This window comes from Zosterops lateralis (assembly GCF_965231275.1).
Source record: "Zosterops lateralis genome assembly, chromosome: W".
Classification (NCBI taxonomy): domain Eukaryota; kingdom Metazoa; phylum Chordata; class Aves; order Passeriformes; family Zosteropidae; genus Zosterops; species Zosterops lateralis.
In genome coordinates, this window is record NC_139801.1 from 30,332 (window position 1) to 143,374 (window position 113,043).

At 44.7% G+C, this 113,043-nt stretch overlaps 3 protein-coding genes and 4 long non-coding RNA genes across 11 annotated transcripts in view; 2 read left to right on the plus strand and 5 right to left on the minus strand.

Annotated features, from left to right (window-relative positions):
- LOC310922251 (uncharacterized protein) overlaps positions 1-1,573 on the minus strand; it is a 6,761-nt gene extending 5,188 nt beyond the window's left edge. Inside the window, exons 1-3 of the mRNA XM_083882704.1 lie at positions 1,547-1,573; positions 1,261-1,383; positions 999-1,061 (exon numbers count right to left, since the gene is read on the minus strand). Coding sequence (XP_083738830.1) covers positions 999-1,061; positions 1,261-1,349 — 152 coding nt within the window. The 5' untranslated portion in view covers positions 1,350-1,383; positions 1,547-1,573. The remainder of the gene's footprint in view (positions 1-998; positions 1,062-1,260; positions 1,384-1,546) is intronic.
- A 16,845-nt stretch (positions 1,574-18,418) lies between these two features.
- On the minus strand, positions 18,419-20,439 carry LOC310922186. The gene is made up of 3 exons (XR_014592336.1): positions 20,340-20,439; positions 19,217-19,316; positions 18,419-18,690 (listed from the first exon to the last, which is right to left on the minus strand). It is a non-coding gene; the product is annotated as an uncharacterized lncRNA (long non-coding RNA).
- Positions 20,440-28,406: 7,967 nt separating this feature from the next.
- LOC310922291 lies at positions 28,407-29,267 on the minus strand. Its single transcript, XR_014592385.1, has 3 exons — positions 29,128-29,267; positions 29,008-29,048; positions 28,407-28,922 (listed from the first exon to the last, which is right to left on the minus strand). It is a non-coding gene; the product is annotated as an uncharacterized lncRNA (long non-coding RNA).
- Positions 29,268-39,011: 9,744 nt separating this feature from the next.
- Positions 39,012-51,928, minus strand: LOC310922283. The gene is made up of 3 exons (XR_014592379.1): positions 50,239-51,928; positions 40,062-40,268; positions 39,012-39,094 (listed from the first exon to the last, which is right to left on the minus strand). It is a non-coding gene; the product is annotated as an uncharacterized lncRNA (long non-coding RNA).
- On the plus strand, positions 49,008-58,883 carry LOC310922282. The gene is made up of 4 exons (XR_014592378.1): positions 49,008-49,246; positions 52,316-52,447; positions 55,296-55,489; positions 58,395-58,883. It is a non-coding gene; the product is annotated as an uncharacterized lncRNA (long non-coding RNA).
- Positions 58,884-59,013: 130 nt separating this feature from the next.
- On the minus strand, positions 59,014-84,190 carry LOC310922281 (alpha-protein kinase 2-like). Of its 2 annotated transcripts, XM_083882725.1 has the most exons (11): positions 84,041-84,190; positions 75,964-77,648; positions 69,340-72,181; positions 67,248-67,395; positions 66,452-66,579; positions 66,320-66,355; positions 65,084-65,358; positions 64,875-64,963; positions 64,410-64,627; positions 63,526-63,574; positions 59,014-59,958 (listed from the first exon to the last, which is right to left on the minus strand). In XM_083882725.1, the coding sequence occupies exons 2-11, from the start codon at positions 77,332-77,334 to the stop codon at positions 59,724-59,726; spliced, it is 5,391 nt and encodes a 1,796-aa protein (XP_083738851.1). In that variant the 5' UTR covers positions 77,335-77,648; positions 84,041-84,190; the 3' UTR covers positions 59,014-59,723. The 2 variants fall into 2 exon arrangements, with proteins under 2 accessions (XP_083738851.1, XP_083738852.1); XM_083882726.1 differs by lacking the exon at positions 66,320-66,355.
- A 1,516-nt stretch (positions 84,191-85,706) lies between these two features.
- Positions 85,707-105,021, plus strand: LOC310922012 (mucosa-associated lymphoid tissue lymphoma translocation protein 1-like). Of its 4 annotated transcripts, none has more exons than XM_083882280.1 (17): positions 85,707-86,014; positions 86,766-86,932; positions 89,358-89,479; positions 89,870-90,020; positions 90,143-90,321; positions 90,568-90,664; positions 91,338-91,370; positions 92,449-92,475; positions 93,579-93,614; positions 94,486-94,689; positions 97,822-97,999; positions 98,273-98,347; positions 98,732-98,859; positions 100,397-100,546; positions 101,255-101,412; positions 101,606-101,731; positions 102,476-105,021. In XM_083882280.1, the coding sequence occupies exons 1-17, from the start codon at positions 85,863-85,865 to the stop codon at positions 102,938-102,940; spliced, it is 2,448 nt and encodes an 815-aa protein (XP_083738406.1). In that variant the 5' UTR covers positions 85,707-85,862; the 3' UTR covers positions 102,941-105,021. The 4 variants fall into 4 exon arrangements, with proteins under 4 accessions (XP_083738406.1, XP_083738408.1, XP_083738409.1 ...); XM_083882281.1 differs by having other exon boundaries at positions 85,708-86,014; positions 93,582-93,614; positions 102,476-105,020; XM_083882282.1 differs by lacking the exon at positions 91,338-91,370.
- Positions 105,022-113,043: the final 8,022 nt, after the last annotated feature.

The following is a 113,043-nucleotide window of genomic DNA, read 5'->3' on the forward strand; positions in this document are numbered from 1 at the left end:
CTGGCTGAGGAATGCAGAGATCAGAAATGCTAAGATTGATGCCAGGGGTTTTAAAAGGCCCCTTGAAGGGCAAAGAGAAAAGACATGAAAGAGACGAGTTGCCAAAAGACACAGAGTGCACAACAGACAAGGGACACGACGTGCCCTGGGACTGCTCTGCCCTGCACACCTCAGCACTGGGATCAAAAATGAGACTTTTCCCTTTACACAGCCCAAGGGGTCACAGCTTGGACATCCCCATCTCCAAACCTGATTTAAAAACCCCTCCTGGTGACCCCTGACCCCACACCCCACTTTCATCCCCTCTGTGGCTCCCAGCCCTCCACTTATCTCTGGGACATCTGGAGATGCAAATCCATGTCAGGTACAAAAAAAGGCCGCCTCTGCTTCGAGGAAATTCCTGCTGTCACTGGGCTGGTGTCTCGCACTCAGCTACAATAAAGAAAAGCAAATGTGACCGTGTGATCTCAGCAGCACATTGGCCAAAAACCAGCAATTCTGCTACTCACCACCTCCTAAGCACACCCAGGTCCTCGGGCCCTGTGCTCCAGCTCTGCTCAGACACCAACACTGCGGGGTGTGCCTGGGTTAAGAGCAGACAAGGTGATGTGGCATTGCTGAAACTTGAGCAGAGCCTCGCTCCTCCTCCCTGACACACCTCAACTCCTCGGCTGTTACCAAAGCCCACCTGGATGGCCCCTTCAAATGGAGAAGGTCAAGGCTTCACCACAGAGTCCTGTAATGCTCCCACTGTCTGGCTGGTGAGGGGAGCTCGGCATCATGTGAGTGGAACACCTAAAACACACAGCACTGGATGCTCAGAGTTCCACCAGCAAGTGAGGCTGGAGCAATAGTAACTGCCTCTGTCCACCCATCACTGCTCACCTCGTCCACTTCACCTTGACTGCAGAGACCCAGCTTTGCCTCCTAAAAAAAAAGAGCAGTGCTGTAACATGGCCACCATTTACACTCCCCTGCAAACACAAACAGTGACTGACCTTCTCAGGGGAGCCCCCTCACCCGGGATGGGGCACTCTGCCATGGATTTAATCCATCTGCACCTGAAACAAAGTCAGGACAAGAGTCAAAGTGCTGCAGGAGAACTCGACAGCTCCAGACACTTCGTGTCACCCTCACTCTTTTTACTCCTGAGGGGTCCATCCCACAAGGGCCCTCTCCTCTCTAAGGTAACTTTAAATTGCCTCCTGGGACTGAAAAGGTTTCTCCCCTTCTCCCAACCACCAACCCCAACAACTTAACTTTTGGAATACAAGCAGACAAAATCCATCCTGGACAGAAATGAACGTGTTGGCTCCGTGGATTTGGAGATGTTCTCTCAGTGCTGCCATATCCAAACTCCAGCTGTGCACCTCCTCACACGACCTGGGACCACAGAACAGAAAATGTGACTATTCCCCTCCAAAAGAGTCACCCCGGGCTCCTCTGCACTGCTGTCCTGGCTCCCCCTCAGATCTTCCCCCACTCCAGAGGCTGCCCAGAGTGAACCCAGCAAAAGGAAAAGGGACACACTGAGCACGGCACTCACCTGTGGGCCACCTGCACAAGTGCCAACTCACCCCCTCCCTCTATTCATTGGCACACCTGGGGCAGCAGCAGCACCTGCAAAGAAACAAAAAAGGAAAAATCATGCTGAGTTACTGTGAAACAGCAACCTCCCTGCTCTGACTGAAGCACAGCACAAGTGAACCTTAATGTTGCACCCATCCGCCCTCCTCTGGCATCCTGGGCCAGCTCATCTGCCAAGGGGACCACCTAAAATAAATTTAAAAAAAAATAACAGTGAATGCTCAGAATTCCACCAGCAAGTGAGGCTGGAGCAATAGTAACTGCTTCTGTCCACCCATCACTGCTCACCTCGTCCACTTCACCTTGACTGCAGAGATCCAGCTTTGTCTCCTAAAAATAAAGACAAAGAGCAGTGCTGTAACATGGCCACCATTTACACTCCCCTGCAAACACAAACAGTGACTGACCTTCTCAGGGGAGCCCCCTCACACAGGATGGGACACTCTGCCAGGGATTTAATCCATCTGCATCTGAAACAAAGTCAGGACAAAAGTCAAAGTGCTGCAGGAGAACTCGACAGCTCCAGACACTTTGTGTCAACCCGGGAATACCCTCTACAGCCCAACTACACCCCACATGACAAATTTCCAGCCCCCAGGACTTGTCCCATTCCCCCCACACCCAGACTGAGCAACAAGGCAGAGCAGCTCCAGGCCAAACACACCAACACCCGTGACACAGGACAGGACAAAAGGGGGGACACAACAGGGACAGAAATATCTCGGCAAGAAGAATGACCCTGAGGACCGAGAGAACTCGCAATGAGATGACCGAGGTCAGACCGATGGGGAGCTGACCAGGCTCAGAGAACCCTGCAGGAAGAAGATGCCAACGGGATCACTGACCCCAAGAAACGCAGGGATGGATTCCTGAGAATCCTATGGGCAGAATCCTCCACTCGGCTGTGCACTTCTAGAAGACCTAATCTGCCAGAATGGATCACAGCAGGGCACAGCTGTGGATACAGCTCAGAACAAGACCTGGAAAGGCACCAGCCTGGATGGTTGTGAAGAGAGATGGATTCTGATGTGTGTCTGAGCACCTGAGTCAAAGTTCAATGATATCAGTGCCTGTCCAAGGAACAGGGAGATGTTCAGAACGATGCCCGGGGTCTCCAAAAGACCCCTTGAAGGGTTAACGCAAAAGACACACAAAACAAAACACACAACAGACACAGAGGGCACAACAGACAAGGGACACGACGTGCCCTGGGACTGCTCTGCCCTGCACACCTCAGCACTGTGAGACCTTCCCTTCACGTGCCCTAAAGGGGTCACATCTTTGACATCCCCATCTCCAAACCTGACCCAAAAATCCCTCCCGGTGACTCCCAACCCACACCCCACTTTCACCTCCTCTGTGGCTTTGAGCCCTTCACTTATCTCTGGGATGTCCAGGGATGAGAATCCACATCAGGGGCCAAGGAAGGCTGTCTCTGCCTCAGGGAAATTCCTGCTGTCTCAGTCAGGTGCCATAAAGAAAACCAAACATCCACGGATGATCTCAGCAGGGCTGTTGGGTGAGAGGATCTCAGTGTGAGACAAGTGACCACCTGAAACACACAAACAATAAGGGATGCTCAGAGCTGCACCAGAAACACCACTGCCCTGACCACACAACTATATCAATTGTAGAAAACACAAATAGAAGTCCAGCAAAAAAAGCCAACTCTTATTACTGATATTCAAACTGCCTAATACAATATAATACAATATAATACAATATAATGACGTATACTATAATATAATATATATAATATATTATATAATACAATATATATAATATTATATAACATATAATATAATAATGTATAGTATAATATAAAATATAATAAAAATAACCCCATCTCCATTATCCTCAAAAGAACTCCAAAATACACATCCAGAACTCCCGACTTAAAGACCTGCCTCTTACTAAATAAGCATAAAACCTACGCCTTTTAAACTATATAAATTCATTAATCTAATGCATCAAAACCACAGAATTTTTAATCCTTAGTCAACACCATATACACCAATCCCATCACTATATACAAAAACAAATCCTATTTTCCATTAAGAACATAACAAAAAAGCCACAATCTTTATCTACAATAAAAACTAAAAACACCTAATTAAAAATACAATAATCTCATTATAACTAAGCAAAAACTTCAAACAAACTTCCTCCAAAACAAATATTTTAAGTGCCAAAAAACCTCAAAGATTTAAAATAACTACTTCAAAAATGCCTTCTGTACCTTCCAGACTGATTTTGAGAGCAAAGCAAGGAAAGAAAAAGCATGCAGCCTGTTTTAAGAAAACAGTGTTCACTCCTGTGCATTCCCTGTCCAGTGTGTTCAGCCCAAGCACAGACAGACTGCAGCACACAGATCTCCTTTGCTCTTTGTTAGTTTTAGCCAGCCAAAGCAAAGAATTTTTTTTCCTTTTTCTTCAGACTGCTTAAACCTGCTGCAGACTAAAAAACCCAGAGAAGCACAACAATAAACAAATCAATGCAAAAAAATAAAAAATAGCACAAATATACTCAAATTAACAGCACCAAAAACAATTACTCCTAACTCAATAAACCCATAATTCCTCAAAACCATCAAAACAAACAGACCACCTATAAATACACACAAAACCAAAAGATCCATTTGGCTACAAACAATAACTCCTAAATTATCCAAAACTATAAAATGTATACTGTAGTTAAGCATGCTATATAAAAACCCCTATAATATAATAAACAAATATCTAATTATAAATATTAAGAAACCTTAAAAATTACCTAACTCACACTGTCTCAAACCTACTAAAACAAACACAACACACTCATTATGATAAAAGCCACCACTAAATAAATAAAATCCTCCCCTACACCTCACACCACAGCCTATTACACCACTGTAAACCTTAGAAAACAAACCCTGGAAAAACACAATATCCCCAAAAAACGATTCAACAACAAAACTCAGTTCAAAAATACTCTGACCAATGTGAACTATGAATTCTAACATGAAATAAATACACCACATATCCCTCATCACACCACCTATAAACAGAATAAAGCCACACAATAAATCATTAAAAACCACCAAAAAGAAAAAACCAGCTCTACCCAACCTGAATCCCTCCACACAACACACAAAACCCCAATAACACATTTCAGAAGTCCCTCAAAAAGAGCTACTTAAATTAATTCTACCTCAAATACAAACAAACCTACCCATAAAGTTACCTTCACTCAAAAACCCAATTATATATAACAAATAATACCAAAAAAATCACACAAAGCACCACACACAACCTAAGAACATATAATTGAATAAAAACCACACAGAACTACAACTATTCCTTAAAATTCCACCTGAAGAGAAGTTCCCTCCAGTTCAAACACAGAAAACAACAGAAAAAGGAGTTTCTTCAATCAACTTGAACTCCTTTTGTCTCCATAACTCCTTTTTCTTCTGGGAGCACCGGGGAGGGATTGGTGAGACGAAGCTGAAAAAGAAAAAAAAATTCCCCCTATAAACCCACACTGGTTTACCTTCTGCTGCTGCTGGGTATAAAGGTTTGTCCCTCGTGGCCTCCAGAAGTGACGCTCCAAACCCACGTGCTCCTGCCTTCACTCCAAGAACCACAGCCAGGACCTGAGCACTCACTGCTCTCAGCTGGATACCGAACTGAGCTGAGGCTCCCCCTCTTAAACCGCCCCCTCGTTATCCATTACCGCTCCCACCTGTGCCTGGCCTGTCCCCTCATTATCCATTACACCTCCACAGTGCCGGGGGATCGGGGCCGGGGGGGGGATCGGGGTCGATGCTGAGCGTGGGGCGGAGCCGGGGGCGGTTCCCGGGGCCCGCTGTCCAATCAGCGCCGATGCCTCAACGAGCCCGCCAATTGGGAGCCGGGCGGGGATTCAAATCGGTGCCGGAAAAAGCCGATGCTCTATGAGCTCGGTGTGGAACTCTCCGGTGGGGTCCGGGGTCCTGGCACCTGGGACCCACCCCGCGCCCGTGGAGCCCCGCCCCCGGCACTGCCCGACCCCGCCCCCAGCCGCCTCTGGGCCCCGCCCCCGTCACTGCCCGGCCCCGCCCCCAGCCGCCTCTGGGCCCCGCCCCCGGCACTGCCCGCCCCCGCCCCTGGCCGCCTCTGGGCCCCGCCCCCAGCACTGCCCGGCCCCGCCCCTGGCCGCCTCTGGGCACCGCCCGGCCCCGCCCCCGGCCGCCTCTGGGCCCCGCCCCACAGCGCCCCGGCTCCGCCCCGAGTCCGCCCAGCGCCCCGCCTTCTTCAAGTCCCATTTAACCAGAATGAATTTTTGGGGATAGGAGCACCCAAAGCCAGCAGAACTGACCTTAATCACTTTTGGGGATCTCTCTTTTCTTCCTCACCAAACTCTCACTGTCAGAACCCACCCTGAGGCTCAGCTCCCCATCCTTTCAATCTCTCCAAGGACCTCGGCTTGGATTTCCCAATCCAACAAGGCAGAAATTCTGCTGTCCTCATTGTATATCCTAATTGCAGTAATTGCTTAAGAAGTAATTGAAAGAGATTAAAGGAATGAAGAGAAATTAAACAAGAGCTGCCAGCTCCAGGGGCCATCCCAACGGTTGCTCCAAACCCTCAAACCAATAATTTTAATTAACCAACTCAGAGCAACTAACACCACACTGACAGAATATGATTCTTTTCAATTGAGTTACAGGTAAATATTGCAGAATGTAAAAACCTTTCTAAACCCAGAAACTCTTTTAAGAGACACACAGGGCACAGCTGCAGACAGAGTCTGGTGATTCAGGGGAAAAACCCCAAAGTTTTCAGTCTTTAGCATCTTCCACAATGTCACCGTTGACAGCAAACGTGGCTTCAGCCTCAGCAAGACAGACTCAGAGATTTTGCAGATCCTGGTCTCGCCTCAGGCTTTCGCAGGTCCAGTCTGCAAGGAGAGAGAAGAAAATGGGTCAGAATGGACAGCCTACCTCCAGAAAATCAGCATCATCCACAAAGCATTAAATAGAGCTGTAAGAACTTCCCCAAAGGTCCATTTCCCTGTGGACTGAGGGCTCCAGGTTGAAGCACAGGCTGCACCTGCCAAGGGCAGACTTTGGGAACCCCAGAAGTAAAAGCTGCTCGATATTTCAATACAAAGTGACAGCAACAACATTAAGTCCATTTGCACAAAAGGCAGAAGAGACGTGACTCAAAGTTAAGTCAAGATCTGGAGAAGTGAATCAGAACTAGAAACAACCCATCAAATTATTGAGACACAAATAGGAACCTGATGCTGTGCTGGATAAACACAAAATGCTGATCACCATGAAAATTGAAGGAAAAGTTGCTGAAGATCTTCCATGACACAAGATAGCAATTACATGAAGCAGTGCAGTACGTTTACAATGCACTGAAATGCTCTGGGTGAAACCATCTGTTCTGCAGAAACTGCTGAAGCTTATTAAGGTTTCACAGAAATGATTAAACAAAGAATGATATCAGGTTAAATCTCACCCTTTGCAGCACCTCTTGCAAGACAGCTCGACTTTCAAGAGTTAACGGTTCCTCATGAATAAGAACTTGCTTTTCCAGGGTTCCTAGAATAGAGCCCAGATGCCACAGTTTAGATCCTGAAGCCAAAAATCCAAATACAGCACTCCTTCAGAACCGTGAGGGACAGCCACGGATTCTGGGGCTACAGGAAACAGTGAAAAATGGCACCAAGAACAGTGAAGTGCTGGCTGGGAGAAGCAGCATTACTCCCTGAGAAAATGCCATTCTGCAGCCGGTTTAGTGCTCCAGAGAATTTTACTGCCATGGGAAAAAAAAAAAAAAAAAAAAAAAAAAAGGAAAAAAAAATGTATTATAGCTGGGGAATGAAGGAAAAAATCCCCAAACTGCTGTCCAGAGTACGAGGGTGAACATCCACAACAACACAGCAAAATAAATGAGAAGTTCAGAAAATAACAGAGACATTAAATCCAGTTCAGAGGAACAACCACCCTCCATTAGAACAATGCTTGCACCAAAGAACTCTGGCATGGAGCCTTAATTCAGGATACAGTTACTGAGGAATATCTGAAGACCACTTTTAAGTGCTGAACACCAAACTAAACCCAAGCCTGCTTCCATTTGCTAGACAGATTCTCCGACAGCTGAGTGAGAGGCTCAAGCACACACTCAGTTGTCAGATTTGCCTTTGCCCACCTGAGCAAGGACAGAGCAGACGTGGCCAGTGCAGGTCAGACCCACCCCAAGCCCTGCCTGAGCCCCTCTGGCCACCCTTCCCGCTGCTAAGGCTGACCCCAACAGGCTCCAGCCAGGCCCTTTATAAGTTTGCTTTGTGCACCCTCCTGATCAGATGGGAATGAACCCTCCTGTGCCCGGGGCCTGGTGAGATTTTCCTGGACAAAATGCAATTTCTCATACAAAAGGCAGTTTTGTTTGTTTGAGTTTTTTTTCTAGTATTTGCCTTACACAGGTGATGTTCCTCACAACTCAGCACTACGATGCCAACAGCAGCAATACAGAAAACCCCTCTGGGACAGAGCAGCAGAAAAACCCACCTCCAGACTCACCAGAGAGATGACAGGAGCGCCCTCCCTGCGATGCCTGCTGAGCCAAGTGGAGCTGGCAGGGTGACCCATGGACATTCTGCGTTCACCTTTCAACAGAGTCAATGTGGAAACAGAACAAATCTCTCTCGGTGTGGAGATGCCTTCAGGTGCACCTGGAGATGATCTGGGGTGTCCTTCAGCAGCCAGAGCAGAACAGGGTTTCTACAGGGCTGTAAGTGAGAAATACAATTTAATCAGAAGAAAATAAAAGGAAGCACCTCTCCTTGTATTTTTATATTTAAAAAAATCATGCATTAGAATTTTTTTAAGTGTTCATTCTTGCTTTTATGCAAGTGTAAGTTATGAGCACTCACCTTCCAGCCTGAAATTGAAACAGCTCCTCAGGCTGACTGACCTCAGCCAGACCACCAGAATCACTGAATTGTGGAAGGGAAAGCTCATCCCATTCCAGCCCCACCCAGGGCACGGACACCTTCCACCAGATCCAGGGGCAGCCACAGCTTCTCTGGGGAACCTGTGCCAGGGCCCTGCCGCCCTCACAGGGAACAATTCCTTCCTGATATTTAATCTAAACCGGCCTCTGAGGCATAAACTGAAAAATCACAACTAATCCTTTATAGTAAATTAAAGACCGTATACATTATGTATATTAGTATAGTATATAGTATATTATATAGTATATTATATAGTATATAATATAGTATATTAGAATACATTCCAAGTAGTATTTTAAAATATATAAGATATAATCATTATTATATATTACATATATATATTATATATATATTATTATATATATTAATATACTAATATATTTAGTAACACTGTGCTTACTACTTTTTTGCACATATTTCAACATTACAAATAAGAAACCTTCAAATAACCAGACAATGAACTAGAAGAACTAACCTAAACAACAGAATAACAGCATTAAGAGCACAAATAAAAAAAAGAACACAGACTCTAAAATAATATGTTCTCTTAAAATTGCCCCAAAAAAAGCCAAAGCACACATGAGAAAGATAAAGGTGAAAAAAGGAATAAAACAAGACACCCCCCCCCACGGCCTGGAGACCACCACCACTAAAAACTGAGCTTGCCCAGAAAAACATAAAGTAATTGCTATTCCAAACGAAAATAACCAAGATCAAAAAATAAATATGTACGAAGAAAGTCTGTAAGACATTATGCATATGTAAAACCTCAGAAAATAAGAAAAGGTACAAATCCGGCCCGGAACTGCCCTGGGCTCGTTCGGTTCGGCTGAGGGGGCGACGTTCAGGGAAACTCGGCTGGGTTCGGCTATTCGGCGATTTCCGTCAGCCGTCGGCTCTTCTCGGCTGTTCGGGGAAACTCAGCGATTTCCGTCAGCCGTCGGCTATTCTCGGCTGTTCGTCAACATTCGGTCATTTTAGTCACACCTCGCCTTTTTTGGTGGCAGAGAGCATTACGTCACTTTCGCCCCTCCACGCTGCCATCTTTAGAAGGTCAACCGCAGCGACCCGAGCCGCCATCTTGGTTGTGGCACACTTAAGGCCCCTATCGGTGACTACAACAGACGCCTGACTAAAACGTCTACCCTGAACCTGCCCACGGCGCGGCTGAACCCACAGCGCGTGTCCCTACACCTGGAAACGCCACAGAAAATTGTCCCCGAGCGGCGCCGTGGTCGGGATTTTTATGCAGGCAGTCAGATAGACACACGAGGTCCTCTCAGTTTCCCGCCCTTTTGGCCGCCATCTTTAGAAGGTCAAGCGCCCCGAGCCGTGCCGCCATCTTGGTTGTGGCATCCCCCCAAATGTCCCCCTCGGCTGCTCGCACAGGCGCCTGACCACATCGCCTGCCCGAACACTGCCGTGGCGCCGCTCAGCCCCCATCTCGTGTCCACACACCGGCGTACGCCGCAGAAAAATCGCTCCCGGGCGGCTCCGTGGTCCAGGTTGCGCGCAGGGAGCCGGCTGCCACGTGTCCGGGGTCTTTGCACTTTTTTCTCGCCTTTTTGGCCGTGATCTTTCGGTCCTCGGGCAGCAAAACTGCCCGTGAGCTCAGCTCGGGGCTGATACGGCGGAGAGCTGCAGTACCGCTTTTTATCCACGAGATGGCAGCATTGCCTTACAGTTCACAGCCCGGGGCTGCTACGGGCACGGGGGAGAACTGCAGTACCGCTCTATATCCACAGGATGGCAGCATTGCCTTACAGATCACAGCCTGGGGGAGAGCTGCAGTACCGAAATTTATCCACAGGATGGCAACATTGCCTTACAGATCACAGCCCAGTGCCAGGCAGGGGGAGCTGCAGTACCGCTCTGTGTCCACACGGTGGCAGCGCTGCCGCAGGGAGCGGAGGCAGAAAAGAACGTGGCCAAAATTCCCCTTCCAAACATCCCTGAAAATAAAGGCCCCAAAAGACCCCCACCCACAACAACTACGAAAATCCCACCATACACCAAGCCAAAGCCAAAAAAGCCTGCATTTTAGGCTATATTTAAATATTTCTTCTATTTCTTATTATGATATTTCCATTATATCATGTATAGATCTACTATAATTTATCTATTTATATTACCTATTTCTATTATTATAATTTACCTATCATATCATGCACATTATATTAGGTATACATTGCATATTATAATATATGGAACATATAATAAGAATATAGTGTATCTATTGATATTATTTTTCATATTTTCTAGTATTATTTTTGTTACTTATATTTTTCTTATTTTTTTGTACTTGTATTTTTTCTATTTACTTCTTGGTATTTTAAACAATATTCTAAATTATGTGAATTCATTAACGTAAGACACCAGAACCACACTTAATTAAAATTGAATGACCTTGGTTTTCTAAGGGGTAAATATTTAATCTTTATTAAAATTATAATTAATAAAAATAACTTTAAAATAATTGATAATAATAAAATAATTTTCTTGTGCTGCGTCCTTTTGGGGAGGGGGTTGTTTGTTGAGGGTTTGTTTTGGGGTTTCTTTTTTTTGCTTAATTTCGGATTTCTTGGCTAATAAACAAGGAGGTTTGGAGAGTTACAAAATAAAATGTCTGCATTGTTTTATTGCTGCCACTGAAATACACCTCGACATCAAGTTCCTGCTGGCAATACTGTGCATGGGGAGAATGAGACCTGAAAGGGAAAAAAGGCACCACGGTGTTCACAGCTTTCTCCATTCAGGTTTTTTAATTCAGCAGAAAATACAGAGGTTTTTCCCTAACTGCCCTCTCAATTACATCCAGACACCCAATGGACAGGGAGGTCATTTTTCAACTTCTTTCTTGCCAACAGCCAAACTTCCACCTACTCTGGGTAAGAAACAGAATGGAGAAAAAAAAAAGAACAAAGAAAACATAAAAAATATGTGGAGGGAAAAATAGGATAAACAAGTTAATGGTTTCTGTGTAGAAGTCCACCAGAAGGGTGGTCAGTGTGCAGAGAATGGGAGTCTCCTAAAAAACAGAGAATGGTTGGTCTTTTTTCATGTTATGCTTTATTTTTTTTATATTAAAGTGCGGCACTAATGAATTTAGTGTTCTTGGATGTCAGTCTTTTCCTGGTTTTTCTCTCCTTTAGGGCCAAACTTCCACGTACTCTGGGTAAGAAATAGTATTTAAAAAAGGAACAAAGAAAACATGAAAAAATAAATAAAACTGAATAAAAATTAAGAAAAAGTTTTTAAAAATTAAAAAAATAAAAGAATGAAAATAAATAGAAAAATTTAAAAAAATCTAAAAATAATATAAAATAAAGTAAAAAAAATAAAAACAGAAGAAATATAAAAACTTTTAGAGAACACAAAACAACAGCTGGACTGGGATGAGGCCTTCCAGGGGCTCTGCTTCCTACTGGCTCCATCCTTTTTTGCCAACTACCTGCAAGAGGAAAAACAACAGGGATAAAGTTTCAAACAGGATCTCCTTGGATGAGGCACTTCAAAATAAGATTTTGAACAAAAACGCTGGCCAAAAAAGAGAGTCTCAAAATCAAGATATAAGTCTCACAGCTATTAAAAAAAAAAAAAAAAGAAAAACATGTCTCTGGTGTGCATAACCTGCCAGCCCCTCATGTTTTTAGTCCTTACCATTGATTTTTAGCAAGGAGAACTTGACAATTCCAAACACTTTGTGTCAATCCAGGAATACCCTCTACAGCCCAACTACACCCCACATGACAAATTTCAACTCCCCAGGACTTGTCCCATTCCCCCCACACCCAGACTGAGCAACAAGGCAGAGCAGCTCCAGGCCAAAAACACCAACACCCGTGACACAGGACAGGACAAAAGGGGGGCCACAACAGGGACAGAAATATCTCAGCAAGAAGAATGACCCTGAGGACCGAGAGAACTCGCAATGAGATGACCGAGGTCAGACCCATGGGGAGCTGACCAGGCTCAGAGAACCCTGCAGGAAGAAGATGCCAACGGGATCACTGATCCCAAGAAACGCAGGGATGGATGCCTGAGAATCCTACGGTCAGAATCCTCCACTCAGCTGTGCACTTTTAGAAGACCTAATCTGCCAGAATGGATCACAGCAGTGCACAGCTGTGGATACAGCTCAGAACAAGACCTGGAAAGGAATCAGCCTGGATGGTTGTGGAGAGAGATGGATTCTGATGTGTGTCTGAGCACCTGAGTCAAAGGCACCTGGCTGAGGAACACAGAGATCAGAAATACTGAGATTGATGCCAGGGGATTTCAAAGGCCCCTTGAAGGGCAAAGAGAAAAGACATGAAAGAGACAAAATGTCCAAAACACACAGAGTGCACAACAGACAAGTGACATGACGTGCCCTGGGACTGCTCTGCCCTGCACACCTCAGCACTGGGATCAAAAATGAGACTTTTCCCTTTACACAGCCCAAGGGGTCACAGCTTGGACATCCCCATCTCCAAACCTGATTTAAAAACCTCTCCTGGTGACCCCTGACCCCACATCCCACTTTCATCCCCTCTGTGGCTCCCAGCCCTCCACTTATCTCTTGAACATCGTGAGATGCAAATCCATGTCAGGTACAAAAAAAGGCCGCCTCTCCCTCGGGGAAATTCCTGCTGTCACTGGGCTGGTGTCTCGCACTCAGCTACAATAAAGAAAAGCAAACGTGACCGTGTGATCTCAGCAGCACATTGGCCAAAAACCAGCAATTCTGCTACTCACCACTTCCTGAGCACACCCAGGTCCTCGGCCCCTGTGCTCCAGCTGTGCTCAGACACCAACATTGCGGGGTGTGCCTGGGTTAAGAGCAGACAAGGTGATGTGGCACTGCTGAAACTTGAGCAGAGCCTCGCTCCTCCTCCCTGACACACCTCAACTCCTCGGCTGTTACCAAAGCCCACCTGGATGGCCCCTTCAAATGGAGAAGGTCAAGGCTTCCCCACAGAGTCCTGTAATGCTCCCACTGTCTGGCTGGTGAGGGGAGCTTGGCATCGTGTGAGTGGAACACCTAAAACACGCAGCACTGGATGCTCAGAGTTCCACCAGCAAGTGAGGCTTGAGCAAGAGCAACTGCTTCTGTCCACCCATCACTGCTCACCTCGTCCACTTCACCTTGACTGCAGAGACCCAGCTTTGCCTCCTAAAAATAAAGACAAAGAGCAGTGCTGTAACATGGCCACCATTTACACTCCCCTGCAAACACAAACAGTGACTAACCTTCCCTGGGGAGCCCCCTCACCCGGGATGGGGCACTCTGCCATGGATTTAATCCATCTGCACCTGAAACAAAGTCAGGACAAAAGTCAAAGTGCTGCAGGATCACTTTACAGCTGCAGACATTTCATGGCAATCTAGGAACACCCTCTACAGGCCTATAAAGCCCTACATTAAAAATTTCAACTCCCCAGGACTTGTCCCATTCCCCCCACACCCAGACTGAGCAACAAGGCAGAGCAGCTCCAGGCCAAAAACACCAACACCCGTGACACAGGACAGGACAAAAGGGGGGCCACAACAGGGACAGAAATATCTCAGCAAGAAGAATGACCCTGAGGACCGAGAGAACTCGCAATGAGATGACCGAGGTCAGACCCATGGGGAGCTGACCAGGCTCAGAGAACCCTGCAGGAAGAAGATGCCAACGGGATCACTGACCCCAAGAAACACAGGGATGGATGCCCGAGAATCCTACGGTCAGAATCCTCCACTCAGCTGTGCACTTCTAGAAGACCTAATCTGCCAGAATGGATCACAGCAGTGCACAGCTGTGGATACAGCTCAGAACAAGACCTGGAAAGGCACCAGCCTGGATGGTTGTGGAGAGAGATGGATTCTGATGTGTGTCTGAGCACCTGAATCAAAGTTCAATGATATCAGTGCCTGTCCAAGGAACAGGGAGATGTTAAGAACGATGCCTGGGGTCTCCAAAAGGCCCCTTGAAGGGTTAACGCAAAAGACACACAAAACAAAACACACAACAGACACAGAGGGCACAACAGACAAGGGACACGACGTGCCCTGGGACTGCTCTGCCCTGCACACCTCAGCACTGTGAGACCTTCCCTTCACGTGCCCTAAAGGGGTCACAGCTTGGACATCCCCATCTCCAAACCTGACCCAAAAATCCCTCCCGGTGACTCCCAACCCACACCCCACTTTCACCCCCTCTGTGGCTTTGAGCCCTTCACTTATCTCTGGGATGTCCAGGGATGAGAATCCACATCAGGGGCCAAGGAAGGCTGTCTCTGCCTCAGGGAAATTCCTGCTGTCTCAGTCAGGTGCCATAAAGAAAACCAAACATCCACGGATGATCTCAGCAGGGCTGTTGGGTGAGAGGATCTCAGTGTGAGACAAGTGACCACCTGAAACACACAAACAATAAGGGATGCTCAGAGCTGCACCAGAAACACCACTGCCCTGACCACACAAATATATCAATAATAGGAAACACAAACAAAAGTCCAGCAAAAAAAAGCCAACTGTTATTACTCCTAGTCCATCTTCAAATATAATAAAAATATAATAAAAATATAATAAAAATAACCCCATCTCCATTATCCACAAAAAAATTCCAAAATATATACCCAGGACCGCCCAATTTAAAGACCTGCCTCTAACCAAATAAGCATAAACCCCACATCTTTCAAACTATATAAATTCATTAAACTAATGCATCAAAACCACAGAATTTTTAATCCTTAGTCTACACCATATACACCGATCCCATCACTATATACAAAAACAAGTCCTATTTTCTATTAATAAAATAACAAAAAAGTCTCAACTTTTAACGACAAAAAAACCATAAAAACACCTAATTAAAAATAAAATAATCTCATTATAACTAAGCAAAAACTTCAAACAAACTTCCTCCAAAATAAATATTTTAAATGCCAAAACCCCTCAAACATTTCAAATAACTCCTTCAAAAATGCCTACTGTACCTTTCAGACTGATTTTGGGAGCAAAGCAAGGAAAGAAAAAGCACACAGCCTGTTTTAAGAAAACAGTGTTCACTCCTGTGCATTCCCTGTCCAGTGTATTCGGCCCAAGCACAGACAGACTGCAGCACACAGATCTCCTTCGCTCTTAGTTAGTTTTAGCCAGCTAAAGCAAACACTTTTTTTCTTTTTCTTCTGACTGTTTAAATCTGCTGCAGACTGAAAAACCCAGAGAAGCACAACAATAAACAAATCAATCCACAAAAATAAAAATAGCACAAATACACTCAAATTAACCGCACCAAAAACAATTATTCCTGACTCAATAAACCCATAATTCCTCAAAACCATCCAAACAAACAGACACCTATAAATACACACAAAACCAAAAGATCCATTTGGCTACAAACAATAACTCTTAAATTATCCAAAACTATAAAACATATACTGTAATCAAGCAGGCTAAATAAACAAACCCCTATAACACAATAAGGAATAATTAATTATAAATATTAAGAAACCCTAAAAAATGAACTACCTCACACTGTCTCAAACCCACTAAAACAAACACTAGATGCTCACCATGATAAAAGCCACCACTAAATAAATAAAAACCTCCCCTATACCTCACACCACAGCCTATTACACCACTGTAAACCTTAGAAAACAAACCCTGGAAAAACACAATATCCCCCCAAAAACAATTCAAAACCAAACTCAGTTCAGAAATACTCTGACCATGTGAACTATTAATTCTAACATGAAATAAATACATCATGTGGCATCTACAAATTAAATAAAGCTACACAATAAAACCTTAAGAACCACCTTAAAACCACTAAAAAAAAACCCAAAATACCCCATCCAACCTGAATCCCTACATATAACACACAAAACCCCAATAACACATTTCAGAAGTCCCTCAAAAAGAGCTACTTAAATTAATTCTACCTCAGATACAAACAATCCCACCCATAAAGTTACCTTATCTCAAAAACCAAATTATATATTACAAATAATACCAAAAAAGGCACACAAAACACTACACACCACCTAAGAACACAATATTGAATAAAAATTACATAAAAGTACCATAATTCATTAAAATTCCATGTGAAAAGAAAACCCATCCAATTTAAACACAGATAACAACAGAAAAGGAGTTTCTCCAATCAATTTGAATTCCTTTTTTCTCCATAACTCCTTTTTCTTCTGGGAGCACCGGGGAGGGATTGGTGAGACGAAGCTGAAAAGGAAAAAAAACCTCCCCCATTAACCCAAAGTGGCTTATCTGTTTAGTATAGAAGTTTGTTCCTTATCATCCCCTGAGGAAATGCTCCAAACCCAAATGCTCCTGCAGTCTCTTCATGAACCACAACCTCAGGATAAATTCCTCACTCCTCACAGTTCGATACCGAATTGAGCTGAGGCTCCCCTTTTAAACCGCCCTCTCGTTATCCATCACAGCTGCACCTGTGCCTGCTCTGTCCCCCCTCACTGTTCCCAGCTCACACCCGGGGCTGCTCTCTCCCCTCACCATCCTGTGGCATCTCTCACCTGCAGCTGCTGCCCGTCCCAGGGTGAGGGCAGAGGGGACTTGCTGTTCAATCCCGGGACGGTTCATTGTCTGCACCTGACACGATGGGGCACCGGGCTTCCCTTGCTGTGGATAAGGACCCCTCTTCTCCTGCAGGTGCCCGAGGCTGAAACGGGGATTCCACCTCCGAAAGGCCGTATGCATGAGGTTTATAATTCCTAAGGAAATTCCCCAGAAATCGTTACCCTTCATTTGAAATATTTCCTTTGGAATCACTCCTGACTTGTCCTTCTGTGGAAGCATTTCAAACATTCACTGGAGAGTTGAGGAGCCGAGTTGGCTTGTTTGTAACTTGGCTGACAAGCCCAGACAAAACCCAAACACCGAGAACTCCAGCACTGCTGGCCCCGCCCCCTGGAACGCCCGGCCCCGCCCCCGGCCCCGCCCCCACCCGCCTCTGGGCCCCGCCCCCGGCACATCCCCCTGCTTCTCCAAGTCCCATTTAACCAGAATGATTTTCTGGGGGCAGGAGCACCCAAAGCCAGCAGAACTGACCTTAATCACTTTTGGGGGATCTCTCTTTTCTTCCTCACCAAACTTCCACTGTCAAAACCCAGCCTGAGGCTCAGCTCCCCATCCCCTCAGTCTCTCCAAGGACCTCGGCTTGGATTTCCCAATCCAACGAGGCAGAAATCCTGCTGTCCTTATTGTATATCCTAATTGCAGTAATTGCTTAAGAAATAATTGAAAGATATTAAAAGAATGAAGAGAAATTAAACAAGAGCTGCCTGCACCAAGGGCCATCCAAGGGTTGCTAAAATCCCTTACCAATCCCTTGGCCCTTGGGGAGGGGGAGCGGATTCCTCACCAAAGCTGGTGGGAAGGAAAGGGGAGTTGCCAGGCCCACCCCCAGGTGTTTAGAGCAGAGTTGAGGCTCCCCAGCCATGTCCTAGCTTGGGACTAGGCGGAACAGCTTGTCCCTTCCTCCCCGGGAGCCCCATCCCCAGAATGAGGTAAGTGATGCAGGGGCAGCCTGAGCTGGAGATGACAGGAGTAGGAGGGGGGTGACCCAAAGTATCCTTTCCCCCTGTGTAGGGGTTGAGAGGACAGAAACCATCCTTCCTGGTCAGGTCTGAAATCCAAAAGCCGTTACCTGCATTAGTGCTGATGCATCTGACAGGAACAGGGATAGGACAGCATAGTATTAGTGTGGAGGGGGCGTCAGGAAAACCCAGCTTGAATATCTTTTTTCCTAGAGCTGCTTCCTGGAATTTTTTTCCCCTGTCTTCGCCTTCTGACTGGGCTTTTCCCAGCTGCAGCCTGTCACCATACTTCATGCTCAAGACCTTATTTCAGCTTTTGTCCCTCCCACACATCTCCAGCCTTCAGCTTTTGGACCTATGGGCCCCTCCCTGACACACTGATTGGCCTCTGCCATTAACAATCTCTATCCCACCTCTCTGCTGATTTCATGTGTTCAGAGTTCAGGTGTTCAGCAGTTCTAGAAAGCCCTTCCCAGCCCCAGAGTTTTCAGCTCTTGACCCACAAGCTTTATTTCACGGCCAGCCCGGTTCTTCCACCTCCACATTCATTTTTTCTGCCTGTCTTCGCCAGGTGTAGCTGCTCCAGGTTGAGACAACAGGGTCCTTTTTTTGTCTCTAGTTGTGCGGTTTCAGCTTCAGCTCTAGAAATGCTATTCCACCTCCATCCCATTAATCTTTATTCCATTACCAACCCCTGGGCACGTGTCCCATTTCACAGTCGCTTCCCAGGTCTACACTCATTATCCCCTTTGAACTGTGATTGCAATTGCAGCACTGCAGTCCCCAGTGATCTCAGCTTCAGGCCCACAAGCTTTATTTCACTGCCAGCTCTTCTGTTTCAGTTCTGTCTCCACATCTTCCCAGCAGTGGCACAAAATGCTGCTGCTGGTTCTCAGAGTACGATTTTTGCTTTTGCTCTAGCTTTGTGTTGTTTCAGCTCAGCTCCTGTTCCCATAGTCCAGCCCCAACCTGCCAATCCTTACTGCAGCAACGGCCCTCCAGTCCCTACCCCAGCCCTTACAGCGATTTCAGCTCCAGCCCGCAGTTCCCGTCCCGGCTCCATATTCCCTAGAGCAGCCCCCCAGGGGTTTCACCCCAAAGCCTACCATCTTTGTGTCTCCTCCAGCTCTGCTGTCTCAGCTCCAGCTCCTCAGCTTCCCACTGCCTGCAGCTAAAACTGCTACTGCTTCTCACTGCAGCCCGGGGCTGTTGAGAAGGCCACAAGTCAGTCATTGTCATCACTTCAATGTCTTTAGGAGTTGTATCACCCACCCTCCTGGGTTCTCAACCTTGGGGACACTTGAAGCCCGAAGGCCAACATGTATCTGCCCCCTTCCCCTGGGTCTCAGCCCAGCACTTGTCCAAAAGCCCCCTCAGCTCCCCCAGGCAGCACCAGGGGCTGGAAAGAGCCACTGGGCCCCTGCTCCCTCATCCCAAAAGGTGTCCACAGGTTGGTTCTCGGGGCCTGGAGCCCTCCGAGCCCCCACAGCCTCAGCCTCTGCTGGGTACCACGGGGCAAGGGCTGGTAACCCCCCAGGCATCTCCTGCAGGCCCTGAGCTGCAGCTCCATCCCCTTCTCCCGTGGGGAGAACCCTCCAGCCCCAGCATTTCCACTGTTCCACACTGTTTTGGGCCTGCCTCTAGTGCCAAGGGCTTTATTCCACATCCTGGGGCTTTATGTCTCTACTGGGCTCACAACTGCTGTTTCAGCCCTAGCCCTACAACCTTTACTGAATTAACATCAGATATTTAGGAAAAAAAAAAAAAAAACCAAAAAAAACCAAAACCAAACAAAGAAACAAAAAAAAAAAAAAAAAAAAAAAAAAAAAAAAAAAAAAAAAACCAAAGAAACAAAAAAAACCCCCAAAACAAAACAAACAAACAAACAAAAAAAACCCACGAGCCAAAAATAGTGCATTGAAACAAGCAAAATAATGAAAAGATGCAATAAATATGAAAAACATAGTTACTTCTAATAAAAGCAAAATAAAATAACAAAAAATGCAAAAAACGCTGCTTTATTTCTGATCCTGTAAATGCTGCTTTAAATCCAGAAGCTACAGAAGCGCTTCTCGCCGGCCCCTGGTAGCCACAGCCGGTCCTCCTGCGCCGCACCAGGCCCCGCACCGGCCTCCGGCTGCCCTGGGTACGGCTGGCGCCACTGCCCCAGGACACCGCCGGCCCCCAGACACTGGCGCAGGCGGACGCGGGAGTCGCGTCCGTGCTCACCCTCGCTCCCCGGGCCGGCAGCTGCGGACATCCCGTCCCGGCGCAGCGGCGCTCCTCCCGACCGACCGACCGCGCAGCTCCAAACGCCGCTCCGCGTCCCGCCGCCGGACTGACACCCCCCGGCCCCTCAGGGCGCTATTTATGCCCCAGGGCCGGCCAGCTCAGCCAATCACAAGCGGAGGCAGCGCCGGCCCCGCCAATCCCTGTTGAGGAAGCGCCGGCCAGCTGAGCCCAACGAATCACAAGCGGAGGCAGCGCCGGCCCCGCCAATCCCAGCTCGGCTCCGCGAGCCCGCCCCCCGCTGTCCCCTCACGGCCCCGTTCCCGCCAGGGCCGGCGGATCGGGGCCGGGGGGTTCGGGGCCCGGGCTGAGGGCGGGGCGGCGTTGCGGTCGCGATCGGGACCGGGAGCGCTGCGGGCGGCAGGAACCGCTCCTGCTCCGCCGGCAGCCGGCGCTGCGCCGGCGTCCTGCCGGGGCTCCGGGCACGAGAGGACGGCGGCGGCGATTTCCTGGTGCCGGCAGGGCTGTTGGGTGAGAGGATCTCAGTGTGCGACAAGTGACCACCTGAAACACACAAACAATAAGGGATGCTCAGAGTTGCACCAGAAACACCACTGCCCTGACCACACAAATATATCAATTGTAGAAAACACAAACAAAAGCGCAGCAAAAAAGCGCCAACTCTTATTACTCCTAGTCCATCTTCCAAATATAATAAGAATAACCCCATCTCCATTCCCCTCAAAAAACTTCCAAAATATACACCCAAACCCCCCCCAACTTAAAGACCTGCCTCTAACTAAATAAGCATAAAACCCACATCTTTCAAACTATATAAATTCATTAACCTAATGCATCAAAACCACAGAATTTTTAATCCTTAGTCAACACCATATACACCGATCCCATCACTATATACAAAAACAAGTCCTGTTGTCTATTAATAAAATAACAAAAAAGTCTCAACTTTTAACGACAAAAAAACCATAAAAACACCTAATTAAAAATAAAATAATCTCATTATAACTAAGCAAAAACTTCAAACAAACTTCCTCCAAAATAAGTATTTTAAATGCCAAAACCCCTCAAATATTTAAAATAACTACTTCAGGAATGCCTTCTGTACCTTTCAGACTGATTTTGAGAGCAAAGCAAGGAAAGAAAAAGCACGCAGCCTGTTTTAAGAAAACAGTGGTCACTCCTGTGCATTCCCTGTCCAGTGTGTTCAGCTCAGACAGACTGCAGCACACAGATCTCCTTCGCTCTTAGTTAGTTTTAGCCAGCTAAAGCAAACACTTTTTTTCTTTTTCTTCTGACTGTTTAAACCTGCTGCAGACTGGAAAACCCAGAGAAGCACAACAATAAACAAATCCATCTACAAAAATAAAAACAGCACAAATGTAAATTAACAGCACCAAAACCAATTATTCCTGACTCAATAAACCCATAATTCCTCAAAACCATCCAAACAAACAGACCACCTATAAATACACACAAAACCAAAATATCCATTTGACTACAAACAATATCCCCTAAATTATCCAAAACTATAAAACATATACTGTAATCAAGCAGGCTAAATAAACAAACCCCTACAACACCACAAACAATAATGTCATTATTAATATTAAGAAACCCTAAAAAATGAACTACCTCACACTGTCTCAAACCCACTAAAACAAACACTAGATGCTCACCATGATAAAAGCCACCACTAAATAAATAAAAACCTCCCCTACACCTCACACCACAGCCAATTACACCATTGTAAACCTTAGAAAACAAACCCTTGAAAAACACAATATCCCCCAAAAACAATTCAACAACAAAACTCAGTTCAAAAATACTCTGACCATGTGAACTATGAAACCAAACACGAAATAAATACACCACATGTCTCATCACACCATCTACAAACAGAATAAAGCTACACAATATATCATTAAAAACCACCAAACAGAAAAAACCAGCTCTACCCAACCTGAATTCCTCCACACAACACACAAAACCCCAATAACACATTTCAGAAGTCTCTCAAGAAGAGCTACTTAAATTAATTCTACCTCAAATACAAACAAACCCACCCATAAAGTTATCCTCACTCAAAAACCTGATTATGTATAATAAATAATACTCCAAGAAGTCACACAAAATACTACACACAACCTAAGTACATAATATTGAATAAAAGCCACATAGAAACATCATTATTTATTAAAATTCCAGCTGAAAAGAAAATTCCTCCACTTCAGACACTGACAACAACAGAAGAGGAGTTTCTTCAATCAATTTGAACTCCTTTTGTCTCCATAACTCCTTTTTCTTCTGGGAGCACCGGGGAGGGATTGGTGAGATGAAGCTGAAAAGAAAAAAAACATTCCCCCAATAAACCCAAAGTGGCTTATCTGTTTAGTATAGAAGTTTGTCCCTTGTTGTCCCCCAAGGAAATGCTCCAAATCCAAATGCTCCTGCAGTCTCTTCATGAACCACGGCCAGAACTCAGGATAAATTCCTCATTCTTCACAGCTCGATATCGAATTGAGCTGATGCTCCCCTTTTAAACCGCCCCCGGCTGGAACCAGCCCCTCGTTATCCATCACAGCTGCACCTGTGCCTGCTCTGTCCCCTCTACATTAATTCTAATTTACCAGTTTCTCCTCGCTGCCTTCCCCGGGAGGCCCCGGCGCGGCTCCAGCGGCAACAGCAAGTGCTCCAGCTCCGGGCACAGCGCCAGCGTGTCCCGCCCGCCCGCCCGCCGGGGGATTGGCAGCGGCCCCGACACCGCCTTGAATGGCCCGCTGAGGAAGCGGCAGTGAGGGCGGACACCGGCCCGGAACTGCCCCGGAACTGCCCCCGGCTCGTTCGGTTCGGCTGAGGGGGGCGATGTTCGGGGAAACCCGGCTGGGTTCGGCTGTTCGGGGAAACTCGGCTGGGTTCGGCTATTCGGCGATTTCCATCAGCCGTCGGCTATTCTCGGCTGTTCGGCAACACTCGGTCATTTTTGTCACTCCCCGACTCTGTTCGGTGACGCCGCGACTTATGTCACTTTCACCCCTCCCCGCCGCCATCTTTAGAAGGTCAGCCGCAGCGAACCGGGCCGCCATCTTGGTTGTGGCACACGTAAGGACCCCATCAGTGTCTACAACAGGCGCCTGACTAAAACGTCTACCCTGAACCCGCCCGCGGCGCAGCTGAACCCACAGTGCGTGTCCCTACACCTGGAAACACCGCAGAAAATTGTCCCCGAGCGGCGCCGTGGTCGGGATTTTTAAGCAGGCACTATGATAGACACACCAGAGGTCCTCTATTTTTCCCGCCCTTTTGGCCGCCCTCTTTAGAAGGTCAAGCGCCACGAGTCGTGCCGCCATCTTGGTTGTGGCATCCCCCCCCAAATGTCCCCCTTGGCTGCTCGCACAGGCCCCTGACCACATCGCCTGCCCAAACACTGCCGCTGCGCCGCTCAGCCCTCATCCCGTGCCCGCGCACCTGCGTACGCCACGGAAAAATCGCTCCCGGGCGGCTCCGTGGTCCAGGTCGCGCGCAGGGAGCCGGCTGCCACGTGTCCGGGGGTCCTCGCATTTTTTCTCGCCTTTTTGGCCGTGATCTTTCGGTCCTCGGGTGGCAAAACTGCCCGTGAGCTCACAGCCCAGGGCTGCTACGGCGGAGAACTGCAGTACTGCTTTTTATCCACGGGATGGCAGCATTGCCGCACAGTTCACAGCCCGGGGCTGCTACGGGCACGGGGGAGAACTGTAGTACCGCTCTATATCCACACGATGGCAACATTGCATCACAGTTCAGAGCCCGGTGCCAGGCAGAGGGAGCTGCAGTACCGCTCTCTGTCCACACGGTGGCAGCGCCGCCGCACGGAGCGGACGCAAAAAAGAACGTGGCCAAAATTCCCCTTCCAAACATCCCCGAAAATAAAGGCCTCAAAAGACCCCCAACCACAACAACTATGAGAACCCTGCCATCAACCAAGCCAAAACAAAAATAGCCTTAATTTTATGCTATATTTCCATATTTCTTCTATTTCTTATTATGATATTTCTATTATCTCATGTATTTATCTAGTATAATTTATCTATTTATATAATCTACCTATTTATATTATTAAAATTTATTTATTATATCATGTTCATTTTATTAGGTATATTTTACATACTATAATATATGGAACATGTAATAATAGTGTAACTAAAGATATTATTCTTAGATGCTATAGTTGTCTTTTTGTTATGTATATATTTATTTTTTTGTATTTTTATTTTTTTTGGTAGCATTTATTTCTTGATATTTTAAACTATATGACTTCATTAACCTAACAGATCAAAACAAGAGTTAATTCGAATTGAAAGACTGGTTTTCTAAGGGGTAAACACTTAATCTTTATTAAAATAAAAATAAATTCTAATAAATAATATAAAAATAATTTAAAAATAATATTATAAAATGAAATAATTTTCTCTTTCTGCGTGCTTTTGGGGGGATTGTTTGTGGGGCCTTTGTTTTGGTTTTTTTTTTGTTTGCTTAGTTTTAGATTTCTTGGGTAATAAACAAGGAGGTTCAGAGAGTTATAAAATAAAATGTCTACTTAGTTTTATTGCTATCCCCTAACCCCTAACCTTAAGACCTAACCCGCTACCCTGACCCTTGACCCCCTGACTCCTGACCCCTGGCCCCTGACCTTTGACCCCCGGACCTATGACCTTTGACCTATGACCCCCTGACCTTTGACCTATGACCCCCTGACCTTTGACCTATGACCCCCTGACCTCTGGCCTTTGACCTATGACCCCTGACCTTCGACCCCTGACCTTTGACCTATGACCCCTGACCTTCGACCCCTGACCTTTGACCCCTGACCTATGACCTTTGACCTATGACCCCTGACCTTTGACCCCCTGACCTATGACCTTTGACCCTTGACCTCCTGACCTTTGACCTATGACCTTTGACCCCCTGACCTTTGACCCTTGACCTATGACCTTTGACCCTTGACCTATGACCTTTGACCCCCTGACCTTTGACCCTTGACCTATGACCTTTGACCTTTGACCCCTGACCTACGACCTTTGACCCTTGACCTATGACCTTTGACCCCTGACCTTTGACCCTTGACCTATGACCTTTGACCCCCTGACCTTTGACCCTTGACCTATGACCTTTGACCTTTGACCCTTGACCTACGACCTTTGACCCTTGACCTATGACCTTTGACCCCCTGACCTTTGACCTTTGACCCCTGACCTTTGACCCTTGACCTCCTGACCTTTGACCCTTGACCCCTGACCTTTGACCCTTGACCCCTGACCTTTGACCCTTGACCTTTAACTTTTCACCTACGACCCTTGACCTTTGACCCCTGACATATGACCTTTGAACTATAACCCCTGACTTACAACCTTTAACCTATTACCCCCTGACCCCCGGCCTTTGACCCTGACCCCCTGACCTTTGACCGTAATGCATTCTGAACCCTAAAATCAACCCCACATGTAACCTTATATGTAAATGTAACCCTGCATAATTAATTGGGTGGTTTGAATATTTAATTAGATCACCTGCATAATTAATTGAGTGATTTGCATATGTGTAGGTAATTAATTAGGTTATTTGCATAGGGTGATTAATTATTCAATTGGGTCATTAGTGGTCCAGGTGGGAGTGGGGGGTGTGGTGATTAAGCAATCATCTATAATCAGCTGCTCCTACCTGGAGGACTAATTAGGGGGGCATACAGTATGTATACCCTGTGTATAGGGGGGCTATAGGGTGTATATATAAATAAAAAAGAATAAAAATAATAAGTCTGGTGCAGTGGTAGGAATTTTCATGCGGCCAGGGACCAAATATTTTTATTTATTTAAAGTTTTTTTTATTATTTGTTCCCTGGCCGCATGGAAATTCCTACCACTACACCAGAGTTAGAAATAAAGTTAAACTTTATTTCTAACTTTAAATTACAAATAAAGAGAAAGAGAGAAACAGAGAAAAACAGAGCGAGAGAGCGAAACAGACAGAGAAACAAAGCAAAAAAGAGTCAGAGCAACAGAGAAACACAGTGAGTTAGAGTTGAAAGAGAGACTTGGAGAGAAACAGAGTTGTTAGAGTGGAAGTAAAAGAGAAACAGCATTAGAGTGAAACTCAGACAGAGTGAGCGTGTGAGAGAAACAGAGAAACAGACTGAGAGACTGAGAAAGAAAGAGAAACAGAGTTACACTGAAATAGAGTTACAGCGAAACACAGGGAAAGAGAAACAGAGCTAGAGAGAAACACAGAATGAAAGCAAAAGACAAACAGCTAGAAATAGAACAACAGAGGAAAATAAAGAGTTTAGAGAGAAAGAAGCAGAGTGAGAGAGAAAAGGAAATAGCATGAAGATATAGAGAGGAAAATAAATAGACTTACCTGGAAGTAGGGAAATAGAGTGAAGGAAAGCAAGAAATAGAGTGAGAGAAAATGACTCAATGACACCAAATAAAGACAGGAGCCAAAGGGGGGCAGAGGGGGCGGGAGGGAATCTTAATTAAGGTGGATTCAACTTTTATTGAATGAACATTTTTATTTACACTTCAGCAAAACACATGGAAACAACATATACAAATGCAAGTACAGATACAACCCATAGACACGCTGATAAAAGTACAGCTTCGTACAGAGCGATACATGGAAACGCGGCAGCAAATGCAAATACGGAACAATACAGGGAACCGCAAGCCAAATACATATTGAGACAATAGAACAGTTTTTCTGCTTCTGAAACATCCATTATATCTCATTTTATTGGTACAGGAAATGCAAAACAAAAGCAGCACATGTAAAATAGAACAGTCTCAACACAAACCGGCCTGCCTGACGAAAACCCTGGTCCACAGGCCGTCGGCACCCAACTTTGGCGATGAACATCGCCTCGCAGACCGGCCAGGACCGAGGAAAAAAAAATAAACCCAGCCGGGGGGGAAAATTAAAAAAAAAAAAAACCCAAGCTGGGGATTTTTTATTCTAAATTTAAAGTGTGTTGAAAAACCTGAAAGGCAAAAGTCACACACACAAGGTTAGAACCAGTCAAACCAGTCAGCACACACACAGAGGCAAACACAAGCAAACACAGACAACTCTCATACACACACAGTCACTCTTCAGCGTACGTGGTAGATTCCAGGAAACTTGTAGCATCAGCAACCGCAGAGATGCTAATCCTCCTCAGGGACCTGGAAGACAACAAGAGGTGGTCAACAAGCACTTATCTGACAGCAAGTTATCCCCACTCCAAGCCCGTATCTCCTATGCCCAAAACTCCACAGAAAAGAGGTGAACTGTGAAGTTTTACAACTGTTCTACCTCACTAACACTATGTGCCAGGGCAGGGCAGCTCACACATAAGCGGCATAAGATAGCCTGATACAACATAGTCACATACAATAGGATACAGCATAAGCCAGCATAGTGTGATACAGCATAGTCACATACAGTACAATACAACATAAGCCAGCATAGTCACATACAACATATTCAGATACAATGTAGGCACATACAATATAAACCAACATAGTGAGATGCAATAGACTCAGATACAATATAGGCACACACAATATAAGCTAACACTGAGAGACGCAATATTGGCGCATTCAACATTGGCACATACAACATGAGCAGAGACAGGTAGAATACAAGTGCTGACTTCAGATGACTCTGAAAGATACTGCAGGCACGTGAGGGGAATCTAATACCCTCCCTATAAAAGTCCAAGAGAATGGCATCTGAAAAGGCGGCGCTACCGAAGCTGAGAATGAAAACGGATGAGAATGCTCGAGTGTCCGTGTGCTGGCCTCAAAAAGTCAAAATGTAACGAGGCCGGAATAAGGATGATCCGGGAAAGTACGCGAGGAGAGTACGGCCAAAGGGGGCCGGAATGGTGCGGATAAAGCGCCTGGATGTAACAAAGGCCTATCACACAGAAGACAAGGGACACAAACTACATAATGCAGACGCAGACAAAACTTGAAACTGCCAGGCAGTTTCACCTTATGGACCCAAGACTCCTAGCACAAGATGAGCCACAGGCTGATGACGCCAAAGGAAAGAAAGCTTTAAGGCAATAGCACGTGATGACGAAACAGAACTCCTCACAAGAACTAGTGCCTAAGTTGTTAATAGGATGCTCGAGAAGCTGGGTAGGCCGAGAGAAGGAAGCGATGACTGCCGGGTGACCGTGGCGATAGCTCTGGACCTGAAGGCGACCTCCTCGGGTGACAACGTCCACGAGGATGTTGAGACTCGAAGACGGACGACGGCGCAAAACACGCGAGGACGCGGAACTGCCCTGTCCGGCAAAGCCTCCGGTGAGGCCGAGGTGAAACCCTCTCCCGTTAGTTGCGAGGGGCCCGTCCCACTAGGGCTCTCTCCTCTAAGCTGACTTTGAATTGCCTCCTTTTGCAAAGCTTTTTCCCCTTCACCCAAACACCAGCCCAAACACTTATCTTTCACAAGATGAGCGGACAAAAATCCATCTTCAATGGAAAAGAACACATCCGCTTCAGTGCTCCCATATCCAGTCTTGGGCTCCGCACCTCACGGTACCTAGGACAACAAAACAGAAAATGTGACAATTGCCTGACAGAAAAAGTAATCCCCAGGCCTCCCCTGCACCGCTACCCCGGCTCACCTCAGATCGCCATTTGACTCCTGAGGCTGCCCGGAGGATACCTGCAAAAGGAAAAGGTACACATTTAGCGTGCTGTTAGACACCGCTCACCTGAGTCATCCTGCCAAAATGTCAACTCACCTGCTTGCCTCTCTTCCCTGGTATGTGTAGGGCCACAGCAGCTCCCACAAAGAAACAAGGCAAAAAGCAGGCTGAGTTACTGTGAAAACACAATTGCTCCAGTCTGACAGAACTCTGAAACATGTATATCTTAAACTTGTACCCACCAAGCTGCCGGGATCCAGGACTGGAATGCCTTGCAAGTGGACCACCTAGAAAAAAAAACCCCAAAAAAACTCAACAGTGTATGCTTAGAGTTGCACCAGAAATTGAGGCCTGAGCAACAACTGCTTCCATCCACCAGTCAACACTCACCTTGTCTGCTTCACCTGGAGTGCCAATATCCCATGTTACCTCCTAAAAATAAAGACAAAGAACAATGAAATACACCTCAACATCAAGTTACTGCTGGTAATACTGTGCATGGGGAGAATGAGACCTGTTAAGGGGTTGAAAGGAAAAAAAAAAAGGCACCACAGTGTTCACAGCTTTCTCCATTCAGGTTTTTTAATGTTGCAGAAAATACAGAGGTTTTTCACTAACTGCACTCTCAATTATATCCAGACATCCAATGGACATGGAGGTAATTTTTCAACTTCTTTCTTGCCAACAGCCAAACTTCCACCTACTCAGGGTAAGAAACAGAATGGAGAAAAAAAAAAAAAAAAACACAAAAACAAACAAACAAACAAACAAAAAAAACCCCAAAGAAAACATAAGTTAATGGTTTCTGTGTAGAAGTCCACCGGAAGGGTGGTCAGTGCTCAGAGAATGGGAGTCTCCTGGAAAACAGAGAATGCTTGGTCTTTTTTCATGCTATCCTTTATCTTTTTCATATTAAAGCATGGCACAAATGAATTTAGTGTTCTTTGATGTCAGTCTTTTCCTGGTTTTTCTCTCCTTTAGGGTCAAACTTCCACATACTCTGGGTAAGAAATAGTATTTAAAAAAGGAACAAAGAAAACATGAAAAAATAAAAATTAAAAAAAAAAATTGAATAAAGTTAATAAAAAGTTTTTTAAAAATTAAAAATACAAAAAATAAAAACATGGAAATAAAATAAAAATCTAAAAAAAAATCTAAAAGTAATATTAAAAAAAGTTAAAAATTAAAAATAAATATAAAAATTTTTAAAGAACACAAAACAACAGCTGGACTGGGATGAGGCCTTCCAGGGGCTCTGCTTCCTACTGGCTCCATCCTTTTTTGCCAACTACCTGCAAGAGGAAAAACAACAGGGATAAAGTTTCAAACAGGATCTCCTTGGTTGAGGCACTTCAAAATAAGATTTTGAACAAAAAGGTGGGCAAAAAAGAGAGTCTCAAAATCAAGATGTAAGTCTCACAGCTATTAAAAAAAAAAAATAAAAGAAAAAAAAGAAAAACATGTCTTTGGTGCGTATAACTTGCCAGCCCCTCATGTTTTCAGCCCTTACATTGATTTTTACCAAGGAGAACTCGACAGCTCCAGACACTTTGTGTCAATCCAGGAATACCCTCTACAGCCCAACTACACCCCACATGACAAATTTCAACTCCCCAGGGACTTGTCCCATTCCCCCCACACCCAGACTGAGCAACAAGGCAGAGCAGCTCCAGGCCAAACACACCAACACCCGTGACACAGGACAGGACAAAAGGGGGGACACAACAGGGACAGAAATATCTCAGCAAGAAGAATGACCCTGAGGACCGAGAGAACTCGCAATGAGATGACTGAGGTCAGACCCATAGGGAGCTGACCAGGCTCAGAGAACCCTGCAGTAAGAAGATGCCAACAGGATCACTGATCCCCAGAAACGCAGGGATGCATGCCCGAGAATCCTACGGTCAGAATCCTCCACTCAGCTGTGCACTTTTAGAAGACCTAATCTGCCAGAATGGATCACAGCAATGCACAGCTGTGGATACAGCTCAGAACAAGACCTGGAAAGGCACCAGCCTGGATGGTTGTGAAGAGAGATGGATTCTGATGTGTGTCTGAGCACCTGAGTCAAGAATTTGATGCCTGGCCTGGTATCAGCACCAGGAACAGGGAGACGTTAAGAACGATGCCTGGGGTTTCCAACAGACCCCCTCAAAGGGATAACACAAAAGACACAGAGTGCACAACAGACAAGTGACACGACGTGCCCTGGGACTGCTCTGCCCTGCACACCTCAGCACTGATCAAAAATGAGACTTTTCCCTTTACACGGCCTAAGGGGTCACATCTTGGACATCCCCATCTCCAAACCTGATTTAAAAACCCCTCCTGGTGATCCCTGACCCCACATCCCACTTTCATCCCCTCTGTGGCTCCCAGCCCTCCACTTATCTCTCAGACATCTGGGGATGGGAATTCACATTGGGTGCCAAAGAAGGTCGCCTCTCCCTCTGGGAGACTCCTGCTGTCACTGTGCTGTTGTCTCTCAGTCAGCTACAATAAAGAAAACCAAATATCAAAGCATAATCTCACCAGCACATCCCCCAAAACCAGCAATTCTGCTACTCCCCCTCTCCTAAGCATGCCTGGGTCCTTGGGCAGCACACTTCACTTCAGCTGTGCTCAGAGGCTGACTCTTGCAGTGCCAAGGTCTTAGAGACATTATTGGTACTGAGCCCACCCACCACAGCCTCCATTAGGGGTGTGAGCAACCCCAGTTAGAGCAGGAAGGGAATGCAGGCTGGACATCCCCAGTGAACCCAAACCCTGTGGACTCTGCCCCCCCACTATCACTTCCTGCCTGGCCCTTGCCTTGGGCTTACTGCCTGCACCTCTCAGGGCTTCTGGCATTGTCCCGCATTAGGATTGCTGCCTGCACCTGCTCTCAGGGAAACACAGTGTTGGTAGCAGTGCTGTGAGGGCTGGTACACCTGTACTCTGACTTGTATCCCAGCCTGGGCCCCTGATTTTCACTGTGTGCTCTCTAGCCTGTGAGTCCTTTGCCTCTCAAGTCCTCCCACAGCCTCTGTGTGTGTCACTGTAAACTCCCCCTGCTGAACTCTACTACCCCACACCTCACAGCCTGCATTACTCCTGATCAGGAGTAACCTGGGACAGGGATCTCAGGGTATGCTGGGCCAGGAATCCCCCAGTGCACCCCAACCCGCTGGAACCCCAAAGGCGGCCAACAATGTGAAGCTCGCCAGAACACAGAGACAGGTCAGAACTGCCCTGCCCAGCAAAGGCTCTGGTGATGCTGAAGAGAAACTCTCTCTCTTTTTTGCACCTGAGGGCTCCATCCCACAAGGGCCCTCTCCTCTAAGGTAACTTTAAATTGCCTCCTGGGACTGAAAAGGATTTTTCCCCTTCACCCGACCACCAACCCCAACAACTCAACTTCTGAATATGAGCGGACAAAATCCATCCTGGACAGAAATGAACGTGTTGGCTCCGGGGATTTGGAGACGTTCTCTCAGTGCTGCCGTATCCAAACTCCAGCTGTGCACCTCCTCACACTACCTGGGACCACAGAACAGAAAATGTGACTATTCCCCTCCAAAAGAGTCACCCCCAGGGCTCCTCTGCACCCCTGTCCCAGCTCCCCCTCAGATCTTCACCCCACTCCAGAGGCTGCCCAGAGTGAACCCAGCAAAAGGAAAAGGGACACACTGAGCACAGCACTCACCTGTGGGCCACCTGCACAAGTGCCAACTCACCCCCTCCCTCTATTCCCTGGCACACCTGGGGCAGCAGCAGCACCTGCAAAGAAACGAAAAAAGAAAAATCATGTTGAGTTACTGTGAAACAGCAACCTCCCTGCTCTGACTGAAGCACAGCACAAGTGAACCTTCATGTTGCACCCATCTGCCCTCCTCTGGCATCCTGGGCCAGCTCATCTGCCAAGGGGACCACCTAAAATAAAACAAAACACACCAGTGAATGCTTAGAGTAGAACCAGAAAGAAGACTACAGCAATAATAACTGCTTCTGTCCACCCATCACTGCTCACCTCGTCCACTTCACCTTGACTGCAGAGATCCAGCTTTGCCTCCTAAAAATAAAGACAAAGAGCAGTGCTGTGACATGGCCACCATTTACACTCCCCTGCAAACACAAACAGTGACTGACCTTCTCAGGGGAACCCCCTCACACAGGATGGGCCACTCTGCCATGGATTTAATCCATCTGCATCTGAAACAAAGTCAGGACAAGAGTCAAAGTGCTGCAGGAGAACTTGACAGCTCCAGACACTTTGTGTCAATCCAGGAATACCCTCTACAGCCCAACTACACCCCACATGACAAATTTCAACTCCCCAGGACTTGTCCCATTCCCCCCACACCCAGACTGAGCAACAAGGCAGAGCAGCTCCAGGCCAAAAACACCAACACCCGTGACACAGGACAGGACAAAAGGGGGGACACAACAGGGACAGAAATATCTCAGCAAGAAGAATGACCCTGAGGACCGACAGAACTCGCAATGAGATGACCGAGGTCAGACCCATGGGGAGCTGACCAGGCTCAGAGAACCCTGCAGGAAGAAGATGCCAACGGGATCACTGATCCCAAGAAACGCAGGGATGGATGCCCGAGAATCCTACGGTCAGAATCCTCCACTCAGCTGTGCACTTTTAGAAGACCTAATCTGCCAGAATGGATCACAGCAGTGCACAGCTGTGGATACAGCTCAGAACAAGACCTGGAAAGGCACCAGCCTGGATGGTTGTGGAGAGAGATGGATTCTGATGTGTGTCTGAGCACCTGAGTCAACGTTCAATGATATCAGTGCCTGTCCAAGGAACAGGGAGATGTTAAGAACGATGCCTGGGGTCTCCAAAAGACCCCTTGAAGGGTTAACGCAAAAGACACACAAAACAAAACACACAACAGACACAGAGTGCACAACAAACAAGTGACACGACGTGCCCTGGGACTGCTCTGCCCTGCACACCTCAGCACTGTGAGACCTTCCCTTCACGTGCCCTAAAGGGGTCACATCTTTGACATCCCCATCTCCAAACCTGACCCAAAAATCCCTCCCAGTGACTCCCAACCCACACCCCACTTTCACCCCCTCTGTGGCTTTGAGCCCTTCACTTATCTCTGGGATGTCCAGGGATGAGAATCCACATCAGGGGCCAAGGAAGGCTGTCTCTGCCTCTGGGAAATTCCTGCTGTCTCAGTCAGGTGCCATAAAGAAAACCAAACATCCACGGATGATCTCAGCAGGGCTGTTGGGTGAGAGGATCTCAGTGTGAGACAAGTGACCACCTGAAACACACAAACAATAAAGGATGGTCCGAGCTGCACCAGAAACACCACTGCCCTGACCACGCAAATATATCAATTGTAGAAAACACAAACAAAAGTGCAGCAAAAAAAAAGCCAACTCTTATTACTGATAGTCAAACTACCTAATACAATATAATACAATAATACAATATAATACAATAATGCAATATAACGATGTATACTATAATATATATAACAATATATAATATATATAATATTATATATATTATAATATAATAATGTATAGTATAATATAATAAATAATAAAAATAACCCCATGTCCATTCCCCTCAAAAAACCTCCAAGATGCATATCTTATATATCTGGGTATACCCCCAATTTAAAGACCTGCCTCTAACTAAATAAGCATAAAACCCACATCTTTTAAACTATATAAATTCATTAACCTAACACATCAAAACCACAGAATTTTAAATCCTTAGTCAACACTCGTACACCATATACACCAATCCCATCTCTACATACAAAATCAAAACCCATTTTCTATTACTAACATAACAAAAAAGCCACAACCTTTATCCGCAATACAAACTAAAAACACCTAATTAAAAATAAAATAATTTCATTATAACTAAGCAAAAACTTCAAACAAACTTCCTCCAAAACAAATACTTTAAATGCCAAAAACCTCAAATATTTAAAATAACTCCTTCAGAAATACCTTCAGTACCTTTCACTCTGATTTTGGGAGCAAAGCAAGGAAAGAAAAAGCACGCAGCCTGTTTTAAGAAAACAGTGTTCACTCCTGTGCATTCCCTGTCCAGTGTATTCAGCCCAAGCACAGACAGACTGCAGCACACAGATCTCCTTTGCTCTTGGTCAGTTTTAGGGCAGAGAAGTTCCTGCACTGATTTTTTTTTCCCTTTTTCTCCAGGCTCATTAAACCTGCTGCAGACTGAAAATCCCAGAGAAGCACCGAGAGCTGCACCTGCAGCCACGGGGCCTGGACCTCAGCATTTTATCAACACAGAACAGCTGATAAGAGACCAAAGGAGCTGAGCTACAGCCACAGCATGGGCTTCCTGAATTCACCATCTCCCTTCAGAAAACCAAAGTGTTTTATTATTTTATGTTATTTATTCTTTATGCTTGTGAGCACTTTGTTTGTTAAAAAGTTTTTTCCTTTTTTTCTCTAAAGAAATTCTTTCCCAAACCAATTTAGAACAGAGACTATTTTAGTTTACTCTCTAAAAAAACCCTATTCAAGAGTTTCCGCCTATGTTTACCCTAAACTAAAACAAGTAAATCAATCCACAAAAATAACAATAGCACAAATATACTCAAATTAACAGCACCAAAACCAATTATTCCTGACTCAATAAACCCATAATTCCTCGAAACCATCCAAAGAAACAGACCACCTATAAATACACACAAAACCAAAATATCCATTTGGCTACAAACAATAACCCCTAAATTATCCAAAACTATAAAACATACACTCTAATCAAGCAGGCTCAATAAACAAACCCCTATAACACAACAAATAATAATTTAATTAAAAATATTAAGAAACCTTAAAAAATTAACTACCTCACACTGTCTCAAACCCACTAAAACAAACACTAGATGCTCACCGTGATAAAAGCCACTACTAAATAAATAAAAACCTCCCCTATACTTCACACCACAGCCTATTACACCACTGTAAACCTTAGAAAACAAACCCTGGAAAAACATAATATCCCCCAAAAATAATTCAACAATGAAACTCAGTTCAAAAATACTCTGACCATGTGAACTGTGAAACCAAACATGAAATAAATACACCACATATCCCTCGTCATACACCACCTACAAACAGAATAAAGCTACACAATAAATCACTAAAAACCACCAAACAGAAAAAACCAGCTCTACCCAACCTGAATCCCTGCACACAACACACAAAACCCCAATAACACATTTCAGAACTCTCTCAAAAAGAGCTACTTAAATTAATTCTACCTCAAATACAAACAAACCCACCCATAAAGTTACCTTCACTCAAAAACCAAATTATATATAACAAATAACACCAAAAAAGTCACACAAAACACTACGCACCACCTAAGAACATCATATTGAATAAAAGCCACATAGAAGTGCCACTATTCATTAAAACTCCAGGTGAAAAGAAATTCCTCCAGTTTAAACATAGACAACAACAGAAAAAAGGAGTTTCTTCAATCAATTTGAACTCCTTTTGTCTCCATAACCCCTTTTTCTTCTGGGAGCACCAGGGAGGGTTTATTAAGATGAAGCTGAAAAGGAAAAAAAAGTCCCCTCTATAAACCCACACTGGTTTACCTTGTGCTGTTGCTCAGTATAAAGGTTTGATCCCCATCGCCTCCCAAGTAACGCTCCAAATCCACGTGCTCCCCATGACCCACAGCCAGGAACTCAGCGTGAGCTCCTCACTCCTCAATACCAAAATGAGCTCAGGCTTCCCTCTTAACCTGGAACCGCCCCCGGCTGGAACCGCCCCATCATTATCCATCACAGCTCCACCTGTGCTTGCTCTGTCCCCTCGTTATCCATCACAGCTCCACCTGGGGCTGCTCTGTCCCCCCTCACTGTTCCCAGCTCACACCTGGGGCTGCTCTCTCCCCTCCCCATCCTGTGGCATCTCTCACCTGCAGCTGCTGCCACTCCGAGGGTGAGGGCAGAGGGGACTTGCTGTTCATTCCCGGGACGGTTCATTGTCTGCACCTGACACGATGGGGCACCGGGCTTCCCTTGCTGTGGATAAGGACCCCTCTTCTCCTGCAGGTGCCCGAGGCTGAAATGGGGATTCCTCCTCCTAAATTCTGTACGTGTGAAGTGCATAATTCCCAAGGAAATTCCCCAGCAATCGTTACCCTTCATTTACAAATATTCCTTTGGAATCACCCCTGACTTGTCCTTCTGTGGAAGCGTTTTAAACATTCATTGGAGAGTTCAGGAGCCGAGTTGGCTTGTTTATGACTTGGCTGACATGCCCAGACAAAACCCAACACCGAGAACCCCGGCCCTGCCCCGGCCCCGCTCCCTGGACCGCCCCGAGCCCGCCCAGCGCCCCGCCCTGCCCGGGATGGGGGCGGGACCATCACCCGCGGCCCCCGCCCCTCTCCCTGGGCCGGCCCCGCCCCTCACAGCTCAGCCGAGCCGGGTCCGAGGGGAGAGAAGAGATTCTGGTATAATTTCAAAATGCATTGGGGAAAAATAAATCTATGGAACAGCTCATTTCCTCTCCCAGATTGGCTTCTGTGTGATCGTCTGTGACTCCAACTGCTCCGATGGGATTTTCAGCCTGTGGGGCTGCAATGATCTGCCAGAGTCTGAGCACCACAGAAAATAACAGGAGAACTCCCTGGATCAGGCAGCGGAGCCCCTCAGTCGTGTCCCCAAGGCCCAGCAGTGCCCAGCACCTCTGGCTGGAATTTGAGGGGTCCCAGCACAGCCCCCCTGCACATCCCCCTGCTTCTTCACGTCCCATTTAACCAGAATGATTTTTTGGAGGTAGAAGCACCCAAAGCCACCAGAACTGACCTTAATCACTTTTGGAGGATCGCTCTTTTCTTCCTCACCAAACTCTCACTGTCAAAACCCAGCCTGAGGCTCAGCTCCCCATCCCCTCAGTCTCTCCAAGGACCTTGGCTTGGATTTCCCAATCCAACAAGGCAGAAATTCTGCTGTCCTTATTGTATATCCTAATTGCAGCAATTGCTTAAGAAGTAATTGAAAGAGATTAAAGGAATGAAGAGAAATTGAACAAGAGCTGCCAGCTCCAGGGGCCATCCCAACGGTTGCTCCAAACCCTCAAACCAATAATTTTAATTAACCAACTCAGAGCAACTAACACCACACTGACAGAATATGATTCTTTTCAATTGAGTTACAGGTAAATATTGCAGAATGTAAAAACCTTTCTAAACCCAGAAACTCTTTTAAGAGATAGACAGGGCACAGCTGCAGACAGAGTCTGGTGACTCAGGGGAAAAACCCCAAAGTTTTCAGTCTTTAGCATCTTCCACAATGTCACCGTTGACACCAAACATGGCTTCAGCCTCAGCAAGACAGACTCAGAGATTTTGCAGATCCTGGTCTCGCCTCAGCCTTTCAGCAGATCCAGTCTGCAAGGAGAGAGAAGAAAATGGGTCAGAATGGACAGCCTACCTCCAGAAAATCAGCATCATCCATAAAGCATTAAATAGAGCTGTAAGAACTTCCCAAAGGTCCATTTCCCTGCGGACTGAGGGCTCCAGGTTGAAGCACAGGCTGCACCTGCCAAGGGCACACTATGGAAACCCCAGAAGTAAAAGCTGCTCGATATTTCAATACAAAGTGACAGCAAAAACATTAAGTCCATTTGCACAAAAGGCAGAAGAGACGTGACTCAAAGTTAAGTCAAGATCTGGAGAAGTGAATCACAACTAACTAGAAAGAACCTGTCAAATTATTGAGACACAAATAGGAACCTAATGCTGTGCTGGATAAACACAAAATGCTAATCACCATGAAAACTGAAGGAAAAGTTGCTGAAGATCTTCCATGACACAAGATAGCAATGACATGAAGCAGTGCAGTACGTGTTACAATGCACTGAAATGCTCTAGGTGAAACCATCTGTTCTGCAGAAACTGCTGAAGCTTATTAAGGTTTCACAGAGATGATTTAAAAATACGATATAAGGTTAAATCTCACCCTTTGCAGCACCTCTTGCAAGACAGCTTGACTTTCAAGAGTTAATGGTTCCTCACAAATAAGAGCTTGCTTTTCCAGGGTTCCTAGAATAGAGCCCAGATGCCACAGTTTAGATCCTGAAGCCAAAAATCCAAATACAGCACTCCTTCAGAACCATGAGGGACAGCCACGGATTCTGGGGCTACAGGAAACAGTGAAAAATGGCACCAAGAACAGTGCAGGGCTGGCTGGGAGAAGCAGCATTACTCTGTCCAAGAAAATGCCATTCTGCAGCCGGTTTAGTGCATTAGAGAATTTTACTGCCATGGGGGGGGGGATGACAAAAAACCAGTATTATAGCTGGGGAATGAAGGAAAAAATCCCCAAACCGCTGTCCAGAGTATGAGGGTGAACATCCACAATAACACAGCAAAATAAATGGAGACTTCAGAAAAAAAACAGAGACATTAAAACCAGTCCAGATGAAAAGCCACCATATATTAGAACAATGCTTGCACAAAAGAACTCTGGCCTGGAGCCTTAATTCAGGATACAGTTACTGAGGAATATCTGAAGACCACTTTTAGGTGCTGTACACCAAACTAAACCCAAGCCCGTTTCCATTCTCTAGACGGATTCTCAGACAGCTGAGTGAGAGTCTCAAGCACACACTCAGTTGTCAGATTTGCCTTTGCCCTCCTCAGCAAGGACAGAGCAGACGTGGCCAGTGCAGGTCAGACCCACCCCAAGCCCTGCCTGAGCCCCTCTGGCCACCCTTCCCGCTGCTAAGGCTGACCCCAACAGGCTCCAGACAGGCCCTTTATGAGTTTGCTTTGTGCACTCTCCTGATCAGATGGGAATGAACCCTCCTTTGCCCTGGGGCCCGGTGAGATTTTCCTGGACAAAATGCAATTTCTCATACAAAAGGCAGTTTTGTTTGTTTGGGGTTTTTTTCTAGTATTTGCCTTACACAGGTGATGTTCCTCACAACTCAGCACTACGATGCCAACAGCAGCAATATAGAAAACCACTCTGGGACAGAGCAGCAGAAAAACCCACCTCCAGACTTACCAGAGAGATGACAGGAGCGCCCTCCCTGCGATGCCTGCTGAGCCAAGTGGAGCTGGCAGGGTGACCCATGGACATTCTGTGTTCACCTTTCAACAGAGTCAATACGGAAACAGAACAAATCTCTCTCGGTGTCGAGATGCCTTCAGGTGCACCTGGAGATGCTGCAGTGTCCTTCAGCAGCCAGAGCAGAACAGGGTTTCTACAGGGCTGTAACTGAGAAATACAATCGAATCAGAAGAAAATAAAAGGAAGCACCTCTCCTTGTATTTTTATATTTTAAAAAATCATGCATTAGAATTTTTTTAAGCATTCATTCTTGCTTTTATGCAAGTGTAAGTTATGAGGACTCAACTTCCAGCCTGAAATTGCAACAGCCCCACAGGCTGACTGACCTCAGCCAGACCTCCAGAATCACTGAATTGTGGAAGGGAAAGCTCATCCCATTCCAGCCCCACCCAGGGCACGGACACCTTCCACCAGATCCAGGGGCAGCCACAGCTTCTCTGGGGAACCTGTGCCAGGGCCCCGCCGCCCTCACAGGGAACAATTCCTTCCTGATATTTAATCTAAACCGGCCTCTGAGGCATAAACTGAAAAATCACAACTAACCCTTTATAGTAAATTAAAGAGCATATACAGTATATTAGAATATATACCAAGTACTATTTTAAAATATATAATATATATAATATATACATATATATAAAATATATAATATATAAGACAGCATTTAGTAACACTGTGCTTATTACTTTTTGTGCATATATTTAAACATTACAAATATGAAACCTTCAGCATAATCAGAAAATGAGCTAGAAGAACTAACCTAAACAATAGAATAACAGCATTAAGAGCACAAATAAAGAAAAGAACACAGACTCTAAAATAAATATGTTCTCTTAAAACTGTCCCAAAAAAAGCCAAAGCACACATAAGAAAGATAAAGGTGAAAAAAATGAATAAAAAAAGACCCCCCCACGGCCTGGAGACCACCACCACTAAAAACTGAGCATGCCCAGAAAAGCGTAAAGTAATTACCATACCAAAGGAAAATAAGCAAGATCAAAAAATAAATATGTACGAAGAAAGTCTGTAAGACATCATGCATATGTAAAACCTTAGAAAATAAGAAAGGGGGCAAATCCACCCCGGAACTGCCCTCAGCTCGTTCGGTTCGGCTGAGGGGGGCGACGTTCGGGGACACTCGGCGATTTCCGTCAGCCGTCGGCTATTCTCAGCTGTTCGGGGAATCTCGGCGATTTCCGTCAGCCGTCGGCTATTCTCAGCTGTTCGGGGAATCTCGGTCATTTCCGTCACTCTCCCTCTATTTTCGGATGCAGCGAGCATTACGTCACTTTCGCCCCGCCTCGCCGCCATCTTAGTTGTGGCTGAGGCCAATTCCGGACGAGCCGCCATCTTTTTTGTGGCACACTTAAGGCCCCCGTCGGTGTCTAACACAGGCGCCTGACTAAAACGACTAAACTGAACCCGGATGCGGCGCGGTCGAACCGACAGCCGGTGTCCGTACATCTGGAAACGTCACAGAAAATTGTCCCCGAGCGCCGCCGTGGTCGGGGTTTTGTGAGGGCAGTTATTTAGACACACCCAGGGTCCTCTCTTTTTCCCGCCCTTTTCGCCGCCATCTTGAAAAGGTCAAGCGCCGCGAGCCGTGCCGCCATCTTGGTTGTCCCACCTCCCCCAAATGTCCCCCTCGGCTGCTCGCACAGGCGTCTGACTACATCGACTGCCCAAACACTGTCGTGGCGCCGCTCAGCCCCCATCCCGTGTCCGCGTACCTGCGTACGCCGCGCAAAAATCGCTCCCGGGCGGCTCCGTGGTGCAGGTCGCGCGCAGGGAGCCGGCTGCCACGTGTCCGAGGTCCTTGCACTTTTTTCTCGCCTTTTTGGCCGTGATCTTTCGGCGCTCGGGCGGCAACACTGCCCGTGAGCTCACAGCCCGGGGCTGCTACACGCCTCGGAGACGGGCACGGGGGAGAGCTGCAGTACCGATCTAAATCCACACGGTGGCAGCATTGCCGCACAGTTCACAGCCCAGTGCTGTTACACACCTCGGGGGGAGAGTTGCAGTACCGCTTTTTATCCACAGGATGGCAGCATTGCCGCACAGTTCCCATCCCGGCTCCATATTTCCTATACCAGCCCCACAGGGTTTTCACCCCATACCCTACCATCTTTGTGTCTCCTCCAGCTCTGCTGTCTCAGCTCCAGCTCCTCAGCTCCCCACTGCCTGCAGCTAAAAGCTGCTGCTGCTTCTCACTGCGGCCCGGGGCTGTTGATAAGGCCACAAGTCAGTCATTGTCAGCACTTCAATGTCTTTAGGAGCTGTATCACCCACCCTCCTGGGTTCCCAACTTTGGGGACACTTGAAGCCTGAAGCCCAACATGTATCTTCCCCCTCCCTCTGAGTCTCAGCCCAGCACTTGCCCAAAGGCCCCCTCAGCTCCCCGAGGCAGCACCAGGGGCTGGAAAGAGCTACTGGGCCCCTGCTCCACCGTCCCAAAAGATACCAGTAACAGTGCACCATCAGCAACTCTTCATCATAATATGAATTTGCTGTGGAACATCTCAACAAGAGCAAAGTACTAATTTTTTTTCCCCCTGAATTAAAACAAAATGGAAACCTAAATAAGATTTATCTCAACTTGTCTCTGGATTCCCAGCCAGGAGATGATTTGGGAACTGGCGAGCCAAGGGGTGGTCAGCAAGGTTCTTTCACCCTTTAACAGCCCCATAGGGCCGGTGCCTAAGTCCAGTGGAGAACGGAGCCTGACCATGGACTGCTGTGGCCTGAATGTGGCCAGGCCATCACTGAGGTCCAGACATTAGGGAGTATTTTCAAACTAGTACAGGTTATTAAGGTCATTTGAGACCCTGACCAGGGTTACTTGAGGTCAGGATCATGGTCATTTGAGGTCAGATTAAGGTCATTCAATGTCATAAGGGTCATTCAAGGTCACAGAGATTACTTGAGGTCATTTGAGAATTTTTCGATTTTCCAGCAACTTTACCCAGTCTCAAAAAGGAAAGATTATTTGTACACAGAATTTATGCACAGCTTTGTTAAACTCCCATTAAATCAGAAAAATCTGGAAATCCTGGAGGAAGAAAAGGCAAGTGAATCAGTTCATCTGTTATACAATTTCTGGCACATAGTGGGGGGTCAAAGAGGGTCAGTTGTAAACATGGGCAGAAATGGTGAAATGTAGTTAAGAAGTGCATTTAAGTATGCAGCTGCATTCCAATAGATGGCATCATCCAGGCAGTGATAGAGGCCCAGACTGGAAATGTAATGTAAGCAATTAGTTTTGGCAGCTACAAAGGAACTGGTGAAGTAGAAAAATCAGTCTCAAGAACTAATCTGTATCTGCCCACTAGCAATGTCTTGATAACACAGCTGAAACATGGCAGTTTAAACAGGCAGGGCAGAGGAGCTCTATGGATGCCTCAGAGAGCTGTCATCCACTAATGACTCCTAGAGCCAGGTGGAAGCAGGGAATTATCAACTGGAAAAGCTGGGAGGGAATACAGGCAAACCACCTACCACTAAAAAAAAAAAAAAAAAAAAAAAAAAAAAAAAGCTTGAGTGAAAAAAAAAAAACCTCATCATTTACATTTCAATTTTACAGAGCAATTTTCCCAAAGAACACTGTTTGCTACTCATCAGTAAATTCAAAGCACTGTGTGCAATCACAGTACACACTGGCTCTAAGCCCACAAATCACTTATATTTAAATTAGTGCAGACGCACCTTTCCAACATAATTGCAATTTGTCTAAATGATTATGTTTTTCTGTGTTTTTACAGTACCTACAGTTTGCACTGTGAACTCCTTTATGGACTTTGTAAAGGTTGAGCTCATGCTGCTTCCTGGGACCTCCCAGGATCTCCCTCTTTGTTCAGCTATTTCTCCCAGAAATAAACAGAACATCCTGGACACACACCTCTTGTAATATCAGACCAAAAACTGGTCAGCGGTGTTGTAGATTTTAGGTAAAGGAGGGTAGAAAGAAGAAGAGGATTACAAATTAAATGCAGATAAATCTTGCTGCTTTAACAAAGCAGTCTCAAAAAGGGCAGGTACTTTTACAAGTCTTCAGCAGGGGAGGATTGTACAGGTGCTGATTTACACACAGTGAAAGCTATTTTTAAAAATCACACATGTAAGTATCCCAATATAACTTGCACAGAATTTTTCCAATACAGGAATTTTTAAAGGCCTACTGGTTTGAAATTGCAACAGAATTTGTAATTGCACAAAGTAAAAAGTATGCCTGGTGATAGCAAAAGACTTTAGAAACCTATTTGAAATTTATCTTTCATTTACTATAGTTAACTGGAAAGACAGAAAAAGGAAACTTCAGATTATTTGATCCAGTGGATCATCCTTGTTTCGATTCAGCCAGCTCAGGCTATGGATCTCCGAGTGGCATTTACGTAAAAGCTAAAAAGCTTTCTTCTCTCTTCCCTCTGCTACCAGCCAGAAAGAGAATGCCTTGCATAAGATGTCAGATCAATTTCAGATTTATTTTGAGAATTATCACAGCTTCTCTTCATTTACTTCCTACCTTTTTTGGTTTGAATATCTTAGCAAAGTACACAATAAACAACTACAGAGGCTGGAATAATTTATAAATTCAGCTATGGTAGGACATCACAGCATCATTTCCCACAGGAACTTTGCTGAGGGAAGAAAAATGTTGGTTCCCTGTGACAATGACATCCCACAGCATGTGGCAGAATACCTCAGTCACCCCGTGCCATTGCCCATACAAAGCAATGTGTCCATTTGTCCCAAAGGGGAGGTCACGAGCTTGACCATGCACCCACCGTGGGTTGTCTGCTCTGCCTCTCCCCTGTGCCTTCCAGATCTTCCTCCTTTGACACATACAAATTTCCTGCAGAACAGCAGGAATGACCTTAAATTCTGGATGCTGTCTTTCCTCACCTAGATTAGTAGCCTTCTTGCAAAAAATGCTTCTGCAAATGTCATGATGCCCTGGAATCATTTCTAGTACATACCCTTTAAATAAAACAACAAAGTAATTCCTGAGAATTTGAATCTCCACCAATGTGGATTCCTAGAAGCAAGTTTTTACTTCATCTCTCACTTAGATTAAAAAAAAAAAAAAAAAAAAAAACCAAAACAAACCACACAACAACAAAACTGTCCCTGTTTCCCTAGGAGACCAAATTTCCTAAGGAATTTGTGCTTTTCTGTGTAGTGTCTCTCAGGGCTTAAACACAGGCGCCAGGAAACTCAGTTCAGAGCCAGTTCCTCAATCTCTGGCCTCCGGTGTGTTCACCTCAAGCATGGTTTGGTAACACATACCCACTATATAGTATATTTACAATACATTTATTGTAAACAAACGTAGGTGTGTGGAGTACACAAATCATCTCAATTCCCCTTATTCTTGCTACCGAGTCATCATTTGTCATGTGGCAAACACAGTCTTCTATCAGCATCAGCACAAGTACCCAGTCTGAGATTTTTCTTTCTGGTGATAAACCCCTATTTTCTCCCCAGGCAGCCACTTGGAGCAGTGCACAGCTGGGCCTGGTTCTGACAACACTGATGGAACATAGTTTCCAAGTTTGCTTAACATGACCTTTCAGAGTTTTCACCTGGTACCACGCCAGAAGAAAGTGCCACATCCACTCCTAAACTCCTTTCAGCTCAGCAGGAAGGAGTCTGCTCATATCAGCAGGGAAAGGGGCTGCTGGGGAAACAGCCTGGGAGAGGCACAAGGTAACGCAAGGCCTTGCAACACCTTCTGTGCACACAGAAGCCAGAGCATGTTCTCAGTTTACGAGCATAGCTGTGGAAACTTTTCTGTCAGTAAAGTATAGTTTCAGACATGTAGCAGAGCACCAAAATCACAATTAATCTGGTACTGAAAATAACAGGATGCCTTTAGAAAGTGCTCGGGGGGGGGGGGGGCGGGGGGGCAGGGGGAAAGACTAAATCCAGCACCCATTACTTCACTAGGTGCTGGATCAGCAAACACACATAAGCTGCACACAGTAGCCCTCACTCCCTCACTCAGCTTCCTCCTTCTCTTGTCCTCAAACCATACTATCTAGAGATGATTTTTTAAAAACGACCAACCACAAACAGCCGAAGACTTCATGTAAATAAAAGCATAACTTTAAATGACACTTAAAAAGCGACGTTAATTCAAGTGCCGTACTCATGCCGGCTTTCAGGAGTTAAATAAAAATGCGATTACAAATTAAATAGAAGCTTTTTTAAGTTTGACATTTTCAGCCAAGTGGAAATACTTTGTGAAATGATGCATTTCAGGAAAACTTCATTTGATGAAAAATTCCCAGTTTGGGTAAAGGTGAGCCAGCCAGTTCTCACAAACCTGTGGCTGCCACTGCCTGACTTTGAGAGAACTCTCAGCAGGTACGGTCATTAATCTTTATGCTTTTCAGCAAAATCCTTTACTTCACACAATAAGTGCTGCACTAGTACATACTGGGTGAAATCCAGGCCCTGTGGAAACCACCAGGAATTCTCCTGCCATCAGTGCTGCTGTTTGTTAGATTTCCTGCCACTGATGATTGCCCAACATTCCACCTATCTAGCTCCCTCTGCAAGGCCTCCCGTCCCCCAAACCCACAGCACCTCCCACTTCAGCATCCTCAGCAAACTCACTCCTGGCGCATTCCACTTCTGTACCCAGATCCTGGGCAACAGCATTGAACTGTACGAGCCCGTGGATTGAGACCCAAGCACTCCACTGGCAAACCACAGCTCTCCTCTTGCTGTGACACCCGGCCTGGCTTCCAGAGAGCCAGGAGCAGTGTGCCACATTCAGCCATGCTGGCAATCTACCCCACCTGCATGGCTTCTGCCTTAATGGCATTGCCTCTCCTGCACACCTTTTATTTAAATCTGACTGGCACTCGGGGCTCCCTGGCGGCTTAAACTTTGTTCTCTTGAAATCCAGGGTGACAACTCTGCTTTTTGTAACTACACCAAGAAATCTAAATCAAACCATTTCATGGTCACTGTGACCAGGACCATCACTCCTGCCCTGAGTCCTCTATTCACAAAGCCCCATGGCAGAGCACCTTTCCTAGCTGGCTCACTGAGCCCTTGGGATGAGAAATTATCCTCAACAAACTTCAGAAATTTCCCAGACTACTTGTCACAGCAGCATGGTACTCATGCCTAGTTAAGTTACTCACTGATCCTAAATTAAAACTGGACTTTACATTCCACTAGCACTCAGGAATGTTCTACTAGCATTTAATAATTGTGAAACATATGGCATCTTGCCACACGACCACTTAGCTTCAAACATGGCCCCAGAGCATTGTCCATTGACCTGGGCAAAACAGAGCCCTGGCCCACACCCACCAGAGGCTTGAGAGGAATGATTAATGTTTAACGTGCTCCTGCTCACGTACGTGAAACAGCTTCAACACGCCAGCCATAGGCAGATGGTACCTTCATTCACCAGGCACACTGGGAACACACAAGTTGTGTCACCAGCAGACATGTGTCACCACACCCACACACCCGTGTCCCTGCCACCCTGGAGTCACCACAGCCCAGCCTGGCCCGTGGTCAGACCCCACAGTCCCAGCCCTTCTCAGCCAGGCCCCAAAGATCTCCGTCCACGTGTCCCCAGCAGCTGTGGACCCTCCTGTGCCAGGCCCTGCAGCCGCCATGGGCGGTCCATCCCAGGGCACAGAGCAGCCCAGGTGCCAGCCCTGGGAACACTACCCACAGTGCTGAAGAGCTGGGATCTCCCGGGATCATTGGCAGAGCCCAGCTCCAGGCACGGCCCATCCAGCTCCACAGCCACACCTGCAGCTGGAGCTCTGGCAGGCACCAGGGCCATCCCATCCCATGACAAAGACAGCTCCACAGCCTGGGCAGTGGGAGAAATCACTCATCTAAGTTGGAAAAGCATCAGCTGATATCTGGGGGAAATGACTCGCTTTCCACCGGAGATAAAGATTCAGATTTGTATATGTGGTGTTTTGTTTTTTCCATAATAAACTTCTGAGGAAGAAAACCGAGTTTTCAGGAGTATTCTAGGAACAGCAGGTGAGTTCTAAACTTCAGTTCATACAGAATTAATCCTGCAAGCATTAATTAAAAGTTGTGTTTTTTCTTGGTAAGAGGAGAGAATAATCTCTGAATCCCTGAATAAGCTTTGGAAGCAAATAATGTTGAAATGACTGCAAACCGCATAGTTAAGAGTCTTCACTTGGACATGAAATTACGTAATTGTTTCTTGATCTCTAAATGGGCACATTCTATCTCCTTTTTAATAAAAATAAAAGTTAATTCACCAAGATCATTAAAACAAGAATTGCACGTATTGAATTGTTCTCCAATACAACAGAAAAATTCCAAGAGGCTGGAAAGTGTTTTGTTTTAGAGCTAGTAGAAAATTTTAGCTTTTAAAATAAAAACACTCCCAAACACAGCAAGCTGATATCAATATCAGCAAAAGGGGGGCCCTATACAGCATTAAAGGGCTCTGCAGTGGCTGTGACATATAACCTCTGGTGAGACTGATACAGATTGATAGAGCACGTACTTTTGGTCCAAAAAAAAAAAAAAAAAAAACCTGAAATGCCTTAGCAGTATCTCCAAATAAGAATATCAACACATAGATATTTAAAGTGGGCATTTGCTGGAAATCAAACAGAATTTCCCTCCCTTCTCCCCTAGTTTGTGTTTCTTTAAAAAAAGGTTACTTTTCACTGTTGGATCTCATTTCTTCATTCAAAATTTTTTAAAAAAATCATTTAACCAGCAAATAAGTTCTTCTCTCAAACACCAATACTACTAGCACTGTGAAACAGTAAGAAATTAAACACAAAAAAGGAATTATCAAAATAATTTTTCTTTATCTGTGTTCTGAGGACAACATTGTGTAACCGGGAAACCTTGAGAGGTTATGGCAATAGATTTCAAGCTCTGGTGAGCTGAACTGGTATGTGATTACACGGGCAGGTCGTGCATGCAGTTCCTAGTGGTTAAAGACAGCCAGATGTTTCCTTACAGTGCTGGGCACTCCTCCCCTCCCCACCCAACAAGAACCTGTGTCCTTTTAAGCCCAGCTCAGCCCTGGCCAGCCCCGTTTGCCCAGTGACAACTCCACGGTGTGCGGGACAAAGGCGGACACGGAACAGCAGGTTAGTGACTGTGTCTGTTTTCACAGCGAGGGAGAGGAGAGAGGCTGTTCTTTGTTCTCGAATGCCAGCGAACGCATGCCCCGAAGCCTTGTGGACACCCCTTTCCCCGCGGGAGCATTCACTGCCCAGGGGACAGAGCCAGCAGCCTGCCCTGGCTACCATTAACCAGGCAAGTGCCTCAGTCCCCGGAGCAGCACAAGGCTCCTCGCGGGCCCTACTCTGCCTCAGCCCCCTGAGCCTGCCTGGAAACACAGCATGGCCTGCAAGGGCTCCCAGCCCTCCCTCAGCTTCACAGCACACCCTGAGTGGGCGCCGGTGGCAGCTGGCACTCTGCAGCCACCCTTCGACCACGCAGTGACAGAGCTCCAGCCAAGGACTCCCAAAACAGAGAGAAGGTAACCTCTTGTCCCAGTTACTGGGACTCCAGTGCTCACACTGGTCTTGTTTCTCATACACTAAAGCTGCAGATGCTGGTACAAACATCACGTGGGGGCTCTAAAGTGCAGGCACGTGAATACCTTAACCTAGTCCATTACACAGCATTTGGGATTACACTTTAGCTAAGGACATTTCGGAACTCTGTGCCACGGTGCTCAGTGAGGACAGTACAAACCCACTGATTTCCAAGAGCTGATCTTGAAAATGCCCTGGAACACAAAACAGGCACAAGTGTCCAGGATCCAGAGACCGTCACCCTTGATCATCCAAAGGCTGAAACACGAGGCCACCTCTGATTCACTAACCACGCCCTTTTTTTTTTTTTTTTTCTATTTTCTATTTCTAAGCTATCCTCAGAGAGCATAAAGATGCTGGCAGGCAGGCAAAAAATTTTCTAGTGAATTCTTTCTGATCCATCACTTTCCCAGAAATAATCATTCTATAAAGCTCACCAAATCTAATCCATGCCAAGGTACAGCACCACCTATTTTAATTGCTGAGTACAGGAACCTCAGAGTCATCCCATTCCAACCACGGACTAGAAGTCCACTTACTTGTCAGTTTTAAGTTTCTCCGGGTAAGTCAGTCTAGAAGAGCAGTCTTAGGATCTCCAGAGCTGTAAATTTAACACCCAATGCAATGGGTGAACTTCTCTAACTTGGCAGAACCCACTCTGAAGCCCTCACCACACTGAGAATCACTTTACACTGAAAAACCGTTACAACATTCCTGAGCCACCCTCACACCTGATCTCAATCAGGACTAATTAACTCCCAGCGTGCCTGCACACAGCGTGCAATCCCCACGCCTGTTTCTACAGCCTGTACAGTAGATTAAGGAGCCTTCTTTCCATTCTTTTGATACATAATGTTGCAGTTCCCAGTGCTAGGTCAGGAATTGCCAATGCTCGCTTTATTTTGAGCTCAAGATCCATATTTTGCCCCCCTGCTGTTTCTGTGTGCAGGTTCCCTGCAACACAGCAGCCTTGCAGCACCTAAGGGGCTCACAGGAGGGATGGGGAGGGACTTGGGACAAGGGCCTGGGCTCACAAGACACAGGGAATGGCTTCCCACTTCTGGAAGGCAGGATTAGATGGGATATTGGGAAGAAATTCTCAGCTGTGAGGGTGGTGAGGCCCTGACACAGGGTGCCTAGAGAAGCTGTGGCTGCCCCATCCCTGGCAGTGTCCCAGGCCAGGCTGGACAGAGCTTGGAGTAACCTGGGAGAGTGGAAGGCATCCCTGCCCATGAGGGTGGAATGAGATTATACTTAAGGTCCCTTTCCACTCAAGCCATTCTGGGACTCCCTAGTTTTGACACAGAAAGTTCCCACTTGTCCCTGGCCAGTTAACATGTGCTCAGGTTGCCACCAACAACCAACCTCTGCCCACTGGAAGCAAATCTATTCTGCAGGATTCTCCAGTTACCAATGCTACAAATGCTTTCCTTGTGGAAAGAGAGTACTTCAACGCTCACAAAAGCTGCTGCCTCACTTTCCTCCCCACTTTAGTCCTTCTTTTCAGTCAAACTATCTTTGAACACCTAACGATGCCTAATGCTCAGCACCTGCACCAACCCAATTACAGACCAGCTGCACCTAAGCAGCCACAGCCTGCCCCTCAAACCTGTTCGTTTGGATTACCCACAGGGACAGACTGACAAAAAGTAACACTTTTTTTTCTCTGAGGTCTTGAAATCGGGCTTCTGTGAAAAATGCTTCAGTTCAGCAGAGCCATAGCAGACAGGACTGGAATAGCCATGGGAAATGCAATTTCATACTATGTAGGTTGGTAAATGAGTTGGTAAAACAGGTTAGACTAAATATGGAATCCGTGTGAAGTTTCCATTTAGCAAGGAAAGTGCCTGCAATGTCACACAAAACACTCAATGGCTCATTCTTTATTGCTTTCTCACCACTGTCTCCAAAACATTGTCATCACAGCTGCATTGTTTTTCTGTGTAACTGGGAGATTAGAAGCAGATGAATATAGAAGAGGAAAGCCAAGTCCAGCCCATGCCAAGCTGGGTTTAACTGGCCTTATCTTGGCTACTTCTAGGCCCTGACTTTAAGCCCTAGTGGTGGCCAGGCTAGCTGTTGGGAGCTCCTCCAGTTGCCACTAGGCCAGGGGAGGGTAGAACATCAGTATGGAGCTATAAAACCACTATAAAAACTTTGTCTTTGCAATTTTTCAAGGGACCAAACTGATTTTTTGCTTTTCTCGAAAGAGCAAAACTAGCACCTGTGTGAGATGTTGACAGGGCTCTCCTGAGAGATGGGCAGCCACGCTGGGACCGCTCCTGGCTGTATGGCAGCGCTGCAATTAAAACAACTAACAGTTCATTACACCTAGCTGCAGCATGCCAGGGGCACCAAGTGCCCTGTCCACCCTGCCCTAAACTCTGCCTCAGACCTGCCCCAGGCCTTGTTACTGGGGCTGGGCTCATGGAGGGACAGGGGCAGGGCACAGGGCCCCTCAACAGAGCCACCCTCAGCCCCCGGCACAGGGACTAGGGACTGACAGAGTTCAGGTCACCAAAGTCTCTTCAAGTTCTGAGAGGTGGATTTAAACGGGAGTTTCACTTGCAGAAACAAAAAAATTAATGAAGTTGCTTATCCTCCTGTGCGGCCCAGGTGACACTAACAGAGCTGGAAGCGCTCCTTCACACTCACCCTATGGCATCCCTCGCACCCTCGTGTGCCTGGCACACCTGTCTGCAGAGCCAGCATGTCTCCTGGGGGAAGGGGAGTCGGCCTGAGGGACTGGTAAATACAAGTTTTTTGTGTTAACCTTCTGATTACAGGAAAATTGCTTAAATTCTGCCCACAACTTTTTTTGCTATGGAAACAGCAATGTTATGGATGGGTACATTGTCAGCCAAACCTTACTCTCCTGAAGAAAATTCCCAACCTGGATTCTCTCTGTCAGAGGGTGAATGGTTACAGGAAACGCCAGGACGATCCAGAACTGACGCAATGAGTTTGATGATTGGGAAACTCAAATCAATTTAGTTTACTGATCCGCAGCAGAAATCAGAAGAGATCATGGCTTCCAGGTTAAAGACCTTTGCTCAACTGTCTGCTCCTCTGAGTTAATCTTTCTCTACCCAGCCATCAGAGTGACCAGCACAGGTAATATTTAACCAGTAGCCATTGACTGACAAGGATCACAGCATTTCTCCTCTGGGATCTGAGCTGTCCCAGCACTCATAGCCCTTACCTCTGTCCATGAGATTGTCGTAAATGTGCCCCTTGAATGCTGCAGTACTCTGGAATAAGCTGATAAACACCACCTTTGTCTACTCTGACCCCAAGAATTCTTGTAGCAATGTCCTCTCAAAAATTATATGGCCATATCCAAAAGTGATGAGAATCAGCACAGTCACTGACATTACAAAAGCAAAGGGATAAATTCAGTTCCACTGTTGGATATGTGTAATTTTTCTCCATAAAAGATTCTGGCCAAAATCTTTGACCCAGATTTGTCTGGAAGTTTAAGCCAAGGGAGCCATGCCCACGGCTGGTGGGACCGTGACAGGATTTTTCCGTGGATGAAGTTGCCAGTCCCAAATCAGTTGAAGAGTATTGATTATGTGCTGGAGTAAAGCCACAAAGATACAGCTCAGGGTTTTGCCCCTGCAGTTATTCCTTCAGTTTTGAAGCTGTTCTTCCTCTGTTTCCGCACAGAAAAGACACCATCCCTGTGATTTCCATTTCCCTCAACATATCCTCTCCATTGTATATAAGAAAAATGAGAGGAAAGAACTTTTGTAGGGACCAAATCGTGTCCTTTGTCTAGTGACACCAGGAGCTCTGCATACAAAATGGAAGCAACAGAATAATTTAGGCTGGAAGGGACTTTAGGGTCTCAGTCCTCTGCTCCGGCAGTGCCAGCCTCACAGTTAGACTGCACTTCAAAGTTAGATGATTTTGCTTGGGGTCACAGCTGCATATTTCCAAGGGAAGAATCTGGCCCTCAGGTGTATGTGCAACATATGTTGCATTATCTGTCCCTATGTCACCTTTAGTAACATTTAAACAAACCAGTTCCTTTTGTTTTTCCAGGAATTTCCCAATACTTTGGCATTTCATTTCAGAGAACTGGACCCCAACCAGTCTGCAGCAGTACTGGATGTTGCAATGCAGTTCCAGACTTTCCCCAGGCTCCCTATGGAGTGACCAGTGTACAGTTGCAGACCCCCATTTTGAGGGAAACTGCTCTTTTTTTGTTCCCCAGAAACACAACCCACAAATACCAAGTTTTTTCTGCTAGTTTTGGACAACATGTGGCATTTTGGTTTTGGGTTGATTGTTTTCTTTCTAATATGAGGTCTTTTGTCCTCTTTTTCTGATGAAGCATAATGTCAGGTACCTTCTGTAGATTCCAAATGCACATCCATACTTTCAGAGTAGCATAAGCAGTTTGCACACAGAATGCTGATATAATTGTACAGGTCATTTTTAGATACCTACTTCTCCCAAAACTTGTTCTACTACTAGGGCAGACTCTGAACCAGTAGTAGTAGTAGTAGTATTTTTGTCATCTTTACACTGTGTGCACACACCAGTCCCAAACAAGAAATTACTATTTACATAACAGGACTGGGATTAGAAATCAGCATTTTAGGGAACAGTAGATTATTCTCACCATGACAGATTTGCAGTCCAAGACAGCGGTAAGCAAAAGAGATGTATCATCAGCTGGTAACAAAGAGGGTGTAAGGAGAAGAGGGCAAAACACAGAATGTTTTCCACATTTGATTTCATGGTGATTTTCTGCTGCTGGATGGACACATCCAGCCAAAATTGGTCAAGTGACCTGGTTCCTCGCTTTTGTGAAGTATTTATATTGAAAACTTTGCTTCCTAAACCCCCAAACTATTACTTCGGACAGTTCCAAAATGTTCTGATGAAATAGAAGTATGGTAATGGAAGTAAGTGATGAAACACCTAACTAGCAAATGTTCTCATACCCAAAATGTGACTTTATTTAATGTTCAGAGAAAATCTCAGGTCCAAATCCTATTTAGCCTTCACAAAAAAATGTGAAATTCATCAGTCTTCAAATGTGGAGGTTTATGCAATGGTCTCGTTGTTGGATGAGGTCCTGGGAGGTGTGTACCGTTCCTGGGTTTGCCAGTGGCGTTCAGACAGGCTCAACCAAAGCCAGGCTTTCCCCCCACCTCCTAGGCGTGCTGGAAAGTAAAATCTGAAAATTCCCAAGCAAAGCAGACAGTACATCAAAATTTAAGAAAGAAAAAAGATTGGCAAGCCCCAGCAGTGAACATGAGATGAGCACTGTGACCTGAGGAACTGATGAAATCAGTCTCACTGGCAGAAGTAAGCAATTAATATGCAGCCAGAGTAAACACTCTTCATCTCAGGCTTCAGCAAAACAAAGAGCTGAAACCCCCTTATCTTTTGTATTTTCCCCTCCCCACATGTGCTCGCTGAAGGAACAGAGAAAATCGAGGTCTCAGAGTTTTTTTTCCATTCTTTAGTCTGATTAAAGGTGACTCTGGCTCAGTGCATCAAGGGTCATCTCCCTCCCCCAGATCAATATTTTAATATGACTTATCAGAACAAGAATGAACTGTTTACTTTAAAACCTCAGGATCCCATAAAGGGAGAGGAGAAGGTGTCCACTGGAGGCAGAGGCTTGTAGCAGCTGCCCACTGCTGGGAACTCAGAAAAGAAACCAGGACTCCAAAGATTCAAGTACAGTCAACAAAATGTCCTGCAAGAGAACCTCGGTTCTGCCAAGCCCTAACAGCACACCAGAGGATCCTTTGGCTGTTGCCTCCGATGGTAAGTGCCTTCCTGTGCAAAATTCATGTGAGGAAAAGGAAATGCTAAAAGATATTAACAAAAATAACATAGTGCAGGTGAATTTCCAACACTAAGCAGTTCAGCCTAGCAAAATACCATACGTGCCCAGGGCTCAACTGTGTAATTTATCAGGATTTAATGTCTTCGACCTAGGGATTTCTACCTGCACTTGGAAAGAGATTAGGCTTTTATTAGGGCAGTGCAAACCACCCTGAACGTTTATTGTTTTTAAAAAATGCAGTGGTGGGGAAGCTGACAGACTTCCCAGGGGACCAGGAATGCCTCCAGGGAAGGACAGGTTCTGTGACTCATCTCAAAAAACCCTCTTGAAAACTTTCTTGCTCTTCACAACGTTCCTCTGCATTGGAACATCCCAATAATGTTCTTTACACAGATGTCCAGCAGAAGAGAAGCAAAAAGGGGATTTTTCTCTGATGATTATGCTTTGTTTTCTCCCTGTAACTTTCCCATTATTTTGGGTTTTTTCCCCTTGCAGTGCCAAAAACTAGTAGCCATTTCTCCTTCCTCCATTATATTTTGTCATGGTAATATTCCTATTGATTTGCTGGAAGCTTCCCTGTAGCTGAGGGACTATAAATCGCCTGTTTGCAGTGGCATCAGCTGCCTTGCTTTCTCCTTACATGATCTGCAGTGAAGTCGAGTCCTTCTGTCAGGATTTCTGGGCTCCCCTGCTCTGCACAGGATTGCCAGGTTTTTCCTCAGGGAGCTTCATTAGTAGGATCTTGCCTGATCCTTCCCCTCTGCTGCAGAGAGAAAGCTGAATAAAATGTATATGAGGAAAGGTAAGGGAAGACACCAACACTGGGGTGAATTAGAAAGCCAGGTACAGCGCCTCTGACCCTTTGGCATTCATTTCTCACTCTCACCAGCTGCAGCAGAGGTAGATTTACCAAAACCAGCCCTATGGACCTCAGGGCTACAGCTGCATCCTTATTGACAGAATGTTCTAGCATGACTGGGTCTTTGTTATCATTAATTCCAAAGACTCTTCCATGTGATGCTCAGGGTGTGCTGCAGGTCCTCTCCTCTTTCCAGAGATGCCTCCTTCATAGCTGGGATTGCGCAGGAGCTTCACATGTAGATCTGCACATCTGCCCGTTCCCTGTGTGTGTTCAAATGCTCAGCTCCGTCCCACTGCAGTACTACAGGCTCAAAACACAGACAGGACCAGTGGGACATGAAAATTCCTTGGATGTCAGCCATGCCCAAGCATTCCTAGGCTTGCCTTCTTGGCAGGGATGAGAATGCCAGATTATTACTGTTGTAATAATCACACTGGAGAAATGAAACAGTCTGATCTGGTAACCAGACACTGAAGGTCCATTTCTCTGCTGTTCTGTCCACCATCAAAACTCAGAACCCAGCTTCTACTGCCAGCTCGTGGCACTGAGTTATCACAAATCCTTCTCTGAGGTTTGATTAGATGTAAATCAAGAATTAAACCAATCCAGAGCCCTACTAAGTCCGCCCTGACCTATCAACACTGGTTGAACTATATTACAATTGGGAAGAAGATCCAGATAAGATATCTAGATCACCAGGGTGAGGAGACCCCTGTTACACTGTGAAGAGCAGGCTGGTGGTTCAGGTGGGTCAGTACAGGTGGGCACCGAGGCAGGTGACTTTGGTGTCACCTCTATGTGGGCACTTTGACATCGGATGCTGATCTGTGAGCACTGTGCTCCCTACACAAAAAGGGATTGATGAGAAGGCTAAACCCAGGGAAGAGTGCTCAGAGAATGAGCCTTTTGTGGGCTTTAACTTCCATGACACTCTGTTGCTAAAGCAGAACCAGATTCAGAAGACTATTGGAGAATCTGGGTTTCCTACATATGGGGAGCAAATTCTTCCCAGTAAGTAAAAGGAGAATGCATTTCTGAGCTTAAAAATAAATGAGAAGGGAGTTGAAAAAGCACTAAAATGAGACATTTCATTCTCACCTCTTGGCGCAAAAAAGACAACCGCATCCCCTCCCAAGGGGCTTCTAACCAGTCCACAGAAAATTCTCTTTTGAGCCAGAAAGTTCAATTTCAGTATTTACAAAAAAGGAAAAGCTACTGCTGTTCATCCCAGTCCTGGTTTCTAACCTCCTCCCTTCCATGTGCTCCTTCTCTGTTTTCTCTGCCTCTCTGCAGCATTCAAACGTGATGATGGCATATAACTGAATTTCCATGGGTTAAAAATCCCTGTGCAGCATGTTTGTATGCTCTCAGTCCACCGCTTAGTCCACATAATCTTTCATGGGATGTTTTCTACTCACTGAGAGTGTGCAGAAATGTTATTTGGCTAGCAGGCTAAACACACAGAGAAACACTCTGAAACACCCAGGCTGTGTAGAGATGAGCACCACAGCTATGGAACCTAGATCTTAATTCCCTGATGCACAGGTGCTGATGTGTCCGAGAAGAACATGCATGGAGTAGCACAGGGGCAGTGGGACTAGGAGTACAGACCAACTCAGCTGTCATATATGTGGGCTTGTACTCAGAAATGCTGCTAAAACCAAGTATATGAAAGTCAAATATAATCCCCAGCATCGTGATTCCTTGGGCCTGACATAGTGTGGTGCTGATTCTGGGCTGTCTCCACCAATTAGAGGAAGACACAGGCCTGTGCAGAAATGTCTCATCCCTCTCCTCAAGAATTTGTCCCTAGAACAGATCACTTTTTCAGGTGCTGTCCATCTCCCTTGTCTGTAAGGGCACTCAAAGCCACTGAGCTTTTACATTCCCACAGCTAGCTGAGCCACGATGTTCACCTCAAAGCAATTCAGGATCCCGTGTCCCGCGTCCTGCCTCCATGTGAGAACCCCAATGTGCCACATGTAAATATGCGCAAACCTGGTCTTGTGTCTGTTTTGCAGGTCTTTGAAACCCCCTCTGCTGAAGCTTGCAGTGTGCCTCCATCACTCCTTCCACAGGCTAAGGACCTGCTCCCAGAGCTGTGGAGTGTGACAATGGTGTTTGTGTCCAGTCTATCAAACGCCATTATCACACTAAATAGTTCCTGGCAGACAAGGCATCAGCTCAGGAAGCTTTGGGATCTCTGGCAGTACATTTTCCCACTGTGCTGAGCAATAAACAAACGGGATATGTGCCCAGAAGGATGACTTTGCTCCTTTTAGAGGCAAAAGCACCAGAATATGTGAGGAATCCATACTCTGACACACGCACTTCCAGATGCCCATTGCAAAGCACACCCAACACCTTAAGGAATCATCACTGTCATCATTAGGAATGTGGATTTCCTTGGCATTAATAGGGCTGTGTTTACCTCTGAGAGGTCAGCTTGTGATTTTCATCCTGGTCATTGAACTGACCAGGGCAATAAAACTGAAGGCAAGTAGCAAATAGAGCGAAACTCCATCTCTGACTTTGAGACCAAACTACAACATACATTTGGAATATTAATTGGCTGAGATGCTCATGGTATTTTTCAAACAGAACACTTGCCAAAATTCTGATAAAAATCTATTGCCTCTTACTTGAAACACTATTTATCCAATGCTTTTAGCTTTGCTCCCATTCCACCACGCTCAAGCCCTTTGCCTTATGTTCTAAGCCTGTTTAGGGAACAGTCAAAATGTCCTTACAGAAATTCTTCTGAATACTATTGTAAAAAATAGGCGTCATCTGCAGGCACTTCCAAAGGCCTAATGAAAGCCGGGTACCAGCAGCGCACTGAGGAGCCTAAATCCCACTGAACAGTCCAATATTTAGGCTCAAAGGATGTTACGTTCTGATTTACAATGGAAGTGGTAACTTTAATATTCATCAGTGTGTTCCAAACTTTACCTTTCCTGACTTCCAAGTAACCCAGCATGCATATGCATATGCAATACTGAGCAAAACTTGTACTTAGCATCTTAAATATATTGACGTTTCCATAGCAGCTGAACCACAGGACCATGGATGTAGACACAGAAGAAGATGCTTTTCTCCAATACCAATCCACAGAAGCCTGTAAGAAAATCCAGGAGACGGCTTAGTTTGTTTTCAAAACATTGCCCCAGTGTTAAATCTCAGGCACCAAGAGCACAGGATCAGCGCCTTCCTTTGTTGCTGTCATCAGCATCAGGATGATTCCAAAACAATGTCAAAAGGCAAAAGACTAAAGTTATCCCCTCAGGTCACTGGTGCTTGTCACTCCTCCACGTCCTCAGGAGTAGTTTCACAAGGTGGGATAGTGAGATTCAGTGCTCTGAAGAAATGAAGTCTCTAGGTTCTCTTGCCTTCTTAGGCACCATTTTCTTTACTGTTGATGTGTTTGGCAGATTTTTGCTTTTAGTGGATGTTGCTTTCCTTTGTTTTTGATGAGTGGTTCGGAGAGATTTCAGCCCCAGCATCTCACAGTACTCATTGCACTGGTGGAGGGCTCTGAACTGCTCAATGAAGGAAAAGGAGCAGTTGCCTTTAAACCCCTTGTATCTGCAGTAACAAAGAAAAAAAAAAAAAAAAAAAAAAAAAGGGAATTCAAGATTCATTTTCAGCAGAGGGAGGCAGAGTATGACTGCTGACTCATAAGCAACTTGAAAACATTAAGCAAGTCTCTTCTACCCCTGCTGGCTTGAGAAGCATTGACTGCCACAGAAACTCAGACTGGGTCATTGGGAGGTGAGGGGAAGCAGGTAACAAGTGGTGCCAGAAGAAGGAAAAGCATTAGAGGCAAGGCTCTGTGGGCTGGGTCCTGGCACCTGTCTTTCATGGTATTAAATTCGGAATAAAATTGTCTGCTGGCTACCTTTCTTGGTAACACAAATGAAATCCATGCTACATCATTCTCTGTGATGGCCACCATGAAGAGACAAGGTTGTTGCATGAGGTGTTTCAGAACTGGAATCTGTTTCCATCTAAACGTGTACATCATTACCATGCTATGCCACTCCCCTCCCCTGGCTGCCTACAAGATCTCAAGGAGCCAAGCCCCTCAGGGAAGGATGGAAGGAATGTTCCTGAAGAAGGCAGTCTCATCCAGCCTCCACAGTTCCCAATCCACCACTGTAACTCCCACCATCAGAGGTACAGGGCATGTGTATCCCTTTTCTCCTCACCATGCTGCTGGTTGCTGACAGTCCTCCCAGGGCCTGTTTTTTAAGCTGCATCAGCTTATTTTAAAAGGTGCACCTGCTCTTCAAATGAGTAATTTTGCTTAAATTCTCAACATGGAGAAGGGAGAAGAAAGGCCAGGGTGCTCCTCACCTTTTTTCATCTTAATCAGTGCCCATTCTACCCTGTTCTCTTGGTTTGCCAGAGAGCCAGTGTCCTCAGAGGTGAACTGTGAGTTGTGACTACACAAAACCAAACAAACAATATTTGGTACTGAAATGAACAGAGGATGCTCATTCCCAGCATCCAGAGACCTTCCTTCCTCAGACTGCACAGTGCTAAAGAGAATACTGCTGCTCTGAGAAGGTCAGGTTCCTGCTGACAGACAGGCCCTGCTCTGGAGACCCCATCCAGCTGGTTCTGAACAGCCGATGAACCTCAAAGGGATTTTCCTCCGCTCTCCAAGTAAAGTGTGTGTTTGTTTAACCAAAGCAGGTTGAAGAGGTGTGTCATTTTTACCCCAAGACTATTTACTGGAGTCCAGCAAGATCAACGGTTCTCTTGCTCCCTTGGAGAAATTGGAGACTTCAGACTCTACTGAGCTGCTCTCAAGAGCTCTCAGGTATGTCTTGTGTTGGTGGATGCACCAGACACGCCCACAGGAGTTCCACAGGCAAACACACCTGCCCTCCGAAAGGGAATATCTTCTATCCAGCACCAAAACAAACAAAATCTTCCTCAGATCTGAAGGGGAAATGTTGGATTTGCCCTCAGGCTTAAACTCCCCAATGCCTCTTGTTACCACGCGGAGGAAAGCTAAACTTGTCAGTGCCCTGGAACCAGGCAGTTTTAGATCCAGACTCGGCAACCAGCGTTTCTGTTAATGACCATAACTGTGGGTTACTGTGCTCCTGAGTCCCTCCTTTGTGTGCACCATTCCTGGATAAATCCCTGGGCCCTCGTGCACAGTTCTACTCTGCTCTCTGCGTGCACAGAGCACTACACGGCTGCTGTGGTACTTTTGTTTCCATTCGCCACAGAAGCTACAGAGTGGCTGATTTTAAGGCTCAGGCGCCGCACTATGGTCACATTAAAAATGCTTCCCAGGCGTTCCTGTTCCTAGGTCCACTTCGCCCTCTCCTGACAGAACTGCACCGCAGCTCCCGCAGCACATTGACTATACCGCTGCTTTGGGCTCCTCTGCTTTTCAGTTCCCTGGTAAAACACACAGAGCAAGGACAAAAGATCAAAATCTCCTCCTCCACACATCGCGGACTCTGTTTTGGAGCACAAAAGAGATGTGTTCTGTGTCTTCTCTACCAGCACAGTTCAAGCCACACCAGTCCCACTCTGCATTTCTGGCTCTGTAGGACCATGTGTTCTCCCTTCATGGGACCAGGCTAGCTCTCAGCAGCTCGGCTGAACACAGCCCAAAGCAGCAAGACTCAGCAATACACAGGAGCTCTGGGCACTTAGTTGAGTTTCCCCACCCACGTTCATAGAATTAAAAATCCAACCGCAGACATTAATACAGAGATCTTCTTTCCAGGAGAGGAGCATGAAAACAAAATATAGGACGAGGAAAAAATCTGTCATCTTGCAGGAATACCATTAGCTAAATAACAAACAAAATGATACTTAGCATTTTCAGGAGGTTGTTCATTTAGGGAAATTATTTTCCTTTCTATATGCCTGAGGTGATCCTTACTACAGCTTGCATTGTGTGCTCACTTCCTCCTCCCCAACACAATGTGTGTTTTTATAGGATTCATTTCCCACAGTAAGCTGGACAACATTCAGTAAAGCATTTTTATAAATCTTCTGATTCCTGAGAACAGCGTTGCCTAAATAAAACATTTATTACTTTTTTGGTTTGTAACAGGATGATATACACTCATTTCAACTGCTTTTACTTTGGATCCACAGCTGCAAGAGTAAATCAATCTAACTGAATGGATGCCGGCCTGCAGGTGTTCAGAATATTCTAGAGTCACATTTTTAATAATTTAGATGATGTTGTGAGGTTTCTTTTTGTATCCCAGATATAAAGACAGGTCCAACTTAAAATAAAGGCTGAACATATGATCAGATCTTTTTTCTCATGCCAGATTCTCAAAGGAGAATACAAAATTAAAGCACTTACCCTCATCCCCTTTCCCTGTCCAGCAGCCACTCCCTACTCCTATCCACAGCTCTGCTGGCCTGTGGTATAACTGAAAGCCTTAATTAACTTAAGAGAAGCAGACTAAAGTTAAAATATTACAGGCCTACATCTTTTCACATATGCTTAAATCTCCCCCAAAAGAGCTGAAGCCTTTGCAACACCACTAGAAAACAGACTCTAGAAATGTCCTGAATAATCTTGTTAAGGCTCAGAATTGCTGGTTTTGAGAGGGAAATGGGAGATACCATCAAACCCCTTCACAGTTGCCCCTGTTTATCAGGGAAGTGGCCAATACACAGCATCCCACTGAGAAGAGTCTTTGTCACAAATACATATCTCAAAGTTCTGGCACTTTTGCTGGCTACAGGAGGGATTCCAGCTGGCCCTTTACCCCAGGCTGCAGCCACTGCTGGCCCCGTGTGTTCAGCCCTACCTTCCCCCAGCTGATGGATCACCAGGAGCCTTACCTGCTGTCACCAGAACCCTTCACATCACTTGTGAAATACCCTTTGGACAAGCCCATTTCAAAAGAGGCATGCAGGAAAAACAAAGCTCAGTCTACAGGGTAGCCCCATTCTTTCATAACAAAATAAATTTGTTTCCTTTACAGGTGGGTTTCCATAAATATGAACATGAAGAAGTTAAAATACTTAGACAAGGAGTGTTTTCTTCTAAAGTTATAGCAAGAATGAAATTCCAGTGCACCCTCCCCCTTCCACATTTAACTGTGAAGAGATAGATGAGTAAAGCACAACCATGGCTGCTGAGAAATCACGTTCACTCACCCTTTGGCCAGGGTTGCTATGCCAACATCAGTTAACTTCATCCCCACACCTGCAAGGCAGCAAGGAAACACAGAGCTTAGCTTACACTGGAATTTCTAGAACGATTCTTCACATATGGAGACATTAAATTTTATTTATTGAGTCAGCTTTTTAATTTTAATTATTTGTCACATTTTTTTCAAAGTGTTTTAAAGCACCCCAGTTAAGAAGATGTTCTCTGTGTCACCAGCAGTTTCTAGAAGTCAGGCTCATGACACTATCTTACAGCTGTCAGGGTGATCAACAGCGAGCTTGTTTCCTGTGCAAGGATTTTGTTCTTTCTAGTCCCTTTAAATTATTTCAGGCATCTTTTTCAGATGCCTTGTTGCTACTTTTCCTGTCTTCATTTGTAAAAGAATATAGGAAGTTTTCTAAGATTCTAGCTTTTTCTGTTTTTCTTCAAGAAGAATCTGTCTTCCCCTGACCCAAATACTTTGCAGAACTGAAGAGGAGTCACATCCATGGAAGCTGAGGTAGCATTTAGCAAACATGAGGGTGTTTCTTCACTATTCTTCTTTTTGAAGGAACATATTTCTTCAAAACTAGCCAGGACCCAAATGTGGAACATTCCACTGCTGAGTGATTGTTGAGTATACAAATACAAGAAAAAGGGGAGGACCAGGGTGTCATTAACACCTGAAGTCTTTCACGCAGCAGCCATTTCATTAACCTCTGGGTGGTGAGACAAAAAGCCAGATTTGGCTCATACTGAGTGTCCCGATTCACTAAGGTACATGTAAAAGAACAACTCCTCCATTAAGAGTGTAAGATTTGGTTTTCTTTTCCAAATTGTCCTTTTACAAGAACATAAGCTAGATAAAAATTGCCCCTAGTCAACAACTCACCTTGCAGGTCAGTGACAAGCAAGTTCCCGTTGGTCTTCTCATACACCCAGTGCTGAAAGGTGCAACACTTCTGGCCAGCCTCTGAGTCTCTTCTCAGGAAATTCACCTCCTTGCCATCCTTGACAGAGTATTTCACAAACTCCCCAACCAGCTCCTCCTCCACTGTGGCATAGGGGATGTTATTAGCAGGTCGATGAATAAGAAAAATTGGAATGATTCTGAAATCAAGGGATAGAAACCAATAAAACCCTGAGAATTCTTTCAGTAAGGGGGTAAGAACAGACAAAAGCGGCCAGTGATCTCAGAGAGTGAATGAACAGCTACCAAGTCTAAACCAAGTTGAATACCTGTAACACTGTTCCCAGGTTTCCTCTTTCCTCTTTAGTCCTAGCAACCAGTGGGCTGCCATGGCACAGGACAGTATATATAAGCATATGTGTATATAAAATATATATTTGTACTCACTCTGGTACCTCTCCAAAGCCTTCCAAGGGTTCAGCTTCAGCTGCATATAACTTTGCATACTCTCTGGCAGTATTTTGGACGTGGCATTCCTGTAATACAACCGACATGCCTATGGGAATACTGCTCTCAACATTCAACAGATCATGTGTTTGAATATGAGGGCAGCTTTCGCCCACAACTCTGGCTTACAAAGCCCAGGGGCAGCTCACCTGCAGGGCCAGACTGTAGTTCTTCTGCAGCAGCTCGTCCCTGCTCTTGGTGCCGTAGGTGAGGGCGCTGTGCACCTTGAGCACGCAGGCGTGGCCGGGGGGGAAGGCGGGGGCCAGGCCCTGCAGCACGCGGCTGCGGAAGGCTCTGCGGTGCATCCCCTCGCCAAAGTGCAGCCCCTCCGTCATTATTGCTCCGTGCAGCGTCCCACCAAAGTAGCTGGAGCTGAGGGGATCTTCTCTGAACATCAGCTGCATGAATTCGATTTCTTCCACACCTAAAACGTAACAGGATTTTCTGCAGGCACAGGGAGGCGTGGGCGTGGGAGAGCAGGTGCATCTCTCCAGAGGGGAGGAAAAGATGCTCAGTGGAAGCACAACTTGTGTTACTGAGGGCTGGGAGGCCAAGCAGCTCCTGAGAGGCAGCTGCTTGCCTGTACAATCCACAGCCAGCCTGGAGAAAGGTAGCAGCTCAGGATCATAAGGCGAAAAGACAGAGTGTAGCAAACAAGACTGTTATAGATGAAATCAAGGAAGATTCTGGATTTCACCCCTTTAAATGATCACCGGAATCCAAATGCAAAAGAATTCATCAGGGGAAATAAAAGTTAAGCACTGAGAGGAACGAAAAAATTAACTGCACTTCAAGTGTCATAACATTTCAAGGACCACCAGTAAAGAAAATAAATAGGAGAACAGAACTACACAACAAAGAAGTCCTTCCAGCTGCCCCTTCCAGTTACCTCTGGTTTAGCCTCTGTGTACTATTGCCTCTCTTTGAAGCACAGAAGAAACACTGCACAGAGAAGGCCAGAATTAGAACACTCCTTAATTCCACCTAAAATTCTCTGATTAAGTTATACAGTGCTGTTATATGAAAAGTCCTGTCTTTGTTTGCGCAAGGAAATAAATGCCTAATTTTAATTCTTCAAAGAGAAGAAAGAAAAGTCACTATGCCAACTGAAGGCCTGGATCTCTGCAGGCTGTTAAGGAATGACAATCCCACTGGCAAGGCACTATCTTTAGCTGCAGCACAGGACACATGCCAGGCTGTCACTGAACACCAGTTAACACACAGGGAAAGCATTCCAAAGCTTCATGCCTGCCTTTCTCCTGGAGTACAGTTACACAGCAGGTGACCTGCGAGAACCATGCGTTTGTGCCAAAGAGCTGCCAGTGCTCTGTGTGTATATGTGTCTCTGTGTGATGCCATGCAATGCTACTTCACTTTATATTTACCTCCATAACTCTGACAACTTGAGAGACGTTCCAATACTAGGAGGAAGCAAATAAATGAATTTTGTAGTAAAAAAACTGAATGGAAAGTGTCATTGTCATTACTATTAATCAAAACTGTAAACTGAGGCTTACCTGCAGCAGTCAGATGAAACTCAGCAGTCACCTTTCCATACATGTTATTCAAGCAGCAATAATACATTCCCTGGTCTTGGTAACTGGCTTCAGCTATTGCCAGAGAGACAGGAGAGTCATCCTGGGCACTGAAACAGAGCATTTTGTGCTAGCACATATTTTACTTGTTATCATTGGAAAAACTGATAAATTTGATCGCTCTGCACTGTTTATTTGTTAAAACACAGCACAATCATTTAGCAGAAAATGATCCGTATTAATACTACAATGGGTATTGCAATACAACAATCAAAATCAGAAGAGTTAAAACAAGAAGAATCAGAATGGAAAGTTTAACCAATTCATGCAACCTTTTCTCTCCACCTAAAAGAACATCTAAAAAAAACCCTTCCTACAAAATTTTTCATCTTCTCAGAAGTGTGCATTCTGAAAGAAATAGCTTTTATTTTTTTTTCCTTTGAGTAATGTTAACTTTGTATTTTTGAAACATTCTAAAGAGTTTCTTAGATCAGAATATCATTACTGCTACAAGGAAGATAACTCAGTTCATTAAAATGGAAAAGCTAGATCCTGTTAATTGCCTTAAGAAGCTTTTATTTGCACCCCTCTCTAGGTTAACTGAGGTTCAAACTTGTTTTGGTATTTGTTTGAAATCTGGATGACACTGGTTTATGAACAGGCTGAGAGGTGATGGACCACAAACTATGACCAATATCAATGCATTGCGAGAAGATCTGCCTCCTGTGAATAGCCAAGTTACCCTGAAACTCCCAGTCCTTCAGAAACATCCCCTTACCTTCTCTGCAGCCGAGCCAGCACCTTGGAATCTTTAGTCCACGTAATGGTGGAGTCACCGTGAATGTCACCAAACTGACAGCACAGCTTAATACTTCCAGAGCAGTCAGGGAATAACTCTGCTTGGATCTTCTTCAGCAGCCTAGGGGCTTGAAACAGAAGAACCACAATTTAGGGTTTGAAGACAATTACATTGTTTTGGCATTTTAATATTTCATGTTAAAACCATGAACACTGAAATCCCTGGTACGTAATTATGACTTCTTGTGTCTCGGTAAACTAGTAGAATTTTTTAGCTGATCACAGCCGGGGAGAAAGTCCCAGAAGGTCCTGCCAGCCTGGATCTCTGCTAGGACTTTTCACTGCCTCACAGAATGCTCCAGTGTCTCTGCACATGGGCACAGCATGAGCAGGGGACTGGAAGGACTTGGAAAGAAAGGGAATCGACATATACTTAGAGAAAGGTTTCGGGATCACGACACAGCCCCGCCTCAAGTGACACATCCCTGCTCGATGTCAGAGATTTTAGTAAAATGCAAGATGTTTTGTTTCCTACTGTGTTAATTCTGAGCTCTTGCACTCTAAATGAGGTAGCATGGCACACGTCCCTTGGGGATCCCATTCCTGCAGTGATATTCCAGTAACACCCAACTCGAAGGGACAGGCACACTGCTGTGGTTTGCGGCATCCCCTGTCCCAGGCCCCACCCAGTCCAGGTCTCCCACCTGGACTGGCAATCCCTGAGTCCTGGACCATGTGAACCTTGCTGTATCAGGGCTAAAGTAACACAGACAGGACATGACAGCTCTAGAAATAGAACTAATGGCTCCAGGTTCCTGCCCTGGCCACAGTCTTACCTCCTGCAACTGAAATAATGCAAAAGAACACTGAATCTATTCCACAGCAACCAAACCAGCTTTCCCATAATGTCAGGGAAAGGGCCACAACAATGCTCTGGAGCACAGACATACTTCAGCCAAGTCTGAGGCAGAGCAGAAACAGGTGAAGAAAATTCAGTGTTATCTGATGCAGCCTGAATGCTTAAAACATTTTTTCAAGCATGGCATCAAGTAATGGAAACAGGTCAGGCATTGCACAGTCACTGCAGTTTGCCTGCTCCGCTTTGAAGGAATGTGTCTCTCCTCCCACACATTTGGTTCCCTGGCAAAGGACACATCTCTGAATGGAGTAAAGTCTGGGGTTTTCTAAAATGTGATTAGAAAAGCAGAAGTCTCACAAGACTGCACAGTAATTAGAGTATGTGAAAAGCTCCACTGATGTGTAGCCTACCTTTAGTCACTGTTCAGTCCTGCGCTGACCTATTAAATAATTTTATTATATGAATATGAAATATCATGTCAAAAGCAAAAAATAAGATGTTGGTCCTTGCAAACTACCCACAGAAACAACAAATCCCTCATCCGCCCAACTGTCGCAATCCTGCTAGTGTTAGCAACCTTCTAGAGACTGACAGCAAGTCGGATCTCCTTTCAATTATATGTTTCCCGTATCACTTAAATATTGCTCGTTTCATCCGTGTCATTTTTGCAGCAAGGCAAAGCAATGCAGAACCAGTCAGAAGTCAGCACATAGGACCTCAAACATTGTTTATCTGTGGTACCCTACTGCTAACAATAATACTTTGCCAGTAATAAATCCTTTGGTAACCAAGAGGGGACAGTTGGACTTGGGAGCTGCCATGCAGGAACATAACTGGGAATGCAGCCCCATGGGAACAGAACAAGTACTGGGCTTGCAGCTGCTAGATGGTGTGCAGCTATGTGGTACCATTATACTTTTCATCCGTGAAAAGTTACTCCAAGAGGCCAATGAGGCAGTGACTGTTTCAAATTGGTTACAAAGTTCATGAATTGAATATGCTTTCCAGCGGGGAAAAGGGTTCATCTCTGTTCCATGGGCACAGCACTCATTACTAAGTGCATAAATCTAGAAATAAAGCTCCATGAGGACAGGACACCTTTAGCTAACTGAGTCAGCCTGAAAGAGGCTTGCAATGCCTTTCAATAATCTGAATTTTGTACTGTAGCCAGAATGATGGGAAAGGACAGAAAAGAAAATCCGTTTTCTCTTACCTTTGCTATCCTTTTTCAAAATGAGTTTCCTTTGCTCTTTTCGATCCTCTTTGTGAATCACGCCTCCCTCGCTCTTCCCAGACTTTTTAACACAGCTGGGATCCTTGATGACACTTCCCCTCTCCTCCAGCCTGGGTTTTTTGGACAGAATTGCTGGTGGTAATTTCTTCTTAGCTCCAGCAGCTACGTGCCCGCTCTTTGTTGTGTCCTCTTTACACTTGATGGGCTCAGGCTCTACAGCAGCCAGTGGTGTCTGGCAGGATTTTGACCCTTCCTGATTTCTTTGACTTTCTGTATTGACTGGGAATGGATCAAGTGTGGTCCACGCCACAGCGAATGATGGAGTTCTTCTGTGGGGTGGTTGCTCTTGAAAACATTGGTTGTTCCCTGAATCAACTGTTGGCAAATTATCTAAACCACTTACTACACTCTCTGATGTCCTGACTTTCTCCTTTTTATCATACTCAGTGGACTTAATTGAATTGTCAGCCTCAGTTATCTTGCTGGAAGCTATCAAGTTGGGACAAGACTCCTCCGTACTAATATTCATAATCTGTTTCAGAGCCTGGGAGCCAGTCAAAGTGTGCAAAGGAGCCTTTGTTTCAGCTTCATCTGGGTTATATTCAATAGCTCTTGGAATCTCACATTCATTTTCACACAAAGCTGCTTCTTCTCTGGTTTCTCCAGGGACCTTCTGGAACAGACCCTGCCACAACTTGCAGGAAATTTCCAATGTAGTTAAATTTCCGTTTACTCCTACTCCAGCTTGTACGGATCCAGTTTTTCCGTCACTGCTTGTGCCAGGACGCGCCACTGCAGATTCACTGGGAAAGCCCTCTGAGTGGCTTACAGGTGTGAAGAAGGGCAGGGTTTTGTTTTCAAGCAGTTGTTGGGGATGTAGCTGATTCCCAGAATCTCCATCCTCCCCACCTGCTGTGCTGTGCTGCTCACTTTGAGCCTCCCTGGGGTGTGGGGCACTGGCTGATGTTACACTTCCAGCTACATAGGTGGGATTTTCACAAGAATCTGTTTTTAACTCTTTATCAGACTTGAAGGTGCTGTCAACCAAAAATGAATGTTGTTCTGCTGTATTACAAGGGGAAGCTGCAGTCTGACTCTCTGAAACCTGACTAACTCCTGAGTCACAGGAAGTTTCAGCCCTGTGTTCCTCAGGTATGCAAATCTCTGTCTGTTCTCCTGCCTTACACGGTTCACAGCTGGGCATTTCTAGATAAAAATCTCTTAAAAACGTCTCCCCAGAAGGGGGAGGGACTGACCCTTCTTGTTTTGCTGTTTCTGTCAGTTGGTCTGTATTTTGGGGTAGGTCCTTATGTGTTATGGTTTCGTGAATCTGAATTAAAGTAGGTGATTGCATTACATTCCTGTATTTCTGTGCATTAGAAAGAATTTGAAAATCCTGACAGCCATTATTTTTTGAAAGATGGTAGCTGTCAGAATTAGTGTCCTTTGGTGCATTCAAGCCTGAGTGATTCCCTTTTTCTTGTAAATTCACTTCATAACTCTTGTGTATGGCGTTAACAGAAGAGTGCCCTGCATGTGTAAACTGACTGGTGTTTTCACTGGGGAAAATGTCTTCCTCTTCAGGGAAATAACCCAGTTCTCCTCTCGCTGGATAACAGTCCTTAAATTGACAACCTTCTCCAGGTACAGACTCATTTGTCATGGATATGTTGTATTCGGTATGAAGTAACTGTTCAACTGTCCCATGTGACATACCTGATACATCAGCTGGGTTTGCTTTGGGACATGCTAAATTACCACTCTGAGCATTTTGTAACCTCTGAGAGGAATCTGCTTCACATGTCTGGGCAGCATGATTAACAGCAAGCTTCCCTTCCCAAGTCACAGTGGATCCATTCCTGTCCGTGGCCATTGGATTTGGCTCCAAGCTCTCCTGGGTCCTTAAGAGGACACTGTTTGCTGAAACACAAATGGATGGCGTTTCCCTCTCATTCCCAGTGCCAGCATCTAGACAGACACCATCTGTTCCTACCACTTGTGCAAGACAAATGCTTCCTATGGATGTGCTCTCACGTGCTGCAGCTCTCTGCAGGAGGATATCAGAAACATCACAGGCAGCTTTCTCGGTTCTGGGGTTATGAGCTGGTTCTGTGACGGGTTCCTGCTCTTCAATCAAATCCATTGGCAAACGATGATCGGAACAGGTCTCCCGCACAAAGTTCACTTCTGTGACTTTGATATCTGTCAGCCTCGTAGCTACACTCAGGATGCCTCTGTTTTCAAATGGGATTCTATAGTCTGAGTCATCTTCATGAAGAAGTTTCCACAGCTTGTCATGCACTGCAGATATATCAGCATCCCCTTTGCACTCAGGTTCTCCAGATTCCAGGACTGATTTGGGATTAGCTTCAGAGACAGCCTCATCGGCTGACTGGCTGCAGAGAATATCTGGGTTACTGCTATCATGTATATCAAGCCCAGACCTTTGCTCTCCCTCCCCTGGCTCATCACACAGCTTTGCAGAGGACAGAACAGCACATAAGCACTCCTGTTTATCAGGAACAGAGTCCATATCCCATTGAGGAGAAGAGGAAATGTCATTCCTTGCCTTTTTGCCATTACTAATAATTTCTTGTCCAGAGAAGACCTGTTGGTGCCAACCTTCTCTCTTTTCACAAGGAGCACAGTGAAGAGAAGAGGTCTGTAAATCTGCATGCTTTACTTGCAGCGTGTTTTCAGCAGAGAGCTGGCTGGTTCCTGCACTCTCAGAAGCCCTGAAGATGCCTTCCTTTTCTGTTCTGGGCTCCATACAGAGGTTCTCACAATTCTGGGTAACGCCTTCAAGATTAGCACTTTGACTCTTCAAAAAGGAAAATAGAGCAATGTAATTAAAAATTGGAACTACAGCTTGACACAAGTCTGAAGGCTTGCAATTTTTAATTTTTTTTAATTTTATTTTTGTTAGCAGTCAAGTTTTTGACTTGTAACTATCAACATAATGGATTGAAATCAACTTCCCTGGTGAGTCTGAAAGTGTTGCTCCTTAGAGAAGGATTTGTAATGAAGCTGATCAATTTTACCTCACAGTTTCTCACTGTTCTTTAAGCAGAAATAGTTTAGCAAGGTAATTCTTCTCTGCAAGTAAAGAGCCCATGTTACATTTATATCCCTCTGTTTGCACAAATGGAGTGTAACAAACCATCCCTAGAATACAGACAAAAAGTGTATCACAGCCTCTGCATCTCGGCTCCCTCAAATCCACTATGTTTGGGACTGCTTTTACTTTACATTGTTCTCCAGCAATCCACCTTAGTGGATTTTTCCACTTCTCTGTTCATTCAATGCCACTCAGATTCCCCGTTCCTAAAATGACACTCTGCTTTAAATGACCCACCTGCCTTGGAGTAGCTGCAATACTTCAATATCTGTAATTATTTCAACAAGTGAAACAAAAGACCTGAGCTGTGCTTTGTCCTGCAGACTGACAGGCATATCCCGCCAGCATCCTGCTATTCCTGCTCAATAGGCAGAAAAAGAGGAAGCACTACAATATTTTAAAGGATGGAGAGTGAGTGCTCTGCCAACAACACAGAGCAACAGGCTGACCATACACAGCAGGCAGGAGTCCATGCTCCAAAGTAGTACAGATTTTCTAAAGGATTTCTTCCTGATGTGTCTCCCAAGAAACACTCTCTCCACTTAAGATGTGGACAGCAAAATGGGATGTTATCTGCCATTCCTAGGGTAGATCCTACTGAACGAGAAGCACTGGTGTCATGAGTTGTAGTTACTCCAACCAGGACTCCTCTGCTTGTTCAGACACAGCGACACCCCTCTGGCATGGCTCAGGCCCGGACTGTTCCCTGGCAACGCCGAGCACTCATCTCAGCCAGGTGCCCAATCACCTGGAACTTGTGTCAGGTCTGCTTCTCTCCTTTTTGGATAACACCATTTAAAATTATCTAAAAGTGACATAAATTTGTCTCGGGAAGGTCAAACCAAGGATCTCCCAGATTTTATGTGAACAGGCTGTTCTGACATGAACAAAACCAGAATAACGGCTCTGTAACCCAGGAGTGACAAGGGTGCTGAATATTGACCACTGACAAGGATCCAAGAGTGCCAACCAATGACCACTGACAGGGACAGGGTGCTGGCTGAACACTGAACTCTGACAGGAACAGGGTGCTGAACACTGAACACTGACAGGGACAGGGTGCTAGCTGACTGCTAACAGAGACCAGCTCCACAGTGACACCCAGCAAAGCCTCCTGGCTCTCTGTACACTATGTAACATCACACAGCTGGCACTGTTGGTGTCTTGGACCTATTATTAATGGAAGCTGCTTTGAAGCACCAGGTACATAAAGAATTTCACCTGGGGTTAGGCCAAGAGGTCGTGAAAGGACTGAGGAGCCTCCCACCCTGACTAACTAACAGAAGAAGTCACCCAGCACAGCAGGCACTGCACAAGACACACTGCAAAGTTTGTTCCAGTTCGAACACTTGGCGCTAAGGGGAAGTGTAAATCCTTGGGTCATTAGTGCTGTGATCCCGTGGCTGCTCTGTACCCCTCAGCAGACCTGATTTCCACATGGATAGGGAAAATTCAACACCCTTCCAAAGCAGTCAGCTATGGGGTTTGCTGCGAGCCCCTCCCCTCGCTCCTGCAGAGCTGTCTCACGATTGGCTCCAGCAAACACCCCAGGGCACTTTTACAGAAACCCACGTGCAGCAATAGATTCTTTCTTGCCTCTCTTAGATTACACAGGCAGAATTCTGAGGAGTTTCTGGCTTTACCACATGGGTGCTGGGAGAAGCTGTCCACATTTTTCTAGTGCCCCAAAAAAAGGAGCAGTATTCAGGCAGGATGCTTTTGCTTGGCTCATTTTCAAGACCACATAATTCTGAACCTACACCTGAATTTCACTGTCATATACACATGTTTAAAAATTGGGGTTTGGTCTGTGCCCACCTCTTGCCCTTTCATGTACACCAATACTAATTCTTTTATCCAATGTAAAGTTTTGGCCAGGGAAATGCAGACATACTGACTACACACAACAAGAGTCTAATTGGCCACTCTGAAATTTATGCCAGGCTCCTGACAGCTGCTCTTGGCTAAGAGGCTTTTGGGATTTAAATTATTGCACTGCACTTGGGGAAAAAAAAAAAAATCAAACCAGGCCTCTGGGAAACCACAGCCATACACCTTGTCAGGAAGCTCTGAGGATATTAACTCCTGTGAGAGGTATTCCGCATCATAAGGACACCATGCGCTCCTCAAATGGGATTGGAATTTTATGTATCATTGTAGCCCTGGTTTCATGCCTGAGATGTTCTGGTTTTCTGAAATTCTTTTCCCAGGGAATTTTCTGTAAACACGAAATATGTTTTTGTAACTGCAATTTTGTTTTTCATTCCTTTTCCTAAGAGGGACTTCTTCTTGATGTCCCTCTAGGTCTGACCAATGGGAGTAAAAAAGTTTGCCTTTGTATCACCAATCAAATTGGTCTATGCAAAATAGTATATAAAAAAGACACATCCCAAAATAAAAAAGTAATTTTCAGCCTTCTGAAGTCAAAGTCTCTGTCATTGTAGTATAAAACAATGTCATACCATAAAACCAGAAAAACCTATAAACACTGTTCAGGAAGAAGAATTCAGTGACTTTTGACTGCTGAAGATGGTGATATTGAAGTCACTCTAACTGTGACACTACACCCAGAACTGAGAGATGTTTTTTGCCCAAATAATCAGATGAAGAAAAGCATGTGCAACTGGTAAAAACTTTTGTTGTGACAAATGGGTTTTTTTCCTGTGGAATTAGCTACACACCTTCAAATCAGAAAAAATCGTGACAATGAGATTATTCATGACTTAATAGTATTTATATATTTTGAGTCTTTACTATGTGAAATAAAAATGATGATTCAATTTTCCCACTTAGGAAAACTGGTAGAGCATCATAGCAGTCTCTACAACTGTAGTGATTAATCCAGCTGATTTTCTACCAACAGCATAAAGTACATAAGTACATGGAGAGTACCATGGAGGTTTGATCTTTTAATTGGTTTGTAAATTTCAGCCGGAATATCCAACTCTTTCATTGTTTTATTTTTAAAAAACACCGAGCTTCATTCACCTCTGTAACATGAACTCTCTGCATTGAATTCCCTTCATTGTCATGAAACCAGAGCAAATCCCTGTTGAATTGGTTTAGGTTTCTGGCACCAGAAGTGAAGGACAGTTTTGCTTGTTGAATATAGATTGAAAAGAAAGTAAATCAAAGCATTCTCTGCTCACAACAGGTATTTGAAAAACTTGCTGGGTTGAAAGAAGCATTACTTTGCTAAGACCTGTGCAACAGCCTCCATATCAGATTTCCCTATCCAGCTGTCCAGAGGCCCATTAGTGCCTCTCACCATTATCAGGCTCACTCTATAATTAGAACAGCTTAGGCTTTACTTGGGCCTTTTCTAAACCCAGATTTCCCTCCCAGCCGTAGCTGTCATTCAGAAGTAGATGAATAGTATTTTTTAAAGTAATATTGATTTTACACTATTTTGTGACAAACAGGAATAAATTGCATTGAGATGAGCAGAGCAGCTCTTTGTGTTAAACAATAAACATGTTACTTACCCCCAATGAGATGTTCTCATCTGGCATCTGGTTTTGCTCAGACAGGCCCCAAGTCCTTTTCCTTTCCCAGTGACTGTCTTTATCTGCCTCCTCTGTTGGACACAGACTAGCCTGCATTTGCATGCTTTCTGTCTCCTCGGGAACCTGTGTTGAACAGACACCTTCCAGATGGGGAGACGGAGCTCTGGATTCCCCACCCTCTGCTGCAGCCTGGAAAGACTGTCCTATAGTACTTACATATCTGCAAAGTTCTATAGGGTTTAACAGCTTGAAAAGGTTTCTCCTCAGACTTTCTGTTAAGGTACAGACAGCATGCCGTGCATTTCCCTCTGGCACATTCCTTCTCCCCTCCTCCAGCAGCAGAGAGCTTTCCCCCAGCACGGCCTCGTCAGGGCTGGTTTCTGTCATCGTCCCCAGATCTTGATCTGTGCAAGCAGCACCTATACCATTGGCAGAGGAGTCTACCTGGGCAGGGACAGAGTTCTTGGGCTTTGGTTCGTCCCGTGAGGAACCTGCAGCCAGGTGGTCTCTTCCATTAGACTCTTCTTCACTTCTGGGATGTTCATTTCCAGTGGCTGCAGAAGCAACAGGCACTTGATTCTTCTCTTTGTCTTTCAAAATGGTACTTTTATCTCGGTGGTGTCCAACAGTGAGAGTCATCTCTGTCTGCAGAGCAGACTGGCTGTACATAGAGGGGTCTCTCCTTACATTTACTCCTTTGATTTTTGACTGATGCCCACAGAAGCCAATGGGGGTATCCATAGGCGTAGTGTTATCTGACACTTGGAACACACAAGGCATTTCGCTGAGGAAGTAAGCACACCCATCACAATCCTTACTTAGTTTTAGATCATCTTCATCATCACTTTCTAATAAAAATTGTAATTTCTTTTTCCAGATTTCATCTTCATGCATTGTAAGCACATCTGAACATTCAAAGTACTCCAGGTCATCATCCGAAAAGTCATCACTTACACTTGTTACTTTCTCTGCATAAATCTCCAAAATAGCGGCAGAATTTTCAGAGTCACCTTTTCCAAAATCTGTGTGATTACTTACAGAAGTGTCTGCCTGCTCACAGAGCAAGGAATTTGTGGTTAGGGATCTGCCCAGCCCAATCGTTTTACATGCCTGGACATCTGCCAGAGACTGAGGAGATCCAGAGTCTTGTGTGTTAAGGCAATAGTTGCCTGTGTGACAAGTGGTTACATCTGTGGGGTGGGAAGGCAGCTGTCTGCTGCAGTATTCCTCTGCTCTTCCAGCAGTAACATCAATCACACCGTTAAAATGAAGCAGGTCATCACCACCCTCTGAAAAATCCTTTAGGCAGGAAAAAGTTGCCTGGGATTTAACTACATCTTTAACATCCATGCTTGTATTCTGTGTTAGACAAGTGTCTGAGGGATTTCTCAAGTGGAGGCAAAACTCCTGCTTTGCTGAGTTTCTTAAGCAGTAAATGAATGATTTTTGAAGAGTCAGAACCCAATGAAATCAACACAGGCTCACCCTCACAGAGGGAACTCTTGCACTGTGCAAAATGTTTCCCATTTTGCCCACTCTATCCTGAAGTCTGCCACGAGCTCATTTAGGACAACAACAAATTCTTTTTTTGTTCTTTGCATCTGGTTCTGGGTCAAGAAAAGTCATTCTAGCTGTCAATGAAGTGCAGACCTTGTTCTGTGCACCTGCAAGTAAAAGAAACACAAAGTTTAAAATTACTTCTGAAATAGCTATAGGTATTTTCTAAAAGGTAGCCAGTTGACACATACTTGCAAGCACTTTCAAAACATGAAATCATTATTTAAAACCCAAGATCAGACATTAAGGCAGTACCCCTAACCTGGCTGTCTATGCAATGGCACTTACTGGCAGCACATTGCAACTGTCCGGAGTGATCTGTCCCAGGAGAACAAATCCTTCAGTGCAGCCACACACCCGTGTGGCACCTCGACGGGGGCTTTAGTACACAGCCTTTCAACTTTCCTAAATGCAGGAACCTGCAGACAATGTACATTTCCACATGGACACCGCTGCTAGAGCTACCTGCTGTTTTAGTAGTCACATTGGCACAACAGCGGGCTATTCCTTGATTTGGCATCATAGGGACATAAATCCCAGACTCTGTTTGTAAAAATACCCAAAACAACCCGCCTGCTTAGACTTTATAGGGCAATTTCTGTTTAAAGCAATTCTATTATGCTCTGGCTTGATATTTGTCATTCCTGTGCTGAAAGAACAATAAAATGAGGCGGGTTGGCTTCAATTTCCTGCTCATCCCGAGTTTTCCCCACAAGTGGGTGTGCAGCAGCACGGTGGTGTGGCAATTCAAATAAAATCCAAGTGAAATACACCAAAAAGCTTCTGCTAGCTGAATCCAAAGAAATGTGGAATCATCTCTCTCTTCCTGTAACAAAGCCCTTGTTTCCTCAGCATTCCCAGATTTTAGGACTTTAGATACTTGAGATGTTTTTGTACACTGCTAAGGGCACTCTGGTTCGTCAGTCACCTTGGAAAAGGTGTGACACTGGTCATACTGGAAAAGTACTGCAGCAGTTTCAAGTAAATTCGACCTCCTGGAGGATGCCAGACTAACAGCTCTGAAAAAAGTGGCTACATTTATTCCAGAATTGGTGAAGAGCACCAGGAAAAGCTTTCTTGCCACGTAATCCGACAAAGCCATTTAAAGACACCTCTGCTCATTCTCCTTTTTTTCCTTTTCTGTGCTTCGGCTGTAAAGATGTTTCCAGCCCGCGTCCCGGCCCTGGTCCGGGAAGCACAGCCCCCAGCCCCCAGCCCCGCCGTCCCCGGCACTGCCGGCAGGGCCCCGGCGCTCGCAGCTCCGTGCCGCAGGTAGCGGGGCTGACCCGAGGAGCGAGCGGGGAGCGGGACTGGAGCCCGGCGTGGAACGGCAGCGGCGGTGTGGCCGCTGCACTCGGCCTCTCCTGTAAGAGCACTAAGCAACCAGAGATATCTTTGTTCCCTTTGGACAAACCTGCCACCAACACCTTTTCCATAGTCACCCGGGTGCTGAAAAGTAGGGAACAAAGTTGCCCAACAGGAAGGACACAAGATTAGATGTGTGACTTAACAGTTTGAGTCCATGTACGCCAAGGAGCACAAACAGCACCTGGGGCGACCAGGCGGCCTTCCCGATCACACTCGGCTTTTCTTTTCAACTCTAAGGAATATATTAACAGAATGAAAATGGAGCAGTAGGGACTAATCTTTTCCTCATCCATTTTAGTACCATGGAATTACCCTCCAGAGTTCAGCCTCTCCTCTTGAATATGCATTTGCCTAATGTTTCCTGTTGCATTCTTTCAATGCTTCTCTAATCTTCGCTTTTCAGAAGACCAGATGTCTATCTCTTTTTTGGAGGTCGTAAATTATTTAAAAAGCATGGTAATTTCCCCAGCTGAAAAGAGGTTTGGCAACATGTTTTTAATGTATATTGACTAACGAAGGGCCTTTACTAATGCCATTGTACTAGACAGTTATCGTTGTCTCAGTTTGGCTGCACTCTGACATCGACGGGAAAAGAGCTGTCAGATTTCCCCACATGAAAATTACATCGGATTTCCATGCACTGTCAGATGCAACCACAGAAATAAAAGCAAAATAACGTTCCAGGAGGAAAGCTGCAATAAATTACGGGGTTTTATCCAAGACAAAGAGATACTATTTTTTTTTTTTTAATCTGGGAAGAAAATAGAAGGTACTAAGATTTTCAAAAAATTCAATTACTGAATTTAGGTAGAAACTGGAAAGAGAACTTTTAGTATAATACCCTCTCAGGTCATCAGAAAAACTTGTGACAGAAAATGCACAATGAAATTTACAGAGGGAAGAGGAACGGGAGAGACCAGGATACTTTACCATCAGCTGTTGACTAGTAACCTGAAAATTAACTCACTTCCTGAGAAACCGGGAGTTGAACACTTGCTGGCAGAAGACATGAGAATATTCAAACATGCCAGGGTGTTGTGGCTGCTTGTCCCAACTCACTCTAAAAACCAATGATGAATCAGGTCCTGGCTCACAACAGGAGACACCAAAGCACAGCCACACAAGAGGAATTCACACACCAGGTTCGAGCAGGTCATGGGAGGAAATATGCCTGGTTTGGCTCTCTAATCTTCTGTAAACAGATTTTCCATTTTCTACTGACCAGAACTAAGGAGAATTTTTGCCCTTGAGGCAAATGAAACACACGTTTATGCTTAGCAGGGTCTGTTGCAGCCTGAGCCCAGTGCCTGGGAACTGAGATTAAGGGAGAACAAAGCTGGGAGCAGCGTGAGAACAGCAACCTGACCACTGTGCTTGGGTGTGATTGAGGAGAAATACTGAACTGATGCAAACCTGCAATAGTCAGATTAACAAGGAAGCAAGAGACAGATGGAGCTGCTTCACCAAAACCCTTTGATGGCAGGAAATTATCAGTGTTTGTGAAAAAACAATTCATTTCAAATAATAAACAAAAGAATGGCTGGGAAAAGTATCAAAAAATCAAATATATTTGCCTTACAGAAACAATCATCCAATGTCTCTGTAAGGCAAATATATAATAAAACAAATTCAAGTCAGAAGAGATTTTTAATTTAAAATTCATACTCTGTCATAATTCCACACTGGTTGTGAAAAGCCTATTCACTATTCATAGTGAAGATACTCTGAAATTCCAACTCTAAATATAAAATTTGACTGTTCAAAATTATTGTCCTTGAAATGACATCTTTCCCAATTTGAACCTTATTTTTATACGTTTTAAATACGTCCAGTATTTGTACATTTCAATTAAGACCAAAACAGTTTTGAGTTACACTAACATGGAAGGAAAAAATTTAAATTATTTCATATTTTGTAGGTAGTTTTGGTGACAAAGCCACTTCTAGTGATTTTAGAAGGACCTATGGGATTATTCCTAATGTCAGAAAACAAATTACCTGACAAAAATATATAAACGTGATTAAACTTAAAAAGTGGTCATTAAATTTCCTCTCTTGCATCACATTTTTCCTACTTTATTAAATTATAACCAAAACGAAAATCTTCCTTTGTAAACGACTTTATATTCACAGAAATTATTTATACAGGAAGCTTATGCATTTTAGCAACCCAAAAGTGAATTTGTGCCTTTCTGTGAGGTTCTCTAGAGTCAGTGGAAAAAATCCTTTTATGACTTCTCTGAAGCATTTTTCTCTTACTTATGATCTATTCATGGAGTAATCTCTGTTTTGTGCACAGGCCCTCGTCAGCCCACACCCTTTTCAGTAGGATTCCTTCCTATCTTTCAGCAGCACTCACTCGGCCCTGACCTTCCTGGAGCTCTCCGCCCACCCAGGAATCGCGTCCCATTGTCTGCCCCACGCATTCCCTTGGCACAATGAGCACCTGGTCAATGCCCACCCCGAAAACTCCCACTCAGAGCAGGGCCTGCCAGGGACCTGCCCCACGCCCACCCAGCCAAAGGAGTGGAAGGGAGAGGCTGCGTGAGCCACACGGGGGATATCTCAGCAGAACACCGGGGAGTGACACTGATAATGCCACAATGGTTCGCATTGGGAAATAGCCCTTCATCAGCCAACACTTTGGGCTCTTTATACGGAGCTGACAGGAGGTCAGGGATACCTGAAACATGAGAGAGAGCTCCAGAAACACCGTGTACCTCAGAGCACATGGACCTCAGAGCTGCAGGAACTGAACTGCTGCTGGCCACACCAACTCTGTCAGAACCCTTCGCCTTAAGTGATTGAGGATTAACTTTCACCAAAGTTGTACACACAAAACGGTCAGCCCTGCTCCTTTGTACACAGGTGCACCTGAGGGTGTGCATGTGAACCACATGCAGTCTGCTCACCTGTTCTTCAAACATTTCTCCAGCAGACAGACCCTGTTTAGAGAGTCAGCGCTTGCATGCTTTGCTTTTTTTTTAATCTGAGCTTTTTCGTGTGAGACAACTCTCCAACTGCCAGCTGAGCTTCCTACTATGGCCTCCACTCCAGAGGATGAACTTTAGGATCTGGAGTTATCCTTTTGCAACACAATTATATCCTAGCCTAGCCTAGCCTGCCCTGCTACTGTTCTTAGGTATAGCAAAAGCTCCTTCTCCACCTGCCTGAGCACACTATATACATGCATCCCTTTAAGAGATGTTTTACTGGCAGGTAGCTAAACCACGAAGAAAGCTGGTCAATATAATTAGACTTAATTTAACATGAATATGAAATACCTCCAAACTAAACCACCAATAACCACAGAACTCATCTTGATGATGAACAGAAAGGGTCATATATTACATAGATACAACTAGAAAGCTTGCTGGTATGAACAGCAGTATGTAAGAAATACTGATTAAAGGAACAGAAAGCAGCAAAAGTAGAACAGAAAAAATACAAAAAAGCAGAAAGAACTGCTATACGATTAACACAGACATTACACACCTATTTACATTTCTTAAATGAAGTATTATATGTTCTGTATGGAAATACATACTATATATTTATTATCTGAAACATAACTTTATCTTTCCAAAAAGGTTGCTGTGAATGTTTTGCTATGTTTAAATGTTTTCCCTTATGTTCTCTGTTTAAAATTTGCTTTAATAGAAATCAAAGATTTCAAAAGTTTCACCAACACTGACACTGTGAATCTTTTAAGCTCAGTGCATCCATAAGTACTAATGGAACCAAGTTCCACATGAAATTTCAGATCTGCCATTCCTGGTCTATACAAGCTTTCCAACTTGGAACACCATAAAAACATTTTCCAAATGTGTTGTGATCATGGTTACGTTCTTACAATGTTACCTCGTAAAAGTAACAATCTCCAAGAGAACAGAAACCAGAATTCACTGTAACTTCGTGATCTCTACTCACCACAGGGCTATAGTAAGGATTTATACAGCAGTGAGCCTACTACAGAGTGAAACATTTGATGGGGTAGTAATGAGAACCCACAGGTGCACAGATTTACAAGGATGCATCTTCTACTTGTTTCTTCACCTCACAGGAGTTCTGTCTCGAACACAAACAATAACTGTAGCCACATTATTCTTCTCCAAGACCTTCAAGATACCACAACCAAATGGAACCCCTCAAGCAGCATACTTGTCCAAGAGTGCACAGTGCCAGAAACCGAACTACAGAAACGCTGTATTGTCTAAACCAGTTATCACACCATCTATTAGATTAACAAGGTCTAGGTAAAAAAAATATCAGTGAAGTTGTGGCTGTTCAAAAAGGAGATGACTGGAAAATACGCCCTTGCCAAAAATTCTGTGATATATTGCGGTTCTTCAACTGCCAATATCCAAGGCTTTTTGACAACCTTTTGATTAGTGCAATACCCACTGTAAACAGCACCACCGTATAAAAACGCCTCAGCCGTAATTCATCAGCTAAATGGAATAATAAATGACTGGCTCTGCACATGTCAAACGAACACCTTAATATAGAGCAATTAAAATAAGCAATCACAGCACGACTCTTAACACTGATCTGTCTTAATCTATTTTTAACATCTGTCAAGCATCTGACCCCGTCAGACTGAGCAATTCATGAAGCCTGGGAATCATCTATTGCTACCAAGAGACCAGATCTTTTTCTCAAGAATGGAGAACTTTTTACCTAATGAGTATTAGACCATGCAATAAATTTTGAGAATGAATAAATGTGTTTTTCAGGATACCTGGTATCACTTCCACACTCGTTAGAGAAGGAAGTTTGCTTTCATAAAATTTTTGCAATTTTGTCTTACTGAGATTTGGTGGAATTGGTGGTACTATTACCAGAGTGTAGTTTCAGAAACAGTGAGCAGAATTCTAAATGCAACATGTTTAAAAAACCCCAAATCTATCCGGATAAACAAAAATGGGTCTTCTTTAGCAGAAGGAAATAACAAATCCCGCTTCCTGGTCAATAGCAATATAAATATAAACATATCCATGTAGTGCATTGATAATAAAGTAACTTGCTCTTCTTCCTTCATTTGTCTTTTATGATACACATTCTATTTGCGCACATGAGAATAAAGCAGACAAGTAATTTTCAAAGTGCAAACACCCCGACCCCTCACTTACCCTCGAGCTCTTTGTGGACGTTCTGGGATAGGCTGATCCTGGGCTGGGCCTCCTTGTTAGAGACAAATCGGGCTGAATTTGTGCGTACTGTTGGGAGCTGCAAGCCAGCCGATGGCTTCAGTGGTGTTTTGGAGTGTGACCTCAGGATACGGAGTCTGATCACTGAACAGTCTGACTTTTAAGAGAGACGATTTCATTACATGCAGCAGATGGCCCTTCCTGGGAAAACCTCTGCCAGACAGGGAGTTGGCAGTGAGGAGAGGGCACATCCTACTTTCACAGAAGTCCATAGGAATTTCCTAATGGCCTTGAGAGAGAGGAAGTGTTGGCCTTAGCTTTTCATAACAAAGCACTGCGTTGTTTTTTGAAGCACGTGCTCTCCTAGGCGCATTTGGAATTTCTTACCTGCTGGAAGTTAAGCACGCAAAAGTTCTGCTGAGCATGAGAAATTCCACAGTGCCTAACAAGCAGGCTGAGAAAATCAAAGGTGGACCGTGGATATTTCATAATCTCTACACAGAAATTCACCCAATGATTCTCACCCCTCAAAGGCAAATAAGTGAATCCTGAAGCAAGAAAGTATTTCCACTCTTAGAACCCAAGGAGACAAGTCTCACACAGGACGACAAACTGGAATGAATTGCACAGACTGCCCTGAGCTCAAGGGGTCTGGAAGAGGCTGAAAAGCAACTTTTGTGCCAAGTTTTTTCTTAAGCATTTTGTAGGACGCGCAGCGAAACTGGCTATGAGATACTACTGTGCTAAATACTTTTTGCTCCCAGTGTTATCTAGACTGGGGTGTTGAGCAATAAATATAGCACCTCCAACCACCCTCATTCAGGAATAGCAATAAGGATATCTATGTTTTATATAAGAGCCTAATAGTCAAAATAACCCCCAAATAAATGAGAGATAGCCACATTCAAATCAGAAACAGTTTGGGTTGGAAAGGACCTTAACACCATTCAACACCAACATGAGCAGGGACACCTCTCACCAGACCAAGTTGCTCCAAGCCCCGTCCAACCGGATCTTGAGCACTTCTAGGGACGGGGCATCTACCACCTCTCTGAGCAACCCAAATGTTTGATCACTGATTAAAAATATTAGCAAAATTACTTTTTTTAGGCACTTCCAGTCCACTTTGAGCAAGTTGCTGTATCAGAGAGGTGTGAATTCGCCTCAGATCATCTGTCCGTTTGCAATGACGACGATCACTCACGAGAACATCCCCTTGGGAGGCTCTTCCCGAGCAGCCCCTCCTCTCCCCGCTAAAAGGACGCAAGGTCCTGACCCTTACGCTGCACGCTTGGAGCCTGGCAGCAGGCTGGGGAAGGTTGTGTCCAGGAGAGTCCATGGCCGTGCTAGTTGCAATTGGATAAAGCTCTTTCTCTTCAAAGCGAGCCCCCTGCCCTCAGCGTCCTGGGGGCTTCCTCGGGTTTACGCCCCAGCCCCGGTTCCAAAGCCAAGTTCCGCCTTCTCAGCGCCAGCTGGGGATGCTGCAGGAGGTCTCGCCCTCGCCGTCGGGTATACAACACTCCCATTTCAACACGGCTACAACCACACCCGGTCTGTTCCCCCACGGTGTCCGCAGGGCCGGCCGAAGGGACGCCGCGGCGCGGCCCCTCAGGAGCAGTGCCCTCAAAGCCCGGTGCCCCCAGGAGCGGTGCCCCCAGGAGCGGTGCCCTCAGCGCGCCCCCTCGGAGCTCGGGACTCGCGCCCCCCTCAGGCGGACCCCGCCCGGCCGCCCCGTCCCGTCGGGCGCTGCCCCGCGCGGCGCTTCCTTCCGGAGGGCAGCACCGCCCCGGCGGCGGCGGCAGCGATGGAGCGCGGCGCGGCGGGCCCGCTGCCCCTCAGCCGCCTGGCCGGGCCGCTGCTCCGCAGGCTCAGCGAGCTGCTGGACCGCGCGGCGCCCGGCAAGGGCTGGCGGGAGCTGGCGCAGCGGGCGGGACGCCGCGGCACGGTGCGGCTCAGGTGAGCGGGCGGGGGCGGCGGCAGGTGTTTATCTCTCCCTCTAATCCCGTAAAACACTGAAAGTCCACCTGATAGGTATCACCGCATAATGAAGGTAGATTGCGCCCAGGCTTGCGGAGCACTGTGATTTGGTGAAAGAAACGTTGATGAATCTTTTTAGTGGGAATACGTAACCTTGTATTCCCTTTAGGTGTTTCCTTACTTGCGTTGATTGAATCCGCTGTGGTTGAAAGTGCGTGATGACCACGGCAAAGCTGGATCTCTAAGGTTCAGACGCAGTTAACTACACCGCACAGCCGGTGTGCCGGGCTGGGCCCCAGCAGTCACTTGCTTACAACCACTTTCAAATCGCTCTTCCTGTACTTTGAAGTTAAGAGCCTGACTCACTCTCTACGGCTTCTGAATTAGGCTCATGGAAATTAAAGGTGCTGTACCATTTTTTCTGCTGAGACTTTAAAAGTGAAAAATACAAAGTTTCTTAATACATTTGCTGAGAATTGCCAGGTATACACATCTCTTGTACATCCAGCTCACTAGTACCAGTTTCTGTCTGTGGAGGTGTCACTGAATAACCTCTGAACTCCTGAAACTTGAAGGAAATGCTGCCAATATGTCCAAATCAGCTAGGACTTACCTATCTCTATTTTTAAACTTCTTTTTATTTATGTACAAGTGATTGTTAACCCAGGTCCTTTCTGAGAAAAATGTATTAAGAAGGTCTGTGCCGTGTCTTTCTCACATTCTTCCATAGCCCTCTGGATTTGGAGCAGTGTTCCCTCCAGGTGCTTGAGGCAGAAGGCAGTCCCAGCTGGAGTCTCCTGAAGCTGCTGGGGGATCGAGGCTGCACTGTGGTGGAGCTGGCAGAGTCCTTGCAGGCCCTGGAGCACACAGAGGCTCTCCGCTGTCTCAGCTATTCAGGTCAGTTCTGGGCTGTGCTTTCACTCCAGCCCTGGATTTTAGACTGGAAACACTCAAGGTAACACTCTACAGTAACTAAAAACATCTTTAGTCCTTGAATTCTGGTAGCTGGGATCCAGGTGATTACCAAGGTAATTGGCTCATGATTCTGAGGTTAAAAGTAAGCCAAGCCTTCATGCAGTGCTCTTGCAGACTTGGACTTGGCGGTGTGGGTGTGCTGGGTGTTCTGTCTGCTGAGTGGGGTTTGGTGTCAGCCTGTGTCTCTGGGAGATGCTTATGGACCTGAGATGGACAGACAGGTGGTGCTGCCAGCACCTGGGTCTGCAGGTGTCAGTCACTTATCCCAAGTGAAGGGGAAGAAGGCTCCAGTTAAGGCAGTTCTCGTACGTGCTGGATTTGGTCCAGCTTGCTACCTGGACAGGTAAACTGACTTAGGATAGAACTAGATTATTTTCTTCTAACATATGGACTTGATGATCCTTGTGGATCCCTTGCAGCCCAGCATATTCTGTGACTTAGTGTGGTTGTTCGCCAAGTCTAGGAAGTGGGGCAACAAAGGAGATACACAAGTAGGACCATGTAGATAAAGTGCTACTTGCTGTAGTACAAAACCAGAGCCCTCTCTTAGGTCCTTCTTCTTCAAGATAGGGTGAAATTCAACCTCCTGGGAAATGAAAAAAGCTTCTCTTTGAATGGGAAGTTGAAATGAGACTTGCAGGCTTCTTGCCATACTGATGACTGTCCTGTTCTTTGGAAAGTGTGTGAAAAGAAGCCATGGGCTGAGAACCATTGTTAGGACAATCTTGGGATTTTTCAGTTGTGTTGTAGCAATGCTTTTCACTGTTCCGTCAAATGAAAGTGTTTCCCAGTGTGTCAGCTAGGGCTATAACAATTAGATTAAGGTAAGATTATGAATACTGAATTTGCATGGTGTGTTTCAAAGTCTGGTAACCACAGATTTCACTTTGCTGTCTTCAAAGATAACACTTATGCTCTGCATTTTCCATGGAAAATGGAAGAAGTGGGTCTTTGTAATTAATCACAAAACTGACCTGGAAGGTTTTCCTTTTTGAACCATTAAATTCCATGGTATGTACAGAAAGTGACTGTAGTCAATTCCTTGGTGTAGTGCTGAGGAAACGAAATGAAACTGAAGAAATTATGGATCAGATTTCTTAGAACTTGTTTGGAATGCTTCCAACAAGTGCAACATGCTTATCTCCCAGTGAATTTTTCTGATCAAATCAGGAGAAATTAAAAAAAAAAAATGAAGTGGAAGTTTTGGAAAGAGCAAGTCTTATTTTTTCTGTCCTTTAAGTTGAAATAGTATAATTGCTTTTTGTAGTAGTTAATGATAGAGGATTGTGATGCTGAAAAACTACTTAACACAGTTTAACTGTGGAAAGCAGCAGAGGAAGTGTTAAATGAGGAACTGAGGTAGTGCTCTCCAGTGCTAGGTGTAGAAGGAAGTGATTTCGGAAGGCAGGGAATTTCAAAGTGCTGCAGCTTTTTTGGAGTAGCTGCCGGTGTGGTCCACTCTTTCAGAGTAATCCTGTATGTGGAGACAGCTGATGGAACCCACTGCCCTGCCAGGCAAGGCTACGTGATTTTCAAATGCCACATGCTCTCTGTTTCAGGCTGTTGTCTCCGTGGGTTCTGGTCTAGCTGTACCATCCAGAGCAAAGAATGCTTCCAACACTGATTTCTAAACTTTCAGTTCTGCAGTTGACTTCCCCTCCTTCTTCTGATGACCTTGGCTATACCAGTGGATCTGGTTTTGGGACCATCCTGTAACAAGATCTGGAATGGTTTTGGTTAAGAAAATAATGGCACCATATCAGAGTGGTGTCAGAGTTGCTCTCCTGGCAGTTAAGATTTGAAGTGGAAAATTTTACCTTGCAGAAAACCCAGCCCCTGTATTCTGCAGGAATTAGAGACATAAAGCTGAAACCAAGGATTCAGCTCATAAGAGTGCATAAGGAATAGCAGAAAAACACACTCTGTTCGACTTCAACTCTGACTGCTTTTACTCCCTCAGGCTGGGCCTTAATCTGAACAGCTCAAAGAAATTGTTGGGAGCGAGCAAATGCTTAAAACTGGGAAAACTTTGCAAAAAGGGATCTGTGATACCATGAGACATATTTCCTTTAAAATTAAAATATCTGAATGATCTACTTTAAATCTTTCATGAACTCCATCTAGCACTGATTGATTTGAGCACAGATTTTGTATAGTGGAAGACAATTTTGAATATCTTAAATAATATAACTAAGTGGAACTGTGCATATACAAAGTACAAAAAAATTATTTTCAAGTGTATTTAATGACAGAAATGTTCTTTGCTCCAAGGGCAATTTAAATGAAACTATAAATGATAGACTTGTATTTCTTCATAACTTTCCTATGTGTAAAATCTGTCTTAAAGGTATAAAGATTGTTGTACAGCCAGATTCTCAAGCGGTACTCTCTGGTCAGGTCGTCAAGTTGTGCTGCTGGGCAGCAGGACACCCATTTGTGCACTACCAGTGGTTCAAGCAGGAAAAAGAGGTAAGAGTTCATAGAGAATGCAGGGTTTTTAAATAGTGAAAATAACACATAATGATTTTAGATCATCCTTTTTTTAAGACTCTTATTCACAATGAGAAAAGATTCCTGTAAATAGTCATAAAACTGAAAGTTTCAGAAATGCTGGGTAATGATTCTGTGAACATGCTAAAATTCCTTATATTCACACCACTTCATTCCTGGGGGCTATGAATGTGAAATGGGGCAGAAAGGAAGCTGTAAGGTCACTTGTCTCAGCCTACCAGAAAGTTTCGAGTAAGTGAAGGAGTTGAGGATGGCGTTATGGACTTGGAAATAAATATTATAATATTTGATCCTGGTTTAGATTAAATCAATCGACATTGAAGTATTTTTGGTTCCCCTGTAATGCAGGTTCCCCACGGTAATTCTCCAGAGCTGGTTTTGAGTCCAGTGAGTGTACAAGATTCTGGCTTTTACATCTGCCGAGTGAACAGTGAATCTTCTTTCATATTCAGTCAGTGGGCACACCTTGAAGTTCGTGAGCTTCAGGATACGCCTCATGGTGAGTGGCAAAAATGCCTTCGGAAAGTGCCTTCCTGCTTCCTCAGGGCACTTGGGTCCCTGTTGTCGTGCTTAGGTTGTCTCACACTTCCTTTTCTTGTTACTTCCTTTCCATTTTTTAAGGGCGCTTAATGGGTTTGCCTGAAAACAAGCTGTGCATTTGTAACCAGCCTCAGCCACAAAACCTGACAGTGGGGGATGCTTTGGTACTAGAATGTGGAGCTGTTGGAAACCCAATTCCTCATTACCAGTGGTTTAGAAATGGATTTCCTTTGGCAAATGGGAGCAAAAATGTCTACACAGTAAGTTACTGCAATGGGCCTCACTTGGGACCTAACATTAACCACCTTGAGCTTACCACGGAAAGTTCCCTTGAAGAAAATAATCTTTACAGAACCTGGATACCTTCTGACAAAGTGCTCACTTGAAGTGCTGCTTTTAGTTTTTTTACTCTTTCTTGCCTGTGGGGCTTCAATGCAAGGCTTAAATACCTGATGCAGGTATTTTTTGGAGGTCTGTTGGGATGATTGTGATGATTGCTTGTGTAGGTAACTGATGTGGATGTGGGACATCAAGGAACGTACTGGTGTCATGTATTCAACGATCGGGAGGATGAAGACAGCAAGAAAGTAGAGGTCATTATAGGTAAGGAGTTTTCCTCTTTTATGCAGGTCATCTCCTTTGTCCATTTCTTCCACATCACTAAAATTTATTTTTGAAGCTTTCGGTATTAAGCCAAGCACATGCCTTCTTTATTTTCAGTTTATCCATTTGTTAAAACACCAGTGCTTGCATCCAGCAAATGGAATTTTAGAGCTTTGGGTTTTTATGGTAACCAGCACAAAAGTGCTATCCCTTTTTGGCCCTGCCAGCATTAATGTGGCTTGTTACCAAATTGTAAGCTGATTTATACTTTTTGACAACTAAAAGTTACTTTAACCCTTGCTGGGGACATGTGCTGTCACGTGGAGTGCTTCAACAATCTGGAGAGGTTGTTCTTTTCAAGTAGAATGAATGAACACGTTTCAGTGCATGTGTATTTGCAGTGAACTGAAGAGGAGCAAATCTGTTTGTATAGCTTCCATATCTACCTGGAAATACTATTGTGTAATTTCCTAACCTAAGAAACACCCTAGTTTAGTACTCTGGGTTTCAGGAATCAGTACTGTACAGTGTTATGGTCAATGCAGATTTACACTGCTGTAAAGTGAGCCAGATTGCAGAGCAGTTGACAGTGCCCTTTGTCTTCCACCTTGTGTGCTAACTCTCATAACTGAGAGCTTGTCTTCCAATTTTTTTTCCCTCCTTAAAACACAAGGAAGGAGAGCTATGGCAGTGGAGTGCACAGAAGGTAATGTAAACCTCTAGTTGTGAATCAATTTTAAAAATCGGTGATGGGATGGCAGGTTGTTGAGCATGTTGCTGAAAGGTATGTGTGGGTTAAGAGCTTGGATTTAAAACACTGATGGATGATGCAACAGTCCTTCTGCACGTGCTTCTCTTCTCTTTGCAAGGACGCCACGATCCAGATAACACAGGAGAAAAACCAGGCTACTTTCTTCTTTTGTGGCATTCAAATGAATATAAAAATCTGGAGATTTCTTTGGTGGGGCTCAGGAGGCAACATCCTAGCAAGAAAATCTGGAGATGTTCAGGAACCTTGATGATCTTAGAGAGCTGGCTAGAGCTAGTTCCAATGTCAGCTCCATGTCTGCAGAAGTGTGTTTAGCAATTTCCTTAGGATGATTTCTGTTCTCTTTGGCATTTTTGCAACAGGGAGGAAGAAGTGTGTTGTCACCTCTAATGTTGGTACCACCCCTTGACTACTGAGCATCTCAGAGTCTGCAATATTCACAGCACAGGGGATTGTGTATAATGGTGCAAGGCTGCTCCAAGAGAGCACTGGTGCTTCAGAGATGTTAGTTTTCCCTGCTTCCCAGTGTTCTCAGAATAAAGAGGGGAAACCCCTGGTAGCTTAGAATGTTTGAAAATTGTGTCTGAAATCTTTCTGAATACACATGGCTTCCCAAAATCAGATTTTTCTCAGGATGTTGCTTTTTCAGCAGCCCTTCAAACATCTGTTGGCCAGTGGGATGATTCTGATATCTTGATCCTTATTCCTTCAATCTACTTGCATGCCTGTGGGATTGACATGTTGTAACTCTCCCCCTCTTTGTTTTTACATCTACTGTACTGCAATTCTGTCTAGCACAGCTTAATATATCACTATAGGATTTGCTCTTCTCTCTGTGAAATAAACACAAAAGGTTTGATTTGCAGAAATGCAAAGCCAAAGGTATTTTAGAAAGGTAGTTTGTTTTCTGTGATCAGCTTTGCTTAATAATGGTATGACACTTATATTTTTACTAATAAAATGGGCTTTCTGCTTCCCGTTTAAACTATTATTTTATTGATGTTTTCCTTCACAGAAGATTTAAGTGATCTTCAGGAATCAGGTAAGTGATAAGTTTTGAAAACTTTAATTTTGCATCTTCACTTTATGGACTTTAGCTTTCAGTTACAAGTCACTGAAGGCTCGCTGGGTTACAGTATAAACTTTACAGTGTTTGGGTGCATCTGTAACTGAGAATTCAACAGGAGCTGGTATCACCTTAAGAGCAGCACAGCTTTCTAGTTCCAAGAGATTTAAATTGAAGCATATAGAGAACCATAGAGGTGCTGTTTGTAAAATCACCCAAGGCTGCACATGTACGTACACAGATACAAAGGAAATTATCCTTCTTGTCTGTGGTTTCTTGGGACTCTCAGTTTTAGCACATTGCTGCTTTCTCAGGTAATTAAGGTGAAAAAGATGTGAAGTGTCTGGCTATCACTCATGGTACGTTGAATGGCATATTTCTTACAGTCATGTTGCAGTCAGCCAATGTGATTTGAAGCCTGTTAGGTGTTTATTATAGAAGTGTAGATCCAAAATGTTGCTCTAGAGGGGATTATCCCTGATACAGTTTTTCCAAAACCTCAACTCCCAAAGATAGTTTCCTGGGTAAGATATCAAATACATTTATGTTTGCCCAGCATTAGTTTCAATCACTGAAGGGCTTCTCTGTCATCCTGTGTCACGTTATCCAGGTGTACCACTATGGCACCCTGTTTACTGTTTCTCTTGGCACAGCCTTGGCTCTGCCACCCTCTGTGACAAAGGTACAAAATAAAAGAATTTTGACATTCAGAATGGGAATCCCTGCTAAGCATCCCCCACCTTGCATGTCTGCATTTTGTTTGGAGAGGATGAACTGTTCAGATGTCACTGAAAATGCCAATGTAACAGTTTGTGACATTCAGCATCTATTCTTTCTTAATCTGTAGAACTAGCTACTCGCATCCTGTCAGGTTGTTTGCTGGAAAAGGGTGAAGGAAATTAGCTAAACAAAAACAACAATATCAACAAAACACCCCAAACCCCACCAAAACAAAAGGAGGGCTTTATCTTGCATTGAACGAGCAAAGTGTTAGACAAAGCAGTGCCACTAGACTGTGGCTCTGGGGAAGATGCAGTTCATTTTCTGTGGTCACTGATGTGCTGTTCTTCTGTTTCAAGCAGACCCGCAAGAAGAATCAAGTCACAGGCCTCTGGGTAAGTAGTTTTGTACTGAAATGACTGCATGTATTTGACATCTAAGGAAGCAGGTTTTGCTGCTTCTGAGTACTGTTACTACTGACACTGACAGTGCAAGAGCTATGGAGCAGGGAGATGCAGGGAGGGAGATCTGTGGGTGTTTGTGTAGTCGTTTTAGAATGCTTGCTTGCCCTTTCAGGAGTAAACTCTGCTGAGGGCACCAGTATTTTTAGTGACCCTGTGAAGCATCTGCAGCTTCTCATCTGTTTCAGTTTAGTGCTTCAGATTCCTGTGGCCAGGCCTTAGCCAGTGTGTTACTACATTCCTTCGAACACTTGGAGGCAATGTATTGGGATGATGTGATAGAAAGGATTGGTATCCTGTCTACTGAGGAAATGCTGTCCTTGCAAGCTCAGCTCTCCCTGTTCCGTCATGTGGATGCTTTGATGCTGAGCTGAAGCTTCATAAAGAGATGGATAGGACATGTGATATGAAGAATACTTGCTAGGTTTTTAAATCACATTCTTAAATTTGCACTGTAGACTTGAGTGGTCAGGCAGGTTGTCCTGTTGATACTAAACCAGGTGTAAAGACTGCTGGCTTCTGTCAGAATTTTATGGCTCTTTCAGGTTCGTGTGCGGAGGCGGATAAGTGCTCCCCTCTTATGTGGGTAGGGGTTTTTTTTCAGGCTGAAAAGAGGGTTGAGTTGTATTGTTGATGTGGGATGACTTGTAAAATCACATAAAATATTGTGCCTGAAGTAAGATTGGATAGTCTTTTCACTTTGGAAAACCTTAAATTTAAAGGTGTTGAATCCATGGAATATAAAAATTATACATATAATTATATATAAATGTGACATGTTTCTTTTCTCTGTGTGTCTTGGCAGCCACAGACAAGGTGGCTCTGTTAATAGGAAACATGAGCTACTGGAATCATCCCCAGCTCAAGGCTCCAATGGTAGATGTCTATGAATTGACCAGTTTGCTAAGGCAGCTGGATTTCAAAGTTGTTTCTTTGCTGGATCTTACTGAGTCTGAGATGCGAAATGCAGTGGATGAATTTTTACTTCTCCTGGATAAAGGAGTTTACGGTAAGGACACATAAAAATCCCTTCTGAAGTAGGTCAATATTGTATGTATCAAGTAGCAAACGTCTGGCATTTGCCCCTGCTAAACAAACTTCAGGGTAAATATGAGGTAGGTAAAACAGGAAGAATAAGTTAAAGGCACCCACCATATCCTCTGACTTTGGTTAAAATGTTATTGTTCCTTTACTTTTAGAACAGATCAAATGTTTGAACTTTATTCTTTAACCACACCTAGAACTGCAATGCAGGCTTTTATTTTGTTTGATAGTATTGATACTACTTTGCTTGCCTAGATTTGATTTTGGAGGACAAAGCAAAAGACAGAAGTGGGGGAGAGCATGAGGGAATTGATGCATGGAGCAAAAGCCTTGCATGGAAAAGGCCAAGAGTGATCTGGTTTGGAGCATAAGAAAAGTTCTTACATTTTCCGCTGACTGCCACTATTTTGTAATTTTTCTAAGATTGTATAAAAAACTCCAGAAATTATTTAGGACAGAGAGTAAAAAGTTTTCCAAGAAGTTTTCCCAGGTCTCTATTTAATAGATTGTAGAATTCCTGTTGTAAAAGTCCATTTGAGAAAACATTATTTGATCCCTTTTTGGAACACAAGGTCAGCTTATTTCTTAGCATGACTTTTTTTTAAGAGTGTGTTACCTGATGCTCTGTCTGTCCAGAACTGCCTGCTCTGACATTTGGGCATTTATATCTGAGCCAAAATTTGCTTGAGACGAAGCCTTGGTCTGGCAGGAACAACATGAGGCTTTTGAAAGCAGTTTGCTTTTATTAGTCCCTGGGAAATAGATGGGCTTATCTGTTTGGGTAAGCTTCGAGATTTTTGCACCTTCTCAATTTTTCTCTATAATAGTGGACATGAATGTAAAATACTGAAAAATAAATTACTGAAAGGCTTTAATTAATTTCTCGGGAGCACCATATGAAAGCTCTTACATGGCATTTTTTTGCAGTTGTACTTATCCAGCCAGTTGATACAAAAGGTAAGCAGAACAGTTTTTCAGTGGTGTTTGGCAATAACTACTTCACTTTAAATGATCGCTTTGTTCTTTCTGCATAGCGGCTATTAATGGCTTAAAGCCTATAAAGGATGCTGTCAGTGCACAAATAAGTAATGATTTATTGCCTTTTCTAGTAGGCATAGCTTCAAATAGAAGAGACATAGTGACTACTGCTGTTTAGTCCCATATAAACCTGATGCCTACTAAGTTGTGTAATTCTGGCTTACTGCCAGGAAAGTGGCATTTCAGATGCTGGTCCTTAGGGGCAGGAGTAGTAAACAAAGTGATGGTGATGGTCTCCTCTGCTGTCTTAGTCTGTGCTGTTCTAAATGTAGGTTGCAATTAACATTGTATTCCACACAGGGTAAAAGCACAGACCCATGTGTTTTGTAAGGCTAAAAATATTTAGGCTGCTTTTTTTTTTTAATGAGAGGGACTGAGGGAGGGAGGGAGGCAGATATCACTGAAATGCTGACGTCTCTGAGGAACATGAGCCTACTTAAAATTGTTGTGTGCGAGTCTCCGTTGAGGCCCTCCAAACATGTTTACTCCACTTACCCCAGGTATGTGCAGATTTATTTCTGATCTTGAGCTCACCGTATTAACTGTTGCAGGTACTTGCCACATAGCACAGTCACCTGCCAAGGATAGAAAAGGACTGTAGTCAGTCAGTCCAATTACTTACAGAATATATGCTCAGATACATTGAATCTCAAATATAACCCTGATTTAGGTCCAGATCCAAACTCTGGAAGTCAAATTAAGACTTTCCTTTAAACTTGGGCCCTGAAACAAGGTCATGCAGCTGCACTTGATACCATTTTTAGCTCTCTTGAAGCTCAGCAGGCTCAAGTAGCCCTCATATTTTCATTTCTTGTAGCTGTGAGTAGTGAAAAGGTGAAAACATCTAGCACGCCCACTTCCACGAGCTAAATTAACAATAGATCATCTTAGTATGTTAGGGTGAGGCTTGCTTTGGGTTTCCTGTGAATGTGCCAGTGTTGTAGTGACTTAAATTTCTCAGGAAATTTTAGTAAGAATAACAACTTATATATAAGAATATCGTATCTCCAGCCAGCATAAATTGTCAGATTTCTGTTGACTTTTATTCAGCTGAGCACTATACTCTAATTGCAGATTTGACCTATAGACTACTTTGACTAAATATTGAATAAAAATTCTTTTTAAAAGATGGAATTTGCATCATTAAGAAAAACCAGCACTGGGAAGAGGCATTAGGAAAATCCAATTAAATCATACAAGCCTCTGGTAACTGTATTTCATGGCAGGAGAGATTATTGATTCTAAGATCATCTAATCTTCATGCAAATTTATATAACTTTAATATTGGACATTTTTATTCATATAAGGAAAATCTAAGTCCTAGCTTGCAGTTCTCTTTCACAGGGTTGAGAAAAAACTTTCTTAAATTCCCTGATCAGGTTAGGTTTTTTCCTACAAAAATATTGCATGTTTTATTGAAGATTCTAAATCTTTAAAATGTTGTAGACTGTGGTGCAGTGACACATGAGGGACATGATGGCAGGATAATAACTTCTGGCTAGGTAAGCATGCAAAGAGTTTGTTTGTTTAGTAGACCCAGAAGAGTCATGAGTCTGTAACTAGGATATATAGCTGCAATCAACTGAACATGAGCTGTTGGTAGTTTGGTAATCGGGATGTGCTCTGGAGTCCTACCAAACTCTTCAGCATTTTTTTTTTTCTGTCTATAAACTGCAGACCTACTGCTGCTCAGAGTTTTGTAATTGCACATGTGGAGAAGATGTTTTACAGTTGGCACATTCCTTTGTTCCTATCTGTGAGTTACACATCGCACATAACAGACTGTCTCTGTTAGAGGACATAGCTACTTAGAGCATTTTAAGAGTATTTAACGTGGTGTATTTATGCAAATACGTAACTGATTCTATTGCATGTGTGATTTTTGTGCTTCTTTTAATTTATTGTGTTAGTGCATTGTGGAGTTGACGCTTATGTGGTTTGGAGTGGCTTCAGTGAACTCCCTGGTCCACAGTCAGCGCTGTGCACGACGGTTTTGACGCACTAAAATGGACAGAAGTGTCTGATGCACTGCTCACTGTCACACCTATTTTGAACTCAGGTTTGTTATACTATGCTGGCCATGGCTACGAAAACTATGGGAACAGTTTCATGGTTCCTATTGATGCCCCGAATCCCTACCGCTCAGCAAACTGCCTGTGCGTGCAGAACATCCTGCGGCTGATGCAGGAGAAGCAGACGGGACTCAACGTGTTCCTGCTGGATATGTGTCGCAAAAGGTATCTCCTGCATTCCTGGGTGGTGGGAGCTGACCTCAGCTCTTGGGGATCTTAACAGAAAGCTGGGCTTCCTGCTGATGAGAAGTCTTTAGACTGAGAATTCACTGTACTGCAAAGTTCATGGTGCTGACTTTTGTATTTGAGCAGTCAGGATTCATTCCAGACTTGCAGAAGTGTAACAAATTACCGGTTTTCTTCTTTGTATTTTGAATTTGTTGCCATTATTAGTTCTCAAGTTACCATTTTACTTTCTTGTGTTTCTATTTATTACAGAAATGAATATGATGACACAATTCTTATCTTGGATGCTCTGAAGGTTACGGCCAACATTGTTTTTGGATATGCAACGTAAGGAAGTTTTTCTTCTCCTGTGCCATAGAAATGACTGAGATTCTATAGCTGATCTTTTTCAGAACTGTGCTGTGGGCCCGTACCCTTGGTCACTTTTGAAGTACAAAAACTGATGAATAGAAGTAGTCAGGAGCTTTACTGAGGTCACCTATAATAAATTTAAGTTCCTTATATGAGCAGTTTGATGAACAGGTCTAGTCTGTGATGTCATTTTAAGAGAAACTTCCATCAGCTGCTTGCAAGGGAACATGATGTGCAGGCCTTGGACACAACCTGGTTTTCAAATTGTAGGGTTTCTTTCTCCATTCCCAATATAAATTTACTCTTAATCCTGCAGGTTTTTCAGTGTTTTTTCCTTGTCCAATGCTGATGATCTCACAGGTGCCAAGGAGCAGAAGCTTTTGAAATTCAGCAGCTGGGGTTGGCCAATGGAATCTTCATGAAGTTCCTGAAGGACCGTTTGTTAGAAGACAAGAAAGTCACTGTTCTGCTTGATGAGGTTGCAGAAGGTGAACTCCAGCTTACTGCACTAACAGTCTCCTCAGTCTGCATTACTGAAAACAATTTTGCTTCCGTGTCCTTCTTCTCATGGTGAATGTGTTACACTACTTAAATCTCTTTCTTGTTGTGTTTTGTTCAAATAGCAGATGCTACTGGGCACCATATTAACAACATTCCTGATGCTGAGCTTCTTTAATAGTGTTCAATTTTATACTTTCCTCTTCAATGAACCTTATTTGCTCTGAGTATCTTCCTCAAAGCATGGAGCTTTGAATTGTCCGTCCACAAAACTGCTCCTCTGTTCTGTGGTGCCAGCTGCTTGTGGTAGTCCAGTGGTTTGCATGTTCATTTAAACAATTAACATAATCCTCCTTGCCTCCTTGCCTAGAGTGCTATAGCAATGATGATGATTTGTTCTCCAAGTGCAGTAAAAAGGGCAGTGCCCTGTGTTAATTTGCCTGGTTCGATGATTGTATTTTTGAGTCGATAGGAGAAGCACTAAAGTGAAAAGTGTGGAGGGAAAGCGTACTGCTTCTGTGCAAACACCTGCCCCAAGCACAGAACAGTGTCAGACTGGTGTGAGCTGTGCACTGGGTTCAGCACCCCAGGTGCAGGTCACAGAGCTTTGTGTACTGTTCAGGAGTGCAGGGAAAGATTGACTTGTCAGGAAGCGTGACAAGCACTGCTGTGAGTATTCCAGGGTGTTGGGTGTCGGGGAGTACAGAGGTGCTGTGCAGACAGTGCCAGAGGAGGAATGTTCCCATTAATGTTCCTGGAAACAGCCCCCATGGAAAAGGCTGCAGCCTGCTGGCACCGTGGTTCTTGCTGTGGCTTTGCCACAAGAGTGCAGTGCTGACTCATGGTCAGCTTGGTGGCCACCAGGTCCCCGAGGTCCTTCCCTGCAGAGCTGCGTCCCAGTGAGTCAGGCCTTTCTGGACCAGGATTATTCCTGCCTGGGACGAGAACTTGGTCTGTTACTGGACTTCATGACATTCCTCTCTGCCCAATTCCACAGCCTGGCTAGGACTCTCTGAAGAGCAGTACAGTCTTGTGGGCTCTCAGCCACTCCTTTCAGTTTTTAATCATCAGCAAACTTGCCAAGTTTTGTACTCTGTCCTGACATGTGGGTCATTAGTGATGCTGTTAAGTAATCAATATTGGGCCCTTGTATCTAAACCTAAAATACTCCCCTTGCCCCTAGTTCTTTAGAATAATCTCCTCCAATGGAATTACTCACATTCTTGAAATTATTTACTCTAATTAGGACATTACCCAGTCAGAGCTGTGATGCTGCTTGGACTGGCTCTGAGGAACAGGGACAATGTTGACCAGGCCACGTGCAACCCCTTGGGGCTCTGGAGAGCCACTCCGGCCTTCAGTGAAGGAAGAGCTGAGCAAGAAATGTTGCAGTTATTAAGCTGCAGCTCTTGATGGATGTGCTGGCTCTGGCATAACCACAGCAAGCACACATTGCAGTTAGGTAAAATTCAGTTGGAATTGCAGCAGCATTGATTTTGAAAGAACCTCTCTGCATCTTGTTCTTAGATATGGGCAAGTGTCCCCTTACCAAAGGCAAGCAAGCCCTGGAGATCCGCAGCAGCTTGTCAGAGAGAAGGGCATTAACTGATCCTGTTCAACGAAGCACATCTTCTGCAGAGTCCCTGGCACGGAACCTGCAGTGGGCCAAAGCTCATGGTACAGTACAGTCTGCTTTTAGATGGTCCTACTGCCATGATGGGAGAAGGGAGAGCATGTACTATTGAACGGAAGTGGAAGAAATTCAAGTTTAAAGCTAGATTTTCATTACTGTGTTGAGTCAGAAGTTTTTGTGTTGGGATTTACCCCTACATGAGATAGTAATGAACAAGGTGATGTGTAGAATTCATGTATATTCAGCATATTTAAGACCACTCAGAAACTGGAGGGGAGACTTACTGGTTGTCTGCCTTCAGGGACAGTCTCCCACTGCTGCCTGTCTAGCAGTGACATTTGTGAGATGTCATTGATCTCATTCTAAAGTCATCCCCTAAAATAGCCAAGTGAACTGTATAGTAAATGTGCATGATGAAAAGTTTTCAATGCAGACAACTAAGAAAAATAAAATAAGACTGAGATGAGTTCCAGGCTTCCTAGTCTTTTAAGAAGGGCAGTGGTGTTTAAGACTTTTTTTACCTTTTTCACCTAAACTTGTTGGAGTACACCTTCAGATTTCTTTGACAGTTGGGGCAGAGGGTCAGGGATGGCATTTCTAAGACCACTTGTCATATAGGAAGACTCTTTCAGAAATGCAGATGTCTATTTGTGATACCAAACATTTCATTCTTGTTTGTTAAATGATTGAGAAAGAAAAATATATATGCTGAGTTTATATTTAGACTGTCACAATGTGTTATTTATTGACAGAGCTTCCAGAAAGTATGTCCCTTGAATTCCAGTGTGGTGTTCAGATTCAACTGGGGTTTGCAGCTGAGTTCTCCAATGTCATGATAATCTATACACGGATAGTTAAGAAGCCCCCTGAAATCACAGCTTGCAGAGCCCACATCACAGACTTCCCACTCGTAAGTGCTTCCTGCCGCTGTCTCGTGATCTTGCTCCACTGAAGTTGAAAATTTTCTGCTCCACCCATATCAGGCTGCATCTTGTATAGTAAAATGGGTCTAAAGTGCTGCAACTTCCCAAACTGAAAGAAATACTATTTTATGATCTACAAATTCCATCATCAAATAAGTTCTCTTTTTTTCCTTGCAACAGGACTTGGATGTAGATCCTAAAGAGGCCAATAAAGGAACTCCTGAAGAAACTGGAAGCTATTTAGTATCAAAGGACCTTCCCAAACACTGCCTCTACACCAGGCTGAGTTCTCTGCAAAAACTAAGGGTTAGTATATACTATTGATTACAAGTTTGCCCAGATCATTGATGCTATTTATGCTGCTTTGCAGTTCTGTTGAGGCAGCTGTGTATTGTTATCGTAGTAAGTTCTTTGGAGGGAAAGAATGGATAATAACACAATTCAGTGACTTTAATTTTAGCTGAAAAGTAAAAGACGGAGAATTGATGCATATGCAGTCCTGAAACCAGCGTGCAAGGCCCTTTGTATTTTCCAGGCCCATGCTGACCTTGGCCAAGATGGTTATTTTTGTGCAGATCACCTATTGCATGCTCTGAGGGTGTTCCCATGCTTTTTAGGAAGAACATGACGTGAAGCAGAGCTGCCTCTTACAAAGTCATGAGAAGGAGATGAAAGTGTTGTGTAGCATCAGCCTGTGCTCCTGGGCACACAGTTTTTGAAAGGTTCTCACTTCAGCAAACTGGGGCACTGTTAAGTGTCTCTGTATCTTTGTGTCATGAACATCTGTGCCAGGCACAGCCTGGCATCTCTTCTACAGTGCTTTTGGCAGTTGAGGTAACACGAGTGCTTCTGGAAATACAGACTCTTCAGTGAACAAGTAGTGACGCAAAGAGGACCTCAGGAAACAAGGCCTGCCCATAGAGTGTCTCTAGCTCCTAAAAAGGTCACTCTGCTCCTCCAGGAGACCAGAGCCTCTCTAAGGGTTTCCTGTAGTGTTTATTTGGAGGGGAAGTATAACTTTTTTCTCTCCCTCTCTTTCCATTTTTACAGGAACATTTAATCTTCACTGTTTGCTTGCACTATGAGTATTCAGGAATAGAAGATACAATGGATGAAAGAAAGGAAATTAATGTTGGGAAGCCTCTTATTGCTAAATTAGGCCTTCACCATGGATTCAAAACCAAGAACTGTCCCCAGACCTGTTGCATGCCTGGTTATCCTTTTCATAATCCAGAAGAATCGAGTCCAGAGGCAGCTGAATACTACATCCCTAGTCGCTGCCAACACAGTTCCTGTCCAGGTGTTTACCATCCAAACTGTGCTTGCTCAACCAGCATCACACAACCAGAGGCATGTTCCTGCAATGGAACTTCCAGGATATTGGCTTCAAGACATGAAGTACAGCATTATTCACCCACTGTGGAAAAGAGTAATGTACCAGTAGAGACCACTGATGATACTCTTGAACTGGAATTCTTCCTCTCTGACAGCCTTAGCTTCTCTGAACAGCAATAGCTGGGATGTGTTTGGAATAGGCCAGTGTGGCATCCTCGAACAGAGGGGCCTCCATAGAGCCCCTCCATCTTCTGGAGCTTGGAGACTTCTGGACAAGGCCCTGGAGAGTCTAGAGCAGGTGCTAAGAATGAGGTTCTGATGAAAATTTTTCATATCCTAAGAGACAAAACTGGACCGATAGATTAAGGAATGAAGAATACATGATTTTTTTTTTTCACCTATTTGTTGTTTGATACAGAGAAAAATCCAAACTGCTCAGAGTTTCCTATTCTGTTCTTTGGCCATTGTGCGTTAGGATCGGTTACTGATGTTCCACTGCCTTGGATGTAGCCAAAAAACAGCCCTGACTGCATTCTCCTCTCTGATTGTCAGATGTCCATTGTCTGGCAGCATCTGAGATGGATAAGATCTGTGCAAGAAACCCAAAACCTGAAGAGCCAGCAAACTGACATCACTTTTGTTTTTAAGAGAACTACAGATTATCAGAGGGAGCAAAGCCATGGAATCATACTATGGTGGATTGTTTTTATAATTTTTTTTTTTTTTTTTTTTTTTTTTTTTTTTTACATAACACTCTTAAGATTCTTCTTGATCTGATATCTGGTTTTTCATGTTCTGGAAGAACACTAACTGCAAAGATAAGGGAAGGTATGAGCTCATAGCAAGCAAGGTATTATATGGTCAGTCTCACAGACATGCTGAGGGCTAAAACAAGGATCACAAGAAAAGTCATCTTTTATTAGGTCTTTGAAAATTTTGATGCTTTGAAAATGTGAAAGTGTTGGGGTGTGAGGAAACTAAAATCAAAGGGAGTTTTCAGACAAGGGTAGTAGCCTCTCCTGCACCGGTAATATTGAGAAGAAGAGTTGCTTTAATTAAGGACCCCATCATAAAAGCAAAATAAGTGGATGTTATTGAGGCAGACAAGCCAGTTTCAATCTCCAGTGGAGAGTGCTGCCATCTGGTGTCCTGGCAATGTGCTGGATGGGCACTGAGGGATGTCCTGCTGTGGCCATAAAACTTTTGAGATGGGAATGTAATGCATCTTTAACTAGATCTGGTGATCGTCAGGTTGCTCTGTGCTGAAAGGTGGAGATAGGTACATGGATATAGCTATTTCCAGGATGACAACCATGCTTGAAGTAATCTGTACATGAGTCTGAATTTCTGTTTTCGTTCTGCAGGGTGTTAAATGATGCCATACCTATTAATGAATGAGATGTACCTGCATTAACTATTTTGGGCAGTTGACTTCTAAATCAGATTATGGCTTGAGACGTGGTCTAGGAGTGTTATACTTAGCTAATACTTTGTAAGTTTCCTAATTTGTATAAAAGCTTATTATTTTTTCTTACTGTGTAATAAACCGTTGTCCACAAAATTATATATCTGTGCATAGGTAGTTGCTACATTCTTCTATTCCTTCCAGCCTTGAAAAGCCCAAAACTTTACTGAAACAAAACACATAATGGAAGAATTTTGTTAACAGAAAAGAAGGGGGAATCTGGATCATGAGCTTCAGCTCAAGATATATAGATCTGGGCCTGGGCTGATACCCTTGCTCCTCGAAGCTCAACGCTTGCCTCTTGAGAGGTGCAAAGGCATTTGATCTTTAATAGGTACCCTTGAACATATTTGTATATGCATGTATATGCTTCTGTGTGTGTAAATTGATTTAAATTCCCTACGGAAGTATAGTATGGGTATTGCCATCTTAGATCTAGAATGAAATTCCTGCTGTGCTTATAGGAATCGAATCATTTCACAAATGTTAAATTAGTCAGCAGTTAGGCAATGCTAAATCCTTCAGGCCTAAAAATGCCTGCCCAAGCCTGAACCCTTTGACTCAGCAGCCTTTGGTATCCATGGTGCCTGTGTAAATCATTCTACATTGATTCTAGACAGATTTTCTGCTGTGTGCATCATCCATATTGCAGTTACCAGAGTGAACCCCGTCATTCAACCTCATCACCCTTTTGCACATTTACATTGAACCTGCTTTTGCTAATACCTTTAACAGAGGTTCTCTAAATTACCTAAACCACTCAGATTTGTCCAAATCATCTGAGAAAAGTATGCCCGTGGCAGTAGAGTGTGTGGAGGAAAACTTTATCTGTTGGAGCCCTCTTTCAAAAGAGAGTGGTGCTGGAAAGGCATTGTCTCACTGCAGCACTGTCTTTAGGAACTGGTCTAACTGTTTTAATCATTAGTGTTCAGAATGAAATACTCTGGTTCTTCAGTGCAAGATGCAAGCAGCACCCATTTCCTTTGGCCCAGGTCCAGGAAAGCACTGTGAAAGTTCAACAGGCATAAATTAACATTTCAATGTCAATGAAATTGGTGGGATTAAAAGACATGCCTAAACCTAGGCAGCTGTTACAGCTCTCTTTGGCTTGTGGTACCCTTTCTAAATCGAAGCCTCAGGGTTTGTTTTTTTCCTACAGTGCAATTATTTGGAGATAATTGGTTTTTGCTGAAGTATCTGGTAGGCTAAATTACTTTGCCCTCTGCTTTAGCATTGCTGTATGGTTTTGTATAACTTAAGTGTTTGTTACCTGGGTTTGGACATTGAATAGGTTTAGAAAAAAGATTTAAGGTAATCCAAATAAACTCAGGCTTCTCTGGCAAAAGAATGGTTCGTGTGCTTCAGAAAGGCCTAGACAATTCTTCCATTGTGCCTCACCACAGTGCAGTAAGGTGGGAATGCATCTACCTTCTCTCCCTCCACAGAGTTCTGCAGGCTGACTACTCTTGTTGTTCTGAGAGTCCCGAACTGCCTCTGGCTCCAGAAGACCATCTGCACCGTGGCACTCTTCAATAGATGTCAGGGCTGGTGTTGCTGTCTCTGTAGTTACTGCTTTGGTTCATGCATCAACTACTTTTCCTCATTCTGTCAGCTAATTAGTAACTTTAGCAGCTCTCGCATGCACTGAGCTCCTGGGCTGTGCTCACCTTGACATAAATTCCTCACTGCTGTAATGCGGATATGTTTCAGTATTCCTCCTTGCATAGAATTTTAATTCAGGCACAGTAAGATCTCACTTTTTAAAGTGCAGCGTTCTGAGTTCCAAGGTTTTTGCTGGGAATTGGAGATAGGTGTAAAGTATCAGGTTGGGAATTTCAGGGAGTTTGGTTTGTTGGGTTTTTTTAAAAGATTGATCATTTAGTAGTTGCAATAGTCTAGGAATGGAGTGAGGACACCTCCATGTTGTGGCAATTAGGCAGTTACTAATTTCTGTGTTAGTTCTGCAGCAATTTAGTCATACCAGGCTTATTTTAAGAGCTAATGAGAAGAAATGCTGTCTCCCATCCTTGTTGGCATGCAGTGAGCAGGAGCCCCGGATCCCTGTGGGGGTGTGTTACCACAGCAACCAGCCTCCACATCTGCAGCGGATGTGGGAGGAAGCGACCAGGCCTTCCCCATCTGCCCCTTCAGACAGAATCTGCTGGCACTCTGCTTTCAGCTTTCAAACTCACTTGCAATTAGGATGAAAAGTCTTCAACCTGTTATGCAAATTACTTCACTACACATAAGATCAGGCAGCTCTCAGATGCTTCCTGGGCTCTCTGATGACTTAACGTGATGGTTATCATTTATTTCATCTCTCTAAACATGAGCCAGCTCTGCTTCCTGACATCCTGTAAGAGGAGGGATGTTGACTGTGCATGGCAGGGCAGCACAAGTCACAGACTCACCGAATACACTGAGTTGGAAGGATCATGGAGTCCAACTCCTTGCCTTGCACAAGGCCATCCCCAAGAGTCACACCCTGTGCCTGAGAGCGTTGTCCAAATGCTCCTGGAACTCTGGCAGCCTTGGGACTGTGACCATTCCCTGGGGAGCCTGTTCAGTGTCCCACCACCCTCTGAGGGCAGAACCTTTTGCTAATATTTGACCTAAACCTCCCCTGCCACAACTTCAGGCCATTCCCTTGGGTCCTGTCAATGGACAGTCTTCCTCCTGTCTTCCCCACAGAGAAAAGATCAATGCCTACAGAGGTAAGCATCTCTTCTGTGGGTTACCACCAGGCAGCCTGTCAGAAACTGCTCAGATTATTCCCCTCTGAAAGGGCTGTTTGCCAGAGCTGTAGGTGTTTAAAGTGGTCCCAGGAGTCTTCTCTGTTCACATCCTGTCTTCTTTGTGCCTGCCAGCTCTTTTCCTCTCTTTCCTCTTCTGCTGAATGCCAGTAGTATGCATGAGACCTGCTTTGCAGGACTGGGATTCGTCCAGAAAATTTTCAGGACTGCTTTGAGATATTCATAACCTACCAAATCCAGTATATTTTTGGTCTGTAAGAAGCATAACAGTCTTTTAAGAAGCTACAGAGTCACTATAAAATGCTGGTTTGTTGATTCTCAAAGTTTTGTAGGCTTTGTTTCATGCCGGTCCTAGGGATATGCAGAAATTTGCTGCAGATTCTGGTTCAGTGTTGCAGCTGCAAGAAAACACGATTTTGAAACACCCATTGGATTACCAGCTCTTATTTTAGTGGAAATAGTGGGTTCATTTGAATCAGAAAACAGCTGTGTTTCATGACAAGCCATTTACCCATGCTGGCAGGTAGAAGACTGCAGCTGTTTGCACGTCACTGCATTCCAGCACATAAATCAGAGGTGGGACTTATTACCACTGCGGAACCTCCCCTGCTGGTTTCTCTCTTTCTGTCTGCTCATGGATAATCCAGGTTTTAACATGAGTACAGCATGCTTTCCTGTGGTGGGATACACAGGAGCAAGCCACTTGCTAGCTGGAGTGAGTTTTACTTGGAATTAAGTGCTTTACTCCCCACTCTGGTGTTGCCTTGCCATCATCATCTTTTTTTCCTTTTCTGATCTGCTGAGAAGAACCATGTGCCCATCAGGCCCTTAGTACCCTGCATGTGCTGGGACACCTTTACACCTCCTATCATCCTGTTCTATAAAAAAACCCATGGGAACTCCTCATCTCTGCTGCTGGCAATCCAATAATCCCTTCTTTTCTTTATAAACTCTGATAAACAAAACCCTTTTTGTTGTTGTTGTTATGTGGAGACTGTAAGTTTCCACAACTAGAAAAGCTGTCTGATGTCATGCAACAATTCTTAACAGAATATGATAGTAAAGATGGATTAAACCCAGGTTTATTACCTAAAGGTTCCCAAGAGAAATAACCACCCTTTCTCAACTAATTTTGTTTACAGTTATTTTTCTTTTAGACTAATTAGTTAAAGTATTTTCTTATTGCTACAGACTTCATGCTAGTCAATAATTACAATACAGTTTATATATAGTTAATAATAGGGCTGTCTTGAGAACGGTATTAATAATGTTTTTCCTTATACAAGTGATCCTGAGTCATTGGTGACAGCAGCTTCTCAAGCTGGCAGATGGTGTCTCTGTAAGAAAACATGTTTTCTTGCCTTGCCCATCAGTTCATTCCCAGACCGAGCAGAGAGAACTCAGTAGTAGCATCTGTTGATGGAATAGTTCCTGTTAAACTCCATCTGCCTCTCAGCTCTAGGATGTTCAAATTGTGGTGTATATATAAGGTAAAAAAGGTATCCTTAGAATTCTGATGTATCACAAACTAGAGTGGGTTCAGTTATGTAAGACAGATATTTTTGGACAGCTGTAAGAAGTAGTAAAAAATCTCATGAGTGGAGAGATGATGTTCAGCAGTTGCTTTTTCAGCCTCATTATTATTTGCACCCATGCAGTGCAAGATGGAGATTTCTGACTGATCTGAAGCCAAGCCACTTCTTGCACACTTCTTGCACAGGAGCCTAACTTCTGAAGCAGAGGTTTCACAGATGAGGGGACAAAGTGAAAAGATCCCTGGGGCTGGAAGGGAGGATGGGCCTTCCACTCCCCAGAGAATGTGAGCCTGTTATTTGGCCAGGTAGGTGCAGGCAGCCCCCAGCACTGTCACTAGTGACAGCAGCAGGTGCCTTGCCATGGGCTTGTGGTGACCACACGGTGTAGGAAACCCACGCTCAAGCAGAGGAGCTGGGGAAACATGTGGCCCCACACCTGGTGCCCCACAGGGAGCAGTGCTCTGTCATTGGGGGACCCTTCTAGGCAGGAAGCTGCTGTAGCTTTTCTTTCACATGAAACAAGTCAAGAGCCTGCCCACCTGCCCTTTTGTACTGCAGAGGGGAAAGCCATCTGAGACTGCTAATCTGGCTGATGGAACTAAGCATAGGCTGCTGCTGAGCAGTGAAACCCTCGGGGCTGGGCTGGATGCTGCTCTGGTGCCTCTCCCCTCCTCTGTACCCAAGAGATCATCCTGGTCTCTTCTCTCCCTTTGTGAATAGGAGAGGGTTGTCCCTAGTGCTGGTACATATGAGGAGCAGTGTGGCATGCCACTGGGTGCTCTGATATGCCAGCACAAGTGTCTTCCTAACTCAGGTGCCCTCTAAAATATTTTTGGTGGTGTAGGTTGTTGAGTATTTTAACACTTCCGTGGAGTAGCAAAGCACTCACCAGGTGAGGAGTGCAGCAGCTTCCCTCCCTCTCACCATGCTAACACAGGCAAAGTCATCTTTGGAGCATGGGCAATGCCAAAGCCCAGTAAGGATTTAGTGAACTGGCAGGGACAGGACATGTACCTTGGGCTATGGGACTGCCTGCAGTAGACCTTGGGGGTCAGGTTGTCAGGAGAGGGAAGCTGCAAACAAGCTGCTGTTTGAGCTGCAGCCAATAGCCAGCTGTTATTAAATCCTGTCTGGTGAGAGAATCACTGCAGATGCAGCAGTATTTGCAATTTGAGAGAAATTAGAATGATAACAACCCCCATTTGTCCTAGGGAGGGACCAAAAACCAGGACATGCCAGCCACCAGCCCCCACTGGGGGCATCTCTTGCTGATCACTGCATGTTCAGAGATTTGTTCAGTAGACTTTTATGGCAGCAGACAGGAAAGTTTGCAACATGGGAAGCAGTGTTGTTACACAAACTAAATGGAATTTGTATAATCCTGACTCATCTTTGGTAGGTGGGGATGAATCAGATGTCCTTTTTCCAGCAGGAGATGCCAAGGACCAGCATGGAAAGTATGAGTGTTTGAAAGACTCCCTGGCCATGCTGGCCACAAACCAGCAAGGTGCCTTGATTTTAACTTTGTTTCTATCGTAGGAAGATCATCGGGGGCAGCTTGGAATCAGCAACCACAGCCAGGCTGAGCTGCTGCTGCCAACCTCATCTGTGAGGACAGCATTTCCTGAAGTACACAGAGGAAAAGCAGCAGAAAAATCACTCTTGGGTTCCTCCTTCTTTTATTATGTGCTTATTCCATTTTCCAGAGTAGGCTCTGGAAAGGCAGAAGCACAAGCACAGCTACTGCTGGTCCTGAGTGCCTGTTCCTGCACAGGGGCAGCACCCCTTGTGTCACATGGCATCGTCCCCAGTGCCCCTCTCCCCAGCTGTCCAGATGCCAGCCCCAAGGGACCAGCAGGAACCCTGCCAGGCTGTGTAATCTGGGAAGGACTTCTCAAGCTCATTATCATCCAGAGCTATGCAGTGTCTCCTACTTCCTAAGGCCCTCCCAAAGCAAGTTGTGTGTCTCAAAGCAAGTGCCTGTTGTGTCTGCTCTTACAGACACAGAACCCACTTGGGTTCTGGAATACAGTGTCTTCTCTCATGTCTTGATCTCCTCTTCCAAGAAAGAAGTGCCTGGGGCACACAGATGGTGTCTGCCCCTGCTCACAGCCATAAGCCATGGCAGCAGTTGTCACACCTTGCAGGACCACATATATGTAAACTGCTGGCAGTTTCTGTCCTCTACTTCACTGCTTGAAGTGATCTATTGAGAGGTTTGGTGGGATATATACTTAGCTATACCACGATTTTCTGAGAAAATTATATTAGATAACATCTAGAACAAAATGTAAGTTTGGCAGCAACACTTGCTCTTTGTGTGGTTTGCAGGATCACTGCATGAGTATTACTCATCTCCCACCCTGTGTTCAGGTTCAGCACTCCCCTTTTGCTGGGTAAATGCATGGAACACACAGAACAGGAGCTGTTGATGGCACCATCTGCAAAAGCCTAATGGCTCATTCATTAAGCAGTGGGAACCGGCACCGCCACAGTCTAATCAGATATTGTATGATGAATAATTCAGAAATAATCCTCATATACTTGAATAAATATCAGGAGGAGGAAGGAAAAAAGCCCCATACATATGGCACGTTAAGGGAACAAAACAGGCATTCTTCAATGTGCCAGGCTGCTGAGCTCTGTGGTACTGATGTTAATCACGCAGGTGGCTAATTCCTGATGAGGAACTGATTGAGGGGTTCTGGCCCAGCACTCGGAAAGTGTTCGTAAGTGGAAAAGAGCAGTATCACGGAAAATCCAAAAATCCATCAGCCTTGCATTCTGCAGCATGCCTGCGGTTGTGTTGTGCTGTGTAAGCAGCTGGGGGACTGAGCTTGGGAGGTCTGGCCTGAGGCTGCATTCCTTGTGCTGCTGGGCAGATGGCTGTGATCAGGTGTGTGCTGGTCCTCAGCAGCTCCTGCCTGCACACCCTGAGCCGCTGGTCTGGCTAAAGTACTGGTGTGGTGCACTCACAGCACTGAGTGACCAGTGCTCAGGGAGCCTCAGGGTGGTAGATGCTGTATAAAGGGAGTATACAGACATAAAGTATTACGGTACATGTTTTTTCACCAGAGCCTGTAGTGACAGGGCAAGGGATGACAGTTTTAAATTGACAGAGGGCAGGATTAGATTGGAAATGAGGAGGAAATTCTTCCCTGTGGGGGGAGTGAGGCACTGGCATAAGGCCCAGAGGGAGCTGTGGCTGCCTCGCCTCTGGGAGTAGTCTGTTTCTCCAAAAATTATACTCCTGTGCAGAAGAAATGCTTTTCCAGCTTTTGACAATCATCATGTGATACAAGTTTTTAATTTCTCCTATTTCATATCTAGAAATGCTTGGGCTTGAAGGCATGCTTTTGCCAACAGATGTAACCCTGTGACAGTGCCTTCAGCTGTCTGCCTTGAACACCAGTGTCACCGCTTGGCAGCTTGTGGATGAGCCAGCAAGTGCTGCAGGCATATGGCCTGTGTACCAGGCCTGCTGCATGTGCAACACCGAGTCTCATATATGTGCAGATTTTGAGCAAAGCCCTTTTTTTCCCCACTGGGAATACGCTTCACACTATAGTTCATATGTAGGTGAGTGCCCGAGGTATGTGTGCTCTGCTCTTGCCTGTTCAGAGGAGCTGTGACCTCTCAGCATGGCACAGCATGGTGTTACCTCATACCTCCCAGTACATGTGGAAAAACTGAGGTATTGACTGTAACTCCTCACAAACAGAACTGTTTTAAGCCCACGATCCTCACTAACCACTCTGATTTCTTTGGATAATGCTTAGTTTGCTCTGGTTTGTTAACAGGCAGGAAAAAAGGTATCATTAAACCCTGACAAATCCACTTGGCTTTGTATTATATCTGAATCAGCATCTCTCTTACGGATGATTAAAGATGGGGGTCTCTTGTTGTTCAAGACATTGAAGTATTTGGTCTTTTACAGTTTTAACATCCTGAGAGTTGTTAGGGTTTCTCACTCTTCATGCTACTTGGGCATTGCAAATGTTCGCTCTGTAGTTAAAGATTCTCTCCTTGCAGATAAATAACACAAGTTGCCAACTTCCATGAACACATTCTTTAAATCTGGGAGAAACTGCCTGTTGTGGAGATGTTCCACAGCTCTGGGCAGTGTTTGTAGATTCCTCCCTACCAAAGTCCTTCATCTTATCTCCTATGAGATCACCTTCTTTTAATAAATCTCATCATTTTAAAAAGCAATCCTGGGGGGTTTAGTCCAAAATGCAATAGAAGACATATTTTAATAACTAGCAAAGGAAATTTTTTTTCCCCAAGAAAATACCTGGAGATTAGTGATAGGAGCATCTGAAAAGGGGAAGTTTAATTGTAAGCTGGTTTTTAAATATTGAATATTTAAATATACATTGTTAAAGGAAAGTAACACTGCATTCTAAACAGTGATAAAAAGAAAAGTATTCTAAAACAAGAAATACAAACTTCTGCTCTGCTCTTGTTGATCATGTTACAATAAATTTTATGGTGAAAAAGCCAATGGAATTAACAGACATTAAGCATTTG

What these genes read in the sequence shown, in the direction of transcription:
- LOC310922281 (XM_083882725.1), bottom strand. Translation starts at nt 77,334, where the DNA reads ATGGATGTTAAAGATGTAGTTAAATCCCAGGCAACTTTTTCCTGCCTA. An exon ending in TTTGAAAAAGGATAGCAAAG is followed by an intron (nt 67,396 to 69,339) that starts GTAAGAGAAAAC and finishes TTCTGTTTCAAG; the next exon opens with CCCCTAGGCTGCTGAAGAAG. An exon ending in ATAGCAACCCTGGCCAAAGG is followed by an intron (nt 59,959 to 63,525) that starts GTGAGTGAACGT and finishes TTGTTACTGCAG; the next exon opens with ATACAAGGGGTTTAAAGGCA.
- LOC310922012 (XM_083882280.1), top strand. Translation starts at nt 85,863, where the DNA reads ATGGAGCGCGGCGCGGCGGGCCCGCTGCCCCTCAGCCGCCTGGCCGGG. An exon ending in CCGCTGTCTCAGCTATTCAG is followed by an intron (nt 86,933 to 89,357) that starts GTCAGTTCTGGG and finishes TCTGTCTTAAAG; the next exon opens with GTATAAAGATTGTTGTACAG. An exon ending in GCTTCAGGATACGCCTCATG is followed by an intron (nt 90,021 to 90,142) that starts GTGAGTGGCAAA and finishes CCATTTTTTAAG; the next exon opens with GGCGCTTAATGGGTTTGCCT.